At 38.5% G+C, this 144,179-nt stretch overlaps 6 protein-coding genes and 1 long non-coding RNA gene across 17 annotated transcripts; 3 read left to right on the forward strand and 4 right to left on the reverse strand.

Annotated features, from left to right (window-relative positions):
* Positions 1–12,811: 12,811 nt before the first annotated feature.
* Positions 12,812–24,891, reverse strand: LOC103716134 (CwfJ-like family protein). Its single transcript, XM_008804012.6, has 10 exons — positions 24,712–24,891; positions 23,261–23,385; positions 22,684–23,182; positions 22,427–22,581; positions 16,717–16,914; positions 16,064–16,639; positions 15,439–15,518; positions 14,601–14,955; positions 14,086–14,298; positions 12,812–13,323 (listed from the first exon to the last, which is right to left on the reverse strand). Exons 2-10 carry the CDS (start codon positions 23,303–23,305, stop codon positions 12,997–12,999), a joined length of 2,448 nt encoding a protein of 815 aa, XP_008802234.4. The 5' UTR covers positions 23,306–23,385; positions 24,712–24,891; the 3' UTR covers positions 12,812–12,996.
* Positions 24,892–48,095: 23,204 nt separating this feature from the next.
* On the reverse strand, positions 48,096–76,290 carry LOC103717918 (uncharacterized). Of its 3 annotated transcripts, none has more exons than XM_088708697.2 (10): positions 76,063–76,283; positions 74,551–74,651; positions 74,114–74,280; positions 73,916–74,028; positions 66,052–66,127; positions 61,043–61,071; positions 51,551–51,644; positions 49,865–49,954; positions 49,501–49,684; positions 48,096–48,773 (listed from the first exon to the last, which is right to left on the reverse strand). In XM_088708697.2, the coding sequence occupies exons 2-10, from the start codon at positions 74,597–74,599 to the stop codon at positions 48,364–48,366; spliced, it is 1,212 nt and encodes a 403-aa protein (XP_088564823.2). In that variant the 5' UTR covers positions 74,600–74,651; positions 76,063–76,283; the 3' UTR covers positions 48,096–48,363. The 3 variants fall into 3 exon arrangements, with proteins under 3 accessions (XP_088564823.2, XP_088564824.1, XP_088564825.2); XM_088708698.2 differs by having other exon boundaries at positions 49,865–49,921; positions 76,063–76,203; XM_088708699.2 differs by lacking the exon at positions 74,551–74,651 and having other exon boundaries at positions 76,063–76,290.
* On the forward strand, positions 75,531–81,384 carry LOC148700462 (uncharacterized). Of its 2 annotated transcripts, none has more exons than XR_016398128.1 (4): positions 75,531–75,952; positions 76,613–76,665; positions 77,354–80,503; positions 81,193–81,384. It is a non-coding gene; the product is annotated as an uncharacterized LOC148700462 (long non-coding RNA). The 2 variants fall into 2 exon arrangements; XR_016398129.1 differs by having other exon boundaries at positions 77,354–79,040.
* A 16,480-nt stretch (positions 81,385–97,864) lies between these two features.
* LOC103709378 (protein XRI1-like) lies at positions 97,865–101,000 on the forward strand. Of its 2 annotated transcripts, none has more exons than XM_039129950.3 (9): positions 97,865–98,186; positions 99,156–99,211; positions 99,293–99,415; positions 99,497–99,633; positions 99,727–99,805; positions 99,884–99,986; positions 100,072–100,112; positions 100,270–100,350; positions 100,460–101,000. In XM_039129950.3, the coding sequence occupies exons 1-9, from the start codon at positions 98,152–98,154 to the stop codon at positions 100,738–100,740; spliced, it is 936 nt and encodes a 311-aa protein (XP_038985878.1). In that variant the 5' UTR covers positions 97,865–98,151; the 3' UTR covers positions 100,741–101,000. The 2 variants fall into 2 exon arrangements, with proteins under 2 accessions (XP_038985878.1, XP_088564826.1); XM_088708700.2 differs by having other exon boundaries at positions 97,927–98,984.
* A 10,959-nt stretch (positions 101,001–111,959) lies between these two features.
* LOC103709380 (purple acid phosphatase 15-like) lies at positions 111,960–118,612 on the forward strand. Its single transcript, XM_008794681.6, has 7 exons — positions 111,960–112,437; positions 112,978–113,169; positions 113,807–114,140; positions 114,352–114,569; positions 117,109–117,299; positions 117,865–118,149; positions 118,232–118,612. Exons 1-7 carry the CDS (start codon positions 112,161–112,163, stop codon positions 118,355–118,357), a joined length of 1,623 nt encoding a protein of 540 aa, XP_008792903.4. The 5' UTR covers positions 111,960–112,160; the 3' UTR covers positions 118,358–118,612.
* A 4,026-nt stretch (positions 118,613–122,638) lies between these two features.
* On the reverse strand, positions 122,639–124,376 carry LOC103709379 (uncharacterized). 2 transcript variants are annotated; one of them, XM_008794679.6, is made up of 2 exons: positions 124,180–124,376; positions 122,639–124,022 (listed from the first exon to the last, which is right to left on the reverse strand). In XM_008794679.6, the coding sequence occupies exon 2, from the start codon at positions 123,818–123,820 to the stop codon at positions 122,906–122,908; it is 915 nt and encodes a 304-aa protein (XP_008792901.4). In that variant the 5' UTR covers positions 123,821–124,022; positions 124,180–124,376; the 3' UTR covers positions 122,639–122,905. The 2 variants fall into 2 exon arrangements, with proteins under 2 accessions (XP_008792901.4, XP_008792900.4); XM_008794678.6 differs by having other exon boundaries at positions 124,125–124,376.
* A 5,808-nt stretch (positions 124,377–130,184) lies between these two features.
* LOC103709381 (ubiquitin carboxyl-terminal hydrolase 2-like) lies at positions 130,185–143,362 on the reverse strand. 6 transcript variants are annotated; one of them, XR_015972046.2, is made up of 4 exons: positions 142,958–143,098; positions 139,798–142,805; positions 131,812–131,967; positions 130,185–130,833 (listed from the first exon to the last, which is right to left on the reverse strand). XR_015972046.2 is itself a non-coding variant. In XM_039129952.3 (4 exons), exons 2-4 carry the CDS (start codon positions 142,686–142,688, stop codon positions 130,599–130,601), a joined length of 3,183 nt encoding a protein of 1,060 aa, XP_038985880.3. In that variant the 5' UTR covers positions 142,689–142,805; positions 142,958–143,098; the 3' UTR covers positions 130,185–130,598. The 6 variants fall into 6 exon arrangements, 3 of the variants coding, with proteins under 3 accessions (XP_038985880.3, XP_089782688.1, XP_038985881.3); XM_039129952.3 differs by having other exon boundaries at positions 131,812–131,868; XR_015972045.2 differs by having other exon boundaries at positions 131,812–131,976; positions 139,798–143,121.
* Positions 143,363–144,179: the final 817 nt, after the last annotated feature.

Below are 144,179 nucleotides of genomic sequence, written 5' to 3' on the forward strand. Positions count from 1 at the left end.
TTGACAACTGCTCACATGCTCTTGAGATTTTACCTCGAGCCATGATTATATCTTGTCTCATGTGCATAGTACTCTCTACTCCACTCACTGAGTATTCATATACTCACTCCCCAGTTTGGTGTTTTTGATTGCAGGGCAGGTATTGTATAGAGAGGAGCAGGATTGGTGGTTGCCTGCTAGCTGTGCCGCTCCATAGTATAGTATAATGTAGATAGAGGTTTATACCTTTTGGTGTATTATAAACCTTCTATTGTATATAGTGCATAGTTACAGTCATCAATTCTGTTGTAGATATGGGTTTGACCATGGATGGATTGGGAAGCAGGTATATATATGTGTGCAGACCAGTTGCGTGCCTGTGATAATGTATTGCTATATATTGTCCAGGTTTATTATGTGACAGATTATGTGATTGCTGCTCTGACAGGTAGTGTTGTTGTATGTATTGAAATAATCTTGACAGGTCACTATAGGAAAAGTGATCGTTTTGTGCATGTATCATGCCAAAATTTTCAAGATTTATTGATGATTGATAGGTAGTAGGGTTCTACGCGGTGGCTGGTGGCCTTATGCCTACCCGCACCCTAGGACCATCGCGGCGGCCCGCCGGGAACGGGGCGGGGGTTGTGACAAAGCTTGGTATCAGAGCAAAGGTTAAGAAGAGTCCTGTCAGAGCAATAGGGTGAGTCAAGATTAAGTATAGGATTATACTATGGTGTACAGGATTTTTCTTTTTGTTAATTTATGAGTCATTTACAATTCAGTAAAATATATTATGACTCATTGTGTAACGACTGCCCTCTCTTTTTGACTCTTTTAAAGACATATAAAGAATACCTCCAAGGAGAGAACCTGCTCGTCCTGGAAGGAGGATGGAGCCAGATATAGCATTGGATGCGGGTTCCGCACATGTCGAGCCCCAAAGAGAAAAATCTCCTCCTGCTGATAGACGGAGGGTTAATGATAAAGGAGAGGTAGGAAGTAGAGATGCATTGATGGAATATTTACTAGCGGAGAATTAGGCTCTGAGAGAGCAGATTGCTCGGGGAAAACCTCCTGCCCCGTAAGTAGTATCCATCTCACCTCTTGTACCTGTGCCAAGAAGTATGGCTAGGCGGGCACTAGATGATGAGGGGATTTCTGTACAGGATTTTCTGAGGCTCAGAATCCCGGAGTTTAAGGGAGAAGAAGGTGAAGATCCTCAGAGATTCCTGGAGGAGACTGCCCTGTTCTGACGCAAGAGCTATAGAACTTGTAGGGCTTACAATGAAGGAAGATGCGTGGGACTGGTACCAGAGACAAGTGGAGGACAGATTGTACAGTAGGAATCCTCCAACCTGGGAAGAGTTCAGGCAAGCAGTGGTGGATGAGTTTTTGTCTCCGGCTGAGAGGCAGAATCGGGCTCTTCAGTTTGAGAGGCTGAAGCAGATGCCCGGAATGAGCGTATCTGAGTACGCTCGTGAGTTCACTAGATTGGGGAAGTATGCTCCTTATATCATCCCCACTGAAGCTGCCAGGATAGAAAGGTTCAGACGAGGTCTGATTTCCCCACTTTATAATGTGGTGTTGGCAGTAGAGGTCCCCACCTTGTCTAGGCTGATAGATAAAGCAAAACAGTGGGAGATTAGAAACAAAGAGGAAAGAGCTGAAAGAGAACAGAGAAAAATGAGTATGGGGAAAGGGCAAAGCAGCAGAGGTAGATCTGAGGGAGTAGATCTCTCGGAGGGCCCGACGGAGCAGTCTGTACGCTCAGCTCCACCTGCCCCACGTAAGAGAAAATGGAGGGAAAGAGGTCGATCACAAGATACTTTTCTACCATCAGTACCTCGTCCTCTAGTCACTATGGCCAGAACTGAATCCGGGTTCCAATCATGGCCAGTGTGTAATATATGTGGGAGACAGCACCCTGGCATATGCAGAATGGGCCAGAGAGTGTGCTACAGATGTGGACAACCGGGTCATTTTGCCAGAGAATGCCCGCAGGATGCCACCCAGCAGTTTGTGCCCTTGGCATCCTACCCTTCTGTGCAGATGGACAGGCCTAGTAGTAGGGGGCCTGTAGGCAGAGGTAGAGGTCAGACACCAGCATCACAGCAGAGTGCTGGACCATCTCAGCCATCAGCTCCAGTAGGCAGAGGGCAAGGAAGGGTGTTCACAGTAAATTCACAGGAGGCACAGGCATCGAATGCAGCTGTGATAGGTATGCTCCTCATTGATAAGATTAAAGCTAGAGTGTTGTTTGATTGTGGAGCTACCCATTTATTTGTGTCCCCTTATTTTGCTAAAAAGTTAGCTAAGGATAAGATATTAATACATATTCCCTTAGCTATTAGTACACCTGTAGGGGATAGTATAAAAGCGAAGTATGTGTATCCTACCTGTGTGGTAGAGATAGAAGGTAAAACACTCCCAATTTATTTGATTTCCAATACCACACCGAGCAGAATATGAAGAGCAGATAAACTCACCCCTTTGAGTAATCAGGTAATTTACTCTTTTAAATTCGAGGACGAATTTTATATAGGGGGGAGGATGTAATAACCCCAAAAAAAAATTTTGTATATAAAAAGGGATAGAATAGTCCTTTAAAATTGATATAAAGGGTAAAATTGGAAGGAATCAAAAGTTAATGGCATAACAGTAGATGCATTGAAGTGTTAGGGGCAAAATGGGAAAGAATCAAAAGTTAATGGCATAACAGTAGATATGTTGAAGTGTTAGGGGTAAAATAGAAATTTAATAATATTAAATAAAGGGTGAATAGTGCTTGATGTGACTTAATTGGAGGGTTTTGAGTTGTGGCTCAGACGTGAAATAGAGAAGGAAGGGGGGGAAATCTCAGGCGGTGGAAACACAGAGAGAGGGAAAAAGAGAGAAGAAGGATGAACGGATTCGAGGTGGAGGGGAGTCCCGGTTGCGCTGCCAGCTGAAGGAAAAAGTGTAGATCTCCTTCCCTCTACGCAAGAACCTCGATTTCCAAAAAGAAAAAGATAAATATCCATCCCTATCTAGTCTTTTGATGATATTAGGCTATACAAAAGGTGGATGTAGTCTAGAGGGATAAGATAAGGGTTGTAGAGGTGGTTAAAAGAGGAAGAATCGGATTTCAACAAATTTTTCCGGCATTACGAAAAAACTGTGTCGAAGTCCCAACTTCGGTGAATTATTTTGGGGATCAATCGGCCTCCGATGGTGATGCATGTTACCTTTTTGGAATCCCCTATAAGTGTAGAATATTAGGTAAAAATTTCATCAAATTTGGAGTCTGGAAAGTGGATCAAACCCGGGATGAAGTAATCGGCTGTCGGTCCGGGTTACCGTTCATCCGGGTGGAAAAATAGGGGATTTCATGCTATAATAGGGTATTAAGCCTAGATCAAGCTAAATGGGACCTTGTACTCATGCAAGGGAGTCCCTAATACACATAAATGGTAAGTTAATTAATTAAAAACAAAAAGAAGAAAGAAAAGAAAAGATTTAGAGAACGGAAGAGTTGAATCAATTAAAGTTTCCTATGTTATAATTGGCACGTAGATTATGGCTCTTGATACAAAACTAAATGTATTGTAAATGCATGTATCAGTTGGGCAAGAAGCTAGGAAACAAGAGGAAGAAGTTCTCCACTGTTAGCTGTAGATTTTTGGAGGCGTATCAGGGCTGTGCCAGATTGACAGGTGAGTGGGAGTCATGTACTTTGCACCATGAGCATCCTTAATTTATTTTCATGAATGTCGCCAAGTGTGAATTGATTCCACTTGAGCATATTGATTGATATTGTAGTAGATTCCTCTATAATCTTGATTCTCCATGCTTGATTATTTTGTACATGCATTTGAGGGAATATTGAGAGGAATTATAAGGGGTAGATGAGTAGTTAAATTGGTTCCAAATTGTGAAATGACTTCTTTTGTAAATTAATTTCATTTTCTCTATTTCAAAGACTTGTGAGTGGTAGCTTTGATTATACTCGTTTATGAGTAGTTAAATTGGTTCCGAGTTGTGAAATGACTTTTTTTGTAAATTAATTTCATTTCCTCCATTTCAAAGACTTGTAGAGCCCTTCTCATTGTATATTGAGTTGCATTGCACACCCTTGACCCCTCACTCCCAACCCTGATGTTAGTTTATGATTGGGTCGGAGTCGAGTGAGTGGTAGTCTTGATCATACTCCTTTTTAGTAGAGCATTGGGAGGGTGCATTATGGCATTTATGCATGGCTTGGCAGTATCTGCAGGACACCTATAGTCGATGGGGGTTGAACATCGGCCTGTGTGCACATAGTAATAGCCTTCTGGATGGGCGGAGCCTAGTCCCTTCCTAGGGGGGACACGGCCCTAGGCGTAGGATCGGCCGGTCCTACGACTTATATTCTGCTTGCCGCCGGGCATAGTAAGACCCCGCGAGGTGCAGTATGACTTTCCGCGAATGTAGAATTCCCGCGAGGTGCCGTTTAGTATATAGATGTGAGATGGATTTCTGTTCTAGATACTGGCCAGCATTTACATGATCAGTGTAGTGTCTTATCCTGCATATGCATGTGACAGTAGGGAGTTGTTGCTGGTTCGCCTGGGGCGTAAAACCCACCTCTCGATAGCTGTCTAGCATTTATATTATCAGTATGGTGTCTTATTCTGCATATGCATGCAGTGCCGGCCCGAGCCCTAGGCGATCGAGGCGGTCGCCTAGGGCCTCGGACCAAAGGAAGGCCTCCGGCGTCCGCGGCTCCACCTCTGGGAAAGCTCCTCCTCCAGCGACTAGCGGGCAATGACCAACGGGCAGGCGGCAGCGACCAACGGTCCGGCGACCGGCAACCGGCATCGGGCAATGGGGATAGGGCTTACGAGTTACGGCCTACCGCCCGAGGCCCGACAAGACATATTAGCCATCCCCCGTCCATAGCCCGTCTTCTCCAGCTGCCCAGGCCCCAGCCGCCCAGCGTAGCCCCACTAGCTCGTCTTCTCCATCCAACCATCCGTCCATCCGCCTGGCACCGCCGGTCCGCCACCGTCTTCTTCTTAAATCTTAGCCATAGCGGCGTAGCCCGTAGTCACCATCTCACCAACACCAGAATCCCAAATAACCAAAGAGGACGGCCGACATCGTCTTCTTCTTCGAATCTTCATCCTTGAGTTCGTGTTCTTCCTTCAGCAGCTCAGCTCTTCTTCGGTTCTTGACTCAAGAGTCAAGACTCGAGAGTTCTTCCTTCCCGGCTTCCTGAGTTCCTGTTCCCCGATAACTCGGTTCTTGACGGCGTCTCTTCTCCAGTTCTCCTTCTCGGCCCTCCGCCCTCTCGGCCTCTCCAGCCTCCAGGTGTCAGGGGACTCAGTCACTCGGACCACTCGGTGAGTTCTTTGTTCTCCAAGACTCCACTTCTCCTTCCCGGCTTCTCCAGTTCCACGGTTCCACCCTCTGCCGCTCTGGCTCTGTGCCTCCGCGGTCGGCGGTTCCGCCCCTGTTTCTCCAAACTGAAAGTTTAATGCCTTAATGGTATTTAGTTTTTTCGTTAAGTATTTGATTATGGGATGAAGAAATAACTAGTAGTTATAAAGGGTAGATAATGATTAATGAAGCATAATTCTGTTTGTGTTCTTTCCCTAGTCAGATTCTGTTGGGTTTTTATTGGATGTGGATATCTAGGTTAGCTAATTTCTAGCTAATTTCCCCCTTTTCAATTGGTGAAAAGTTTAGTACCCTGTTTTTAGTGTTACAATTAATGATGTAAAAACTACAATTAACATTCTTGAATTTAATATCATGATGTACTCTCTGTTAGTCTGTTACATAGCTTCATTTTGCACCCATTTCCACTTTACTATTTACATTTCAAATTTTCAATGCTATCAAAATTTTTATTGTCGGATTCTTGAAAATAAATTTTTATGTCTATTCTTAAAAATTGATAATAGCTTTTCATGTCTAGGGTCTCCATTAAAGTTGACATTAGCTTCGGCACCCCTTCTCGCCATTAAGTTCGGCACCGCTTGTCGGGACTTGAGTTCATCGTCGAGTCCGGCACTGTTTGTTGGGACTTGAGTTCGTCGTCGAATCCGACACCACTTCTATTGACATTTTGGGTTTTATCATTTTCAACTCTATTCCATTTTCATTTGTTTGTAGTAATGGTCTTAATTATTTTGTTTGATAATATTATTTTTAGATTCAAATGTCTAATAGAAAATTTGAATGTGGGTATGAAAAACTCAAAAAGAAAAGAAAAATCGAAAAACTCCTTCAATCTCAAAAAGGTGCTTTAGACAGATTTATTGTCACAAATAAACAAAACATTACATCAAGCTCAACTCAGAACGAAATAGAGTTGGAAGATGACATAAAAAGAATGAAACAAAATGAGATTGGCAACCAGATTTATAGTAGTATTCAAATATCTACTGAAACAATATCTAGTGAAGAACACAATAAGAAATTAGATGAAGATAGGATAAATAAGGATAGTGTAGAGTTTAATGAAACTAATTCTATTCCTATAAATATATATGATCCTGGTCGATGGAAAAATATTGATACAAAATTGAGAGATCTATTAGTGGAAAGAGGTCCAATTAGAGATTATGATCTTCATTTTCCTAGGGATGAAAATAATAGACACTTTTCTACTATATATTACATTCGTAAGTTACCTAATGGCGAAAAATATGATAGAAGATGGTTGGTGTATTCGAAGGATTTGGATAGGGTATATTGTTTTTGTTGTAAATTATTTGATTCAAAGTCTAGCACGAGTCAATTAGTCAATGAAGGAAGTAGGGATTGGAAAAATCTAGGTATCAAGCTTAAAAGTCATGAAACAACTAATGAATATATCATTAGTATGAATAGGTGGATTGATGTAGAAGTAAGATTGCTAAAAAATAAAACAATTGATAAAAGTCTCCAGGAACAAATAAACCAAGAGAAGGATCATTGGAAAAAAGTTCTATTGAGAATTATTGCTGTCGTAAAAATCTTGCAAAAAATAATTTAGCATTTCGAGGAAAGAATGAAAAGATCTATTAAAGCAATAACGGAAATTTTCTAAGTTTTATTGAAATGATTGCAGAATTTGATCCAGTAATGCAAGAACATGTTCGACGCATTCAACATGGTGAAATTAACAATCATTATTTAGGTCATAATATTCAAAATGAATTGATTCAAATATTAGCGTCTGAAATTAAAACTATAATAATTAAAAAGATTAAAGAAGCAAAATATTTTTCTGTAATACTTGATTGCACTCCTGATGCAAGCCATCAGGAACAAATGACCCTAGTTTTAAGATGTGTAGATAATTCAACAAGTCCAGTAAAAGTAGAAGAATATTTTTTAGAATTTTTAGAAGTAGATGATACCTCTGGAAAGGGCCTTTTTAATGAACTTATAAATATAATAGAAAAACATAAACTTGAGGTTAATGATATAAGAGGACAAGGGTATGACAATGAATCTAATATGAAAGGAAAACATCAAGGTGTACAAAGAAGATTATTAGATATAAATCCTAGAGCATTTTACACACCATGTGGATGTCATAATTTGAATTTAGTATTATGTGATACTGCTAACTCATGTCCTAAGGCTATATCCTTTTTTGGAGTGATACAACGAATTTATACCTTATTTTCTTCTTCTACAAAACGATGGAAAATTTTACAAGATAATGTATCTATATTAACTCTTAAACCTTTGTCACAGACACGTTGGGAAAGTCGTATTGAAAGTGTCAAAGCAATTAAACATCAAGCTCCTAAAATAAGAGATGCCTTAGTTCAATTAGCAGAGACTAGTGAAGATCCTAAAATAAAGAGTGAAGCCATATGCTTAGCTACATATGAGATTGAAAATTTTGAATTCTTATTAGGCATGAATATTTGGTACGATATATTGTTTGCTTTTAACTCAGTTAGTAAGATTTTACAATCTGAAGACATGCATATTGATGTTGCTATAGATCAATTAAAAGGTCTTCTTTCTTATTTAAAAAGTTATAGAGAAAATGGATTTATGAATGCTTTGAATTCATCTAAAGAAATTGCAAATGAAATGGAAATAGAACCTACATTTCGTGAAAAACGTGTGATCCGTAGAAAAAAACAATTTGATGAAAATATTGATGATGAGACACCAAGATCAGCTGAAGAATCTTTTAGAATTGATTACTTTTTATATATAGTAGATCAAGCTATTTCTTCAATTCAAAGTAGGTTTGAACAATTCACTATATATGAAGATATTTTTAGTTTTTTGTTTAATTTTAAAAAATTAAAATCTTTGAATGAAGAGAATTTGAAAATATGTTGTCTTAATCTTGAAAACTATTTAAAGCACGGTGAATATTCTGATATTGATGGTCTTGATCTGTTTTCAGAGTTAAACGTTTTAAAAGAAATTTTACAAATAGAAACTAGTACCCCTATTGATACTTTAAGTTTTATGAAAAAAACAGATTCTTTTCCAAATGCATGCATTGCTTACAGGATATTGTTAACAATACCTGTAACAGTTGCTTCTGCTGAAAGAAGTTTTTCAAAATTAAAGTTGATAAAATCTTATTTGCGGTCAACTATGTTACAAGAAAGATTAAATGGATTAGCTATATTATCGATTGAAAATAGTATTTTAATGAATCTTGAGTACAAAAGTTTGATTAGCAATTTTGCATCTCAAAAAGCTAGACGGATTATTTTTAAATAAATTTTTAAAGTATTTTGCACTTATTAAAATTTCTTATTATTATTATTATTATTATTTTAAAAAAAAAGGCCTCTCTTAGAAAGTTTGCCTTAGGCCTCCAATTGCATCGGGCCGCCCCTGTATGCATGTGATAGTGGGGAGTTGTTGCTGGTTCGCCTGGGGCGTAAAACCCATCTCCCGATAGCTGTCTAGTATTTATATTATCGGTATGGTGTCTTATCCTGCATATGCATGTAATAGTAGGACGTTGTTGCTGGTTCGTCCGGGGCGTAAAACCCACCTCCCGACAGCTGTTTAGCATTTACATTATCGATATGGTGTCTTATCCTGCATATGCATGTGACAGTAGGGAGTTATTGCTGGTTCGCCTGGGGCGTAAAATCCACCTCCCGATAGCTGTCTTGTTGATGATTCAGCCTATTGACACCTGATTTATATGATTCAGTACTATGACCTGTTGAGCATATTCATGTTATCATACATACTTATTTGATTATTCTATATATGCTCCAGATGAATTGATTGGGATTGTGATGATTTACTCCTTATTTCTTATGTTGAGTTATGTATATCCTGTTCTTGACAACTGCTCATATGCTCTTGAGATTTCACCTCGAGCCATGATTATATCTTGTCTCATGTGCATAGTACTCTCTACTCCACTCACTGAGTATTCATATACTCACTCTCCAGTTTGGTGTTTTTGATTGCAGGGCAGGTATTGTATAGAGAGGAGCAGGATTAGTGGTTGCCTCCTAGCTGTGCCGCTCCATAGTATAGTATAATATAGATAGAGATTTATACCTTTTGGTGTATTATAAACCTTCTATTGTATATAGTGCATAGTTACAGTCATAGATCCTGTTGTGGATATGGGTTTGACCATGGATGGATTGGGAAGCAGGTATATATATATGTGTGCAGACCAGTTGCGTGCCTGTGATAATGTATTGCTATATATTGTTCAGGTTTATTATGTGACAGATTATGTGATTGCTGCTCTGACAGGTAGTGTTGTTGTATGTATTGAGATAATCTTGACAGATCACTATAGGAAAAGTGATCGTTTTGTGCATATATCATGCCAAAATTTTCAAGATTTATTGATGATTGATAGGTAGTAGGGTTCTACGCGGTGGCTGGTGGCCTTATGCCTACCCGCACCCTAGGACCGTCGCAGCGGCCCGCGGGGAACGGGGCGGGGGTCGTGACAAGGATCGACCGAGTGTTTGCCACAACCTACTAGATCCAAAGATGCCCGAACTATTGGGTGAGCCACCTGCCCAGATAGCATCGGACCACTGTCCTATCCTGGTTAGTACCTCGACCTTTATCCCTTATCATAGTCCATTTCGATTTAAGAAGATCTGGCTCTCTTATCCTGGATCATGGGATGTTCTGTAGGAGGCATGGCAGATGTCAATGCAGGGAGATGCAATATACAGGATGATCCATAAACTGGAGATGACCAAATGCCAACTGCGCAGGTGGAATTAGGAAGAGGTGGGGCAAGGGTGGAGGAGGCAAAAGTCTCTAATCGTGGAAAGAATAGAGGGGGTCAGGCTGACTGAAGAAGAGCAGAGGAAGCGCAGGGCGCAGTTATCCATGCACCACTCGCTCCTTCGGCAGCAAGAGACCTTTGGAAATAGAAATCAAGAATATAGTAGATTATGGAGGAGGACCGGAATACCAAATTCTTTTACCAATCGACAATTATCCAAAGATAGTGGAACATAATTAGCAGCATCAGGGATAGTAGTAGGCAGATGATAGATGACTCTGACACCATTAGGAGGGCGTTGGAGTAGTTCTTCAAATCCAGGTGGATGGACCAGTCAAATAAAAGGAGGGCACCTAGCGAGCCTGCACCATTGATGAGAGTCTTAGAGGAGGAGAATATAATATTGATCAACCCGATATCAGCCATAAAAATCCAAGAGGCTCTCTGGTCTCTGGTCGAGGACAAAGCTCCGGGGCCGGATAGTTTTCCTCCAGTATTCTTCAGAAGGTACTGGCATATTATCAAGCAAGATGTGACTATGGTTATCTGGCAATTCTTTATCACTAGAAGTAGACCTTCACTCTGATTTCGAAGAGGCAAAATGTCATAGAGCCAAGCCACCACCAACCAATCAGCCTATGCACTACTCTCTATAAAGCCACTGCGAAGATCCTAGTGAAGAGGTAGAGGGGTATCTTGCCCAGGCTCATCAGTCTTGATCATGGGGCCTTTGTTGGTGGACACAACATCACCAACAATGTGCTATAGCCCATGAGTTCATGTTCGACCTCCAGAGAGCTTTGGGTCGAAGGAGTTTGATGAGTATCAAGCTTTACATGGAGAAAGTCTACGATAGAACGAGCTGGAGTTTTTTGACTCACTCCTTGGTGAGCTTCAGATTTCATCAGGTATGGATCAAATAGATTTTAGGGTTCATTCGGGCTTCTTCCTTTGTCATTCTAGTGAATGGCATGCCCACACAGTTTTTCGAGTTCTCCATCAGTTTGCGATAGGGCTGTCCTCTTTCACCCCTTATATTCATCATCTGTGCGGATGCACTGTCCAAATCGCTCCAATATGCTTTTGAGGTTGAGGCTATGGTGGCCTATAGGCCGATGGCAGATTCCATCCAGATCTCTTATTTGCTGTTTGCCAATGATTGCATGCTTCTGGCTCGAGCGACGAGATAATCAGCACAAGCAATTCAGAGGATTTTAGAGGAGTACTATAGAGCTTCCAGCAACTGGTGAATCTGACTAAGTCAGCTATTTGCTTCAACCCGAGGATCAAGCCACGATTGAAGATAACCATCATGGAGATTCTGGGAGTTGGTGAGTAGGGAGATACCATGAGAAATCTTGGGAAGTGCTCAACCATCGAGTAGAGCATCAGACATAGGCTGGAGGGGTGGTAGGCGAGCGCTCTATCTATAACAAACGAAATTAAGGACTCAATTGGCTCGTGAGAAAATGAGAGGAAAAGTAGGGTCAACGGAAAAATGGATAGACACCTCATATTTGATTGGAGTTTTTAAAGGAGAGAAATAGACAAATTGCTTTTTATATTTTATAAAAAAAAAATCATATGGGATATGAGAAAGTTTAATTTCCACTAGCTAAAAATTAGGATAATTTTTTTTTCAAAAATACCCTTAAATTTTTAGATAGAATGGGCTAAGGTTTTTTGCTTTATTAAAGGCATAACATATATTTTATACAACTTTTTCAAAAAAATAGATGCTCAACTAAACATAAGTCACTCTACAATGTGTCACTTTTTTATTGTCAACTAAATATGCAAAAATTACTTTTTCAGGTATCATATACCCATATACCCAAATATAAGCTTCCTAGAAAAAATATTCTACTCAAAATCCTTTCCACGAACCAAACGAGCCCTAAATGTAGAAGATCTTCATATAGGAGAATACTTATTTTTGAGTTGTAAGTTTATCACACATCTTTGGCTTAAGGTGACACCTTACACTTTGTAGACTCTTTGGTTTGTTTGGAGGCAACTAGTTCAAAGGAGGGTTCATCTTGCAATGCTCTTACCGATGATTTGGCATGAGCATAATCCGTGAATTTTCTCAAAAAATAGAGCCTAGTTTTGTAAATCCTTCAAAACAGCCTTTTTATTTGCTAGTTCACATACCTCAGCAGCTTTAAAGGTAAGAAAACAGACTTCCTACTTATTTGTCATGATGATAATATAGTGAAACGAACATAATAAGTTTGTATGCAGCCACAGTGGTTTCGGCCTGTAAGGGGCTGGGCCGTGGGTAATGTGTTTAGCTAGAATAGCGTCCCTCTTTCCTCCTAACCCCGTCTTCCCTATCTCCCTCTTTTCATCTCTTTATATCATTTCATTTACTGATAGAAATGATGACGAATCTTCCATGTTTTGGTCAAAGAAAATCATTTTATCTTTCTATATTTATAATATCTGTTACACCTATATCTTTTTAAAATTATTTATCCAAAACTATAAATAAAACCTCAAATCATGAACTTAACAATGGTATCATTATTGAATCATGAATCAATTTTCAGTGACAAAAATATTACCACCATGACCTCATGTGAGGGCTTTCCCTGTCAATCATGCTATTTCCTTCTCTTTTGATTTTAAAGCAGGAAATCTTTCATCTTTAAAGTAAACTCACGATTGTGATCCCATCATACAAAACTCTGATATCTACTGAACTTCAAAAAAAAAAAAAAAAAAAAAATCAAATTACACTGATAAAAAGGATAAGATCGAAACATCCATAAAGACACCATCGATCCACCAGGTTTTCATACTTAATCAAGCTCCTTCGTCCAATCGAAGGGCTCCCACTCCCGGGCAAAACTAGCAACTGCTTGCTTTTGCTTCTCCACTGGCTCATGCCTCCGGCGCCGGTGCATGTCCTCCTCAGGCAGACGAAGAAGCCCTCTGAGGACGTTTAGGCCAAATCCACCGCTAAAATTACTGTCATCATCGATCACATGAACAAATCCCCTGTCAAGGCCAAATTCCACGTGGAAATAGGCAAAGTTTTGGGGTATCACTTGCCGCAGATTCCCACTAGTTGGGATGAGCTTCTTCATTTCATGCTGGCCCCACTCATCCTCTGCTTCTTCGGTTGCCTGACAAGATATTCCAACTATTTAGATAATCCATACACATTCGACAAAGAATGAAGGATATTGGCATTTACTGACATCAGGAATATTCTAATAGCACTGTTTGAACGTTAAAACGCCTTCACATTTTCCTTAAAAAAGGGTAATCGGTCATGCTCATCCACCGTCAAAACACACTGTACCATACAGTAAAAATTATAATAACAATACGAGGAGTTTCAAAGAAATTTAGCAATGATAAGCTTCATCGTAACATAGGATATAATCGGTTAACTCCAAAATGACATGATTAATCATGAATAATGGTTTTGAAGCAGTCCATTAGGGATATCAGTGAACAATGGTAAATAACTTTCTGACGACATTAAATGAAGCAGGAGAATAAATGATATCAAAAGTCTGGTGATAATCGAAGTGATGGTCTGTTAAACTCGTACATAGAGGGGGAGCCTTGAAAGCATTTTAAAATTGAAGAACTAAAATATGATTAAATTAATCGAATGCAAACAAGAACATGAAAACATATGCAAGCATGAAAACATATCCTATGCCGATATTTGGCTTATACATGCGGCAGGTAACATTGGAATAAGACAAAATCAACATTAGAGTTACAGGCAGAAGATTAACACATAGATAAAATAATGCAAAATGAACAGTTTCTTTGCAGAAAGATATAAGAAAGTCCCGCACTAGCCTCAGAAACACCTAGCAATATCTTCTAACGCTGACAAAACTGCACTTCGAAGAATATAAGTTACTAACCTTTTTGAAATATAAAGGTGCTTGCTTTGCAACCTCATACGGGACAGGAATACACTCAATTAAGCAGTGCCTGCGTTGCTTTGCCAAGCCGATAACAGTTTCAAGAAACACCACATCCTTGTCCTGTCTAGCAAACATCTTTGAGAGGCACTTCTTGAAGTTCCGTAGCTCCTCCCACACATTCTTGTCAACAGTTCTGGTTGCAGCCTCATGCTGCATGGTGGAAAAAATGCATCGCATAAGATCAACATGCTTTAATGTAAAAGAAAAACAGCAGTCATCCCAACAAAGACAAGATTATCTTAGAAAATTATTTGTTAAAAAGATACTATAATCTTCCGAAAGTATGAGAAACACGATTGCATCTCAGGAAACAAAAATTTGACAAGATTAAAATGATGCTTCAGCAGAAGCATTTCCACAAAGTGTAAAGAAATGCATCTTAGGATTATGGAACTTACAGGACATAAAAACTAATGAATGCATAACATATTCCAAATAGGAAAACATCTGACCTGCATTGGCAAAATACAACAATGGCCTTGCACGACAGGTTGACACTGAGGTAGCATCAGGTATGTGAAATTTCCTATGGAGACAATGAGATGTTTTGGTCTTGAGGGGTTCTCAAAACAAAATTGACAACGCTCTTGTTGTGTCAAGAGTCGTGCTGAAATATTTCTTTTTTCTTCAGGCACTTTCTCCATTTTACGGTTTCGTTTTCTGCTGGGAGCATCATCAAAATCATATTCATCATCTACCCTTCCTGACAAGCTATATTTTCTGTTTTGCGTTATTTTCTTGGCAAGATGCAAATCAGCATCATCTTCCCTTCTCTTGCGTTCATTAGATATCTGCCTCCCGACAAACCTACAACCAAGGGAGTGTGAAAGATAAGGGAAACAGAAGATTCCATTCCAATGCGAACATACATGAATTATAGAAATAGAATATCATTCAGTAAAATTATGTCTAGGGCACTCATTCTCTTAAATCTTCTCAGATGCTGGAAACATGATGCAATTAAGAAATCTGACCATATCTCATAGGCAACCTTTGGCAGTTTTACCAAAATGAAAATGTGATTTACTTTTGGTGGTTCAAAATGCAATTCAAATAACTTCCTATTTTCTCACTTGACCAATGCTACTACAAGATGATAGACACACACATATAGTGGTAAAGAGGTATATAAACCTAAGAGATAAAGATGATATGGACTATTACTGAGAACTGAAATATGCTTGTGAGTAGTATTGCTACATTGAATGAGAAATGAATACATGGTAATGCGATGTATCTCCCTTTGAGAAGTAACACAAAGATAAAAACTTTGATAGGCCTGCAGCATACCTGCTTGTACATTGCTCAGTTTCCTGTTTAATTATTTTAGTGCCAGCATCAGGTCTCTTGGCCATGTCCTCCATCTCTTTCTGGAAAAGAAAAGAAATATATCTATCTGGTCAATTCCAAAAGTTCCCGTCATATAACTTCTCAAGAACTTGAACTAGCAAGACTGTGTATTTGCATGTGAGGAATGAGCATTCAATTAATATGAGATTTCCTTGCTTACAAAAGTAGAAATTCAATTTTGACTTTGCAAAACTGTATTCAACATCTTTTTATATAAACAAAAAGGCAAATTACTGCCTAACTAGTCTATGCATTTTTTTCAACACAAGTTTGATTCTTTACACCTTCATATCCATTCCTTGACATGAAAAAGATGCAACTTAGATTAGAACTCCACAGCGCAAGCCATTTCTACACAGATACAAAACAACTGGACCCTCTATTGGCATGAAAATGAATATATTCAAAAGCATTACTGCAACACTGCTCCCGTACTCCATGAAGGTGTTAACGTGAGCAAATTCATACAGCATTCTCTAGATTTTCCCTAATTGTTATGAAATATATAGAAAAGAAATTATAGGTAATGATAGTAAGACAAGTACTAATAGATCCAATGTCTCACCGAAAGTTTCTCAGCCTCTTCATGCTTCCCTTTCATTCGAAGCTGCAGCACTTTAGCTGCTAACTGATTTGCAGTCAATACCTGTTTACTGGCTGAAGACATTTCACTGGAGCTTTGTTCCTTCCAGTCCATTTCATTTGCCCTGCGATCATTTGCCTCCACATTTGCATGACAGTCATCAGAAACAGCTGCATCTTTTCTTTGAAGACAAACAATATTTTCCATAAAACTTCCATCATTAGAAAATTTATTTACTCCAGACATAGCTTCAGCAATAAGTGACTTATCCTCTGAAGACATATTCCGAACTCTGTTCCTTTTCCACGATAAAGAATCCTGTTTAGGTTTTCTCATTTCAGGATGCCGAGAAGACTTATCACGTAAATAATCTCGGTTGCCACTGGGTACCTCTTCATCACCTCCCTTCGTTCCACCTTTTGCAACAGCATCAGAACTTTCTGCTTGTCCCATCTTTCTTTCTTTTATAGCGCGTAGATGAGCATGTGTGGGGGCAGCCCTAGAAGCTGTCACAGATGCAGCCAACTGGTTCAAAGAGCCCCATCGTTCTTCAACAACCTGTACAAGGGAAACTGTGATCATTGGTCACAAAAGCTGGTGTTATATTTAACTGTATATATCAGAAGTTGGCATACATCATCAAGTTTTCGTCCTTCACGAGCTGCTTGCTCTTTTGCGCGCTTTAAGGCTTTCAGTCTCCAGCTAGCACCACCATCACCAACAACTGAAGGAAGAAGTTGGTTGCCAGCCTCAGAAATGGAAGCATCATCTGGGTAACCACTTCCATTATCTTTCAGATATGGATTCAATTCTTTTGGATTTGTTCTCTTGACCTGTTCATACCAAAAAAAGAGATTAACTCAAGGTTGCTTTCCATGTTTAGGTAGCAGAGACACAATAAATCAGTTATTGATATGTTCATTGCAGGCAAAAAAAATGCAAATGCTAGACAAGAATCAGCTGTTTCAAAACATCCACAATATTTCTCAAGTTATTAGCACAAAGTCCTAGAGCCTAGAGCCTAGAGCCTAGGGCCTAAGAGTTACACTCAATAGTTCTATATTAACTATACATCCATAATTAAATAACATATCAAGCTCAGGGTTTCAATACTAACAGTTTTGTTTTATGAATAGCAGTAACTTGTTTATACCTAGTTTAACATATATCATGTACATCATGTTATTTATTTTTTTTCTTAAGAATCATGATAATAGGCTAAGAGCAAATATGAATACAAAACAACAAGCCCAATAAGTTCAGGATTAGGCACAAATATCCTATCTTGCTATAGATTCTTATCAAAGTCCATGAGCACAGAAATTGGAAGCATCCTCCAATAACAACCATTACTTCCATAAACCAATAGAAATGCAGATAGGTGTTTTGAACATCTTCGTGAATGTAATTTTACTAAAGTTAATTGTTTCAACTACATTGGTGTGTTTCCAAATTCTCCCCTGCTAGCACACTATTGCGACATCTCACCCTCAAGGTATTTGGGAAGCAAAGAGAACAAACCTCACCAAAAGATGCCAAGACCATGTTTTAAAATTTTACTTAAACTCCAAACTCCTATTGAAATAAAACATAGTTTGATGAAATTAACCGACATAATTTGTAGTAATTCAATTACTGATAATTTAGAGAGACTAATCATAGAATATTAATATGGTTTTAACTAAATATGTGTTCCAAAATATAGGTTTCTCAAAAATGTTTTGACATATCAATTTTAAAAAAACTGCATGCCTCATTAATTAAGATGCTTATGTTGAAAGAATGAATTATGAGTTCTACTCCCCACTTGTAAAAATTTGCCAAACTAAAGATATTAATTTATGATTGGTTCAGGTCAGGTCTGGGTCAATTATGGTTGTGCTGGGTCAATCTGGGTTTATTCTGTACCTCTAAAGTGGTTGGCCTGAAGCAGTTTAGAGCGTTTTGGGCTTCTGTTCTTGTGTTGACAGGTGTCTTGAGCAATTGTTTCGAAATAAACCATTTCTTCTAAGGTGTTGACAGCTGCCTAGACAGCTGTTACGGGCTTAATATAAGCCCAATTCTCTCTATGTCAGAGAGAGATTAGAGCCAAAAAAAATCAGAGGAAAATCTCTGCAGAAATTTCAGCAAGCTGTCCCACTTTCTTATGTCCTTTCTGCCTTATTCTCCTACTCCATGCTCTTACTTACAGATATCTAAAGGGATATGCTACCGAAATTTTGTCCAAATTTAATGGATTAAAAGCCATTTTAGATTGGACATGAATGTAAGGAAAGACTGGTTAGTATGCCGTCCTAATGTCCATAGCAGCCAAATAGTATATTTATTGACTATAATCCTCTTTGCGTTAACTAAGTTTAATACTTAAATGGTTAATAAATCCTAGAACCATATGCTTAAATGGAATAAAATTAAAGTTTTGCTAATGCGCCACAATATTAGGAATGGGTTCCATGTAATGATGAACTTAACATGAGCATATCTTGAATTAAACTCTTTTAACTATTATTGGACCAATTAGACTTATCCTTCCAACCATTTAGTTGGACTTTGAGGTCATCTAAGTTGATCCTATTTGACTTGAGACCTGAATACACACCTTGGAATGGGTGACTATGCTCTCCACCTGGGTTAGGTGAGTATAACCCCTTGTATGAATCTTGGGGCAATACCTTTTAGTGGGCACTTTTAATTTAATTTGCCCTACTTCCTATAGGTTCAACCCACTTCCATTAAGAGTATTTTAAAATTTTTTGGGGCCATAGAGGACTGCAGACCTTGTGTGGTCCTTGAAGGGTTCCTTGGTGTTTGCTCTTAGGGTGTCCTATGCGCATGCATGCTTGTGGACTGGGGTAGCAGTACTCTGGAGATGATCTGACCTGGAACCTAATGCATGGTGGAGGTGGATTACTGTCTTGACGAATGTGTGGTTACCTATACACTGCCAAGCAAATCTGCAGATCATTTTGGACAAACAACCTATTTTGCAGGTGACAGGTCAGATCTTAACTTGACAATTTCCAGCACTCATCTCAGCCAACATAGAATGGCTAAACAATATAAATATCAACGAAAATGGACCTACTAACCTCTCAGAATATAACAATCACATGTCAACCTGTAGACATGGTTTAATCAATGATGATTACAAAGGCATATATTGCCACCTTTAGTGGTGATCATCTCCTATCTGCATAAGTGCCACTTGCCACGGAAGAGGCAACAGGAAAGTGTGGTCAATGGAAAAATGAAAAAATGCCTCAAATGGTTAGAATTTTCAAAGAAGAGAGATGAGAAAGTAAATTTTTCATAGGAATAACTTTCCCACATTTCATGAAAAAGAAAAACCTATGTGACACATGGAAAAGCCATTTTCCCACTAGCTGGAAACTGTGGTATTTTTTCCCAAAAATGCCCTCAAGCCATCATGATCTTCTTAATAGCCATTTTTAATAGTTAATCTTAAACTATTAAAAATTACCACAATATAAAGAAGTCGTGGTAATTTTAATATAAATATATATATTAATAACTATTAAAATTTACCATAAAATAAAGAAGTTGTCTGACTTTTAACTAAAAACTCAACCCAATCAATATTTTAATAGCTATTTTTAAATATTTTACATATTTTTAGATTAAAAAAATTTAAAATAGATATTAAAGATATATTATGAATTGTCGTAATTTTAATAGTTAAAAATATTTTAAAATAGCTATTAAAAGTATATTCTCGTCATTTTGGTATTGAAACTTCAAAACCTCCAGACCTTAGTGTTCCAAATATTTGATTCTAAAAATTATACGTGTGATGTTTTTTCCTTAGCCCCTTTATTAAGTACATAACAGGTATTTTACCCAACTTTTTCAGAAAAAATAGATGCTCAACCAAACATAAGTCACTCTAGAAAGTATGTTTCTTATACCACTTTTCGATGGTCAACCAAACATACAAAAACTACTTTCTCAGGTATCATATACCTAGGCATCAGCTTCCTAGAAAAAATATTCTAATTCTTCCGACAAATCAAACGAGTCCTAAGAGAAAAGGTATAGTTGTTGCAAGTAAATTCAGCTCTATTGCCCCATTGGTGCATTACTATATTGATGAGTGCACAAGAAGTCTACATGTTGCAAGCACTTGCTCCTCAAAGCTCACTATAGCACCCCATGCACCCCCCCCAACAAAAGGAAACACAGAATATAGAAAGTAGTAAATTATAAGTGCACGAAAGAGTTCAATTGATGCATTAACATACGGATCAGCAATTTTAAAAGAAGAGGAACCAAGGCATCAAAACATAAGCATAGACCACATAATGAGCATTTTTTTCCCTAAAAAAAAAAAGCTAATTAAGCTTCCTCACTATGGTTGCATAATTCTTTTCAATAGTGTTAATAAAGTAGATCAGTTCGGGACTATTACAATTTAATGGACATCAGAATAACTGTGACAACACTTTTTCAGTCTCAAGCTAAAATTGATTTGATTTATTTTCTATTTTGGAGCATTTTGACCTGCATCTCAAACATCAGTAATGATTGACTTGTTATCTTAAACATGAACTATAGTATTTAAGCTTCCAAGTGTTGATTAAATCTCTGCTATATCTCATTTTGGCTTGCATGTTTTCCTTACCCTGTCATGTATATTAAAGATTTTGCTAATTCTAGCTTAACCTTACATTCTTCATAAAATGCTTCGATGTACTTTCAGAGAATTTAGTCATCCCCTACCATTAACATCTTCTGCCTATCAGTCATTCTGCACTTGGTTGATACATCTCTTCTTGTCATGCACCTTACTCTTTCTCTCCTCGGCTAGCATGGAAATTGCAGAGCATGCAGCATATGATTTCACTTAGTGAAGTTTTAATTTATTATTTCCTTCATATATAGAATAAAAATGCAGCATGGGCATTTCATTCTTCATTAATGTATCACTGATGGTTGAAATAGATCACTTCCCTACCATATTTATAAGCTTTTTTAGATCAAAATGCTTTCAGGCTTGCTAAAAAGGAAGAGGAACAAGAAGGAAAGAGAATGAGGAATAACAAGTGTTAAAAGGAACACATGCAAGCATGCAGATATAAATGAAGTCATTATGGCTTAGTGTACTAAGCTTCTTCCAAAACTGTCCTTCCTACTGAATTTGTTCAATAACCATAATCATAAAACCATGTCCCAATTATTTGGTGTCAGCTTTTTGAGTCCTCATTCACCAAGCTATGAACGGTAGTTGGATCCATTTCATAGTTGGATATGCTTTCACTGCTGGCGGTCAACCTAATTCTAACCCTCCCCCCTGTTCCATCCCACTGCATTCAATCAAGGGATTTATAGTTCTTTTACATGCTTTAACGACACAGTCCATAATAAATGATTAACCAATCAATTATTCGTGATAAGGCCATCTCTACATACCATCTCTCTCTCTCTCTCTCTCTCTCTCTCTATGAGTGTGAGTGTGTGTATGTACACATACATATGTGTGTGTATCTACATATATATGTATTCATGTACATAATCAGGTGCAGTGCACGTGTTTTTTTTTTTTTTCTAGATTGTAGTTGAGGAACTCATAGGTCAAGTGAGTGGTCTTTTAAATCCTTTTAGATAATGAGTGGGAAGGGGATCTAATAATTAAGACCAGCAAATATATAAAGCTCACCTATTTATGTGTCAATTTTCATGCATAAATTAAAAAAAATCATGAGAACTTTTTTCTCTTTCTCCCACATTGTTGATATCATGCTTAGGAAGGAGGGGTCTCACAAACCTTGGACATTGTAGCATTGACACCTTAGTTTGTTGGTGTTGAAAACTTGACTGAGCTAGTTGATGTTACTTTAATGAACCCTAGATACTTTACATGTTTAATTCTATAACAAAACCAGGCTGGCTTGAATAAAGGAGTAGAATGGCCTTTGCATTTCTTCTAATTTAGTCATCAATTTTGAGAAAAGAGAGAATGCAAGAAAGAAGAAAAGACATGGAGAAAGTACCTTAGAAAGTATCATGTGGCACAAAAGAGTTCAAATATGTTTCCAATGAATTTGGAGGACTCAGGTTAGTGTAATGTATCGAGGACAGTTTTTTTCATATTGATGTGGATCTGAAACTCCATTTAGTCAAACCCTTCATAATATTTGGGGCATTGTTAATGCACTGGATATCTATCACTTGACATCTTAATAAATTCTTCATTACCAAAGAAATTAGTGGAAGTAACACCAGCAAATGTTGTAATGCAAAATCGAGACTAAGTTTCTAGACAAATTTGCAGTGAATATGGTACAACACAGAACCACCCAATATGCTTCGAAAGAGAATTAGTTTTACCTCTTCAACAATAGGCCTTTCTGGCTCATTGTCCACTTGTATCTGATTGTTGTCCATCTTGCTTCCAGACCTCAACATCCACTCAAGCCCCAACTCCTTCCTTGCAAGCTCTGTATCATTCTGGGCAGTGAAGTCTCTTTCATCATCTTCATCACCTATAACAAAAAAAAAAAAACCGAAGTATAGTAATTTCAAGCCCCACAACTTCCATAGTTTGAGCAACACAAATCAAAATACAATCAAAAAGGAATTTTTACCTAAGAACTCATCCTTCCCCCCATCCCTTTTCCCTCTGCTCTCCTTCCCAGGCTTCCTCCTCCCTTCCTTCTTTCTCTTCTTCTTCTTCTTCTCATACTCCTCAGATGAATAAGAATCCTCTGACCAGCTCTCCCTTCTCCCCCTCCTCCTTATAGATCTTCTCTCCTCATTCCTATCCAAAGAGCTGCTGTTGTCGCTCTTCGTCCTACCCTTCTCTCTCTCTGAGCCTTCTTCATCCTCATCAGAGCCATCATATCGTGAACTCCTCCTCCTCCTCCTAGACCTTCTCTCCTCATCCCTATCCAAAGAGGAGTCGCTCTCGCTCTCCGACCTTCCCATCTCTCTCCCTAAGGGTTCATCATCCTCATCAAAGCTATCATATCGTGAACTCTTCCTCTTCTTTTGGTTCCTTTTCAATCTCTTGTGCTTCCCCTTCCTGCTGCTTGAATCCTTCCTCTCCTCATCAGAACCATCAAAGTCTGAATTTGACTTCTTCACCTATCAAAATTAAAATTTTGCAAAAAGGACAAATTCAAAGGAATGAAAAAAGAAAAGGAATAAAAAAATGATGCTTACCTGGCAGAGCTGATCTTTGGGTATAAACTTGATTCCAGAGAGCATTTTCTTTTCTCTCTTTGGTATATTTGACCAGCACTAGAGTAACACGGCCTAATGTGTTCCTAATCCTACTGCCAATCAATCTGCAAAGTGAGATAAAGCAGGCATGAAGCTTGGATAATTAAATTTAGTAGTTAAAAAATATCTTTAAAACATTTTATGAAATCTTTTAATAAAAATTTTAATTTATATAATTTTTAATTTTATCAAGAAAAACATCCTAAAGCTAGAGTTATGTCAGAATGATAGAATCTATAGCCAGTAATAAAATTCATATATGAAATAACAATTTCAAAAAAAAAAATTCATATTTTACTTTTCCTTGTCCCTAAACACAGATATCATAATATAATAATAATTACTATGCACACAACCCCCCCTTCCCACAAAAAAAATCCCCATCTTTTTCTTTTTTAGATCCAAGACTTCTTTGTTTCCATCGTATTTGATTGCTGAAAGTTGCCCACCAAGCTATCACCAAGCAGGGGAAAATATTATCTACTTCTTAAAATACCTAATCAATCTTCTGAAATGAACTTGAAAAAATGAGTTGCTAAAAGGTGCTTAGCAAGAATAATTGGAATAACCATTTCAAAGGCAGTATTCACATTAAGCCTGAATAAAATATGAGTATAACTTACACTATAAAACTTATTTGTTACTAGATTTTTATGTTTTTATTTTGAACAAGAAAGGATGAAATTTGAGTTTCTTTTGAAAATGATGATATTTTATACTGAGAAGCAGCCCTTCTTAGAATAATCCTCTCCTATATTAGATGTAAGGAAGTGTAAAGTAATACGATGGCCCACACCTTTCCAATTATTGATAGAAGACAATGGAGATCTACCAAAAAAATAATGGAACATTTGTACGCATTTCGGAGGTATTATTTTGCTTGAATTCTATTTTTTTCTTTTAACTCTGTTGGTAAAGAAAATTAGATGAATAGGCAATTCACAGCGATGAAGTCGCAATTTTTGATTTGCAAGGTTGAGCTCATGTAGACAAATCATGCAATAGAAATACTCAAAAAACTATAAATATTATAGGTTTTCTCCTTTCTTCTCCTCTCTCCTTCACCCGTGACCCAAGGGAGGGGCGACCCCTCGTCAGAGTGCCCGGAAGGGGGCCGGCCCGAGGCCGGCATCCGGCCGGCGGCAGCCGCGTCCCGGCCTCCCTTCTTCTTCTTCTTCTTCTCCTCTTCTTCTTCTCCTTTTTCTTCTGTTCTTCTTCTTCTTCCTCTTCTTCTTCCTCTTTCTTCCTCTTCTTTCCTCTTCTTTCCTCTTCTTCCTCTTATTTCCTCTTCTTCCCTCTTCTTTCCTCTTTTTTTTTTCTTAATTGATTTATCCTCCCAAGTGGATCGAGAGGAGGGAAGGCAGTAAAGAAGGGGAATGGACGGATCTTACCTCGCTATTGAGAACAGGGGGCGCGGGTGGTGAAGTCCGGCGAGAAGAGGCGCCGGCGGAGGATACCGGAGGTACAACCTGGCATGAGCAAGGTCGGCGGCGAACATCAGGCCGCCGGAGTGCCCAGATCTGGCAACATCCCGGTCCGAGGGCAAGGAGAGAACAGGGAGGAGGGGGTTCGCGGAACGGGTGAGCTATCGGGGGCTTTATAGCACCTGGAGAGGGAGAGGCCGCAACGGCCAATGGGCCTGGCCCAACTGTGTGCGGGCCCTCACAAAATATATTTATACAATTTCGCTCCAAAGTTGGGATAGTCAAAAAAAAACAGCACAACTGGTTGAACGTCATATTAGACATTTTGCTTGGTAATGTATAAAAATTTCTTCTTTTTATTAAGTCAAGTTTATTACTATTGCTTTCTGGAAATTCACAAATTTCAATTCATGATATTGCCATGATGTGTTCTTCGTTCATCAGCTTCTAAAATTTCTTAAAGACCAGTGCGCTAAGTGGATAAGAAGACTAATGAGCTCCTATATTAATTTTGGTTTTTATGTATGTTTTGTTCATTGCACCAATATAAAGTTACATTGGTTTTGCATTTTGTTTTAGGGAAAAGTAATAGAAACAAAATTGGTATGGCGAATAAGAAATGGAACTTTTGGACAGAAAAAAACACATTCATATTTTAGTAAAACAAGACGTGGATTTTATGTACTTTTAATCAAAAAAAATCAAAAATTGCTAACATGACTTCTAAGAATTTAATAATTTTTTATATATTTTTATTTATTGATTTCTAGATAAGAGAAACGATTTCCACTTCTCACTCACTCTTTCCGAGGGAAAAAAATCGAATTCACTTTTGAAAGATGATAGAAGAAAAATACTCGTTGATGTAGGAAACAATACTTCGAAGATAGTGTGCCATGCTAATCCTGGTTAGATCGAAGACGTCTTTTGGTAGGAGATTTCATTTCCAATCTCAAGTTATTGCAGAATTATCCATCGACAGACATTAGTCATCTCCTTTATATGGCTAACAAGTTGCATGGGCCACTGATTTTTTGGATTCCATTTTTCTGTGTCCTTTTAGCGTCATGCGATTGTAAATGTGCCGAATAATGTAAATGCCTATTCAAGTTTGAAGTAGCCGCAGTGTTACTTTTGTGTGCATTGCTATGGCTGGTAAAGTCTCTAGTGGTTGTACTTGGAGACCTGGGTTGAAATCTCCCGTTCCCCATGATTTTGGTGGGTTAGATTAGGGGTTTTGAGGGTGACAACACTTTATTGGATGTTCAAAGCCGTGAAGCACATGTGCTCTTGCACTCATCAGAAGACACGTCTAGTATATTATGTTTGTCCCATTGAGATAACTGTGATGCAAATTAGAGTCAATTGTGATGTCTTTTGTGTTGACAATATATGGTCAGAGATTAAATGGAATTAAAAGTCATAAGTTGTTGGATAATAGAGTATGAAGAGTAAAATGGTAGAAGCCCAAAATAATATTGTTGGATAATCAAAACGAGGTGACGGTATATTTTATTATTGGATAATATGGTAGAAGCCCTTCCCCTCTCTCTCTCCCCATCTCTTTTCCTCTCTCTCCTTTTTCCTCTCCTCCTCGCTCTTCGGCTCTCTCTTTGTTAATTTGCCCTCCCTCTCAAATTCTTCCTATCTCAATTTGCCCTAAAGCGGCACAATAGGGACTAATACTATGCCAAACCAGTTGTCGGCCGATACGCCCCCATGTACTAATTTGGTAAAACTTGACATATACAAAATTCACCAACTATTGATAAGATTAACTCAAATCAACAACAAAATATTTGCGAAAAGTATAGAATTGAAGGATTTTGAATCAACTCGGAAGAAAACAAAAAAGAGCTAATAAAACATAGCACATCTTTAGTATATGCGACACACCAATCGTAGAAATGGATGATGTACATACACATATACATGCACACATATTGCAATTTACCAAACTTTTTCTTGTGTAGGACATTAAATAGCAGCATGGCAAATACTTTGGACATATATAGACAAATAACATATATTTCACTTTAAATATTTTTCCAACAAATTTTTGTTTCTTGGAGTAACATATGTTGCCATGAAGTATGTAAAGACAAGTGTATGACTTTCCTATAGCAACCAATTGGCACATTTAGTACATCATCATAGTTAGGTGCTTCGCTTTTGTGGCGCCTATAATTAAGAAGAAATGTAATGGGAAACAATTCTAGGATTTTCATAATGAAAAAATAAATTATGCATTAAAGCCTTCATCAGTCACCTCTTGCAGTATATCATCAACTAATGGCGTGGGCATGCTATCACCGAGTGACGCAAGAATTGCGGCCCTCTCCTCAATCTCCTCACCAACACCTTGCAAAATTTATGGAGAAAAGGCAATGGTGGAATTGTCTGTACTAATATCCTTCAAGAATTGGTTGAAGCCACCTAGCCCTGATATATGATCTGAGCCTTATCTTATCTCCTCAATCTCCTCACCAGCAACTTGCAGAATTTCTGGAGAGAAGGCAATGGTGGAATTGTCTGCACTGATATCCTTCAAGAATTAGTCGAGGCCACAAGCCTTGATATATGATCTGAACCTTGTATCATCTCCTCAATCTCCTTGCAAGCACCTTGCAAAATTTCTGAAGATAAGGCAATGGTGGAATTGACTGCACTGATATTCTTCGAGAATTGGTAGAGGCTACCTAGCTCTCATATATGATCTGAAGCTTGTATCATCTCCTCAATCTCCTCACCAGCATCTTGCAAAATTTCTGAAGAGAAGGCAATGGTGGAATTGTCTGCACTGATATTCTTCGAGAATTGGTTGATGGCTATCTAGCCCTGATATATGATCTGAACCTTGTATCATCTCCTTAATCTCCTCGCGATCACCTTGTAGAATTTTTGGAGAGAAGGCAATGGTGAAATTGCCTATCCCAATATTCTTTAAGAATTGGTCGAAGCCACCTAGCCTTGATATATGATCTGAACCTTGTATCATTTGCACAAGCTTCGGCACTACTGGATCAGACTGCAGTAGGGTGTTGTCGTGAATCTGCCAGAAACCATCAACGTCCTGACTTGGGATAGATGGCTCATCACCAGGATATTGTGTGGGGAAGCAACCATCAACCTCCTGACTTGGGATATAATATGGCTCGTCACCAGCCTGTTGTGTGGGGGAGGAACCATCAACGGGCGTATTGGACATAGAGATTAGCTGCGATAGAGGATTGTCGGGCATATTGGACACAGAGATTCCTCCTTATTATTTCACATCTTCTCATTAGGTTGTGTTTGCCATATGATCCGCATGGTCGTCACAATAAATAAAATACTGCACGTTGTCTTAGGCTTGGAAAATTTTTCGCACCAAAGTTGATATCATCAGGACTTTAGAAAATTCTCTTTTGTTGCGCTAAATTCCATACTAGAGTCTGGCATTTCTATAGATACAGTTCCCTTTGGTTTTCTAAGGTTGTTAAAGATTGATACTAAGTGTTCAAGAATCATAAAGGGTCCTCTTGTGAATCTGGCTCACAAGGTCTAGAAGTTTCTTAAGCTTCATAACTTTTTTTTCCTTTTTTTTTTGTTGAGGGGAAGGGAGGGTAGAATGCACCCAAATTTATTAAACAATAAAGAATGAAGAACAACAAGCCTCAAAGGAGGCAGAAAGAAAGAAAATCACAAGGCACGAACTAAATCCCAGAGCCTAGAGAAACTAAGTAGTTGTTTTTGGTTACATAACAAATACTTTCTGCTTTTTTCTGATTTCTATATTTATTTTCCTGTGCCAGTGGAAATGATGCTAGTAACAATGTCTTTTCTTTGTTTAACTTTTAAAGACTAGTCTCCATTGCAATCATGTCCATTAAACTCCATTATTGATTTTTCCCTTTTCTTTTTCTGATTAAAATGCAGTTTAAGGAAAGAAAATAGCTGTTATTGAATTTGATAAGATTATATTTTAGTGTGAAATACCTCAAATTTGAAATATAATATACTTTTTTAAGTAACTCTAGAAAAAACACATCATGAATGGTTTGACAAATATATAATATAATCTTAAGAAACATTCCGACAAAAAGAGTTTCAGATAGAAATGAACAATGAGAACTTCAATTTTCAGCTTAAGTTTCATAAAATACATTGACAAGGAACCTTTTAGAAACATTAATTTTGACCAATGACTCTACTTTCCAAGCAAGAGTCGCACCTGTTTTCTTACTTCTCTTGCTAAGTATTTAAAAGAAAAATAAAATATTTGATTTATGGTACCTGAAAAATAAAAAAAAGAAAGAAGTATCCCAAGTCTAGCCACCAAGGATAAACACATAGGGAAGATGTGAAGAGGCAAATGACTATGGAGGTGTTCAACAATTTATTTTCAGACCGTGGTCACAAGATTTTATGGAGTCTATCAAAGAGAAAGAGTTGATATTTTTGTGAAATGGTTGTAGAAGGGCAGGATATATACTAAAAGATTCTGACCATGGTTTACTATACCGGCCTAAATCGGACGGTACATGGTATATTGTACTGTAGCGGTTCGATACCGATACCCAATATGGGTGGTGTACCGACACTCGGTACACCAAAAAAATTTCATTCGATACTATACCGACATTGTGCTAGTGTGGCACCGGTACGGGGTCCGATACCAGACAGCGAATCTTGATCTTGACTCTTGTATACTTACACTGCATGGATAAATGTAGCTTGAGAAAGTGCTTTAGTGATAAAGATGAGTTCAAATAACATATCTTTTCAAAAGTACCATCTTAAATGGTTCGGTGCTACGGCATAGAGTAGGTAAAGGATGAGGAAGGATTGCTAGAACTCTAGTATGTCTTGATACAAGTAATTTAGTGGTACTATCGCTAGAATAATGGATGAGATTTTGGTGGCTTGGGAGGTTCGCAAGATTTGGTGCATGCAAAAATAATGTTGAAGGTTAGGACTTAGGATTATTCTAGTAGTGTGAATTTATAATTTTTCTTACGTAAGATTGGTTGTCTTAGTCAACCATCATTTCATTAAATATTGTTAAATCCAAGCAAAAATTAGACCTAATTTAGGAATTGCAATTATTGATAGAGTAAAATTCTTGAGCATGAATTTTTTTATAAAAATTGTAAAGTTTAATGATGGGGAGTGTTGATTTCGTACACTGAAACTTTACACTAGAAAAATCATAGTTATTTTATGGTTTTCCTTTCTCAAATTCTTTACTATTATCCCATTTTGATCTATACACAGGCTTCCGCTAAAGGAGTTGCATTCTTTTGTTTTGTTGAGTTATTACGTGGATTCAGGGACAATTTCTGTCAGAAACTTGACAATAGTAGTGTTGGAATTTGTTCTACAATTGCTAAGTTGTCACAGCTTCTAAAGAAACATGATGGAGAGCTTTGGCATCATCAAAAGATCACCACAAAAGTAAGAAATAGAGAAATTATGAGAGTTTTTCCATTGATTAATTGAGTTTTTTTGGATATGTGGGAGTAACCTGGTTGAAATTTTTCTTAAATTAGACAATTATGTCATAGTTTAATAGTCTTGTTGTTAATTTTCTTGTATCATTTAGCAACTTCTTTATATTGCGACTTTGTTACATAGCACGTACAACAGGGTATACGTATGTTGTGTACATAGGCCTGATATGATGAATTACTTTCTAAACCTCGATTCTACAAAGCCCTTTCCCCCTCTCTCCCCCCATCTCTTTTCCTCTCTCTCCTTTTTCCTCTCCTCCTCACTCCCTGGTTCTCTCTTTGTGAATTTGCCCTCCCTCTCCAATTCTACTAATGTCAATTTGCCCTAAAGCGGCACAATAGGGACCCGTACCCTGCCAAACCAGTTGCCGGCAGATATGCCCTCAGGTACTAGTTGGCGAAACTTGACATATGCAAAATTTACTAACTATTGATAAGATTAACTCAAATCAATAACAAAATATTTACAAAAAGTATAGAATTGAAGGATTTTGAATACATCAACCCAGAAGGAAACAAAAAAGAGCTAGTAAAACGTGGCACATCTTTAGTATATGCGACACAACAATCATAGAAATGGATGCATGTACATGCACATATACATGCACACACATAGCAATTTATCAAACTTTTTCTTGTCTAGGACATTAAATAACAGCATGGAAAATACTTTGGACATATATAGACAAATAACACATATTTCACCTTAAATATTTTTCCAACAAATTTTTGTTTCTTGGAGTAAAAAAAAAAGTGGGGCATATGTTGCCATGAAGTATGTAAAGATAGATGTATGACTTTTCTATAGCAACCAATTGGCACATTTAGTACATCATCATAGTTAGGTGCTTAACTTTTGCGGCACCCCTAATTATGAAGAAATGTAATGGGAAACAATTCTAGAACCTACATAATGAAAAAATAAATTATACATTAAAGCCTTCATCAGTCATCTCTCATAGTATATCGTCAACTGATGGCGTGGGTAGGCTATCACCGAGTGAAGCAAGGATTGCGGCCCTCTCCTCAATCTCCTCACCAGCACCTTGCAAAATTTCTGGAGAGAAGGCAATGGTGGAAATGTCTGCACTAATATCCTTCAAGAATTGGTCAAGGCCACCTAGCCCTGATATATGAACCGAATCTTATATCGTCTCCTCAATCCCCTCACCAGCACCTTGCAGAATTTCTGGAAAGAAGGCAATGGTGGAATTGTCTACGCTGATATCTTTCAAGAATTAGTCGAGGCCACCTAGCTTGGATATATGATCCGAACCTTGTATTGTCTCCTCAATCTCCTGACTAACACCTTACAGAATTTTTGGAGAGAAGGTAATGGTGGAATTGTCTGCACTGATATCCTTCAAGAATTGGTCGAGGCCACCAAGCCCTAATATGTAATCTGAACCTTGTATCATATCCCCAATCTCCTCACCAGCATCTTGCAAAATTTCTGAGGAGAGGGCAATAGTGGAATTGTCTGCACTGGTATTCTTCGAGAATTGGTTGAGGCTACCTAGCCGTGATATATGATATGAACCTAGTATCATCTCCTTAGTCTCCTCACCAGCACCTTGCAGAATTTCTGGAGAGAAGGCATTTGTGCAATTGTCTGCACTGATATTCTTCAAAAATTGGTCGAAGCTACCTAGCCCTGATATATGATCTGAACCTTGTATCATCTGCACAAGCTCCGGCACCACTAAATCAGACTGCAATAAAGTGTTGTGGTGAATCTGGCAGGAACCATCAACTCGACAAAGATGAATCAGTGCGAGTAGCTCCAAATTAAAAACCATCGGTCAAATCTGCCAAACTTACCTTAGACACCGACTGGTTAATCAATTTCGATTTGATTACTCAAATGACTCGGATTCTACCTCTGAGCCTAAATCAAGTTCCATGTTGGTCTAATCAAAGACATGGACTTGATTAATTTACAACTATTGTAAATTGAACTAGAATTTTCTTGACCTAATCAAGTTACTACTTAATTAGATTTGATCAATTAATTCTATTAGTCCATGATTGATTTTAACCTTAGGTCTAATCCAATCTTAAGAACTTGATTCAAGCTAACCCAAATGCCCAAAAGCTTATGTAATTGTCATTGAATTGAGTTACAATACTAGATCTAGGTTTTCATATCACTTAATTCTTAATTAAGTGTAAAGCTTATGAAAGTTTAGATCATTGCATAATCTTTTTAATTACACATTAATTATAAACTTTCAGTTCTTAAAATATTTTTTAGATCTGAGTTTGATAATTAATCATGTGTAATTCACCTTTTAATTCATGTTTAAATCATTACGATTTATGTTTATATATCATATATATAAACTGTCATGAATTAATTTAAACATTATACAACTTTTGCATGTGTTTTCAGATCTGGTATGTCTTTCAAAATCAGAGATTAAATTAATCATAAATTTTATTTAGATCTAATCTAAACAAATTTATGATTTCAGATTTATTCATGTTACATATATTAATATAAATATGCATCACATGCATCCAAATTTCAGATCTAGTTAATCATGCATAATCAGCAACTAAATCAATTACAAAAATACTTTAGATCTAATCTAAACATGTTCATAATTTCAGATTTAATTGCGATGATTAAAACAGAGTTTAATCAACCTTTTATGGTTCATCTTCAAAAATCAAACACAATAGCACCCCTACAGGCCATAAGAGATCCCATCGAATTGGAAAAGTGGGTGATGATCCCTTCTTTCTCCTATGACCCGGATGGCTTGGTGATTGATCTATCAGATTATTTTACAAAAAGATAAACAAGTTTTAAAACATAAAAGCTTAAACTGAGAACCTGGCTCTGATACCACTGATAGATTCCTATGAGTTCTAGCAGTAATAGCATGCTGAAATTTAATTTTTTTTACAAAAATCAATGGCTGCACATGTTCGGGCTGCCTACGTACCCCTTTCCAAGGGGGATCAAGCCATACGTAGTTCTTTTCTATAGCAACCAATTGGCACATTTAGTACATCATCATAGTTAGGGGCTTCGCTCTTGCGGCACCCATAATTATGAAGAAATGTAATGGGAAACAATTCTAGGACCTACATAATGAAAAAAAAAATTATACATTAAAGTCTTCATCAGTCACCTCTCGTATTATATCACCAACTGATGGCATGGGCAGGCTATCACCGAGTGACGCAAGGATTGCGGCCCTCTCCTCAATCTCCTCACCAGCACCTTGCAAAATTTCTGGAGAAAAGGCAATGGTGGAATTATCTACACTAATATCCTTCAAGAATTGGTCGAAGCCACCTAGCCCTGATATATGATCCGAACCTTGTATTGTCTCCTAATCTCCTCACCAGCACCTTGCAGAATTTCTAGAGAGAAGGCAACGATGGAATTGTCTGCACTGATATCCTTCAAGAATTGGTAGAGGCCACCAAGCCTTGATATATGATTGAACCTTGTATCATCTCCCCGATCTCCTCACCAGCACCTTGCAAAATTTCTGAAGAGAAGGCAATGGTGGAATTGTCTGCACTGGTATTCTTCGAGAATTGGTCGAGGCTACCTAGCCCTGATATAAGACCTAAACCTTGTATCATCTCCCCAATCTCCTCACCAGCACCTTGCAAAATTTCTGAGGAGAGGGCAATAGTGGAATTGTCTGCACTGGTATTCTTCGAGAATTGGTTGAGGCTACCTAGCCGTGATATATGATATGAACCTAGTATCATCTCCTTAGTCTCCTCACCAGCATCTTGCAGAATTTCTGGAGAGAAGGCATTTGTGCAATTGTCTGCACTGATATTCTTCAAAAATTGGTCGAAGCTACCTAGCCCTGATATATGATCTGAACCTTGTATCATCTGCACAAGCTCCGGCACCACTAAATCAGACTGCAATAAGGTGTTGTGGTGAATCTGGCAGGAACCATCAACTCGACAAAGACGAATAAGTGCGAGTAGCTCCCAATTAAAAACTATTGGTCAAATCTGCCAAACTTACCTTAGACACTGACTGGTTAATCAATTTTGATTTGATTACTCAAATGACTCGGATTCTACCTCTGAGCCTAAATCAAGTTCCATGTTGGTCTAATCAAAGAAATGGACTTGATTAATTTACAACTATTGTAAATTGAACTAGAATTTTCTTGACCTAATCTAGTTACTACTTAATTAGATTTGATCAATTAATTCTATTAGTCCATGAACGATTCTAACCTTAGGTCTAACCCAATCTTAAGAACTTGATTCAAGCTAACCTAAATGCCCAAATACTTATGTAATTGTCATTGAATTGAGTTACAATACTAGATCTAGATTTTCATATCACTTATTTTTTAATTAAGTGTAAAGCTTATGAAAGTTTATATCATTGCATAATATTTTTAATTACACATTAATTATAAACTTTCTGTTCTTAAAATATTTTTTAGATCTGAGTGTGATAATTAATCATGTGTAATTCACCTTTTAATTCATGTTTAAATCATTACGATTTATGTTCATATATCATATATATAAACTGTCATGAATTAATTTAAACATTATACAACTTTTGCATGTGTTTTCAGATCTGATATGTCTTTCAAAATCAGAGATTAAATGAATCATAAATTTTATTTAGATCTAATCTAACAAGTTTATGATTTCAGATTTATTCATATTACATATATTAACATAAACATGCATCACATGCATCCAAATTTCAAATCTAGTTAATCATGCATAATCAGCAATTAAATCAATTACAAAAATACTTTAGATCTAATCTAAACATGTTCATGATTTCAGATTTAATTGCGATGATTAAAACAGAGTTTAGTCAACCTTTTATGGTTCATTTTCAAAAATCAAACACAATGGCACCCCTACAGGCCATAAGAGATCCCATCGAATTGGAAAAGAGGGTGATGATCCCTTCTTTCTCCTATGACCCGGATGGATTGGTTATTGATCTATCAGATTATTTTACAAAAAGATAAACAAGTTTTAAAACATAAAAGCTTAAACTGAGAACCTGGCTCTGATACCACTGATAGATTCCTATGAGTTCTAGCAGTGATAGCATGCTGAAATTTAAATTTTTTTTACAAAAATCAATGGCTGCACCTGTTCGGGCTGCCTACGTACCCCTTCCCAATGGGGATCAAGCCATACGTAGTTCTTTTCTATAGCAACCAATTGGCACATTTAGTACATCATCATAGTTAGGGGCTTCGCTTTTGCGGCACCCATAATTATGAAGAAATGTAATGGGAAACAATTCTAGGACCTACATAATGAAAAAATAAATTATACATTAAAGCCTTCATCAGTCACTTCTCGTAGTATATCATCAACTGATGGCGTGGGCAGGCTATCACCGAGTGACGCAAGAATTGCGGCCCTCTCCTCAATCTCCTCACCAGCACATTGCAAAATTTCTGGAGAGAAGGCAATGGTGGAATTGTCTGCACTAATATCCTTCAAGAATTGGTCGAAGCCATCTAGCCCTGATATATGATCCGAACCTTGTATCGTCTCCTCAATCTCCTCACCAGCACCTTGCAAAATTTCTGGAGAAAAGGCAATGGTAGAATTGTCTGCACTAATATTCTTCAAGAATTGGTCGAAGCCATCTAGCCCTGATATATGATCCGAACTTTGTATCGTCTCCTCAATCTCCCCACCAGCACCTTGCAGAATTTCTGGAGAGAAGGTAATGGTGGAACTGTCTGCACTGATATCCTTATAGAATTGGTCGAGGCCACCAAGCCCTGATATATGATCTGAACCTTGTATCATCTCTCCAATCTCCTCACCAGCACCTTGCAAAATTTCTGAAGAGAAGGCAATGGTGGAATTGTCTGCACTGGTATTCTTCGAGAATTGGTTGAGGCTACCTAGCCTTGATATATGATATGAATCTTGTATCATCTCCTCAATCTCCGCACCAGCACCTTGTAGAATTTCTGGAGAGAAGGCATTGGTGGAATTACCTGCACTGATATTCTTCAAAAATTGGTCAAATCCACCTATCCCTGATATATGATCTGAACCTTGAATCGTCTGCACAAGCTCCGGCACTACTGAATCAGACTGCGATAGGGTGTTGTGGTGAATCTGGCAGGAACCATCAACGTCCTGACTTGGGATAGATGCCTCGTCACCAGGATGTTGTGCGGGGAAGCAACCATCAACGTCCTGACTTGGGATATATGGCTCGTCACCAGCCGGTTGTGTGGGGGAGCAACCATCAACGGGCGTATTGGACACATAGATTATTTGCGGTAGAGGGTTGTCCGGCGGTTGAAGGATCCGGCAATCACCGGCAATGTCCTCGGAGGGGTGTGTCCAAAGTGAATTCATTGTTTCTGGCTCTTCCATCCTTATCCTTTTTGCTGCGGGCTCCGGTGCTGTCCGGTTGACTGGTTGCATTTCAGGTAGATCTTCCAGCGTCGTGGTGGGAGTCTTGCGAGCTTTCGGTGTTAGATAGATCTTGCATATGACCCACTCACCCAGCTGCAATCAGAAACAGAACAGAGGAGAAGCTGGTAAAAGAAATCCATGTCCAAAATCAAAAGAACGGCAGCTACAGGGATAACGGGAGTTGTTTAGGGTGATCTGAATACCTTATTTGAATCTTTTGTTGGAAGGCCATGGATGGAATATTCCTCCATGAGCCATATGCTCTTTTTCTCTCCACCGGAAAGGCTTCTTTCCATATAGCAGAAGCACTGCTTAGAGCCCAGGACTTTGCGCTTGGAATCGAGCACGGTCTTGATGCCTTGGGTGGCCTTCCACCGTCCCAAGCCCGCACTCCGGGATACCCGCTTGCTATCTTCGGCACCCGGATGTCTCCGAGACCTGGATGCGAAAAAGAACCACTCGGAATCCCTGTTTGCCATGTTATACCGCGCTGCGACCACCCAAGAAAAACCAAAGAAGTCGGTAGCTCTAAATCAAGAATACAGGGCAACAGAAAACCAAGGAATTAGAAGGAGAAAGATAGGTATCTTCCAAGAACTCGCTTACCAGTTAGGTTCTTGGGGTCGTCACCGTAGACGTCGGCCTCCACGATGATACCACCAGGAAGCGTTTCGCCGAGGATCTTCTTCCTCAGGTAGAAGTCTAGGAGGTGCTCGTCCAGCGGGTGGAACACAAAGCCGGGAAGCAGCGCCATTGTCCAGTCCGGCATTGTTTCTTGGCTTAGAGGACGAAGAAAAGAACAGAGGACGGGGGAGGAAAACACCGAGATCAAGAAACAATGTGAGGACTGAGAAGATGGGGTTACGAGTTGAACCTTGAGATCAAGAAACGAGGCGAGGCCGGCAATATCATTGTCATCTCTGCTAATGTTTCTTGGCTTGGATGACGAAGAACAGAGGCCAGCAGCACGCAGGAGGAGAACACCGAGGGGAAGAAACAGAGATACGAGGTCTGTAATCGGTCTCTGATTCTTGGTTTCTTGATTTGGACGGCGAAGAACTGGGGACGAAGAAGACCCAACGGAAGAGAGAGAGATATATATACGGGCTCTGGTGTGCGGGGTGACGAGCCAAACTACAATCGGGCTCGGATCTTTTGTTCGCACCCGCTTAGTTTGATCCGAATGCATACTCACCTTGGGGGCTTCAGGGCTTGAGGAGACTGCACCGAGCTAACTGCCGGGTTTCCTTTTGGATACATAACACGTATGTATGTTCGCACGTGTGAAGCGTTTCAGCATATGGCAGATAGACAGGTGGCTTTATGCTCTCTCTCTCTCTCTCTCTCTCTCTCTCTCTCTCTCTCTCTCTCTCTTCCATGCATAGGATCCTAGCATCTAAAAGGAATCAGCCAGACTAGAGGATGCACATATTAAGAGGATTTTCTGGCATTCCCTTTTCCAGAGTTTTAACTCAGGGTAATTCCACTCTTGGCGCATTTTTTTCACCAAATATCATGCTATGAATATGTCTGTTTAAGGGCATCCATTTACCCATCTTTCATCGTCGCCTCCTCAGATTTCAATGTCGCAGAGTAGCGCATGCCTAGATGAAAGGCTCTGTACCTGCGTCAATTGTTTCTATCCAAACCATGATCCTTGGCAACCAGGTGGATGTTAAGCTGAAAAGAGTGCAACTGACCACCAAACCTTCATTACGATGGTACAGCGCTTGATATTTGCAGCAAGGAAGGTATTTATTTATTTCTATTTCATGCCCGATTTGTAGTTTGTAATGTCTGCAAATATGAATCCCAACAGCTCACATTGCTAATCTGATGCTGCATTTCGTTGGAAACGTAAATTTTTGTTGGACTTGTGATAGTTATTTTCTTAGTCAAATTGTTATGAAAATTGTAGTTTTTGCCAAATGTCCTGTTTTCAAACCATCATATTTTCATTGAATTTTGTTTATGGAAACAATTGTAAGCTAATAACTTTTGGGTTCTTTATTTTCTTGTTCACTTTGCTGACATTGGAGCGATGTTGGAGTCTTTGTGGTGGGCTGCTTCTCCTGGGTTATTTGCCGAATAATCGTGAATTATTGGCACAAGAGTTGGAGAAGAAGCGGATTCAGTATCAGGCTTTTAAACAAGAGTTTTTGGTGAACCCTGTGAGTTTTCTTGAGGACTTCCAGTTTTATTGCCAAAAGCTATAAATATTTTGCTTTGAAAAAATTTGAAGCCTTGCCGTAGAAACTATTCAAATGTTAGGCACTTCCAACTCAAAAAATAAAAAGGAACCATGCTCACCTGTGTTTTTATTTTTCAATTTGTATATAATTTTGGGCCATTCTGAGGTTTCTGAAAGTTTCGGTTGCTAGCCAGTCAGATATCACACGGGGGTTGGGAAGAATCTGCTGGTCGCAAATGTGAAGAGTTGGAAGGTGAAGATAACTCATGGAGAGCACCCACTGAGCCTTGGAAAAACTAGTTTGTGGAATCAGTTCTTCCAGGTATTGCTTAGACGTTAAGTAGAATAGGTCTTGTTTGATTAATTAATTAATTAATTTGAAGAATATGACTGCACTATACCTTGGAAGATCTAATAGAAGTTTTCTTCTTATCATTTATTTTGCCTATCATAGACACGCAACTATAGTTATAGAGATACGATTCAGTTCACATGCAGACTTTTTAAAGATCATCAACTAGGGAACTCAATCGTTTGAAGAAGATTCATAAAGTAAAGATGAACTCCATGCCTTTGTGAAAGGCTAGTGTGGCATTTCTCCTTCTGTGCTTTAACCTATATCTGCCCTGCCTCTCCCCTTCAAGTATCTTTCTTTTGTTTTTTCCCCATCACAACAAGGATGTCCATGAAGGGCTTGGTGATAGGGCTCGATATAATATATAACTTTTCTACAAGTGGTCACACTATATGAAAAGTAGAAGTCTTTTTGTTAATTGGTGGCTTCGGCAGGATCTTGAACCTCAATAAGTGATGATTGTTAAAGGCAAAACCAAAAAAATGGCCTGACCCTGTTTTGGCACCATGCCTTAGAAGACACAAAGATTCAACCCTTATCATACCTAGTGGTGCAAGGTTTATTTTGGTATATGAAAATGAAATCATGGATTTCAATTTCACATGATTGAGATGGTCTCTTAAGGGAGCTCATTTCTAAAAGTACAAAAGTACTTTATTCTTTTTTAAGATGAATAATGTTTAAAATTCTATAGTCATCAGTGAGAGTCTCTTAACCAAAAACTGATGATGGCTTTTTGCTTAATCTGGACATATGGAGTGTAAGAGGCTTTTCTTGATCTCTGGTATCATTTCTATTAAATTTTATAGTGTAATGCATGCAGTACGATAGTTGGTTGGGGGGGGGGGGGGGGGGGGGGGGTAGGATATGTGTAAACCTAACTTTCTGAAATGCAATGTTTAATATTCTTGTAAGACTAACATATCTTTAATGTCATTTTGATATTTGTATTCTGAGTCAATATGGTGCAGTGCATGTCTAAATAAACAGTTGAATAGCATTTGTAATTATGGTTGTTTATAATTCAAGCGGTAGATGGAACAACTCAGGATCAATTAATTAACAGGTTTGTTCAAGCCTGATTGTTCAGATAATGAGCTGCACTTGTAAGCATTGTTCATAAATGAGCTGAGCTTGAAGATTTGCTGGCTCATTGGTATGACTAGAAGCCGGGATTGGATCGAGAATCAGCCTTTTTTTTCTCATGATTCATCAACCATTATCAAGCATCTATGATCAACTTGTACCTGACCTTGGTGCCAGCTTGAATAGCCTGTTCATATGACCGATCCATGTCCGAAGAGCCTAAAGTTTGGGTCAGCTCTGGTGCTACCCTATTTGTGACATGGCTCCAATTTTGTTTCCTGAAGGCAATAAGACGCTCTTTGATCAATCAACTATATCAAATTTGAATTTCTTAAATCTATTTTATAGTTTTTTATGAAAATTTCTCTTTGGGACATTTTTTACAATAGCCATTTTAGTGATTATAATTGATAACCACGTAAACATTTTTATACAACTTAATTTTTCTGATCATTGCCTAACAAATCTTAAGTGTAGCTGGTTTTTATCGAGTTCTGAATTTATAAAATTACCTTTTGTTTTTTGAGAAATAAAATTTAGGTTTTGTGAAAAGAGCTTTTACCAGCAGTGAACAGCATCTAAGTTACTTCCTAGAGATTCAAAACAGATTATGAAGAGTAGGATGGTGGAAGCCCAAAATAATATTGATGGATAATCAAAACAAGATGACGATGTATTTTATTATTGGATAATTTGGTAGAAGCCCTTTCCCTCTCTCTCTCCCCATCTCTTTTCCTCTCTCGCCTTTTTCCTCTCCACCTCACTCTCCAGTTCTCTCTTTGTTAATTTGCCCTCCCCCTCCAATTCTACTAATGTCAATTTGTCCTAAAGCGGCACAATAGGGATCTGTACCCTGCCAAACCAGTTGCTGGTTGATATGCCCTTAGGTACTAGTTGGCGAAACTTAAACTATACAAAATTTACGAACTATTGATAAGATTAACTCAAATTAATAACAAAATATTTGCGAAAAGTATAGAATTGAAGGATTTTGAATACATCAACCCAGAAGGAAGTAAAAAAGAGCTAGTAAAACATGACATATCTTCAGTATATGCGACACAACAATCGTAGAAATGGATGCATGTACATAAACATATACATGCACACACATAGCAATTTATCAAACTTTTTCTTGTCTAGGACATTAAATAGCAGCATGTCAAATACTTTGCACATATATAGACAAATAACACATATTTCACCTTAAATATTTTTCCAACAAATTTTTGTTTCTTGGAGTAAAAAAAAAAAGTGGGGCATATGTTGCCATGAAGTATGTAAAGACACGTATGACTTTTCTATAGCAACCAATTGGCACATTTAGTACATCATCATAGTTAGGTGCTTCGCTTTTGTGGCACCTATAATTATGAAAAAATGTAATGGAAAACAATTCTAGGACTTACATAATGAAAAAATAAATTATACATTAAAGCCTTCTTTAGTCATCTCTCGTAGTATATCGTCAACTGATGGCATGGGCAGGCTATCTCCGAGTGATGCAAGGATTACAGCCCTCTCCTCAATCTCCTCACCAGCACCTTGCAAAATTTCTGGAGAGAAGGTAATGGTAAAATTGTCTACAAGAATTGGTCGAGGCCACCTAGCCGTGATATATGATCCGAACCTTGTATTGTCTCCTTAATCTCCTCACCAGCACCTTGCAGAATTTTTGGAGAGAATGCAATGGTAGAATTGTTTGCACTGATATCCTTCAAGAATTGGTTGAGGCCACCAAGCCCTGATATATGATCTGAACCTTGTATCATCTCCCCAATCTCCTCACCAGCACCTTGCAAAATTTTTGAAGAGAAGGCAATGGTGGAATTGTCTGCACTGGTATTCTTCGAAAATTAGTCGAGGCTACCTAGCGCTGATATATGATCTGAACCTTGTATCATCTTCCCAATCTCCTCACCAGCACCTTGCAAAATTTCTGAGGAGAGGGCAATAGTGGAATTGTCTGCACTGGTATTCTTCGAAAATTGGTTGAGGCTACCTAGCCGTGATATATGACATGAACCTTGTATCATCTCCTCAGACTCCTCACCAGCACCTTGCAGAATTTCTGGAAATAAGGCATTGGTGGAATTGTCTGCACTGATATTCTTCAAAAATTGGTCGAAGCCTCCTAGCCTTGATATATGATCTGAACCTTGTATCATCTGCACAAGCTCCGGCACCACTAAATCATACTGCAATAAGATGTTGTGGTGAATCTGGCAGGAACCATCAACTCGACAAAGCCGAATCAGTGCGAGTAGCTTCCAATTAAAAACCATCGGTCAAATCTACCAAACTTACCTTAGACACCAACTGGTTAATCAATTTCGATTTGATTACTCAAATGACTCGGGCTCTACCTCTGAGCTTAAATCAAGTTCTATCTTGGTCTAATCAAAGACATGGACTTGATTAATTTACAACTACTGTAAATTGAACTAGAATTTTCTTGACCTAATCTAGTTACTACTTAATTAGATTTGATCAATTAATTCTATTAGTCCATGAATGATTCTAACCTTAGGTCTAACCCAATCTTAAGAACTTGGTTCAAGCTAACCCAAATGCCCAAAGGCTTATGTAATTGTCATTGAATTGAGTTACAATACTAGATCTAGGTTTTTATATCACTTAATTTTTAATTAAGTGTAAAGCTTATGAAAGTTTAGATCATTGCATAATCTTTTTAATTACACATTAATTGTAAACTTTCAATTCTTAAAATATTTTTCAGATCTGAGTTTGATAATTAATTATGTGTAATTCACCTTTTAATTCATGTTTAAATCATTGCGATTTATGTTCATATATCATATATATAAACTGTCATGAATTAATTTAAACATTATACAACTTTTGCATGTGTTTTCCGATCTGATATGTCTTTCAATATCAGAGTTTAAATAAATCATAGATTTTATTTAGATCTAATCTAAACAAGTTTATGATTTCAGATTTATTCATGTTGCATATATTAACATAAATATGCATCACATGCATCCAAATTTCAGATCTAGTTAATCATGCATCATCAGCAATTAAATCAATTACAAAAATACTTTAGATCTAATCTAAACATGTTCATAATTTCAGATTTAATTGTGATGATTAAAACAGAGTTTAATCAACCTTTTATGGTTCATCTTCAAAAATCAAATACAATGGCACCCCTACAGGCCATAAGAGATCCCATCGAATTGGAAAAGAGGGTGATGATCCCTTCTTTCTGCTATGACCCGGATGGCTTGGTGATTGATCTATCAGATTATTTTACAAAAGGATAAACAAGTTATAAAATATAAAAGCTTAAACTGAGAATCTGGCTCTGATACCACTGATAGATTTCTATGAGTTCTAGCAGTGATATCATGCTGAAATTTAAATTTTTTTTACAAAAATCAATGGCTGCACATGTTTGGGCTGCCAACATACCTCTTCACAAGGACGATCAAGCCATACATAGTTCTTTTCTATAGTAACCAATCGGCACATTTAATACATCATCATAGTTAGGTGCTTCGCTTTTGCGACACCCATAATTATGAAGAAATGTAATGGGAAACAATTCTAGGACCTACATAATGAAAAAATAAATTATACATTAAAGCCTTCATCAGTCACCTCTCGTAGTATATCATCAACTGATGGTGTGGGCAGGTTATCACCGAATGATGCAAGGATTGTGGCCCTCTCCTCAATCTCCTCACCAGCACCTTGTAAAATTTTTGGAGAGAAGGCAATGGTGGAATTGTCTGCACTAATATCCTTCAAGAATTGGTCGAAGCCATCTAGCCCTGATATATGATCCGAACCTTGTATCGTCTCCTCAATCTCCTCACCAGCACCTTGCAAAATTTCTGGAGAAAAGGCAATGGTGGAACTGTCTGCACTAATATCCTTCAAGAATTGGTCGAAGCCACCTAGCCTTGATATATGATCCGAACCTTGTATCGTCTCATCAATCTCCCCACCAGCACTTTGCAGAATTTCTGAAGAGAAGGCAATGGTGGAATTGTCTGCACTAATATCCTTAAAGAATTGGTCGATGCCACCGAGCCCTGATATATGATCTGAACCTTGTATCATCTCCTCAGTCTCCTCACCAGCACCTTGCAGAATTTCTGGAGAGAAGGCATTGGTGGAATTACCTGCACTGATATTCTTCAAAAATTGGTCAAAGCCACCTAGCCCTGATATATGATCTGAACCTTGAATCATCTGCACAAGCTCCAGCACTACTGAATCAGACTGCGATAGGGTGCTGTGGTGAATCTGGCAGGAACCATCAACGTCCTGACTTGGGATAGATGGCTCGTCACCAGGATGTTGTGTGGGGAAGCAACCATCAACGTCCTGACTTGGGATATATGGCTCGTCACCAGCCGGTTGTGTTGGGGAGCAACTATAGTTATAGAGATACGATTCAGTTCACATGCAGACTTTTTAAAGATCATCAACTAGGGAACTCAATCGTTTGAAGAAGATTCATAAAGTAAAGATGAACTCCATATCTTTGTGAAAGGGTAGTGTTGCATTTCTCCTTCTGTGCTTTAACCTATATCTGCCTGCCTCTCCCCTTCAAGTATCTTTCTTTTGTTTTTTCCCCATCACAACAAGGATGTCTATGAAGGGCTTGGTGATAGGGCTCAATATAATATATAACTTTTCTACAAGTGGTCACACTATATGAAAAGTAGAAGTCTTTTTGTTAATTGGTGGCTTCGGCAGGATCTTGAACCTCAATAAGTGATAATTGTTAAGGCATAACCAAAAAAATGACCTAACCCTGTTTTGGCGCCATGCCTTAGAAGACACAAAGATTCAACCCTTATCATACCTAGTGGTGCAAGGTTTATTTTGGTATATGAAAATGAAATCATGGATTTCAATTTCACATGATTGAGATGGTCTCTTAAGGGAGCTCATTTCTAAAAGTACAAAAGTTCTTTATTCTTTTTTAAGATGAATAATGTTTAAAATTCTGTAATTATCAGTGAGAGTCTCTTAACCAAAAATTGATGATGGCATTTTGCTTAAGCTGGACATATGAAAGGTAAGAGGTTTTTCTTGATCTCCGATATCATTTCTATTAAATTTAATAGTGCAATGCATGCAGTACGATAGTTGGGGGGGGGGGGGGGGAGTAGGATATGTGTAAACTTAGCTTTCTGAAATGCAATGTTCAATGTTCTTGTATGACTAACATATCTTTAATGTCATTTTGATATTTGTTCTCTAAGTCATTATGGTGCAGTGCATGTCTAAATAAATAGTTGAATATCATTTGTAATTATGGTTGTCTATAATTCAAGCTGTAGATGGAACAGCTCAAGATCAGTTAATTAACCGGTTTGTTCAAGCCTGATTGTTCAGATAATGAGCTACACTTATAAGCATGGTTCATAAATGAGCTGAGCTTGAAGATTTGCTGGCTCACTGGTATGACTAGAAGCCGGGATTGGATCGAGAATCAGCCTTTTTTTTCTCATGATTCATCAACCATTATCAAGCATCTATGATCAACTTGTACCTAACCTTGGTGCAAGCTTGAATAGCCTGTTCATATGACCGATCCATGTCCGAAGAGCCTAAAGTTTGGGTCAGCTCTGGTGCTACCCTATTTGTGACATGGCTCCAATTTTGTTTCCTGAAGGCAATAAGACGCTCTTTGATCAATCAACTATATCAAATTTGAATTTCTTAAATATATTTTATAGTTTTTTATGAAAATTTCTCTTTGGGAAGATATTATTATGAGTTTTAGTGGATCATAAAACTAGAAAATTAGGTTTTCTGAGAGACACGGGGTTCCATTTTTTCTTGAGAACTGGATCTTCCAAGTCTCTCCTCAACTTTTGTTCCATTTTCACCTCTCTTTGCTCAGCTTAGCGATCATCAATCCAATGTTAAAGCCAACAGAAATCCAGCCATCTCTCTCTCTCTCTCTCTGTGAAACTCTCATACTTTTTATGTGAAAAGTTCAGACTTCTAATGAATTTTGTTGGTCTACTTTTGTGCTGATTGACATATAGAAATGATGATTACAGGTTTTTTGGATTTCAAAGGATAATTTTGGGGTGTTCTGCGTGCATCCCAGTAAACATTATTTGTTAGATCCTTCATTGGGGCATAGAGATGATTTTTGGGTTGTTCAACAAGGTTTAGGAGTTTTTTCTTCGCTTGACCTGATAATATGTTTCACTTGATGTAATTTCCACTTTATTTACTCATTGAATCTGTATGTATGGATCCCATTTCATGAAAATTTTCTTTTGAAAAATTTTGGTTTGATTTTAAATGGTTACAAAATCCATCTGGATTGATTATACATAAGTTAATTAGACATAAACACACTTGAGTAATTAGAACCAGAAATTTATCATCAGAAATATTCGAGCAAAGAAGTTTTTACTTTAACCATTTTACAGACCATTTTTTACAATAGCCATTTTAGTGATTATAATTGATAACCACGTAAACATTTTTATACAACTTAATTTTTCTGATCATTGCCTAACAAATCTTAAGTGTAGCTGGTTTTTATCGAGTTCTGAATTTATAAAATTACCTTTTGTTTTTTGAGAAATAAAATTTAGGTTTTGTGAAAAGAGCTTTTACCAGCAGTGAACAGCATCTAAGTTACTTCCTAGAGATTCATGATATTTGATGGATTCAAAGACTCAACTGCTGGTTGAACATTGAAAAGATCATTGGAGGGCAATACAGTTTAGTCCAGATTATAGAAAAGATCATTGAAATGTTCGCTTGCATAATTAAGGCTGCCTTTAGAAAGTTGGCCTAATCATTTGTCTAGTAATATACTCTATAATCATAAGTGTGCATATGATAGGACTTTGACAACTAGCATGTTCCCCAAGGAAAAGCAGTATCCAATTCTTAAGTTACTAGAGTAAGCTATATCACACTCTAGACTTTCTGGCTCTTTAGAAATCAGAATGGAAACTCAACTGAGGCATTCTCCCATCTGTTATTCTATTTTTTTTGTTGTGTCTGCATAATGCTAGTTTCTTTTTGTCTATCATTTTCTTTGTTTCTCGAGTGATTGTATATTCCCATGCTTGATGCCTTAAAATTTATCATTTTTGTGCATCATTCTGGAAACTATCTTGCATTAAGAGTTGAATGATTTTTTCCACAATTCCATGTCAAGAGTTTAAGGAAGTGCTTTAATATTTAATATTTCTTGAGCTGCTGCCATCCACTTTGAATATAACCATGTCTCTACATTGGATGTTCCGTTGCTAGTTATCTTGCAAGATATCTAAAGGCATATACATGGCCCTTGCCGGTCAATCCCCAATTCTATGCATTTAGATGGATTACTCTGCTATTGACACAAAGCTACTCGGCATGCTGAGGAGGGGTATTGATGTGTGGATGTGATCTAAAAGGAATGACTTGTCAAAACCAAGATTCATAACCTTTAAGTGCTTCAGCACATGACAGATAGACAGGTGGCTTTACTCTCTCTCTCTCTCTCTTTCATGCATAGGGTCCTAGCATCTAAAAGGAATCAGCCAGACTAGAGGATGCACATATTAAGAGGATTTTGTGCCATTCCCTTTTCCTGAGTTTTAACTTAGGGTAATTCTACTCTTGGAGCATTTTTTTCCCAAATATCATGCTATGAATATGTCTGTTTAAGAGCATCCATTTACTCATCTTTCATCGTCGCCTCCTCACGTTTCAATGTCGCAGAGTAGCGCATGCATGCCTAAATGAAAGGCTCTGTACCTGCAGCAATTGTTTCTATCCAAACCATGATCCTTGGCAACCAGGTGGATGCTAAGCTGAAAAGAGTGCAGTACCTTCCAATGAAAATTGAGGCACTTATATATGCTGTTTGCAATACTTTAGCCAAAAAAATGATGCAAAAAAATGGAACATTGTTTCTCAAGCGTAACTGGATACCATTGCCAGGTGTGTTGCTCTGATATCACCTACTCCCGCATAGCATTCCCCCATCATCGAACAATCAGTGAGTACGATAAGAAAGTTCATTGTGTTGCTATTACCATCCCCAAACCAATTTGGCCCAACTAAACCATGACTAATCAAAAAATAGATTTAGTCATGCTTCCAGACATCAGCAGATCCAAAAAAGAATCTTCAGTTCCTGTAGCATTGGGTGAGGGCATCTCCAACTTCATCTTCTTGTTTGGCCAAGTGCTCGTCTCAGAGGATTTCGACTCTCGCACAGGAATAAATGCCACTTTCTTCCTCGATCCAGTCTCAGAGAATGAATCTACACTCACAGGTAGGATTCCTTCAGCAGCGGAACTTGGAACCTCCTGGCTTTCCAACTGCTTTCCATCTTTATAGTCCACAATATTTTTATCATCACTTATATTTGATTGGTCTTCAGATGAATCTACAGCAGATTCTACGCGATGGGAGCATGAGTCCTTGGCAGGTATTTCCACTTCAATGTTATCTGAACTGACTTCATTTGCAGTGCATAGGACTGCAATTCGGCAGAAAACATGATAAACAACACAGGCATTAGCAGTAATATCGAATATTAGAATCCAATTAAAAGTGAGTTGCATTATTTAATGATTAAAGACTGGAAATAGATGACCAGCATCCGAAGGAAATCATCTAACAGAAATTCCACTGATGAAAGCATACTATTCATGCAGCCAGCATGCAAGTTCAACTGATCCATCAAAAGAAGTTAGGAACCACCCGAGACATTATTTAGTGATCTATAACCCTCATAGTAATAAACATCAATTGAATCAATGGTTAAATAAAAGGCGCTGGTCGTGCATTAGGCACTATCAATGTTTTCATCACTAAATGCTGCCCAAGAAATTGATATTTAAAGGCTTCTCGTGCTACAAGAACTACTCCCACCATGGATGGAAGGCCAGCTATAAAACAAAACGGAAATAACTTGGAATTTTTGGAACCCTTCCAGTCCTACTTTGGGCAAAATCTTAAAGCTCTTTCATTGGAGATAAAAAGCTTGATAACGTACAGCTAATATCAGTTCTTTATTGATCCAATGATCATAATTGATGCATATATGTCAAAGTCCACATCAATCAGCATGCAGATGTGAATTAAATGATGCTCACTTCAAGTGATCAGAGTGACGAGCAAAAACAAAACTTGTTGGTTGAACTTGAAGTAAAATAATATTTTGTGATCAAAGGATGCCTGAAAGGATAACACGAAATACCAACCTTCACTGAATAGCTCTATAGTTTCATATTGACGAGATGTCTCCAATGAAAGAGCACTGAAATCCTCATCTTGATTGTTTTCGTTGCTTCTCTCTGTCCTCTCGGACAAGACAAACTTATCTTCTTCCCAGACACATTCTAAAATAAGAACATCCCCACCTGAGGGATGGTAGTCCCTGAAAGCCTGTAAAAGTCAAAAGACAACAAAATCACTTAATAAACAAGCAGAAATCATATCGACACTGAAATAGTGATATGGTATGCGTTAATCATAATCCACATTCCAGAAAATAAAATTAGAAATTATGAAGATGTTTGAGCTAATAATTTATAAAATATTATGAAAGAAATCAACAAAACAGACCTCTACCCCATCCTGAGTGAGTTTGACAGAATGCTTCTTCCGTGAGAGAGAGGAGACCTTGCTGAATACCAAAACTACATCAACTAAGATCTGTTAAAAAGAGTAAATCAAGGGGGTCTTAGGGAGGCAGACAATACCGTGCAGCAACGGCTGAAAAAGCAAATCAATGTTCAGGATATATATTTCAGTTTCATAGCACTGGCATGGATTTGATGGCAAATACAAGCTATAAGCATCATAAACTGGTCATCCATGAAAGTTCTAAAATATATATCAAAATGTTGGATTGCATGAACATATCTCTGACTTACATGGCAAGTAAATATACGCAAATGCTGTTTTTGCGGTGAAAACAATTTTCTGTTTGGTTGTTGACAACAGATTTTTATCAGGCGGTAGCAAGTTTGTCAGCTAAATATATTTATCGAAATACTAATATCTAATGCTATAGTTTCTAGGGTGGATTCAGATGACCATATTATTTCCAAATTTGAATTTCATATATGCCTGATAGTCATTAGCAAAGGACAAATACAATAGAAGATGGAAGCAAAATATCAACAGAACAAAGTGACAATGTACCTTTCCACAACAAAACTGGGAATTTAATTATTTCAGACAGAATTTATACCAATTCTGAAGGTAAGTGGAACACTGTTGGCCTTCTAATAGCAAGTGTCAATGACAGCCAATTTACCATATCAAATATGGCTAGCGAGAACGCAAAGATCTTGTGACACAGCAACAAATTTATCTTTTCTCTGAAGATCTAGTTTAATCTGTTGAATTTTCAGCTTGACTAGGATTTAAATTAATTGTAAGAGTTCTCGACGCTATTTTGTTAGACCACGTTATATGGTTAATTAGGGCATTAGATGTTTTAGGACAGCCTGTGGAATCTAATGTTAGTCTGGATTAAGTTTTATTTGCCATGTAAGAAATTAGGGGTTTTATTTGCCATGTAAGAAATAAGGGGTTTCAGTGAGCTAAACAGGGAATATAAAGGAAAACCTCAATTTACTTAAGTGTGAGAAGAGGAATGGGCACCTACTTAGGGCTGGCCAAGAGAGAGAAATCTAATAGGTCATTCCCTCTTATTCCATTCCCTTCCCTATTTGTCTCTATCCTCTTTCTATTAAAAATAGATCAGGAAAGAGTTATATTGCTAGAAATCTACATCTAGAAAGTTCAATTGGTGTTTCAGGGTTTTAAAAAGTGTCTTGCTGCCATAATTAAAGTTATTATTCACAAAAAAATTTCAGATATCTCCTGATATTTTCTTTTCTATATGGAACACCGTTATCAATTTTGGGCTGTAGAAATGCGCTGGTTATGGATTCAGTTTGGACTGAAGAAATCCTGGAAAAAGAAACTGATTCTACAGCAATTCTGCATAAAAACACGAAAATGAAAATAGAACTTTATATGCTTAAAAATGTGACTCCCAAATGTTCTGGACCTGAAAGAACTTCTGTAATAGTCTTATAATTTTTTTTTCAACTAAAATGGTAGTAGAATCTGCAAAGAAAAAACAGTAAGATCCTATACATTATAATTTGCATCACTAGCACCCCTCTATGTTGCCAATAATCATCTCTATTATCATAGAATTCACCTGGACCATCCATATCAAGATAATTATTCCATTTGGAAAAAACAAAACTAAAATTTAGTCTGAATACTTACTTGTTGAACCAAAACTCGAAGCCGTGCAAGCAAAGCCAACGTCATGATACAAAATCCTGTGAAAAATGACTTTGCAAGTAACAAAGATATCTGGCTACGGACAAGGTAAAGGATAATCTGGATAATCTGTGATGCAACTTATCATTGCAATATTAAAGGGCTGTTTTGCAAGTCAGTTATATAAAGCTCCATGTCTGTATATTCATTTACAGCAGCAGCGCACTATGAATCAAAGATCACATTTCAAATTTGTCTTTCTTAGATTTGGATCTTCTAGAATTTCAAGTGAGACAATCCATGATCCCCAAACTTGTCATTTTATTTTCCTATGGTAAAAGTCAAACTTCTGAATTCTCATGGCACTTCTGTAGTCCCAAGACCACTTCTCCACTTGACAACCTCCATTGCTCCAGCAAACAAATGACCAAGAACCAAGAGTGGTGTCCTCATTCTTTTTTGGTAGTATAGATATGTGGAGACTAAGTTTTAATATGGAAACAGGTTTTTCAAGTTGTCAAGGAATATCACAGTTATGGCAAAACTAACTACAATGAAAATAAAGGACCACCAAACCGTCCCGAATTGGACTAATCGATTACCGGGACACTTTGGCCAGTCGATCCGATTCCAGAATTGAACCAGTTTTTTATATAAAAAAAACTCTCCAGATCCTCTCCCCCATGGCTAGGGTTAGGGTTCTATCACCACTACCAACAAGGTACACCTCTCTCTCCACTCCTCTCTCCCTCTCTATCGATTCTCCTCTCCCAATCTTCCTCGACCCTCTCCTCTATCTCAATGCTCCGCAACAATGATGCCAGCTAGAGTTTAGGTTTTGCGACGATGACAACTCCACAGCTAGTGTTAGGGTCCCATCACCACTGCCAGTGAGGTATGCCTCTCCCTCCCCTCACTCTCCCCCCTCTCCCTCCCCTCACTCTCCCACCTCTCCCTTCACGGGTTCTGATACGCCTGGGCTCAGTATGATACATACTAGTACCACATAGAACCAATCAACAATGGTTATGACCCTCAATATTGGTTCGGCAAACCTTTCAAAATTATTCTTGAAATATTTATGTTCTCACAAATTTAAGCTAAGGAAAGCTCACACAACATCCAATCATTCACTTCTTCTGTAAGAAACATCAATATCGATAACATCTTATTAACCTTTTCATCCGTGTTCCTACCATGATATAAAATATTATTATTATTAATCAACTCATCAATCTTCCTTTGTAAACAGCAATTAATTATGTCACAGTTGCTCCTAAGTTGCACGGCGAGCAACGAAAGCATTAAGACTCATTTCCAAGCCTCATGCTTCCCACCTTTGTGCAAATAAAGCTCCACCGAGATCCACCCTGATTTGTCAGCAAAAAATAATGAGAACGAGACATATGTCAATTAATCAATTCCTGATGTCTCCCTATAATTTTTTTGGTACCAAAAGATTAACACAAAGTATATTTTCTGTTAACTCCAAAGCACCAATCTATCTTTAATCTTCCTCTGGAAAAAAAGAAAAAGAAAAAGAAAAAAATGTTCTTGTTTTTTGCAACATACTGAGGAGATTTATTAGTCCAGAACATAGTTTACATCTTGGTCAATTATCTGTTTTTATTAGTACAAGGTACTTACAGAAAGGGCACATCTATCTTAACTGACATTAGCTCAAGATATTAGCCCTTATAACATCAATAAATCAGTTGTTATTTTATAATCTTCTTTACTATGTAACAGGTTTCTAATTATTAAAAATTAAAATCAATACCCACAACAGTTGCTAGTTTCATTTTTAAAATCTTGCTGATTTATGATATCTTGGTGCTTATATGTTGGCCAATATGTCAAGACATGTGGGTTTTATAAAAAATTTAACCAGGCTTCCAGCTCAGCCAGGATAAAACAATATCTCGTAACACCTAAATATCAGTTTCCAAATGAAAAAGATAAGTTATCAGCCTTTAAAAGTTTCATTTCTTAAATACTCCCAGAAAATTAATAAACATTACATATCTCATCTTTTCGCCAGTCTTTAACAGTCACTATCTCAAACACCCTTTTATGTTAAATCATCCTCAAGAAAAATATTTATTAGTTAGCATCACCACCATACTCACGGTCAACAAGTATGAGGTAGTTGGATTTATGACTTCATCTCCAATATGTTTATTGAATTATGATCATATCTTTGCTTGGATTTCCCTGTTATAACATCAATAAATCAGTTGTTATTTTATAATCTTCTTTACTATGTAACAGGTTTCTAATTATTAAAAATCAAAATCAATACCCACAACAGTTGCTAGTTTCATTTTTAAAAATCTTGCTGATTTATGATATCTTGGTGCTTATATATTGGCCAATATGTCAGGACATGTGGGTTTTATAAAAAATTTGACCAGGCTTCCAGCTCAGCCAGGATAAAACAATATCTCGTAACATCTAAATATCAGTTTCCAAATGAAAAAGATAAGTTATCAGCCTTTAAAAGTTTCATTTCTTAAATACTCCCAGAAAATTAATAAACATTACATCACTCATCTTTTCGCCAGTCTTTAACAGTCACTATCTCAAACACCCTTTTATGTTAAATCATCCTCAAGAAAAATATTTATTAGTTAGCATCGCCATCATACTCATGGTCAACAAGTATGAGGTAGTTGGATTTATGACTTCATCTCCAATATATTTATTGAATTATGATCATATCTTTGCTTGGATTTCCCTGTTATGAGCAATATCCTGCCAGATATCAATCCATTTTTTTCATCTAAGCTTGAGGCCAGTATCAAAAAGAAATTATCCTTCAATGCAAGTCTTTTCTCCGCCTTTATGACTAAAGAAAATTACCAAAATGAAGATAAAAAGATGAGGAAGGGGGGGGGGGGGGGGGGGGGGGGGGGGGGCTACAGGGGTAGAAAAAACTTACAACTAAATCAAGAACACAAAGAAAAAATGGTTATTGAGGAATAACTATAATATAGATGATAAATATAAATGAGGTCTAAGCAGCAAAATGGTCAAGATTACACAGCATCAAAAATTTCCTGATTGTTCATCCAATAAAAAGAAAATTGAAAGGGCAACTTAAACTATTAAATTAGAAAAAAGATATCAGGTATTCTGAAAACATACTAAATACAAAAAAATATTTAAAAAAAAGCTAAATATATAGTAATATCATGATAAAAAATACAAAATGATGCGTAGAGTCATGATTCACTCTGACCAAGAGGAAGGCCTCTCTCAGATAAAGTAATAAACATGCACAAAAGTTTCAAAGTATTTAAAATAAAAAAAACTAAGAATTTAGATAGATGAACTGTGAAAAGTAACCAATGTATGGGAATCCTCGCATTGCTGTTATGACTTGATCAACTAAAATAAATAAATAAACAAATAAAGAAGGTCCACACAAATTGTACCATAACCATGTTTTATTCATGCAAGCCAACCTGCTTCGGCTAAGCAATGTTAAGCATGCATACAAGATGTTTCATCAAGGCAATGGGCAACATGGCAAAGTCATTATTAAAAAGGAAATATTAAATGAACACTAACATAAAAATGACAAATGATTAAAATAAAAGGAAAGTGCTTTTTAAAATTATCATATATTCAAAACTACAAGAGTAATAGGCTATGAAAAAAGGGAAAAGAGTCAAAAGAAACATGACTAAAACATAAATTGGACCATGGTCGGTGGAACCATCCCAAATCGCTCGATTTAGGGTATACCGAGCCATACCGACGGCGAACCGGAACAGTTCCGGCAACCGCAACGAGAAACCAGCAATCGAAACGAAAAACCAGCAACGGAGGAGGAGAAGAAGGAAAGAGAGAAAAAGAGAGAGAGCGGAGAAGAGAAGGAGAGGGAGAGGAAGAGAGGGAGGGTGACGGCCGGCAGGCAGAGGGCCGGAGAATCGCGCAGAGGCGGGGCTCCGCCTCCGGTTCTCCTGCTTCGATCGAAACAGAGGTCCTAAAGGGGGTCCCTTTTTATTTTTGAACTTTTAAAGTGAAGTCGGCAAGGTCTGGAGGCGGAGCCCCTCCACCCCTCCGCGCAGCACCCCAACCCTCCATCGGATGTCTACCACCCTCCCTCCCTTCCTTGCTGACTTCACTTAAAAAGTTCGAAAATAAAAAAGGCCCCCCTCCGAGACCCCTGTTTCGAACGAAATAGAAAAACCGAAGGCAAAGCCGCTGCTCCACCCCTCCGCACAACATCCTGGCCCTCCACCGGATGTCCGCCACCCTCCTCTCTCCCTCCCTTCCTCCCTCTCCCACTCCCTCCTTCCCCCCTCTCTTTTTTTTTCCCGTTCTCCCTCTCCTCCGCCCTCTCTATCGTGCCGGGATGCACTCCACTGGCCTCCACCGATCTTCTCCTTCTCTCTCTTCCTCTCTCCCCCCCTTCTCTCTCTTTTTTCTTCTCTCATGTTCTCCCTCTGCTCCACTCTATCTACTATGTCAATATAGGCCCAACACGGAAGGACATGGAGGCGTACCGAATCATGCCGCCGGACAACCGGTCTAGGCCTCGGTTCCAACACAGGTATCCTTGAATTGGACTATGTAAGGTTGTAATCAAGTTTATAAAAAAAGGGGCATAAGAAAAGTGCTCCATAAAACAAAATATGGCCATTATGGAACTCAACTTTATATTTGTTTACTTTCAATCTTCCATTGCTTTTACTAAATTCCTTACCTTCACTCCTGAAGGCCATTAGGCACTAAACTAGTGCCAGTGAATTTTAAAAGGTTTAGCGTTTAGTGCATGTTGCCATAGAAAAGGACATTTTGATAAAAATTTCCTACTAACCCATTCATATGACTATGATGGAGTAGGCATAGATCCTCCATGCAAAGTAATATATCATCCCTTCCTCAAGTCAAATACCCTGAAAATCGACATTCTTTAAGTAGACTATCAACACTAATACTACATTAAGATAAGGACAAAATCTAGGCTTAAGTCAATCTGCAATCATCCTAATTCTACTAGAAACTTCATATCTTCTTGACTAGTGAATACATCCTTAATCTTCCTCCACTATTTCATTTAAAAATATCGATTACTGATATTACATTCTCTAACATTTTCAAATAAACCTACCAAATAATATGCAAGAAATCCAATATTCCTTTCATATCCATGTTCCAGCATTTATTTCTTGTTGATCATCAGATTTCTACCTTGTCTATCTTCTCCTGGTAAGCAAGATACACCATGCTTTGACTCTTGCAACAATAAGCCACCATCATTTGCTTTTCTATGCCCTGTACGATTCATGGAGGTATCCCATTTTCTAATTCCCATGTTCTCATGTTAATTCTTGATCTTATATTCTTTAGTTCATTCACTTTTTTTTTGTTTTTCAAGTAATTCTTCCATCTGAGTGTGACAAGACCATGAGAAAAAAAATCCAAGCAGACTTGAAAAGAAAACAGAAGCATTTGATAAGTTTTCAAATATAGAAATATTACAGTTATTCTCGATAGATTATACTACAAGTTCTCTTGCTGACTTTTTTAGTTCAATTACTAACATTAAGATTCAGAAGGCAAAAGGAGTGAAGTCAAAACTTAAAACTGTTGAACCAAAATTATCTTCTGAATATCATGTTTGAAAAGGTTAATGGTACAAGCATCTAAAATTTAAAGCAGATGAAAGTGGAAGGGCATGTTGATGCACCATCCAAGGTAAATACTCTCAGAGCCAAGGATTAGACAAGATCTATGACCTGTACAAGTTTTCTGTTTTTGTGATACATAGTTTTAAATGTTTTTAAGTGACGGTTGTCTCGGCTGTCCCATCCCATTCTTGTGAGAAAATGGGACCGGGATTGGGGCATGACTCCAAAGGCTATCCATGTGGGGAGAAGAAAAAAGAAAAAAGAAAGAAAAGAAGGAAAGAATAAGAAAAGGTTTCGGAAGAAAGGAAAGAAGAAGAAAAAAGGAAAGAAAGAATGAAAGAAGAAAAGGGAGAGGACAAGGAAGAAAGGAAGAAAAGAATATGAAGAGAAAGGACGAAGAAAAAAAAGGAAGGAAGAAGAAAAAGAATGAAAGGAAAAAAAGAAGAAAAGCAAACAAAGAAAAAAAGAACAGAAAGAAGAAAAGGAGAGAGATGAAAGGTACCTATCAGGATGCTTGACCAAGATTGCACCCGGGGTAGTCAAGGCAGCAGTGCATCCCATTCCATGAAGAAACCAGGACAAGCCTATCCCATAGGGTTTAAAACTTTGGGTTTAAATCTATCAACAAAATCCTCTCATATTCATGTACATAGAGAAGTGAATAAGTGATTTTCCTAATCACCTCTTAAGCAAGGATCCAAATTCACCCACAAAATTTTTAGAAGTACATAATAACAAGTCATTGTTCCACAGTTGGTTTATATATTAGTACTTCATGCTACTAAAACATCATGAATGGATAAAGGGTAACATAACCCCAGGAGCATTTTTTTGAATATTAGTATTTTATTGGAATATATATTGAATTTTAAGTCATTTGTACTTCTTGATAATGTTAGCTTAAAAATGGAGATGTCTTATTAATGAAAACCTATATATCCCTTTTTTGAGATTAGGAGAACCTGCCTATCCAATAAAGTAATAGACTAAATTTGAATTGAGTCTCCCAGAAGTGATATCCAGAATGATTAATGTTCTCACAAAAATGGGATTCCTGTTGCAAAAGTAACATATTACAGCTACAAAGATGTAAATGGCTAATTTCACAGACAGCTTAAAATGTTAAAGGGGGGAAAAAGAAAAATGGTCCAAACGGTCCAAGATAAGTCCTTATTATGGCATCATTAGAGTCAATACCAGAAACTTTGAAGCCTAAAATTATGTACTCTAACTTTATAAATTCTCATGTTATCTGTATATTGAAAACATGAGCATCCAACTGCTAATTCATATAGTATCTAGTGCACCACAGATGAATGCAGCTCCAGCATAGCTAGGGGGACTGAAGTGTCGCTCTGTAAATTAGCAACATAGCATTGTGAGAAGCTGATAGCATAACAGCTAGACATTGTTGCAGTAAGTGATTAGTTAGTAAGGAAACCTCTGAGCTATTCATAAAAGTTACAAAAACTCCACTATTACAAAATGTCTATGAAACCTGAAAAGAATTGAGAAAACAATCATAGATCAAATTAGCAACAAGTCTTCCTGTGTTAGCTAATGTGAATTTGAGGGTAGAATGCTGACTATTTAGAGATAAGCTAAACCAGATCAGAAAATATTGGCACAAAGCATGGTCTGCCGAACCGGTCCATACCGGCCGGTTCAGCCCGGTACAGACCGGTCCGGCCTGGAACCGGTATCCGGACAGCTTGGATACCGGTTCCATCTATTTTCGGGCTGGTACCGACCGGTATGCATACATACCAGCTGCATACCGGTCTCGTACCGGCCCGTACCGGTTCGTACCGGCCCGTACCGGTTCGCACCGGTACCTTTTTTTTTTAACCACAGAGCGCACGTCGTGGATTTTAAACCATAGCACGCGCGCTATGGTGTGAGAGCGCGTGGCCCGGTACCGGTTCGCACCGGTACCATTTTTTTTTTAACCACAGAACGCACGTTGTGGATTTTAAACCAAAGCACACGCGCTGTGGTGTGAGAGCGTGTGGCCTGAATCCGCGCGGGCGCCGGGCCACACGCCCGCGCATGGTTCCTCCCACGCGTTTCCGCGCGCGGGGAATCGCCTCGCGCGGGGCAGCGCGCCCGCACGGGCACGGGCTAGCTCATCCACAGAGTGGCATTTTTTTAATGCGACTCTATGGCCAGCTCTGGCACGTCCGCGCGAGCACGGACGTGAACCAAAAAAAAAAATTTTTTCCACACGCGTCCGGTTCCGGTACGAACCGGTCTCGAACCAATCCGGTAGATAACCGGTACGCCTACCGGTACCGATTTAGCGTACCTTGCTACAAAGTATCAATTGAAAATTTGTGGTCTAATAGGCTATAAAGCCTCCCATACATTTTTTATATTGGATAAGTAACGCAATGAATGCAAAAGATAAGCTTCAGATAGATTAGCTTATGATTTTAAGAGAGAGGTGCTGTGTGTGCATGCATGTGTGTACAAAAGCATATGCGACGTGAGAATGAGTAGACAAATAAAATAAGATAACAAATAAAGATAATATAGGTTACACAAAGCAGCGTAAGAGGAACTTGGAGAAGCTGGTGTTGCAAGGTGCTAAAGATAACTTGAATTGAAAGAAAAATTAAGTAGACTTACGTACAGCATATACATAGCTGTGAACCGATCATTCAGATTATATAATTAGAAAAAGGATGAAATATCTGATGATCATACAAGAACAAGGATAGCTATTGGAAATTCTGACATGAAATTCCACTTAATAACAGTGCCATAAACAATCCACTTATACGCAATGCAACATCATGGCAAGTATGATGTATACAAAAAAAAAAAAAATGGGGCACAAGAATGGATTGATGATCAAGTATACTGATAATATGTCCAGCATCTACCTGGATCCGTTGTTTTAATCCAGAGCTAGGTTAAACTGATGATTGACCCAGCATATAATAGGTCACAGGTTCTTGGTCATCATAGTATTATTGTTCAGAAGAATGCAAAGAGATATGAAGACATTAACAAAAAGTGGATAATATGAATAATGAAGTATTTAATGATCATACAAGAACAAGTATGGATATTGGAAATTTTGAGGTGAAGTTCTACAAGATAACAGTGCAACAAACCGTCCAAGCAAAACAAAGCATTGGAATGTCACTTTATTGTAAGTATGGAATACACAAAAAAAGAAGCAAAAGAATTGATTGATGATCAAAGATACTGATAATATATCCAGAAACTACCTGGATCTACTATTTAAAACTAGAGCTAGATTAAATTGATGATTGATCCAGAGTACAATAGGTCACAACTTCTTGGTCATCATAGTATTATTGTTCAGAAGAAAGCAGAGAGATATGAAGACATTAATAAAATATGAAAATTAAAAATATTTTTATAGGGTATTGATCACTGCAATATAGTACTCTTGAGATAATATTTTGTAAGAAAAGAATGACATTACACAAGTTGCCTGCATGAAAACGTATGCAGCAATTTGATAATGCTGAATGGTAATGGATGGCCCTCTACAATGATTTGGTAATAAGTGCACTAGACAAATCTATGCAATTTGAAACAACAACAAAGTAATGGATAACCCTCCACAATGATTTGGTCATTTGCAATGAAAATAAAAAGGATAGCCCAAATATATGTGGAAGGATAAACTAGGTAGTATACTTGAAAACAGGAATCATTGTCATAAAACAATTTAGAGAAGCTGCAACTCCTGTTGTGTTTATCGCTCTAAACATTGGTTTGATCACCTGAAACTTCATGAGTTTTTAGGTGTTAACAGAAACAAATTCTAATAATAAGACCAGATATTAATACATTAACTCCTCGTTACAAAGGATACATTGCCGCCTTCAATATGGGTTCAGCCATCTGCAGAAGCGAAAGATAACATTAGCTACTCCACAAATGACAAAAAATGAAGTCAGAAAGACTTTCCAGACAACAAACAAAGATTGTTCAATAACAATTCAACTTCATCAAAAACATCCAGATGATTTTGTCAATAATATCTCAGCTAAGTAATTACGACACTCCTCCCAACAAGAAGAAAAGTACAAAAAACAAGTTTTATGGGATGAGAATAAATTGAGAGTAAATTATTTTCTTCGAATGGCAGAAAAAAACTGAAGATATTCACATAGATTGATAAACAGCAAAAAGTAGAAAAAATGATTGTATTAAAATGATCTAGAGGCACATGTAACAGAAGACTGTTAAACAAAATAAATCTACAGTATCAACTAGATCAATACATTCTTAATTTAGCATAATAATATCAGTAGTTCAAACAATTAAATTAACATAGGAACAAAAACAAATGTAAATGGACCTGTTCATATAAAGATCTCTAACAATAAAGTAAGTGAGCCTGAAACAATCTGCGACTAAAACTATGACACGTGGTCACAGGAAACATCTACTTAGGATGCTGCATCCACTTGAAAAGCTCTCAGATATTAAGGGCTCTACATCAGATGATGAAGAGATAAATATCATCTCTTCTAGCTCATCTTCTGAATCAAATTCCGATTCAGAGGATTGTCATTGCAATAAATCAAGTGAGCCTGAAACAATCTGCGACTAAAAATATGACACGTGGTCACAGGAAACATCTACTTAGGATGCTGCATCCACTTGAAAAGCTCTCAGATAATAGCTCTACATCAGATGATGAAGAGATAAATATCATCTCTTCTAGCTCATCTTCTGAATCAAATTCCGATTCAGAGGATTGTCATTGCAATAAATCAAGTTGCAACGAAGGCTACTGGAAATCAATAGTAAATATGAAAACAATAAATGTATTGACAACTAGTCAAGAAGAAAATCTTAAAATATTAGATCACATTAATGATATCAATACAAAAAGAAAGTTATTAGAGTTCTTAATTAAGAAGAACCCCAATAACATAGAACAAGTTCAGTCGGAGAAAAAAAATCCTTTACTCCTCCATCTCTGGTTCTTGCTTACTCCCTCTCTTGCTTCCTTTCTCCTTCCGCTCCATCTAGTATCAGAGCCAAGTTAGCTTTGTTCAGTTCATTTAGCGCTAAGCCCAACAGAAGGCTACTGATAGTACCCTAAGCCAGTTTGTACGCAACTATACCGGTGTGGGTTCTTAGGCCAAGGGATGTAGATCCACTGGATATCCCCCCTTGTTGAGCCAACCACACTAGTATAGGAAACTGGGCATAGCCAGAATGGCTAGCTAAGCACCTGATGGTGCTATGCATGAAGGTATGATGTTCCAACCCTAATCATTTTATTATATGTTTTTTATTTATGATTCATAGACTAAGAACATTGAACATGGGCTTAAGGATCCATCTCAGATTCTTATTATGCTAGTTAAGACTGGAGTCATTGAGATGACTGTATCTGGGATCCATCTCATGTTCATTTGAGCTGTAGTCATCAGGAAGGCTGCGTTAGCCCGTTTGATGCCGGGATGGCGAGTTTAGGGCGTTTTTGGCCGCATCCCTGAGGGACTCATGATGAAAGCTCAAAAAGAACAAGATTGAGGGGAAGCTAGAAAGAGTCGCATCTGTGATGGACTTAGTGATTAAGGTTTTAATTAGTATAAGAAGAAATCAGATTGATAGATCAAGATTGTACCCGTGATGGGATTAGTGTTCTGAGTCTTGGAGTCATAAGTAAATGGTCATAAAATGAACTAATTAGGATCCAATACATTATAAAATCATGCATAGACACTATCAGTTAGCCAATTATGGAAAATATTTCCATAAGCCCAAGTTCCAACAACAATAATAACAATGATAAAAATAATTTAATTCAAAATAATAAATATCCTATGAGTTTCCATCCAGGTGGAATATTAAGAAAATTTCTAAATAAAGAATTTCAATCAGAAAAAAATAAAGAATTTAGAAATTGGTATTTTAATAAGTTTAATGCAATTGAGTTAGAATATTATAAGACTCAGTATTATATGGAATTAGAAGCCAAACAAAACATAGAATATTTTGTTCCATGGTTCACTAGATTCCATAAAGAAGAACAATTAGCAAAATTAACGCTAAAATCTTCTTATTCAGAAGAAGTAGATAATAATTCTACACTTGATAAAGAAGAAATAAATATTATTCCTTCTATTTCCTCTTTTGAATCAAATTTAGATTCAAGTAAATCTCAATATGATAATGCAAATTGCAACAAAGAATATCAAGAATCAGCAATAAACAGAGAAGAATTAAATACTTTGACAAATAGTCAAGAAGAGACAACAGAAAATCAAGAAAACCAATTAAGTAAAATTGGAGAAAAAACTGTGTCAATAAATGAATCAAAGCAAAAAATTAATCAATTAAAAACAGAAATAATTTTGTTAAAATCAGAAAACAAGCAAAACAATTCTAAACTATCGAATAAAATAATCAATCAAGAAGAAGAAGACTTACCAGATTATATAAATATATTAAACCAGGCAAGATATCAAAAATGGAATATAAGGATCAACACTGTAACAAATGATACTTTAGTATTAGAAAATATAACTGCACTAATAGACTGGTGCAAACTTAAATTGTGTCCAAGAAGGATTAATTCCCACAAATTACTTTGACAAATTTGGTAGCATATGCCCATTACAAATGCAAACATTCTAGCATTTTTTCCAAATTTTACATATTTTTTAATTATTTTATAATCACCCAGACCCTACATCAAATCCAAAAATCAATTCAAACAAACACCATTTGATTGGATTAATTTTGAATTAAATGGATGTTTTGGTGTAGGCTTTGGATTAGCCACAAAATCCCCAAAACCTCATATTTGAGCTTAGATTCAACCTCTAGAGCATTAAACAAGCAATATATCACATTCCACGAAATCTCGATGGAGTTTCTCCAAAATTTAGCAATTATTTCAGGATTTTATTCCAGATATTTTGGAAAAGATATAAAACAAGAGAGGAAAGAAGCATCTTACCTCGAGTTTTTTAGTTAGAAAGCTCAAAATCTTTGATTCAAGGTGAAAAACACCAAGATCAGGAGACTCATTCTTTCCTCTCTCTCTCTCAACCCCCATTGCTTTAGAAACCCAACAAAAGGCTAAAACGACAATGCGCAATGTAGAATGGATCAAAAGCATAACTGCTCGGTCGACCCTTTAGTCACTCAGCTTGAGGGCGATTTGAGTGGCAAACCAGCCAAACTGCTCAATCTCAGAGCTATTCAACCTGGGCCATCCAATTAGCAAGGGGTGCAGTTTGATCATAACCTTATTTCCTTGTAAGGAAACAAAGTTGTGGTACCTTGTGTGATAAACTATTTGCAACCATGCATTGCAATTATTTAAGTTCAAATCTAGACACATTTAGGATGATCTATGATAATGTTTGATTCATAGATATTAGTGTATAGTACAATAGCTCAGACTAGCTAAAAACGTCTAACTTTAAAATTTCGACATAAATATTAGCGTATCTTAAAGTGGCACTTGTAGATCTTTTGACAAACTTGCATATTTTCTTGTGCCATTATCTATCAACTGTTGACATCAAACAAACATTGTGTTCATCCCTAGACACAAATGCACTATATGGACTTAGCATATAATTTCAATTTGCACAGGGGAGGCTCATTCGAGCTTACAATCAGTTCCCCCTAAGAAAATTCTGTGTCAACTAAGATCTCAGCCACAACCAACAATATCTATCCTAAGCATCAAAGATAGCTAGTTCTTAGATTGTAAATTTTGAAAAACAAAGACTAATGGAAAAAATGATCATGGAGTACTTTAATGGCATCAAAATGAAGTTGACATCATTATAAGAAACAGCTTTCGAAATCATGACAAGAAAATCACTTGCTTGTAAAATGTTTTTCCTAAAAGAACACTATAAAGCCAGGGTCGGAGGAACCGGTACCGGGCACCATGCCGGTTCCCCGGAGGCACGAATGTATGAGCCGTGTCGGGCCTGTACCAATAGAGGGCACAATATTGTAGGAGAGAAGAAAAGAGAGAGAGAGAGAGAGAGAAGGGGGAGAGAGGGAGGGAGGCTGGCGGATGGCGGCGAAGGCCGCGGGGGGCCGGCGGAGGCCCCATTCAAAACAGGGGTCCAGCTACGACGTCGCCTGCTGCGGCCTCCGCCAGCCCCCCGCGGCTTCCGCCAGCCCCGCGCGGCTTCCGCCAGCCCCGCGCGGCTTCCGCCAGCCCTCTGTCGGCTTCCCAACCTCTCCCTCTCCCTCCTTCGTTCACTCTCTCTTTTCTTCTCCTCCGGCTTCGGCAACAGGTCTCATTTTCGATGCCGGAACCGCACCAGTGAGCCACCAGTGCGGCGTCCCAACCTCTCCCTCTCCTTCCCTCCCCGCTCGTTGCTCACCGGTACGACTCAAAACCGTACCGATGAGCCACCGATACAGTGTCCCGACCTCTCCCTCTCCCTCTCCCTCCCTTCCCCTGCTCGCTTTCTCTTTCCTTCTCCTTCTCCGGCTCCGACAACGGATCTCATTTCCGTTGCCGGATCCGTATCGGCGAGTCACCGGTATGGCCAGAACCGCCCGGTTCAGGATGGTTCCGCCGACCTTGCTATAAACCATGGCATAACAAATTACATTATTTCTAAAACAAAAGAATAACAATGGAACAATCACAACTTCACTGGTGCCAATAGTTGATGGTGCATGAGTAGCTTGACTAAGGTACCTTCATAAAAAAATCGAAAACGAATACTACTTATATACTGATAAGCACCATGCGATTAAAACCACAAGAAAGTAAACCTTTCAAAATAAGAGCATTTGATGCTATATTACTCATGAAGCAATCATTAATTAAATCAATGCTGATGAAACCAAATAAACTCGAAGAAAGACTAAATGCACCTGCGATAATAAGCGTGCAATGCCCAAGAGTCGTTCTTGGTAGTTATGCTTTCCACTAGGGCATTTTTTCTTTTGCCTGCAATACCGACAGGGTTATCATGGAATCTAGTCATAACAATGCAAGTAATATAGCCCATCATCTAATTACAGAAAAAATAAATTATGAGCCACAATATATTATAGTAAAAAAAAATGTGAAGATTCAAGTGGAGTTTGTGGGAACACAAACCAATAGTAGAGTTTGGAACATCATTCTTTACCCAAAAAAAAGGAACATCATTGGAACCACCTAAGCTTTAGCATCACGTTAGTCAAGAAATAGAACTAAAATATAGCAGCAGCACCACATATCAGCTTTTTGTTGTGGTGTCTTGAATTCACTATTTATACACTAAAAAGACAAAACACTTTCACCCACATGATACACTATCGCCATCAAATTTTAGAAACCAAACCGTGAAGATAACTACAAATAAATACAAAAGAAGGGCATCTACAAATTCCAAATTATAGGGAAAAATAAAAACTCAACATATTTTCATTTAACTAGTTACAATGCATGTTCTACTGTATGTGGCTACTAAAAATTTTAGATATAAAATAAATTCAAAAAATAACATGGATTAAATACTAATGAACATTTCTCATAGAACTATTTAAATTATTTGGTATATGAGAATTTAAATGTAGACAAGTGTAAGTTTTGCTATAACCAATAAATCACTAGAAATTTTGATTTAGACATGGAACTTTTATTATCCATATAATCGTGGAAATCATGAAAATCCTATTGGTCTATTTCTCTCAGTCTTGCATGGTGAATTCTTTCTTGGACTCCTCAGAGTTCATCAATATTAGGAAGCTTTAAAAAATTTAAAAAACAGAAAGTAACATTAAGAGAGATAACTAACTAGGATAATTATAGGAACTGAAAAGTTGGGAAGTTAGGCCGCTTTTGTATAGTGTTATGATTATTGTTTTTTTATAAAATAAGCAACCATTGCAAGACTAAACATATACTTCAATTAAATAATTAGATTCCTTAACATTTCTACAATTCCAGCGAAGATAAATCATTCTCATGCAGCATGTATATATGTGCATCCATGAACATCCATAAGACGGCACAGAGCATGTCATCGCTGATCTCCTATTCAGATAATCAGAATATAACAACTTGATTGATCATTCAACATACAGAAGTCAACCAAACACACATGGGTAAGAGTTGCGACCTTGTCTAACTTATTTTTCAGGGACATGGAAACTAGAGATTTGGTTCAATTTCAACATGGAGCCAGGTTCACTTTTTTTTTTGTCTGTGAGAAAGAGAGAGAGATTAGGCAAAGCCCAGGCAAGAAAACAGGTTCATTATACATGAAATGGAAGGTAACAACGAGAGGTCCCCAAATTCTTGTCAATCATATTAAAACCAAGAAAGTAATTCAACAGCCAAATAAAAACTATGTATGAAAGAGCCAATAAGGAAAGCATAGTCAAAATAGCTGCTAGATCCAATAATCAAGAACCAAGTACTAGATCTTTCATTCTGTTGTAATTGGAGGAAACAGTCAAATTCTTTTTAAGAAAATTACTCATATATCATGTTTGGTATTTGTACATATATCTCAAGGCGGACAACTGCAGTGTCAAAACTCAAAAAATGGTAGCTCCATAATGCTTAACTACAAGTACTTAGGCAACCATTGGCTTTATAATGGACTCACTTAAGTGAAACTTCAATTGGGCTCAACCTGAAGCTGCCCACCCAAACCACTCACTGGGTAGGGTTGGGCTGAGGGGATATGAACACAAGTTGAGTGTTGACCTTTGACCCAACCCAAACCCGAGGACAACCCAACCCAACCCGACTAAACTTGACCGGCCCAATATATAAATAAATAATTCATATTTACATTTCATATAGGTTACCTATATGCTTATATAATTTTCTTTAATCGTATTTAAATATCACTGAAATTTATGAATGATTGAAGCCTCAATTCAACAAATATTGGTCCGATAAGAATGACCCAAACTTTTTGCCTATATTAAAATTCCTATTCAACCTGATGCAACCCAATTAATATATAGGGGTGCAAATAGGCCGGTTCAGGTTGGGTCTTGAGTGACCCCGACCCAACCCGATTCCTTGTTCGAGTCCTAATTTTGGACCCAGACCCGACTCAATAGAAGATCAGGTCAGGTTGGGTCCACGGCTACAATTTTTGACCCAACGGGTCATTCAGGTCGGGTCCATGTATAACCCGGACCTTTGCGTCGAGTCCGGTCAAGTCGGGTTTGGGTCCGAGTCGGGTTCGGTTCGAGAAACAATAGCATAGTTCAATTTAAGATGTCAACCAAAAAGTCCTAAATCAGGTGAATTCTGCAGCAAAAATTGTAAGAGTAGAAGCATTTTGTGTCACCTCCTATGTAAAAAATATTAATATAACTATAGAACAATACGAAAAGCTACCATGACTTTAAAACTGATCCCAACTTCAAACAATACATTACTACCTCTGTGCCACAAACAAGCAACAAGAGTACAACCACATTATAGAGGGAAATACAGTAAAGATCTGGACATGCCTGTAATTGCACAGCAATGTTACACAAGCTCAAATGATGGATGGTGAAGTAACATTTCTGGCAGCACATCCAAATACAGAGACAAATGATTAGTTAGATCGTAGAACACTAAAGCTTTTCTTCAAAACAGGAACAGAAACATGGGAAAAGGGTCGGACAACATCCCAAAGTATAACTACAATAATGTTGCCACGACTGCAACACCAAAATATCAAAGGTTCACTACTAGAATGGTTTGCATGGAAATTACAAATGCAGACTCGTACATTTAGGTCTTCAAATAAAACATGCATAGCATACAGATCATGCAGCAGATTGCTAAGGACTTCCTCCAAACCATTTGCATTTGGGTGAACAAGCGCACTTCAATCTCTAGTACATTGATTAACTTGATTCAGAGAGTACATTGTACACCGTTGATGCTTCACAAGATCTTGCAAATTGCTTAAACACATTCATACACCCACTCGACTGGGCCAGGCCTTAAGCACCCAGTTCCAGGCTTCCAACTGATTTGTTTGCTTTGTACCCCTGCAGCCCGCGGGCCCAAATAATTTTACAGATTCGGGTCGGGTGTGGGCGAGGCGGGGCGGGTCGTAGAATTGAAAATCCAAAATTATCCAAATTTCAAATGGGTCGGGTCAGGCCGGGTCTGAATTTAGTAAACCCAGACCCGACCTAAAAAATAGAATAGGTCCAATTTTAGGATCCGACCCAACCCCACGGGTCCTACAATTCGAGTCGGGTCAGGTCGGGTCAATCAACCCGACCCATTTGCAGCCTTATTAATATGGCACAACCCAACTCAACCCGACTAACCCGAATACCCAACTAAACCAACCCGACCCAAATTTAGCTTACACTATGGCTGGATAAGGTTGGATTAGAAAAAATTCCAGCTTGAGACCACATTGGATTGGGTTAGGGTGAAGGAATTTTAAGGTTGGGTTGGGGAAGAGTAAACCCTCAAACCGACCTAACCCACCCAAGTCGCAGCCCTAAATTCATTCTATTTTCTGACATCAACAAACCAAATATGTAATATCAAATCTTAAATCACAATAATTACAGTAGTCTGTAGTAATAAAGTGCAATATATTAACATATGTTTTTATTTTTCTTATTTTTAGATATCAATTTACAGTTTTGGCACATTTCTATGAAAACCATAACAAAATAGAACACCATAACACCCTGGATCATGATTCAGCATTGGTGCTGAAGTATGCTTCTTAGCTAAAATTTACATTTTCTATAGTCTTACCAGGAAAATTATTCTAAATATCCATACATGTTATATAGTCTTACTAGGAGAATTATTCTAAATCTCCATTCATGCATAAAATCAAGCCCTCACCATCTTCCAAAAAGGGCCATCCTCCCAACTCATGATTGCCATGATGTAAAAATTCTCAATCCAGAAGACAAAGATTCACGAACCAAAAGCACGTCAACCAAGACCATTCCCTCCCAAGTCTACTACCACCTCAATATTTCCCCCTTTACATTGTCAAATTATCTTAATCTATTAACTTCTATAGTTCTAGAAACAAAATAGATAAGATGCATCAGATAGATTAGAGAGCAGCACTGAGGGAAAGATTCAATCTTCTCCCTACCAAAAGATTCAATCTTCGAACCTTAAGTTTCCTATCCTTGAAGGAAAAGTTGAGTGTTTAATTAGTTGGTAAGTTGTGTGTTAGCAATCTTCTTAGACTTTCTTCTCTTTCTTTTTCACCCTTATTATTTCCCTCTCTTCTTGATGTATATATTAATGATCCAATTTTTACAACTTTTTTCATCCCATAAGAACCTCAATCCTAAAGGAAAGATTTTGGTAGACCACATGAAACATTTCTTCAACAGAAGAACCAATACGTCACAATTATTTACATTATTCATGCAGGAAATGCAAACCGTCAATTGGACAAATTGGGTGATATTCAATAAATAACCCACAAGACATATTCTAAGGACTAAAATCTATATAGCTTCTTCGAGGGTAGTTCAGCCAAAAGGAGCGGTCTTTTGTTCTTTAATATCACTCTTCACACCATTACCATCACTGAAAATGAATTAAGCTCCAAATTTTCTACCCATATCACTTCTTACGTCCTAAGAAATCAAAAGTCAAGACACTCTATCCCAAAGGGCCCACATCCTAACAGCTTATATATGCTTCTAATTGGATCACGCTTCTGAAAATACAATGACAATCTTATTTTGTTTCCTGCAAGCAAATTTATTAATGTTGTTGATCCAACCAGACTCCCTCTCCCTCTCTGTTCCATTTTCATCTCTAAAACCCCTCATGCATGATATAGCACATTTTTATTTTTGTGCTCCACTCACTATTTATTTGACTTGCAATGTTGCTGATCCTTCAGAAATTATCCTTATTCACTGTCCATTGGAGCATTTGATGCTACACTATGTTCTTCGACTCCAAGAGCACCCCATTATTATAAAACCAGGATGATTTCTTCCTTACATTAACAATGCCCTGTCAAAGTTGAATGGAGAATTCTATACTTACACATCCTTGAGTACTGTTGGTGGGAAATAAATTTGTTGTATGGGGACTCCTCGACATGCTTCATTGGATTTTTGTTCTATTTTCAGTTGTAAGAGGTTCTAATTTCTCATTTAGAGCCTAATTTCGATGCAAGGTGGATACGGAACAAGCTAATCTCTAGTCTAGAGGACGTAAATAATTATGACGAAACAACTCATGTGAAAAGTGCCACCTCAGAAGTTTTAAATTTGTCAAACCCATTGATGTGCGAATCTAAAAGAAGTGGCAGAGAAGGGAGATTGAGTGACATAATGATGTTGCAAACCTCTTGAATGACTATGTGTCTGCACCTCCCCTCTTTTCTCTCTTCACAAAATTCCCCATGCTCAATCGCTTTAGGGAAGTGCATCATGAACTTTTTTGTTTTACTATGGCCTCATATTTATAGCGAGTCTGTCATTTTTGGAAAAAGAATATTAGCTTGGAAAATTTCTAAAAAATGGAAAATTTCTAAAAAATAGAATTCTTTGTTTTTATGGAGTCTTGCAAACATCTGTTTCTCATAAACCTCTTGTTGTCTCATCTTACTTCTCTCTTCTTACACTTGCTTCCCTCCTCATAACCTCAGGGATATTTTGCTGTGATTTCATACCTGAATTATTTTTTATATCTGAAATTTGAACATCCATTACATAATTCTAAATCAGCCTGTATCTTCAATAAGTTACATCAGAATATCTGGGAAAACTTCAATAAGTTACCTAGCAATGACGGGCTAAAACTAGAAAACTATAAAGGATGCAGAAGAATAACCAAACTGAAGGAAACCACTTCAAATATCAAATTTTTTATCTCCAACATGACTTGTGAGTGAATGAAAAAAAGATATATACATTAAGCCACTTCAAATCTTTTCCAGATGTTACTGCCATCTCAGAAAAATTAATCTTCAAAAACCCGAAGAATGAAGGTAAACCACAATCTTGCCGACATACAGCTAATAAATAATTGAGATATTAAATGTCAATGACAATTGAACTATTATGACCATAACCATCAAGCCTTGTTAGAGCTATCAATTGTCCATCAGACAGCTGAGACTCAAATATATACACACGCACATACATATATACACACATACATACATCTACGTATATATATGTATGTATGTATGTATGTATGCATATATATGTGTGTGTGTGTGTATATATATATAGAGAGAGAGAGAGAGAATAGAGCTAACATGTGGGCACCCACACAACAACCAAATAAGGTCGGTCCTAACTGGACGATCAAAGACCTGACATCAATGATCCGAGCCATTGGATGCGATGTATCTATATTGCTTACTGTCAAAAAATCATGTGATACAGATCTCTGGCCTATGTGTCACTTATACATCCAATGCTTAAAAATAGACCGTTTCAATAACACAAACAACACATATACTTTGACCACTAGATGTACAGGCTAGGCGTCTCCAATTCACATGATTTTTTAAAAGTAAATAATTAGAGACAATAGATCACATCCAACTAGGCCTGTTAACGAGCCGAGCTGCTCGGGCTCGGCCCGTTAAAAGCCCGGCTCGAGCTCGGCTCGTTAGTCAAACGAGCCCGAGCCCGAGCTTAAAATGAGGCTCGTTTAAATTCGAGCTCGAGCCCGAGCAGCTCACGAGCTCAAACAGGCTCGTGACCTAACGCTGTCTGCTATCAAGCACGGAGCACGCCGAGCTCCGTGCTTTGGATTTGGTTCGACCTTTTATTTTTATTCTCTCTTCCTCCCCTCACCCGCACTTGCCAGCTTTTAAAAGCCCACACCCCATTGCCGTACAGAATGTCGTACAGGACCAGTTACCCTCTTCCCTCAAGCAAAAAATCCGCCACTGTTACTCAGCCGTAGCAATTAAACCCCGTTGAAAAGACGTTGCCGCCCCCTTAACAGCGTCACAGCTGTAGCAATGCACCATCCCATCTCCCGCACCCCCAGCAAGCCAACCTAACTCCGTAACTCGTGCCCTTTTTCTGCAAAGAACAAGGGCTAACAGTAATTATTCCTTATAGGCTCCTCCTATTGGGTCGCGACACGTGGCCAATAATACTATAAAAATCCTATATATATTCTTTTAGTTTGAATGAACCACCCTGTTCCCCAGATCTAACTGTAATCATCACCATCTACAAGATGTAACGTTTCGTAAAATGTCTCACTGTTGTGGTATTTAATGTGGATTTTTGTTATGGGGCTCGGGCCCAAGCTCGAAACGAGCTTTACGAGCCCAAGCCCGAGCTTTTCCTTTACCAAACAAGCCCGAGCTCGAGCTCAATACAGAGCTCGGTACCGAGCCCGAGCCCGAGTTCTATGAAACGAGCCGAGCCCGAGCCTCCCCAAGCTCGGGCTCAGCTCGGCTCGTTAACAGGCCTACATCCAACATCTCGGATCATCAATCTCAATCCCCAGTTATCCAATCAAGACCGACCTTATTTGAGGTGTTGTGTGCATCTATATATTAGCTCCACTATAATATATATATATATATATGAAAGTAGTGAAAAAGAATTTCTATGAGGGAAGATGTCTAAAGTAATATAAATCTATGATGGCTTCATGGGGATCTCAAATCCAAAAATTGCATGAAAGATTATAAGAAAAAACCAATTTTTATATCAATCACATGTAATGACTCCATATGTACCAGTATACATATCAAGCTTCATTAGTAGAACTGGAACACATTTGTTAAAAAGAGAATTTTACCGCATCTTCTGAAAAGCATTTTGAGCAGGTTTCCTGCCATGAATAATGGGGAAAAGGACATTCAAAACCTCCCCTAGCCCCGCAGACAGTAGAAGCCTCACGTCCCTTCTCACCTAGCGATCAAGCATTATAAACTGAATTACAACAAGATTAAAGATGATAATTGAGGTAAAGGCAAGGAAGATAAAGATCAAAGACCTTCAGGAGGTACTGGAAGTAGGAGCAGCGGCGGTGCTGATTCTTGCCCTTATACACTATCCGATCAAGGATCCCAGATTCAGTCTGGAGCTGGAGGAGGAGTGACCTTAACCTCTCTTCCAAATTCAAGCTCTCCGATCCCATCCCAAATCCTAGAAGATGAATATCTAGAGACAAAGGTAAAGAGGTTCACAAAAGAATAAGGGACTTAAAAAACACCCATATTTTCATTCCATGTGATAGAATATAATATCCTCCAGTGGAAATATGCATTCGGATGCAAAAGGACAAATAAACTTGTGAAAATTTAATATTAAATAATATTGAAATCAAGGAAGTAGATATCAATCCAACTTGAAAACAACTTCAAATATGATCAAGTGCTGGTATCCAAAATTGGTATCATCAATTTTACACTTATGAGCAGAAAAACATACATGCAAGGTGCCAGTCAAACAACAAAAGTCCTGCATGAAGACATGGCATGACTCATGAGGGGATTGGTGCAATTCACTAAATTTGGTTGCTTCATGGTGGGCTGATCAAATCACAAAATGCAAAAGAGTGCCATGTCAGCAAAGGAACATAATGTGCAACTGACCGATAACCCATAGCATTTCTTCCAACATGAAAACGGAAACTAACAGACATATGAAACTGTGCTTGTAAGAGCTTTTTGACCGATAGCACAAAGAAAAAAGACAAAAGCTATAAAATATCTTTTATGAGAACCACAACTTTCTCCATCTTCTTCTTCTTATGCCTCCTCTTGAAAGGCTCCATATGTAGCTTTTTCCCCTGACTCAAAATTATTTTGATAATGTTCTTATATCCTAAAGGCAATAGAATGTATTAGCTTGATTTAGATATATAGAAGAGCGTATCAAGGTAATTTTGGCTTAGTTTATAATTAATATGTATGGAAACAGAAAAAAACATATACCACAAATATGTGAAGAAAATCTCAGGAGCAGGAAATATGAACTCAAGAATCACTTTTTCTTCCATTCACCAAATCCTTTTATAAAATTTCCAGAATTTGCACATTATAAAAAGAATTCCTCCATCACAAAATAATAATAGTAACAATAATAAATAATAATATCTTCTAAGAAAAATCTGAATTCAATAAATTTTAACTTTGCTTGTTTGTATTAAAAATACAAAAGGCAGTAAAATCGGGAAAGAAGTTGACTGCAGATGCCAGAATCCATCATTCTCATGCAATGATTATAAAAGAGGAAATCGGATGAATAATTCAGAATAAAAAACTTAGAGCCTAGAGGATGCCCGGCGTCGTCCCCAAATCCCTCCACATCTCCAATCCATCACTCCCTTCCACCCTCAATTCCTCCCCACTTACCACCGGAAGAAGAAAACCCCTCCCCCATGCCCCTCATGCGCTCACCGATGATCCCAAGCCCAAGCAAGACTCCTCCTCCTCTGCTGCCGCCTCGGCCGAACCTCCGGCATCCGCCACCGCCGACCCCACCCTTGAGAACCGGCTGGACGGGTGTAAGACCCCGGAACTGGGCCCGATCCAAATGACCGGCCCAGTCCCAAAACCCCGGCCTCACGTGCGACGCACGTGAGGCGACGGGATGGACTGGTTCCATCCCGAAGAAGAAGGAAGCCCTGTTTTTAGGGCTTCCTCTCCTCCTTAAGGCCACCGAGGAGAGCCGCCACACCAAGAAGAGGGAGAAGGGGGGGATCCTTCTTCCTTGGGCTGCCGGCCGAGAGAGAGGGAGAGAGAGAGAGCCGAGCAGCCACAGCACGGACGACCCTTTCCTCCTCCGTTTGCCGCCGGAAAGGAGCCGCCGGATCTTCGCCGGGGCTGAGGTAAGGGTTTCTACCCTTCATTTCTTTGTATACCAATTGAAAACAAGAAAGAAAGAAAGAAAGAAAGAAAGAAAGAAAGAAAGAAGAGAGGGAAGAAGGAGAAGGCCGACCGTCGTGGGCTCTTCTTCTTCTCCCGTCCGCATGCCTCCTCCGCGGGAAGAAGGAGAGGGCCGGCCGTCGCGGGCGCCGCCGGCCTCGACTTGGCTTCTCCCGAGCTCGCGACCTCCCTTCGCGGGAGAAGAAAGAAGAAGAAAGAAAGGGGGGGGAGGAGAAGAAGTCGGGAGAAGAGGAGGAGGAGAAAGAAAAAGAAAGAAAAAAGAAAGAGGGGAAGGAAGAAAGAAGTCGGGAGAAGGTTCTGGAGAAGAGAAGAAAAGAAAAAAAAAAAAAAAAAGAGAAAAAGAAAAAGAAAAGGGAAGGGAAGGAAAGAAAGAAAAAGAAAAGAAAAGAAAAAGAAAATAAAAGAAAAGAAAAGCAAGAAAAAAAAAATAAATAAATAAATAAATAAAGGGAAAGGGTGGTTTACGGGTATGAACCCGAATCCGAACCTGAACCTGGGGGGGCTAGACACTTCTGCAGGGTCGGCCCTGGAAGAATGTTAAAATTTAAGTTTTATATATATTGTGATTAATTTTAAAAGAAAATATGATTTTTGGATATTAGGTTCTGCGAGGAATTTGTGAGATTAATTGGATTTGTTGTGGATCGCGTTCAATGTAAGTAATGAACTGCCTTCTCTAGACTCTTCATTTATATAATATTATTTTTGCATCGAATAAATTGTTAATGAATATTATATGTGATTTATGAATTTTACGAGATGATGCTTTGAATGAAAAATGGATATGTGAATTGGAATAATATTTTTCGGATTATTGTTATATTACTTTTTTTTATCGTATATGCATATTTAGATCGAATTATGATATATCTATTATGTTACAAAAGAATTTTGATGTGCATCAAATTTAGAACTCTCAGCCTGGCTATGTTCTGGACCCTGCCAATAGGGGGTTATGCATTGGCAATTCTGGCCCCACCACAGGGTATAAGTGTGGTATTCTGGCCCACTCCGCAGGGTATAAGTGCGGTATTCTGGCCCACTCCGCAGGGTATAAGTGCGGTTCTGTTTCTGGCCTAGCCACAGGGTATAAGTGTGGTCGTAGCTAAAGGCTGATGAGATGAATATGATTTGTTTCGAATCAGATTTATGATTATGTATATAGATATTTGAAAAATACGAATTTTAATGAATTTGTGCTTGAAAAGGAATTGATTATGTTATTATGTTGATTCATCGTAATTTGTATTTATATTTTATGTTATTATATGAATTGACTAGTTAAGGTGTTTATTACTTACTGGGCTGTCTAGCTCATTATACAATTTCTTGTTGTTTTACAGATTCTGAGAACTAACCTATCGGGGATTTAAAATGGGAGAGCGACTAGAAGAACTGAAGCACAAGTTATCCTAGATTAGGCTTTGTTTAAATTGATGTTTTATCTTTATTGTTCCGCTGCATATTTAGACTTGTGAAACCCTATGACTTGAGTTAGTCAATGGAATAAGATTGCATTTATTTCAGCTGAATTATTTTAGTTATATATTTGAGATATTTGGTTTAGATGCCTTGCATGCTTGTAGGGAGAGTTTCCTATGGGTGTGCGGCGGTTGGCGCGGACCCCCGGCTCGCGATCTCGGGCCGGGGGCGTGACAACTTTTATGGTATCAGAGCATGAATGGATAAATTTTAAGATTAAAAAAAAAAAAAACTCTGACATGACATGAGTGTAGGTGGGTAGACACTAGGGACATTGGAACGTTAGTTTATAATGATTGTAACAACCATTCTATGTACTTGTAATGAACTGGTAAGCTTATTATTGGTATGCTGCTATCTGATAGACATAGATCAGGATGCCTCCACGTCGGACGAGAAAGACTACTCGCAGAGCTATTAATAAGGCACCCAACCCGCAAAATGACAGTACACCCCAACAAGCTGGTAACACCCCTCAGCAGGAGAGAGTCGTCAATCCTGCTAGTGATACTCAGACAGGACAACAAGAGCCAGGCCTAGGCCAAGTTATGCAGACCATAGTGGGCCTTATGCAGATGCAACAGCAAGTGCAACAGCAGTTGCTCCAACAACAAGCACAGTTGCCCCAGACACAGCCACAGCAAGGACGAGGGGAACAGTGTGAACAACGCAACAGTATAGCTGAATTTAAGAGGCTGGCTCCTCCAGCTTTCAAGGGGACTACAGAACCGTTGGAAGCAGATAATTGGCTTATAGAGATGGAAAAAGCATTTGCTGTCTTGAGATGCCAGAATGATGAAAAGATTTTGTTTGCATCATACATGATGCAAGGTGAGGCATTCAACTGGTGGCGGATGTTGGAACATAAATATGAGCAGGATAGGGAGCCACTCACTTGGGAAAGATTTCGAGGAGCATTTTATGATAAGTATTTTCCTCGGAGTGTAAGAACGCAGAAAGAGCAGGAGTTTATTCACCTAAAGCAAAGAAATATGACTGTTGCAGAATATGAAGCTAAATTTACCGAGCTAGCGAAATTTGTTCCAAAGTTAGTCGAAGATGAACTAGATCGAACGCATAAATTTTAGATGGGACTAAAGACTGAAATTAGAAAACAAGTGGTACCTTATGAATTGACTACCTATGCAGCTGTGGTAAATAAGGCTTTAATAATTGAAAGGGAAGTTATTGATGAACGATTGGAAAGGGAAAGAAACCAAAAGAAGAGAAACAGGTCAAATGAATTTCAGGGGCAGAGCAATGAAAACGTCGAAAGTTCAAACAAGAAATCCACGAGTGACAACCTTAAGCAGATAAATATCAATAAATGTTCCAGATGTGGTAAGGCTCATGCTGACAAGGATTGCCATTGGAACACCGGTGCCTGTTTTAGATGTGGTAAGATAGGTCATAAAATTGCAGACTGCCCACAAAGAAACGAGAATAGATCTACTCAGGCAATGGAAGAAAGCCAGGGGCCAAAGACTCAAGGAAGAGTATTTGCACTTACACAGCAAGATGCACAGGCTTCTGATGTGTTGACGACAGGTATTAATCTAGTCCCAATATTTATTTCTATTTATTATTTTGCCATGCCCATTGCTCTTTGTTAGACAACTTATTATGCTGCTGGAAAAGATTAAATAGTTACATAACATTTGTTTGATTGATTGTCAAAAGAAGAATATAAACTTTTAACTTTCGAAAGTGTTCACACGGAATAAAGACATAATAATGAATGTACCAACAAGCAAGTAATTCTAGAAAAAAAAAATCTAGACTTGACACGGGTATGTTGAGGTTTAAATCAGAGTGTGCAGAGAAAGTATGGTGAATAGAATTATTTGACATTGGTCAGACAAGACGACTTGGATTTGAAGAGTGTTATGACTTGATTTGGAAGAAGTATTCTCAACTTTTTAAAACTGCAGGTACGCAAATTTTGGGGACGAAATTTTTTTTTAGGAGGGTGGGATGTAAGACCCCGGAACTGGGCCCGATCCAAATGACCGGCCCAGTCCCAAAACCCCGGCCTCACGTGCGACGCACGTGAGGCGACGGGATGGACTGGTTCCATCCCGAAGAAGAAGGAAGCCCTGTTTTTAGGGCTTCCTCTCCTCCTTAAGGCCACCGAGGAGAGCCGCCACACCAAGAAGAGGGAGAAGGGGGGGATCCTTCTTCCTTGGGCTGCCGGCCGAGAGAGAGGGGGAGAGAGAGAGAGCCGAGCAGCCACAGCACGGACGACCCTTTCCTCCTCCATTTGCCGCCGGAAAGGAGCCGCCGGATCTTCGCCGGGGCTGAGGTAAGGGTTTCTACCCTTCATTTCTTTGTATACCAATTGAAAACAAGAAAGAAAGAAAGAAAGAAAGAAAGAAAGAAAGAAGAGAGGGAAGAAGGAGAAGGCCGACCGTCGTGGGCTCTTCTTCTTCTCCCGTCCGCATGCCTCCTCCGCGGGAAGAAGGAGAGGGCCGGCCGTCGCGGGCGCCGCCGGCCTCGACTTGGCTTCTCCCGAGCTCGCGACCTCCCTTCGCGGGAGAAGAAAGAAGAAGAAATAAAGGGGGGGAAGGAGAAGAAGTCGGGAGAAGAGGAGGAGGAGAAAGAAAAAGAAAGAAGAAAGAAAGAGGGGAAGGAAGAAAGAAGTCGGGAGAAGGTTCTGGAGAAGAGAAGAAAAGAAAAAAAAAAAAGAGAAAAAGAAAAAGAAAAGGGAAGGGAAGGAAAGAAAGAAAAAGAAAAGAAAAGAAAAAGAAAATAAAAGAAAAGAAAAGCAAGAAAAAGAAAAGAAAAAAAATAAATAAATAAATAAAGGGAAAGGGTGGTTTACGGGTATGAACCCGAATCCGAACCTGAACCTGGGGGGGCTAGACACTTCTGCAGGGTCGGCCCTGGAAGAATATTAAAATTTAAGTTTTATATATATTGTGATTAATTTTAAAAGAAAATATGATTTTTGGATATTAGGTTCTGCGATGAATTTGTGAAATTAATTGGATTTGTTGTGGATCGCGTTCAATGTAAGTAATGAACTGCCTTCTCTAGACTCTTCATTTATATAATATTATTTTTGCATCGAATAAATTGTTAATGAATATTATATGTGATTTATGAATTTTACGAGATGATGCTTTGAATGAAAAATGGATATGTGAATTGGAATAATATTTTTCGGACTATTGTTATATTACTTTTTTTTTATCGTATATGCATATTTAGATCGAATTATGATATATCTATTATGTTACAAAAGAATTTTGATGTGCATCAGATTTAGAACTCTCAGCCTGGCTATGTTCTGGACCCTGCCAATAGGGGGTTATGCATTGGCAATTCTGGCCCCACCACAGGGTATAAGTGTGGTATTCTGGCCCACTCCGCAGGGTATAAGTACGGTATTCTGGCCCACTCCGCAGGGTATAAGTGCGGTTCTGTTTCTGGCCTAGCCACAGGGTATAAGTGTGGTCGTAGCTAAAGGCTGATGAGATGAATATGATTTGTTTCGAATCAAATTTATGATTATGTATATAGATATTTGAAAAATACGAATTTTAATGAATTTGTGCTTGAAAAGGAATTGATTATGTTATTATGTTGATTCATCGTAATTTGTATTTATATTTTATGTTATTATATGAATTGACTAGTTAAGGTGTTTATTACTTACTGGGCTGTCTAGCTCATTATACAATTTCTTGTTGTTTTACAGATTCTGAGAACTAACATATCGGGAATTTAAAATGGGAGAGCGACTAGAAGAACTGAAGCACAAGTTATCCTAGATTAGGCTTTGTTTAAATTGATGTTTTATCTTTATTGTTCCGCTGCGTATTTAGACTTGTGAAACCCTATGACTTGAGTTAGTCAATGGAATAAGATTGCATTTATTTCAGCTGAATTATTTTAGTTATATATTTGAGATATTTGGTTTAGATGCCTTGCATGCTTGTAGGGAGAGTTCCCTACGGGTGTGCAGCGGTTGGCGCGGACCCCCGGCTCGCGATCTCGGGCCGGGGGCGTGACAACGGGTCTGGCTCAAGTACCGGAGGGCACTGAGAAGAAGGCGGAGCAGCAACGGGCCAGGTAGTCCGGCGGCGGCAAGAAAAAGGTGATGCCACCACCGGTGCCGCTCAAGGAGGAGGTGGCGCGAGCAGAGGCGGCCCAATGCATTTGGAGGCTAAGGCAAACTCACTAAGGGAGACCTTTTTAAAAAAATTATAAAAAAAAAATTTAATAAGTATAAAATATTTTAAAATGGTGAAGAAGAGGCCAAAGACACAACCGTCGAGATTCGAGAACGCCCAGGATACAAACTATTCAAAAATGGTAAAGATAAAACTTATTCGAAAAACGGGCATTTCTAGCAAAAACCAGTAAGCATAAATAAATTCAAACAAATCATGAATTGAACAAACTTGCAAATGGCAGAGAAATTTCTTTAAATGAGTTTTCCTTCTCATTTTGCAGGGTTCGAGACATTTCTCATTCCATAGGTAGGAAATTTTCAAAAAATTGATGCACTCAAATTAGATGACAAAATTAATGGTTATGCGCACCTCCCCCAAAGAACAAAATAAAGAAGGAAAAGATGACAACATTAATAGTTATGCAATATAGGCCGGAGTGGAGCCACGAAATTCCTATGTACAACTTTATATAGACCAAGGTTCAAAAACTCAATTTCAGTTTCAAATCCAATTACACTAATAACTTTAGGCTCCATAGTTTCAGCTTCAATTTCAAAGTTTCAGTTCAAAGATATTTAACGCAGACAATATATTTACAAATCCTTAATTTAGTTGAATAAATTTCTAAAACTAGCCCATGTTTTGCATAAGTTTCATATAGGATCCAGACTTTTCATTTTGGTTTTCGTGATAATATAGACATGGATATCATGCTCGGCCTTAAATAGTGACATTCCGGCACGGCAGCACTCTGTAGTCTGTACCACAGTACCTTGCAGAAATATTGGAACAAATAATCTAAAAGATTCTATGCTTGGCTCTAGTATCATGTGTTACAAAATCTTGGAAAAGCTTGAACTGCATACAGTAGTAGATCTTCCAGAGCCAAAGTTTTGCACTTCATTCCGCGCAAAACAATCATTTTTTACAGATCATCATGCTTTCCTTCTTTTGCTTGTGAAAATGAGTATAGAGAAATGCCTTATGCCTATGCCCTCATTTCATATAGATTCTCTCATGAAGATTGCCATGAAGCACATTATAACTAACGTTACTAACCTCAAAATCATGAAGATTGCCGCACACCAAGTCCGAATATAAAAACTCCAACTTGGAGTCTCCAAGAAGAGAGCTTTAAACTTTTACAGTCTAGAATTCAGAACACAGCTACAATATGAAAAGTTTCAAGAGATGACTCAGATCGAGAAATTTCATCTCAAAGTGGAGAAATATACAGCGTGCTTGTATTAATTTTCTTTACTTTTCAAGTGCAAGAACAATTTCTCATACAATTTTACAAAACAGTATCATCATCTTAAAATCTTATTACAAGTTCTTGCCAACACATATGAGCTGCCACTGGCAGATTGAAATACATGCTCCAGAAATGCTGAACCTCAAGATCATGCTTAATTTTTTTTGCAGTTCTAACAAATTAGCACCATGTTCTGATTGACATTTGACACTGCATGGTTGTAAAATTGCTGTTTCTCAAAAATATTTATCAAAACCCTTGCATGTGCCTCCATCATGAGTTCATGACTTGTTTATAGAAAGGAGTAAGTCATCAAAGTATGAAAGTAATATATTATATGAAAAATCACAAAAAAAAACACCCCACTTTTTTTCATGTTTGATATCCAAACCAACAGTAAACCCAAATCATAATCGGAGCTTCAGAGATTGATAAATAATCAAATCACAAACAGTATCATGGAGTTCTAAACGGCAAATAATTAGAAAGAAAGGATAAATACTTCCTCCCCTAACAAGATTCTAATGCAAATCATTGAATCAGAGATCAGGGTAACCTAAAACTAGGGATTAAAGCTCCCACTTTTCGCATGGATCAGAGTCACAAACAAAACCCGTATAAAAATAAGATGCGTTGAAACTTGAAAATGCCCAGATCATGTAATATAAACGGAGAAAAAGATCAAGAAAATGGATCATGGATGAAGAACAAAAGGGTAAAGAAGGAGATGAAAAAAGGAAGGCAGACCTCCGAGGCTCCGACGCCGAGATTGGCGGCGAGGAAAAGCGGCAGGATGCGACGGAAGAAGCCTTTCCTGGCTGCAGGTGGAGGGGAGGGGGGGAGGGGCCCGCAGTCGGCGGTACTCCTTGTAAGTTGTAACCCCGGCGGCCGGCCGGAGACGAACGGGCGAAGTGAGACTGTGAGAACCGAGTTACCGAGGACGGCGAACGGGCGAAGCCGCGAAGGACGGAACTCGGAAGAACTACGGAAGACCGACTACCGACTACCGAGGACGGAGGAACTCAGGAACCGAGGAATAGGAGGGAAGACCTCAAGAACTGAAGAAGAAGAGCTGAAGAAGACGGGTGACTACGGCGGTTTACTGGTTATCTGGGATTCTGATTTCTGGTGACTACGGCGGATGGTCGGATGGAGAAGACGGGCTATGGACGGGGGACGCTCGGGCCGGCCCTGGGCGCGAGGGGACTGGCGGTGGAGCTAGGGTTCTGCCGCTACAGCAAGCGGCTTAACAAGAGGCTCGCCGGGCTTGGCCAATCATGGGGATGGAACCGCAATCGATCATCAGACATCACGGCGATGGAGCAATAGAAAAACAGCAATAGGCTCAAACAAGAACGAAGACGAAAGAGAGAGTGGAGAGAGATTGCGGTACCTCGACGGAACCTAAGTCGGCCTACGATAGGACGCTCGCCTTCCCCTTGCTTGGATCGACAACTAGCAACCGGCGAAGAGGGACGAGCTTCAGGCTTCCGAGAGGCGACGGAGACGTAGAGACGAGAAGCCGAGAACCCCGATTGGGAGTCGGGCTTCATATGGAAAGGGCCTATGACAAGATGAGTTAGAACTTTGTGCAGCAGTTTTTACTGGGGTTCGGTTTTCATGAAACATGGATTCAATGGATCATGGACTGTGTTGGGGTTCTGTCGTTTGTCATTCTGGTGAATGGCATGTCATCTGGTTTCTTCGAACCCTCAGGAGGGCTGCGACACGGATGCCCTCTATCCCCCCTACTATTTATTATCTATACGGATGCATTGTCTAGAGCATTACATCAGGCGGTGATTACTCAGGAGTTGGAGATTACACGCCAGTGGTTGGTGCTCCCCCGATTTTCCATCTATTGTTTGCTGACGATTGCTTGCTGTTAACTCGGTCGTCGCGGCAGGACGCCCGAGTCATTGGCAGGATTCTTCGAGACTATTGTGATGCATCATGACAGCGGGTCAATTTTTCGAAGTCAGCTATTTGTTTCAGTCCGAAGATCAGACAAGCGGTGAGGCACTCTATTATGGAGATATTAAGGGTGGGTGAGCAGGATGGCACTATGAGATACTTGAGAGTCCCGATTTCAGGCCGGTGGCTGCAAGGTAAGGACTGTTCTTCACTTGAGCTCAGCATCAGGCAGAGATTGGAGGGCTGGTAGATGCACTCTCTGTCTATGATGGGCAGAATCACCATGGTCCGGTCAGTTCTCTCTTCGATCCCTATTTACTTACTCTCCAATTCTTTCATCCTAGTGTCGGTTTTGAGGTCTATTGAGCAGCTTCTTAGAAACTTCATCTGGGGAAGGTATGGAGGCAGAGGTGGCTCCACATGTTAGCATGGGAGGTGGTGTATCAGCCTATCAGGCTTGGGGGTCTGGGTGTGCAGTCCTTGTTGGAGAGGCAAGAGGTGTTAGCAGCCCAACACGTCGCGAGATTTGTTCTAGAGCCTGATAGTATATGGTCCTCGTTGATGAGGGCGAGGTATGGGGTGTTGCTGCCTGGTGTGAGAGCTATTCGCTACCACTTACCGGTGTGGAGGGAGATGTGTGCCAGAGCTATGGTGGTCCTTTTGGAGATCAGATGGGCTATTGGTGACGGTCGATCCATTGATGTTTTAGAGGATTGCTGGGTGACTGCGCAGCCGCTCGGCCGTCTGCCGACCTTGGTGGATTTGGGACGATTGGCGGGCCACACGGTTAGTGATTTGATGATTTCAGAGGAGGGCCGATGGAGGGAGGAGTTGATTTGGGAGATCTTTGGGGAGCACTTGGCAGAGATGGTCCTGGCCCTCCCGGTGCCGACTCGAGGGGAGCCTGACAGGTTAGTGTGGGCATCGACGGGGCGGTCGTGGGTGCGCGCGAGGGTTCTACAGGTTCTGTTCAGGGGGAAGCCAGTTCGGCAGATAGAGAGGGTGGATTTGAAGGATGCGGATCCATCCGTGGGTGGCGCTCTTCTTTTGGAAGGTGGCCTGGAGCTGCCTTCCTACCAGGAGCATGCTAGTCCGATGGGGTATGCAGATTTATCAGTGTTGCGAAGTGTGCACGGACATTGAGGAGACTATTAGGCACGTTCTTCTGCAGTGTTCCAGGGCTAGGGAGATATGGAGGAGGTCACCAGTCCCTCTTCCCCAGTCGGTGGTGTCGGTACAGGATCTGCTGCAGTTGTTGAGAGACTCATTCTGGTGGCCTAGTTCTGTTGAGGCAGGGGTACTTAGAGCATATCTGGCCTACAACATCTAGTTGGACAGGAATGCGGGCTTGTTTAAGGGCAGGAGGTCCTCGCCGAGGTTGGTGGTGGTTAGAGCAGTGCTTCAAGCTAGGGAGGTAATCTCTTGCGCTGCTATGTGTTTCTCTTGGGACGGCCGAGGACATCTGAGGTACTCGCTTTGCTGTTACAGCGTCCAGGTTTGCTTTTGTTTCTTGGGTGCCCCCACCCCCTGGTTTTCTCAATGTGAACTTTGATGGTAGTGTGGCGGCGGATGGGACATCAGGAGGGGTCGGATTTGTGATCAGAGACCATCGCGGTAGTTTGGTTGCAACAGGGGGTCGTCATACGCCAGGTCTTATCATAGTTGGGGCAGAGCTTCGAGCAGCCTAGGAGGGGATATCATATACGAGGCGGGTGCTCGGTGCCGAGCGGGTGTACATCGAGAGAGACTCATTGACGGTGATCGAGTAGATACGAGGTGCAGACCGGTACGGAGATGGTCACCCACTTATACGCGATACTCGGAGGCTGGTTGTTGAGCTGGGCGAGCATCAGGTTGCGCATGTTTTTCGGGAGGCGAACAGGGCTGCAGACTGGATCGCCTCCTATGTTGCACGATATTCCGGGGAGCTCTTGTGGACATCTATAGCAGAGCTCCCGCCCTCATCGTACTCTTTACTTTCTTTTACTTGGCAGGATGTACTCACGTTAGAGCTATATGAATTGCCGTTTTCACCCAAAAAAAAAAAACCTAGCCAATGCCCGGTGATCTTGATTAGGGATCGGGTCTTCAGCAAGCCCAGCGATTTCGACCGAACCAGTGAATCAAATCAACTCCTGCATCTGTCGGTCTGGTCAGACCACTTATATAAGTTCTTCAGGCCAAACCTCGAGCCAGAGATCAGGCGGACTCCAAGTCCAGGCTCAGGCTCGGCTTCAGGCCAGGCCAGGGTTCAGCCACATAGCCACCCAAGCCCAACCTGAAATGCATGCGGGCTCTAATTTTTAGCTCAACCCAATCCAAAATTATATGGGCCTAACTTGATAGGCTTCAGCCGACCCGGACCCACTGCCAGCCATAGGTCCCAAATGGGTTTTTGAGTTACGGCTCTTTAAGTTACGAGAGAGCTAGAAAACCAAAAACCAAAAAAAAAAAAAGAGGATAACGATGGCTAAGAAAACTCAAGCCTTGAGCAAGGCTTGAGGGTAAGGTCGAGGATTAGACATACCAAGGTTGTGGAGAAATAAGTTATCTAGGATGTGGAATGGCTTGATGATAAAAGATTTATCAATTGTGTAGATGTCTTGTTAGATAAACTGCTTGATTTCAAAGAGAAAAATTTGTTTAAGAACAGTGGTCTGAAATGCACTGTAGGCAGACGTGTGCTCTGGCATATGCGGAAGCAACGAGGTGACCATATTGCACTATGGATGGGCTGCATGATGAGCCATCAGGCAGTTGCATAGGCCCATATGGACCGCATATGGATCCTAAGTGTATATTTAATATGATGACGAGATGTTGTCTTTCAGGCCAAGCATATCTAAAGAAAGGCTAATGGAGTTACAGACTGAATGGATTGTTCACATCTTTGGGAAACATACCGCACACATAAATGTCATCAATTCCCTCAAACCCCATGCACCCTTCATCCATAATTAGGATTATACCAAAGTATTTTGGATTGTTGTGGCTTTATCAATATATTTATTTACACTTGCAACCAACCTCAAGGCTCTATTGTTGCTACTCAAACACTTTTTGCTTATAAACAAATGAGAGAGGGAGAGGGAGAGTAAGTGAGAGAGAGAAAGAGGAAGGGAGAGAGGAAGGGAGAGATGCATGCATAGTACTACTCATTTTTCTTGTAACAACCCCAATTCTTTATTTTATTTTTATAATTAAGCAAGTGATCGCACAAGGTTCTTTAGTGACAAACAGCACCGTCATCGCAACAACAACATTCAATTGTTCCAGGTTTGACATGCAAGCAAGTATGAGCTTTATAACCTATTTCCTTGCAGATACCACTACAGAAACCATCTCCGCAGGTCATTCCATCAAAATCTCGGCAAGAAATTCGATTCACTCCCATAACTGTGAAAGATTATAAAAAATAATGCAAGTTATCATATGTCATAAATATGAATCAAATTGCTACTCGATTTCATATGAGTATAAAAACAAATGATATGATTTTTTGCTACTTGATAGATGGAGAGGTTGACAACAATTGTAAGCATAGTTGGTTGGCACTCCTCTCCTGAGTGCTTCACCTTTGGAGAGGTTCTGGGTTCAAGGGCACAGTACCATCCAAACTTAAATGAATGATGAAAAAAGATGGACAAAAGAAGGTAGAAAAATGGTTTTGTTCTCAAACTTAAAGGGGACCACCTAGAGACAGAACTCAACTTGATCAAGCTTATAAGATGAATGATGTAGAATATTGACCTTATTTCAAGAATACTCATCCCATGAAAAAAGCCCATTCGGTTTGCATTGGTAGATAAACCAACAAGCCACCTACATGCATATATATCGTGAGGCCAATGGGGCGGCCGACTGGGTGGCAGCGTACGTAGCATGTCTCTCAGAAGGCACCCTATGGGCTAGGGAGAGAGAGATGCCCGGAGCACTTCGGGACCTTTTGTATTCTAATTTTATAGGGTGTATTCGTACCCGTAATATATGAAATGCCCGCTTTAGCAAAAAAAAAAAAAAAAAAAAAAACAAGCTACCTACTTGTGTATGGGTTATGCCCAAGTTATGAGCAATATGACATCCACTTAAGGGGCTAGAGATAACTAATACAATAGATTTAGAAGCATCAAACATCTTTTATTCGAAAGAATTGAAACAACTTGAAATGGTACCAACCATACTTGATAACAAAAGGATTTGTTAAGAGATATGTAGAGTTGTCCTTCCTAAGATGATTATTCCAGAATGTATGTTATACATATGTGTATATATATATGTATATATGTATATATATGTGTGTATATATATATATGTATGTATGTATGTATATATATATATATATATATATATATATATATATATATATATATATATATATATATATATATATATATATATATATATATATATGTATGTATGCATTCATGCATGCATGTATGTATCTAAGTATTTGTATATTTATATAGACATGAGTCTTATGCTGAGCAAGAGTACTATTACAATGTAGCACATTTACATCTCCAAACTAAGCTTGGATTTATAGTATTGCCTTGGTCAAGTTGTTTGGTGAATTAATGCAAAAATAATTACATTATAACTTAGATCAAAAGTGACACATAGATCATAGCCAAATATTCAATAACATTTTCCCATGCATGCAGTCAGGTTACTGTTTTGACCACATCTGTGAGCCATCTAAAAAGAAGAATAGACCGATGGTGCAAGTCAAAACATCAAACACCAAGAGTATAGGCCTATACACCAACGATGCAAGCCAATACATCAAGGGTATAAGCCAAGTAATTAATACATATATAAGGGTGTGCAACTAAACCAACCAAACTGCAAAATTGATCAATTAAGTTTGTGTATCTCTAATTTATCCTCACATTTATTTTTATCATTAAATTTCTCATTCTTAGTTTACCAGTAAACTCTAATTTACTAGCGGTAGGAGTAATCGTAGAGTACTTTGATCCTGGACTTGGCTAGATCCCATCCTTCTTTCTTTCGAATGAACAGTATGATGATAGTGAAAATTCCTGAAGGTTAAGGTATTTGGACCCATGCTACTATTATTATCATTCTTTGATTATCCTATTTTCTGCTAATCCAACATCTACAGTATGCGCGCATATCCACTCCTAGCTATAAGATTTGTCACCCTTCTCCCAACCATCATAGTGAGAGAAGACACTGACGAGCTTTTTGGCATGCCTATCTCCCAATCTCCACACGAAAAAATGAGAGAAAATATTTATCATGCAGCTACATGCATCTGTCTTTGCATACACAAAGAGAGAGAGACCTGCTTCTGCATGCATGAAAAGGATGAGAACCATCAAGAGAGAAGATACAAGAAGATATTTGTTGAAGCTTTGAAAAGCCATTTTGCCCAAGTTCTACACCAGTGGGGCACACTCTTATATAGACAATCTGCAAATAGGCACGACTAATAGTACTAAATCTTTTTGATTCACATACGTATCTAGAAAAGGGATTTCGATATCCTAGTAATCTGGAAAAGGGATTTTGATATCCTAGTAATCTAGAAAAGGGATTTCAATATCTAGTAAATCTTTTCCATTTTGCCCCGAGTTCTACACCAATGGGCACAATTATATAGACAATCTGCAAATAGGCACAACTAATGGTACCATATCTTTTTGATTCACATACTTATCTAGAAAAGGGATTTCGATATCCTAAAAATCTAGAAAAGGGATTTCGATATCCTAGTAAATCTTTTCCACCCAATTCTAATGTACCTTTTTGAAAGTAGGACCTAGCTTATTTATGAGTTTGACAAAATAGTCCTCATAGTTTAAATTAGTGACAATTTTGTAATGGTACATGCGGGTTACAACGTTAATAGTTTCCACTATTTTATAACCTTGAATAATGAAAGTGGTGGTGCAGTTCATTTAAGGAATTTGGATTATATTTGTCATGTAATGTAAAGATATTGAGAAAATTAATTATTAGCTATATTATAGTGACCAATTTGTCCTGTTTACGAAGAGATATAGGGCCTAACCATCCTATTTGTAAGAAAAGAGGACTATTTTGGATTGGGTGGGAGGCGAGGGACAGAATATGTTAAAATCCCCTTTGAGAACTCTATTTGACAACCAGATTGTTCTAGAAAGTTGCACTAACCAAGAAAACCATTTATCATAGGGTCAGGTCCATTGTTTCAAGTTACAATAGATGAAAATTTCTACCTTCAAATTGCTAGATTTACTAAGAGGATCATATTTGTCTAATTATTTTGTTTTGGCTTGCGAATAGTCAAAATAAATGATTTTTCTAACAGGGACATAGATGAAGTTCTATGTTTTAATCATAATTTGTATATTTGAGCTACAAACAAGATATTGGTAGATTTACTAGCACCCCCCTGCCCCACATACCCACACACATCATGGCATGCACATGCATGTATGCCCGTGCCACATGCACACACACAAAGATATCTATATATGCATGCATGCATGCATGCATGCATGTATGTATGTATGTTATAGAAGAAAATGATAGATAGGGCATAAAGGCATAATTTGTTTACATTGGCCTATTCTTTCTGTTTATGAACCATTTCCAATATCTATTTCTTGTAGTTGCTATTTGGTGATAATGCCCATTTTGCTCAAAAAAATGGGTTACAATTCTAGTATCTAGCAAGCTAAAGCAGAACAAATGAGCTAAAGGGGCTTTTATAGCATTTTAACACTCTTTTAACTATAGCTAAGCATACCCTTAAAGATGACTTGAAATAAGTTGTATAAACTAATCAAGAAAGAGAATCCTTAGTAGATTTATGTCCTTTGCCCCTCTCTCTAAACCCCATCTCTTTCCATCCATCATAGCCACCATTCCTGACAACCATGGGTCTTCTTCTGTCCCTCCAATCCCTCTGAATCGCTCTCCCCATTTTCTCCTCTTCCCCCTAGATTTGGGCATCGGGCCGTGCCGGGCCGGCCCGGCCCAGGCCCACCGGGCCCAAGGTCTAAACAGGCCGTGCCTGGCCCGGCCCGTCTCGGGCGCAAAAGGAAGCCCGGCCCGGCCCCAGGCCCGTCTATTGGCGGGCCGGGCCGGGCACGGCACGAAACGGGCCGTGCCAGGCACGGCCCGCAACGGTTCCAAACGGGCCGTGCCTGGCACGGCCCGTCTGGAGAGGGGGGGGAGAAAAATAGCCGTTTCCAACGGCTATTTTGGGAAATTTCTAATTTTGCCCCTCCCAACAGTCCAAAAACGGCTAAATTGAGGGGTATTTTGGAAAAAAAAAATTTGGGCTTCTATAAATAGCCCTTTCCTCCCTCATTCTCACCACACCAAACCAACTATTCTCTCCTTCTCTACTGCTATTATTTCTCTCTTCTAAAGTGCTCTTCTAGCAATTTAATTTTTAGTTTGCATTTAGCAAGTGTTCAAGTGCTACACAAGAGGAGGTTCCTGTTGAGAAGAGAAGGTCACTCCTGTTGAGAGCACAAGAGGAAGCTCAGAATCTCGGCTCTGCCTCTGCCCTCCGACCCTCTACTCAATTCCTCCTTGTGGTTAGTTTTTATTTTTTGAATTCATCAATTTAGATATGTCATCTTTTGAGGAAAGTCAGTTTGGCATTCCTCCTGTTTCTGAGGGAGAAGAAACTAATCTCCAACCCCATGTTCCTAATTCCTCTAGAACTAGTGAACCGAGTGAAGATCAAACCTCTTCTCGTAAGAGGACTAGTGCTGTATGGAATGAATTTGATAGAGTTATGGTTGATGGAGTCTGGAAAGCTAAATGTAAAAAATGTGCCAAACTTTATAGTTGTAGTAGTAGTAGGGGAACAGGGCATTTAAAAAAACATCAAGAGAGTCATAGGATGCATGATTCTCATGCTCAAACTCAAAGTACCCTTAATATACAAGGGGGATTACTTGTAGGTAATTTTGCATATAATCATGAAAATCAAAGAAAAGCACTTGTAAAATGGATAGTTAAGGATGAATTACCTTTTAGTTTATGTGAATCTTTTAATTTTGAAGAATATGTTCAATTAAACCTACAACCTGCTTACAAAAGAACTAGTAGGCGTACATTTAGAAGAGTAGCTATGACTAACTTTTTAGCAATGAAACAAAGTTTAATTGAAACACTTTCTACTTTAAATGTAAAAATTTCATTAACTTCTGATATTTGGTCAGCATCTGTAGGTAGTAATTGTTTTATTGCCATTACTGCTCATTATATTGATAATGATTGGCAATTAAATAAACGTATTCTTGCTTTTCGTGCTTTTGATTTTCCACATTCTGGGCAACAAATTTCAAATATCATTTATCAAACTGCATGTTCATATAATATTAATGATAAAATTATGTCTATTACTTTTGATAATGCATCTAATAATAATTCTGCTGTTGCATTATTAAAAGACTCATTGCATCCCATGTTAGATGGAAATTTATTGCATATTAGATGTGCATGTCATATCTTAAATCTTTCTGTTCAAGCTGGCATGGGTATGATTCAAGATGTGATTGGTAAAATTAGAAATGCAGTTTCTTTTATTCATGCTTCAAGATCAAGACTTCAAGAATTTAAAGAACTATGTATAAATCATGGTAAACGTTTTAAAAAATTTAAACTTGATGTAATTACTCGTTGGAACTCAACATATAGCATGATACATGATGCATACCCATATAAAAACTTATTAAGTGCATATATTAATGATCGTGGATTAGGCTTTACATTGACTGAAACTGATTGGAATAAAGAAAAAATTTTGAAAGATTTTTTGCTTAGTTTTTATAATGCTACCAATGTTCTTTCTGGTATTTATTATCCAACTTCATGTTCATTTTTACAACAAGCATATATAATTAGTCAAAAATTTGTAGAACATAGATATGATGATGTTTTAATACCTATTATTGACCTAATGGAATCTAAATGGAATGAGTATTGGGACAAGATATGTCCTATGCATAACTTAGCTGCTGTATTTGATCCTAGAGTTAAATTAAATGGCGTGCTAATTTTACTTGATGCATACTGTGAAAATATGAATCAAGATTCTGAATCTGCTAAAAATGAGGTAAAACAACTTTTTTATGATATTTATGCTATATATGATGAAAAAATTCGTGGATCTAGAACACAAATACAAACCTCTATTTCTTCTTCTAGTAGTTCTCGTTCGTCATCTATTTTTTCATTCATTGCACAGAGAAGACACACACATGCTTCAAGTTTATCTTCATCTTCTTCATCTTTAAGTAGTGAACTAGAATTTTATTTACGAAATGATCTTCAGTCTGCATATGATGAAAATCAAATAGAGAATCTAGATGTATTATCTTGGTGGAAGAGTGTTAGAAATCAATATCCTGTTATGTCTGCAATTGCACGCGATATTTTAGCTGTGCCGATGTCCACGGTAGCATCGGAATCCGCTTTTAGTGTAGGTCGGCGTGTTCTTGACCAAAAGAGAAGTAGGATGACGGGCGAAACGGTGGAGATGCTTCTCTGCTTCAAAGATTGGTTGGATGCTGAGGCAAGACTTCAAGATAAAGGTGGACATAATACAACATCCTCTGATGATGATGATACAAACACTACTGAAGACTGAAGAGTGAATACTGATTCACTGAATCACTGATGATTAGTAAGATTTCTTAATTTTTTATAATTGTACATTTTTATTGTATTCTGGAGGTCAGACCAAGGTCCAAACCTCGGCCCTTTCTTATTGTATTCTGGAGGTCAGACCAAGGTCCAAACCTCCCTTCATGTACCATTTTGATTTAAATTAATAAACTGGTAGGGGTCTATGCCAAACCCCCCACCATTAAGGTGGCTTTATATTCATAAATCCTTAGTTTTCAATATTTATTAATTTATTAAAAAAATTTATGAAGCATTAATTTTTATCGGGCCGGGCCGGGCCCAGGCCCGGACCGTGCCAGGCCCGCGGGCCAGCCCGGCCCAGGCCCTTATGGGCCGTGCCGGGCTGGCCCGCGGGCGTGCCGGCCCAGGCCCGAAGCGGGCCGTGCCGGGCTCGGCCCGCGGGCCAGTAACCTGTGACCCAACACGGCCCCTTAAATGGGCCGTGCCAGGCACGGCCCGGCACTGTAGCTATCGGGTCGTGCCAGGCACGGCCCGCTTCGTGCCGGGCCGTGGGCGGCCCGGCCCAGTGCCCAACTCTACTTCCCCCTTCACGGCCCGGCCCAGTGCCCAACTCTACTTCCCCCTTCCCCCTCCATCATGGTATTGGAGATAGATTTATGAATTTTTCAAGCGAGTTAGGTGGGGCCTACAATATTAGATATAGGAGTTTTGAATCCTGGGAATATTCCTTATTGACTCTATTTGCCATTGTTAATCTTGATAACACTCTCTTGCTCTTTCTACAATACATAAACTACGTTGAAATTATTTCAAAATTCAAAATGTCAATTGCAAACTTCAAACTCCATATACCATGCTTAACTTCAAACTTCTACTCTCCTCCCTCTACACAATGGCAGTCCATGGCTGCTGTTTTAGCTTTCTTTAGCTTTATTTGTATCTTAGGGCATATGAGATCTTCAAATTTTTCCAAGCCATCTCTCTTGGCTTGGAATCTCTACATCATCAACCTTCTTAATATCTCAACAATATAACAATATAACCTTGTTAATATAACGATAGCCAGAAGATCGGAGATAGCTAACGTCTCAAGGAAGGTCGGATTATGGTGGGAATGCTAGTTAATCGCTGAGGAAGGGATAACGACATTGGAGTATTGGAACAGAACGGTTAGTTTGTTTTTTTTTTTTTGTTAAAGCGAACATTTCATACATCATGAGTACGAATACACTGGAAAACAAAAGGTTCTGAAGTGCTCCGGGCATCCCTTTCTCTCCATCCCATAGGGTGCCTCCTGAATGACTCGCTACATATGCTGCCACCCAGTCCACCGTCTGATTAATCTCACGATATACATATATAACCTGAAAGAGGTAGCCAAAAAGAGATCCGAAGCGATCTAAATTGGGTGAGGGTATGTTGGTCATTCCAAAATAGTGTGCTAACGGTGTACACTGGCTGGCGGGCCCCAAAGGACCATTTTGAAATAATTTAAAAATTTGTAGAGGGTCTTTAAAAATAAGAGGGTGGCTATGAGAATCATAAAAAAACGAAAATTGTTCCTCTAGCTCTCATTTTGACCCTGATTAGAAAACTCTTACGCCATGAACCTTAGTTTAGCCTATTTGGAGGCCTCAAATTTAACCTAGGTAGGATGGCATAAATATAAGATAATGGGTGGAGTTATAGCTCCTCTAGGCCTTTGAAAAATATATATAGTTACTGGATGGTAGGTCATGAATTTGCCTTTGCATGCAACCTAAAATGTCTACATCTGTGTACTTTTTCTTTCTAGGAACCTAAAATGCCTATTTCATGTATCATTCGCATCCACCATCATCTGATAACCAAATTTGCATGCACAAACAGTTGCAATTTATTTTTATTTTTATTTTATTTAGTTTTGATGAGAGAACCTGCTTGCCTTGCATGATCAAATACTTCCAGCTCTTGGATTGGGACCCGGAATTGCTGCATGGCGCAATCACGGCAAGCGACACAGCCAAAAAATCCCCTTGAAGCAAAGGACCAAAGCTTCGGGAAGGTTCGCTCAGTTGCGCCATTTACTTTCTATTGCCTTATTTTGGAACGTAGCCCAAACAATCATAATCTAACGGTCGCTCCTATTGGAGCCACATCCATCAAAAGAAGGCAAACGGTGCCGTTGATTGAATTGCATCTTTTGTGATCCATCATTTCGAAAATTTTATCTAAACAAACGACACTTATGTGCAAAAACCATCTAACCTAAACCAGGTACCCTGATTACTCTTCTACACGCGCGGTAGTCCGACGGCGCAGAATCGAATCCAACGCATCTAGATTCACGCCCAGATACTGGCTTTGCCTGCGAGAGATTTACGGCTTCGGAATGATTAAAATATAAAATAAATTTAAAGGACGAAGGGGCCGGGGCACGTGCGTCACGTGATACTCCCCGAGGGCAGCGAATAGCGGAGCACGTTTTAAAAGCGTGCATCGTTTTCACACCGGCGCCGGGCGCGGACCCCACTTCATGACGCCCCCAACTTTCTAGCTACTCGTCCTCTCCTACGAACGCGCGTATTTCAATTTTTATGCGAACATGGCAATGCCCTCGGTTCTTCGAACAAACTAATCCCATCCACCCGTTCCAATGTTTACCTGTAGATAAGCGGACAAGATGGATTCACGTGGAACAAACGGACGGCTGAGCTGTCATCCGTATAAGAATTTGAAGCGACCAGCCGTAAGTGTTTCACATACAGAGAGCGGTAACTTGCGCCCGAGTCTTTCAGTATTCTTGTTCTCGCATCATCCCTCCACCTTTTCAAGGAGGCAAGGAGGCCGGCGGGGACCAGGGTCGAACCGGACCGATCCGGACCGGCTACATAACGGTTTGATTCAGACGGTTCGACCCAAATAACCATGCGGGTTCCAAATGGATCGGATCCTAATTAGACCCGACGCGGATTCAGAATACTCGAGATATTTGACTCCAGGTGCTACTGGATTCGGACTCTAATCGAACCCTTCAAGCAAATGGACCGCGTTCACCGGTCTATTACGTGGTCCCCGGGCCTGAGTTAGGCCCGGAACATCGGATCATGCCGGACCCATAACTGACCCGCTTTTGTATCTTTCTATCACTATGTACGCCACGAGATTAACGCTACCATAATTAAAAACGGACGTCCCTTTTACATGGGAGCCCCTCGTGGGATCATAGCATCTTAGCCGTCTAATTGACTGTAATTGGAGATTAAATTAAGGTGCGTCACAGATCAAAACTCAAACAAACGGCTGATACGATGGATGGCAATTACGTAACTTATTGGAACGTCGAGCCTTTTTATTGCTTCGTTAATACCAACTTAGTTAAGTAATTAGCAACGTGATTTAGATAACCAAATTGCCATAACTAACGTGTCTCTCTCTCTCGGCGTGTAAATTAATATAAATATTTATAAATTTCTCTCCACTTTTCTTTTCTGTGGTCGCTGTCGATATGGAGAAAGAGAGAGTGAGAGCAGAGGGAGGAAGTTAGCAGAGCTCTCTCAACCGCTCCCCTCAACACCCCCCCACCTCTTCTCAGAAAAAAAGAAGAAAAAATAATTCTCCGTCGCGTACCGTATTTTTTCCCCTTTTTGTCCGATTTTTTTGTTCTCTAATTGATACGAAGCCTTCGGTCTTGGAAGCCATCCAAGGCAGAGGAATGGATTTCGGTGATAAAGACAACAGCAACAACAAGTGGGTTTCTCTTTTTGTTTAATTTATGAAATGTTTTTATATCGTTATTCATCTTCATGAGTGTTTGATGAGATTGTTAGCGAGGAAAAGTTAGGCGTTGGATTGGGAATGGAATGGTCATGATGTTGATGGGTTTTTTGAAGTCTCTGGTTTTGGTCGTGTTTTGATTGATGCATTTGATGCAGTCCTTAAGATGTCTAATTTTTTGTCCTTTCTTTTCTGATAAAAATCTTAGTTTTGTTTGAATGTGTTCTTTAGAGTGTATGTTTTGGGTTGTTTTTTTTTTTTTTTTGATTTTTCAGTTGTTTTTCTTCTTTCCTGTTATGGGTTTTTGATTTTTTTTTTGATGCATGGAAAAAGTTGGCATTTTTATTCTTTTGCCCCTTTGCCTAGATCCGGATGTTGCAGTGTAGCGCGGTGGTAATGGCGAGTGGATTCAATTATTTACTGCCTATTTTGATCAGTAGATCTCCGTTTCTTTATATGTATTATAGGATTTGATACTTGCATCTTATGCGTTCCGTGCTTTCGTGTTCATTTACATATCTTAGTATGTTAGTAGTCACTAGATGTATGATGAAATGTGGTAACAAATGTTAGGATGTCAAAGCAAGGTAAATATCTAGTTTTCTTTGTTCTGGATCTAACCTTTTTTTTTTTCCTTTTGTTTGTCGATCTCTCCCTGTTGTCATTGCTGGATTCTACACTGTTAAGCATGTGATTTCATGGCTATCTGATTGGAAAGGAATCATTTTATTGGAACAATTTGGTCAATTGACTTGCATTGTATTCATCGAAGTGAGAATCCCATGATCTTATTAGTTTGTTAGTCGATCCATCATGTCATGATACTTTCGTAAATTTTAGATTGTGTGCATTTTCTTATTTTCCTATAATCACTCTTAAGTGCTAAAGGAAGCGACTTTTTGTACATTTTTGTATAATTACCTGGTGTTGGAATGGTTGTAGTGAGATGTGGGAATGGCCAGGGGAGGAGTATAGTCTGCAAACAGATTCACGAAATGGTATGTTGCTTCTAAAGTTTCGTTCTTTAGGAGCCCCTTTGCGGCATTGGTTCCAATTGTCTGGTATCCTGAATTCTGCAGATTTCTCTCACTTTCTATGGGATGAAGTAAACACAAATGAAGATGATTTGTTGTACATGCTTGAGGAACAAACTCCTATTAAAGATTGTGCAGAATTTGGCTACCAAGTATCAGATGTTGGAGGTTTGCTTTTCTACTAGTAGATATTGACTTGTTTTTATTGAGATTGTGCTGAACTCTATGTAACTAGGGTGTGAAATTTAGATAATGCCAACAAAGGTTTGGAGGAAATTAAAGAATCTTCACAACTCAAGAGGAGGCGCATGTTGCAGTTCACGTTGGATTCTAATGAGGCTGACATTGCCAACGAGCAAGGTGCTGCTGCTTTCTTAAAATCTAAGGTTGGTTATCCATAAATATGAGGTAAATTTTCTCTTCCCATATGGTTGCAGAGTGGCCTTTTTCTTATGGGCTCTGTTCTTATATTTATTCAGGTAAGAGAGTGTTCGATGGTGGAAGATGGACTTTCAGAAAGTTTACAGTGGACTTCACAGTGGGCTGTGGGATTTTCAGGTTGGCCTCTCTTAATAATGCTTTATGACTTGAATTAGATTATCTATTTGGTTATTCTGATTCTAAAATCTATGCCAGATGAAAGGTGTGCCTTAAGCTGCGAAGGATTGGATCAATCATCAGAGGGGTGGCTGATGGAATGCTTAAATGAAAAGGAGATGCGTTGTAGTCCTGATGAAATGTGTGGAATTTAAGATTTTACTTTCTCATCTGGTAACCTTTCTACCTAGTTTATAAGTCTTATGTCATTATACAATTTCCTGTAGGAACAATTATGTGGCCTACAATGAACAAGTCAGTGTTTCTGGTCAGTAAAACTTCTCCCCATTCATCAAGTTCCTCTTTTTTTTTTTTTTCTGTTTCTATCAGTTAAAAATGACTGACCTGTAATCGTAAAAATTTGCTTTTCTTTGAAAAATATGCATTAGATAAAGATGTTTATACCATCTCATTTGTGTCTTTAGAATGTAACAACATTTCACCTGACATGGAAACTGATGTGGTGCAAGAGACACCAGCTCCTGCTCCTCCCAGAATTTTTAAGGGTATGTTTGGCATGTGCTGTTTTATACCTTTAGATTATTACTCAAATAAAAAAAAAAATACTCATTTGTCTTCTTCATAAGTTTATATTTTGTCCTTTCATTATATCAGGTAGGAAATCTTACATGAAAACTCCGACAAAGTTAACCACTTCGGTTGCCTATCCTTTTTCCCTCATCAAACCATGTGGAGTTCAAGGTGATGTAACTTTGAATGACATAAATCAGCGGATTCTTGCTCCACCACCATCAAGACTGAAGCATAAGAAGGATGAGGACCCTGCCATTTCTTATCCTACTTCAGCTTATTCTGGGAAGCCTGTGGTTGTCAAAACTAAGATTCGCACTGAAGGGGGGAAAGGCAGCATTACTATCATGAGAACCAAAGGTTGACTCAATAATTTCCAAGTATTTTGTGGGTCTGGCCTCTTTCTCATGCATTTCGTTTTCTGTTGGTTTTGCATGAGAGGTTCTGGCCAGGTAGTTTACATACATGTTTTATTGGATCCTTGTTTGGTGTTGGATCATTTGCTCAGACTTATTTCTTGAACCTCTTATTTTGAGCTTAAGTTCCACATTGTTGAGAGGAACTTGTTCTTGTTTTGTGATGCTTTCATTAGTTGAAGAAAATTGTAGTGTTAAAACTTGGATTTTCTATACTTTTCAGTATTGTTGTCCTAGTGATGATCTGTGGAGCATCTAGTTAACATTTTGGGAATTGAAGGATTTTTCTGACTTTCAGTATCCGCACCTGTGCCTCTGACTAGATAAATGTGGAATAATTTGATTTACGCTATCAAACAAGTATGAAATTACAACTGCAATTAGCAGAATATCCTTCAGATGTCATATGAAACTAAACTCAGCTGGATGACTTATAAATTCTGAGATAGTGGATGTAATAAAATTGGAAAAAGGTTAAGAGCATGCTATGCAACCTAGACATGTCTTGTGAAAATAAAGTCTATTTTGTGATGCGTGCAATTACTACATGGGGGTAGATGAAGAAAATGGAGGTCTGGTATCTGAAAGTAGTTTGGATGACTGCACTTTGCAAAAGTAATAAATACGAGTTCAAATAATTGATAGTTCAAATACTTGATCAGCTTTGGTAAAACTTTTGTGGTTATGCTCTATATTAAAGGAACAACCACCCTTGTGGCTGAAAAATATTATGGTCATCACTCCTCCATATGATGAAAATTCATGTTTCTGTTGTACAATTACTTGAAGTTGTACACCTAACTAGTCGGTCATTTAGTACACTGACTTGCTTAAGGAACGCTTTTTACTTCATTGCTCAATCATAATTCTTCTATCATTTATCTTGATCTCTGATATGGTATGTTGACAGACATATGGTTGGAGTTTATGTCAAAAAGATCTTAATGGTGTCTACTAGTTAAAAAGATAGACGAGGATGGGACCATGGTTTCTTTCTTTTATTAGATATTGCTTAGAGTTATCTTTACTTTTCACTCATGATTTTCAGTTACATATCCCCTTAAAAATCCTTTAGATTTGAATTTTAATTGCTAGATTTTGAGGCTTATCATTGTAGAGGGATTAAAGAATCAGTGAAGGATCTGAGTTTTGATGTGTATTTGGCATTTGAACAACACACTACTAGAAACATGGGCATAATGGAAGCACAGTAGTTTTTGTTTACCCCATGAGCTCAGAATGCTGCTGCTTGTGCATTACAACATAGGCAATTCCTTTCCAGTCTAAGATGCAACAAGAATGCCATTTAGGTTAATATTAACCACACAGGTAAAAAGCAAACATATTAACTGGAGATATCAATTAACAAATCTACAGAAGCTTTCAAACAATAAATATCAATGGTTGCGTGAAGTTATGTTGTTATTAATAGTAGAGGGTGAAATTTAAGAGGGTGCAAGTATATGAAGAGGGTAGTAGTTTCTATTATCTGTTTTATACTAGTTAGGATGCTGGACATGCGGGATTCGAGGATGCCTTCAACATTGTGGGGTTGAGCAGGTAGCAGCATCTTTTCTTTGTTATGATGTTGTGACACCTAGATGTTTGTCGGTTGCCCAGGATGATCAACTCTTGCTAGCTCATTTCTGTCTCAGGGTAGGTTGCTAAGGGTTTCTGAATGTTAGAGGTTAGTATTGGCATTTAATGTCTTGGCAATAAGAACAGCTTACAAGCTAGTGGATTGCTCCATGTGGGTGGGGTTGGTTCCAATACTGAGGTTTTGGGTGGTCTGAAGGGGCTTGGGTTATGTTACTGGAGAGGTTGAATAAGTGGTGTTTGTATTAGTGTTCATACCTCATTATCCTATGAATGCTGAATAGACGTGTGTTCTTCATATTGTTGCGTACTTGCAGTTATAATGGCTACCTACCTTTGTCTTCAATTTCGATATATGCTGTGTCATTGCTCCCATAAGTATGAAAGTCCCATACCTCTCCCAATTATTGTGTTTGTTTAATCTTGGTTTCTAATTGCCCATTATTGTTTAGAGCACACATCTTCAATAGTCTAGACCAACAACATCTGAACTTCTCAAAATTTCAAAGCCTTCAGTAGGAACTTGGCGATGACTATCGAGAAGCTTGCGGATTAATGTCTCTGGTGAGTAGAAATTATCTTGCTCGTGGTGTCTAATTACATCATTATTTCTAATCTTACTTCTAATGTCTGACCTCGATACCCCATCAACAAGAACACCAAGTTCAGTTCTTGTACAGCTGACGTGAATCATGTGATTTGGGTTTGCTGATCAATATTTCTAACTTTGTGCTTGCTGTCAATTTGTTCAGTAACTCATGCTTAACCTTTAGACTTTTTTATTATTTTTTTTCCCAATTCCAGCTTGATACTTTCTTTTCGAAATATATTCATATACATGTTGACTTGTTGGGTCTGTAGTCAAAATCTGTAAGACAATGTCTAACATCTGATTGCTTTTAATTTTTTGGCTTGCATATGAATGTGATCGATTACAGAATTGTATCAGTAATGATGTAGGGCATTGTTTATTTGTGGACTGTAGACCTATGCTAGACATTATATAGTAGATGAGAACTTCAGACGACAATTTGACCTTGACATGCAAAATTAAGGCAGGGGGAGAAATATTTTAATTTTGATCCCATGACTTCTCCCTTTAAGTTCCATGTATAAAGTATGGTGTTTCATCCTATAAAAGCATGATCATAATGGTCTTAAATTTTAGGGAAATGCTATGGTGTGGTTAGGTGAATTGTTTGCCGTGCACCTTCCAATAAAGTTAACAAGCCCCCAATTTTATTATTGTTATGGTCAACTAAAATCCTTCAGATGACTTTTCTGTTCACAGATACTAAAGTATAGCAAAAGATAGCAGAAAAAATGCGTTATTTGATGCATAAGATGTATGCGGATATTGAGCAAGAACTTTTAGATTGCTGATGTTAATGTCGTTGTTAATATTATTGGTTTCAACTTAATTTTCACCATTCATGCCTGATTGTAACTTTCTCCTGCTTCTTTTCAGTAAGAGAATAAACTTGGTTTGTGGAAGCCATAATCTCACTGTGTTGCAACTGCGCAATTTATTGCCCGTGCTCCTTTCCATGGGTTTCCTGTTTGAGCATGTGTCCCTTTAGCTTTCACTTTACCCATGTCCCACTAAAAGTTCCTGCACTCACAAAGAAAAACATGTTTCCTGTCGAATGTTTCATCACCTTTCCCCCTGTCGCTGTGGAACTTAAGCAGTGCTGCATAATATAATAGGTCTTCCACAGGTTCTACAGTTTGCTTACGTCCTGTTTTGAAACTAGAAGCTGATGATGAACCACAAAAAAAAGACATGATTTTCTTGTCTTTTTCCTTTGTTTTTCTGGTGGTAGATTTTTTGTACTTGGATTCTAAACTTTTTCCTGTTACTGCACTGGAATTGGTCTAAACTTCTAAACTTTGTTGCAGACGTCGGGTTTGTTATTTAAGATTTTTCAACATGGGTTAATTAGTGTAAATATTTTGAGGTAATTCGAAGTTTGGTTCTTCTGTTTAGATAATTCTACAAGTTAATAGTTCTGCAATAACTAGAGGCAAGTCCATTCATTCTTTCAGAATTTTTGTGGTCCGTTGGATTGCTGCCTTCGCTTTCTTGTTTTCATCTTTTTACTGGTTCACTTTCTGGACTCCATGTGCAGTATGCATGCATACGTTGCTCCCAGATCTCTCTGCTCTTTTATTTTCTTTTAATGTTTTGTTTGTAGCTTTTCGTCCTTGGCTTTCAGGAGTCCCACTCTTCCTACCACAGTGGACCCTTAATCAATTAGCCACATGGCTGGTGATGAGAAGTAGGTATGGATCGTTGAAGGATTTAATACTTGGTCTTCCTTTTAGATTTTATATGGAAAATATGGAATTATATGCAGGATGTGATATTCTTATCCTCATGATGTAATCCTTTCTCTATGGGAAATTCATAATTGTTGGATTCTACTCTTGGTTTGTCTCATTGAACCTCTTCCCATTTGCTTTTGATGCATGATCTTTGCCATAAGAAATATCAAACCATCAATCATCCCGTAAGATTGCCCAAATGGCCAGAGCATGCCAAAGGCAATGAAATGAGTCGCCGCATGCTCAAGATCTTGCTTTGCCCTCCATTACTTTATGAGCCACTTATCTACCAATTTTCTGATATCATGTTTCCTCTTCTTTCTTAAAAGGAGTTAGGGATACCTAGCCCAATCTTCTACTATTTTTGTTCCATTTCTAAATCTCTTTTCTTCTGTTAGTCAACTTGAATATTTGATCTTGTCGGTCTTTGTTTGGGATTGGGACTAGGGCAGGGATTTCGTTTTTTTTTTTTTGGATTAAAACATTTTGAGTTTGTAATTAATAGCATTCAAGGGTTCTAATTTTTTCACAGAATTTTCTGTATTGGGTACTTGTCAAAGCATGCGTAGGCTCGAAAAATTATAGCGACAAGCCATAGTTAAGAACTTATACTCTAGATTTGATTTCCTGATTGATGGATAAAATTCTTACTCATTCTTAGGTTTTTGGTTTAGTTTCCTCCGCTCTAAAAGAGTCTTTTCACTGATATGTATGGACTTAGTTGTTTGAGTGATTAGTGCACAAATTCTCCTAACAAACTGGTCCTAGGCTTCCCACAGAACATTCATGGTTTCTTGTTCTATTATTTTCTAAACAAAGCTGATTTTAACTGCTAGATTTATGCTGGTATAAGTTGGATTGGAGATTGAGCAGTGTCAGAGGCCTTTGCCCTTCTCAGATCAGGATCTGTGAGAGTAGCCAAGCCTTTTATTATTAACATTAAAACCATTGGAGACCCCATAACAATACCAGCTTGGCAACCCCAGTTTCACTCCCAATGGACCCATTTTGAGTCATTATTTGTCTTGGACTCTGCATTGGTCCCTAAAGTCCCCTCCCACCTTCAACCCAAGCTTTGCTGGCCATGGTCCACCTAGAATTCCTCCTGCCATCACAACAACACTTGTTGTATGACATCCAAATATACTTTAGAATTTAGCAATGGCACATCCTTCATTCTATAAATGTCAGGGGCTCCCTGCCAAAATGCTGGTTCCAACCAGCCCCTTTTGTGAGCTTAGGACCAGTTGCCCTATCTTTACGTAAAATGTTGTGTTTGGTATAGCTTATAATTTCTGCTTGCATTATTTGGGCCATATGTTTGCAATACTCAACAGATACTGTGGGCTAATTCATAACATTAAAACTGACTTTCCATGAAGGGGCTGGGGAAGAAATATGATCATCTGAATTCTGAAATCTTCTTTTAGAATCAACCAGGTGTGCGGAATTTTCTAAAAACCAGTATTGCATGGTATGGACCCTCCAAAATCACAATGAAAATTAGGTACAACAATCCAAGACCTCGCCCAAAAAAAAGCTAGCCAGAATATGTTATTTGAGTTTTTTGGCCTGTATAAGTATTTATAATGTATAGCCAATACTCAAGATATGCCAATATATATCCAATGAGGACTAAACATGTGGGGTTCTTACACACTCCTTCCATCTAAGCATTGGCATTCTCATCAGATTAAGAATCCAAATCCAATTAAATTCAATCACAAATACCACAATCGGCTCATAGTCAACCCAAAATAACTTATGCTACCCAGTCCGTATGGATTATGGGTCGAGTCCACTTTGATACTATTTGTAATAATCCAAGATTTCACTTAAAAAGCTAGCTAAAAAGTATTATTTAGGTTTTTTGGTCCTTTATTGGTACCTAAGTTCTACCAAGTGTATAACTGAAGTGGGATTAAACATATGACTGCCCAGATCCTTTCATTAGGTATTAAGCATCTTGCTTTCGTTGAACCTTTTTTTTTTTGGCATGCAAGGCTTCATCGTAACCAACTTCCCACTAATTCCAAAAGCCGAAAAAAAAGGCCTCATTACTATCAAAAAAAAAAGGGGGTAACAATAATAACCTCATTTTGGGTAACAACCTTTTGTGGCGCCACCCACCCAAATATTGTTGAGTTTTGGAATACATGAACATAACATCTCAAAAGAAGATCAAAAAAAAAAAAAAAAGATATACAATGACTAATCTTAAAAATTCTATGGGGAGTGCCATAAAATCATATACAGAGGCTTCAGAATTGTGAGTAGTCACATATTTTGTGAATCCTAATTCATGAATAGGGTGGAAGAGAAGGAAAGGACCCATTAGCTCCATTGTTTCTTCTTTTTGGATCTCCCAAATGACCCCCACAGCTCTGGTCCTTCTCCCGACCTCCCTAAACAATCATCTTTGCCCCGGCCAACTCCACTTTCGTTGAGCATTGATCCCTCCATCAGGTCCTCTTTCAAGCAAGGACCTACTCTGTCAACTTTGTCTCCACCCCTCCCCCTCTTCCTCCCCACCCCTCAATTCACCGCTTGTCTTTGTCTCATGGGTCCCATCTCTAGTGGACACCCCTATCCAAGGTTCGTCAAATCAATATCGGAGCATATAACAAGTCTACATCTAAAAAAGTTAAATTTTTATCCCCAATGAATCGCAAAATATAAACTCCCCATCCTCAAAAAATATCATTGATGAAATCCTTGGTCAAGTCTTAACAACATCCGAAAATAAAGCTTTTAATCACTTATCTTTCTTTTTATCATCATCCACTCCATCAATCATCAATATATCCTTCACCAAAGTATCTCACATCATCCAACCATCTATACATTTACCACCATCATTTGCATTACAAAATCATAAATATTTGTGAAAAACTTTCAAATTTTTCAGAAAAATTTGCAATGTTCCTCTAAAATTTTGAGAACTTTTTTTAAAAAATAGAAAAATCTGCAAAAGCATTTGAAAATATAAAAACACTCTTTTCTAAATGAATCAAGCAAGCTAAAGGTGTTGTTATGCTTTCTAGAAAGGTTCGCTATATAACTACAACACTTAATATTTAGTCTACCGGTTTGCTAGGTACTAACACTAATGCTCCTGCACTTGCAAAGAAATTGTCTCAAAAGTCACAAAAATATTACATTTAGCCATTTTGAAAATTATTACCACACCACAACATGGCATGTACCTTAGCACATGATCTGGGTTGTTTCTCTCTCAACTTTCGATCTTAGCACCTAAAAAATCTGTCTGTACAAATGATGATAGTCTGTATTCGAAGTTTTCCTAGGGTTGGTAAAGCAAAATGGGGGCGACTTTAGCCCATTGGGTCCTCTACCTCGGGCCATCAATATTATATGCTCCACTGAAATAGATTTTGTGGAAAATCAAATATATCTGATTTTGGCTGGCCTTTCACCCCTAGCCACAAGTCATCCCCATATTATGCCACATACATGGGTTCAGTCCTCTAGTGCTTGTTAGAGCTCTATTTATCCCGCTCATGGCTAGATCGATTGGTTTTGGATCAAATAGGAAAAACTAGAATCTTTCACCTCTGGAAAGTGCCTACACCTGATGGCTTAAGCAATGCGGTTATCCAACACAACACAACAATCTTGCGAAAATATCAATAAGTTTCCCTCTGGGATTTGGCAATGCACCTAATAGTTAATGAGCTTTTCATCCCTTGAGTTGAGCTCTATGCTAATGCAAACAAACTATTAGCCTTTCACCCCTCTCGCCATAAATCAGTGGAGTGCTTATAAACAATTTTAGACATGAATTTTACACGGGCATTAGCATTTGCATTGGCATTCGTACCATATCGCAATGCATTCTAGAAAACAACAATCAAGGTAATTCTGTCCAAGTGATTGCTACTTTCTTTTACCTTTAAAGTTAGGTGGTATTGTTTTTTGCTTTGACATGTGCTTACTTCATGGTCTATATCAAAAAGGCGCACACTATAGACAACATTAGCTGCAAAAGAAATAACTTCCTTGCACCATGGTAGTAAATCTTAGCCCATTTGATCTACTTAGTTTATCTGACTCAACCTAAATCCATCCAACTTGAACCTTAGCCTATCTCATCCAACCAAACTCAAGTGAACGAAGATTTGAATTCTATCCGAAGCCCAACAGATCATCTAGCTCCATTATCCCTCCTCTCTCTCTCTCTCAAACTTTTTTCTTTACATCTTAATTTCTCCTAATTTCTTTAGCTCATATTGGTTGGTTGGCACACATTCAAGCCTTGAATGAGCGTGTTGTTACCAAAGTTTACTTGTGGATAGTTCTTTAGTAGAGATCTATTTGAGTTTTTTTTATTCAAATACTAAACAACTTTAGGACATAGATTTGGATTCATTGCATAGTTGATGTCAATGACCTATATCAAATGAGTTGATCTTTTTATAATTTTAGTTCGCAAAAACTATAATGTTTATATTTTGGTGTTTGTCTATATTAATGGATATTCTAGAAATTGAAATGTAATAAGATGCTAGGATCTTAATAGCAAGCATAGAAAATATTCTATTTTTACTATAATTACAATAACATAAATGATTCTCTTAATAATGTCTTAAAAATATCTTTGTTAATATATCCTTTTTCTTAAATCAAGTGCTTATTTTTATTATTTTAATTAATTTTTATTTATTTATTTAATATAAGATAATGTAGCAGTAGATTTAATACTTCATTCTTATGAGAAATCCTGGCTAGAACCCTAATTGATTGAGCCTTTTTATTGCTGATCATCATGTGCAAATGAGAAAAACCTTGGCGAGGTACAACTATCTTGAACCAAGCCTCTCTTGTTTACTCAGTGGACGGTGCCTGTTTTCCTCCATTGCTATCCTTTCTGGTTGTTTTATTTAGACCAGTCATTTGTACAGGGTTGTCAAATTAATAAATTGGTTGGTTAAAACCTCCCTCAAAAAAAAAAAAAGAGAAGCCAATAGGGCAGCCGATTGGGTGGCTGCCTTCGCGGCTCATCATTCCGGATATACCCTTTGGGTGGAGGAGGGGGAGCTGCCACTGGCCCTCCGTGAGTTAGTGTTTTTTGACTTTATTGAATATATTCGTACACGTATTGTATGAAAATCCGTCTTTAGAAAAAAAAAAAAAAAGGAAAGAATGGCCAGCATGCACGGAGACACATGATAGAATCTTAAAAGAAACAAACACAGAATAAAGAAAAAATATAGAAGATTTAGATAAGAAATTGACTATTTTTGATATTTTTAATAGTATATATTATTTTCTTTAGAAATATTGAAAAGACTGAAATGATGATGATATTGGTAGTAAAATTGAAAGATCCATGAAGCCGTGAACTCAGCTCGCTTTTCTTTTCTTTCTGGTAGTTCTAGACTTGCATCTGCAAAAACGTAATAGAGTGGCCTTCAGATTCAAAATAATGGACGTTATGGCTTCCATTTAATAAAGCTTTGATCCTTTCTAGAGAGAGGATTACAAGGTGTCCATCCTCGGTGACTACTAGCCTAGGAGGCAATTTTATTTTTCGGTTATGGACAAATAGTAATGTAATAATCTACGACTTATTCAAAATAAATAGCCGAAAATATATTTTTTTATATTTTCTAATCTTGTATAAGTACTTAAGATCTACCTAATGAATAACTTATGCAGAACTAAATACACGTTTGTATGGATCTTCACATGTTTCTTCCGTTTAAGCCCTAACGTTCTTGTCAGGGGCTAAGAGTTTAAATTCATTCAAATATAATTACAAGCACCATAATCGGCCCGCTGTCGGTCTTCATGAATCCGTACTGCAGTGTTTTCTAGTCCATATAGGCTATGGGCTGAGTATGCACTGATACTATTTGTAATGATTTAGGACTTCATAAAAAATAACTAGTTGGAATGTATTATTTGGATTTCTTGATCTTATATAAATACACAAAATCTAATCAACAAATAACCAATATAGAACTAAATACACGTGTCCTCACAAGTAAGTTATCTTGAAGTGCTCTCAAACTCCTGCCATTCTTCCCAATTTCCTTCTCCCATAGTATACGAGATATCAGCAAAGTTGACAAAGATATCAAGCCTGAAGCCAAAGTCCAGACACCTTTTTTGACCGTTATGAGACCCATCCAAACTCTCAAAATGACTTTCTCTGAACTCCAAAAGTCAGAAGTTTGCACAGATGATAGCCGAATGCTTTGAAGTCCTCTGCTATCCAACAACGATGGCCGTTCCAGGTTGTTATCTATTTCGTCCTTTTATTCGGTTTCTTCTTGGTTTCCCACAAGGAAATTTCTGCAACGTCCCATCAAGAGTATGGCCATGCCCTACTTTGTCGGCTTTATGGTATTTACCAAAAAAAAGTATTCAGCTATTATTGGAAAACAATTAATATATTTTTAATGTTGAATCAGAATATTATTTGCTCCCATTTATGCATGGATCGCATTACTAGATTTTGTTTATTATCATACTTGATTAAAAAAAATAGAGCTTGGTTATTGACCATAGTCTTACAGCTATTGACATGTAATATGTATTTTGTGAATTAAACAATGTTGCTAATGCATTATACTGGTTACTTCACTTGCTATTGATTGTTGACTGAATACAAACCAATAAATTCTATCTAGCAATTCTATTTATTTTAAATTTTTACAAAAAATTTTTGCATTCCTTTATAACCACCATGCATGAATGGCCAAAATTCATTAATTGCATTCGCAATGTATATAAGCCCTCTATATATTTAAAGATAACATATGCTTGATTAGGAGAGCTAGAGAGACATATTTACATGTCTTCACTTCACCTTTATCGTGGCTTGCCAATTATCCTTTTTCTACTAGCTTTTCAGAAAATCCATATTTTCTTTTTCATGTCTTTTTTTTTTATTTTTTAAACAACAAAATGCTTATGCAAAACACTATCATTTAAGAAGATGTTCGCATTAAAAAAAGTTTTCATTTCAATATACTTGTAAATTACAAAAACTGCAACCTATAAGACCATAGATGAGATTAATCCATTTTGATAATTTATATACTCTTCGAAATCAAGACGATAATGGATCATGCCAAGGCAGCATTCGCTAGATATGCATCGAACCGTCTCCCTAGAAGCTTATATATTCACATATTTGTCGTTCGAGGCTAATAGCATCTTACTTATAGGTGTAGATTTTTGGTTCACCCATAAGGAGTAACATTACTAATATGTGAATATATAGGATTCTAGGTCCGTATGTTAAAAAAGAGTTCAAATTGTTATATCGGTAATTCGGAGGCTCTTAAGGTACGAAATGACCGTTGGATTTGAAAAATACGCCGGCTGTGAGAAGAAACCGCGAGTATACTTCCCCTATAGATACCCCGCCAAAAAACCAAGCTAAAATCCTAACGATCGATCTTGGAAGAGAGGAGAGAATGGGGAAGTGGGCGCCGTTTTGGCCTCCAAAGGCGGTGGCGATTTCGCTGCTGGTCTGGGTCACCGCTGCCGCCGCCGGCGGTATCCCAACGACGCTGGGCGGGCCGTTCGAGCCGGTGACGGTGCCGCTCAGCGACGAGGCGTTCCGGGGCCACGCCGTCGACCTACCGGACTCCGACCCCCGGGTGCAGAGGCGCGTCAGGGGTTGGGAGCCAGAGCAGATCTCCGTCTCCCTCTCGGCCACCGAGGACTCTGTTTGGATCTCTTGGATCACAGGTTCGAACTTTTTTTTATTTTCTGTGGTGGCAGATTAGTTTTCTTTTCTTTTTCCTTTTTTTTAACTGGTTGTTCCTTGAGAAAAAAGTCCTTTAAAATAAGGAATCTTATGAGCTATGTTGAGCTTTCATGAAGAGAACTAGGTGATTATATAATTTTTTTATTTCATTTATAGATGAAATTGTGTTAGATAGAAGAAAGTTTTTTTTCTTTTTTTAAAAAAAGTTGAATTGGTGAGTAATTAAGGTTAACTTTAAATTTATCGTCACCTTCATAATATTCTTTGACTGAGATGTTGCCTCCATAGAAGTTTTCTTTCAAGCCGAAGGAAATAATCGCCTTAGCTTTCATTGGTACATGAGCTATTCTGTTTCTAAATGTCATCTTTTCTTTTGCTTGATTATTTCGGTGCATAGAGAAACATTTTTTCAGGTTCAGAAACTTCAATTTAGAAGTTTTAGTTTGGTTTTAGCTTTTCCTTCTTCAGTAACCTTTTTATCATTTTATTGCTTAAGGATTGGTCTTGGGGGTGAGATGCAGGGGAATTCCAAATTGGGGAAGGCATTGAGCCACCGAATCCTACTACCGTAGCAAGCATAGTTTGTTATGGAAATTCAGAGAATTCAATAACATATGAAGCTACTGGTTATTCCCTTGTTTATGATCAGCTTTATCCATTTGAAGGGCTACAGAACTACACTTCGGGAATCGTCCATCATGTTCATCTCACAGGTATTTTGATTGAAATTGTATCTCTGCATTACTTTACAAGTTGAATAAATTCAATTTGACTATTATCACAAAGTGTGATTGTTAAATTACTAAATCTTCCTTGTTATTTCTTAGATAACTCACTATTATGAGATAACATGTTCCAATTTGTTACTATATCGCCGCATGCTGAGCCAAACTCTAAACTATCTTAGATTGTGCCAGAGCTATTCATGTACGCTTCTATCATTTTGTCATCTCGCTAACCATTCAAACAAAGTGGTGCCTTCATGGAAAATGTTAATATCATGTGTGAATTAGATGAACATATATCTTTATTTACTCTTTTTTTTTTGGCAACAGTGGCAATTCTACATTTTCCTACAACCATTCTTGTTAATTATCGTAGAACTAATAATTTTAATTTTTAAGCCCTATTTGTTAATTGAAGTCTAGGTACAATATCTCTTTGATACATAATTAAAATGAATAGTTAAACAAAGATTTCTTAAATCCATGGAGGGTACAGTAGTTCTGTGTGCATGTATGCTGTAATGCAAAAGATTAAAGCTGATGTATAACTTAAAACAGTACGTTATGGTTATTGCTCTACCTTTCTGGATTGTTGAACTCGTGCTTCATCACACTTTCTCTGCAGGATTGAAACCAGAGACACAATATTATTATCAATGTGGAGACCCTTCATTACCAGCCATGAGTGAAATCCATGCTTTCAAGACCATGCCAACTCCGGGACCTCAGAACTACCCAAGACGCATTGCTGTTGTTGGGGATTTGGGTCTTACTTATAACACTACTTCCACAGTAGATCATATGACAAGCAATCAGCCTGATCTAATCGTATTGGTCGGTGATGTCTGTTATGCAAATATGTATCTGACGAATGGAACTGGCTCGGACTGCTATTCTTGCACATTTTCAGAGACTCCAATACATGAGACCTACCAGCCTCGCTGGGATTATTGGGGAAGGTGATTATACCTTTCAATATCTGATCTAAAAAGTTTGCAATGTTTTTTTGCTCTAGCACCTGTATCATAGAGAACATGGAGACTAAGTAAGTTGTCTTGGATACTTCTACAGCTACAGCAACTTGATTCTCATGGGAAGTTAATATGCTTTTTAGTGGCCAGTTAATTTCATTAATTTATGTTGGAACTAAAGCTGGTTATGCTTTTACAGGTATATGGAGCCTGTCATTTCAGAAATTCCAATGATGGTGATTGAAGGAAACCATGAGATAGAACAACAGGCTGAAAACAAGACTTTTGTATCTTATAACTCTAGATTTGCATTCCCAGCTGAAGAAAGCAGATCTTTCTCCACTATGTACTATTCCTTCAATGCTGGAGGAATACACTTCATCATGCTTGGTGCCTACATTTCCTACGACAAGTCAGGTGAGTTTTGTGATAAGCCTTTTTTCTCTAAGCATTTGTGCTATGCCTCCACTTTTTTAAGTGATTTAGAGTTTCGAGGTAATGAAGCACCCTTCAGACTTCTTACCTTAATATATCTAAGATGATGCCACTTGAAATGCATTTATAGCATTGAGAATATATATGCCTACTATGAGAAACAGTGTTAAAAGAGAGGTCATTACGTTGTTATGGTCCCAGCAATCTAGGGTCCTGGGAGGGGCAAACTGGGGACAACCTAACCTTTGGCATTTCTTATACAATGTGGCTACTCCAAGACCAAAACTTTTACCATTGCACCAAGCAATGGCCACTACTATGAGAAACAGTGTTATAACATAAATTTCCTTCTGTTACTGAAAAGGAAAAATTATGGGGACGTGAGATTGAGATTTTTCTAGTTTCGGTCTCTAGGGAAGTAGTGCAAGTTATTGTTATTTATATGTAAATCTGTGTAAAATTCTTGCTTCTATTTGAAATGATCTCACTGTTCTTTCTGTCTTTAAGTTTCTGCCTCATCTCTTGAAGAAGTCGTTATATAGCTTCTTTGAAATGAAGTATTACATGCCAAATTGGAATAATGAATGAAAGCTTCGGATCAATACACTTCTTCAAGAGAAGAGGAGTAGCATAGACATAATCAAACATTAGGCCTTTGTTTGGTTGATGTCAAAAAGAGATGCCAATGTGTTTATTTCACTATATACGATCTACTATGTTGGTCGATCGAGAGATAGCATTTCTGGAAATATTAGAGCATGGTAAACATGTTGAGGTGCCTTTTTGTACTGTTTTTTGAGGCATATCATTAGCAAACTCTGGGCACACATTGTTATATGGACAAAAAATATCGGGCAATAAAGATGGTTGTAACTAAGTAAATGAGAACTCAGAGATGAGAATCATGAAGTTGGTGTGTTCGAGGAGGCCTTAGTCAGGAGAGGGGCCTGACTTTGTGTTCGAGGATCAAAAAAGGAAGAAGATATATTATGAAGTTAGGATAATATAGAGGGAAGGTATCAGAATGGCTCTGAAAGGCTTTTATTGATGAAGGGTGCAGCCTTTGTTCCTTCTTTTTTTCCTTAGATAGGCAAGCTTAATCTATTCATTAAGACAATAAAAGGAATAAAAAAGGAGTACAGTTAGAGAATAGAAGAAAAGAGTACAGCAATAAGTTGAGCAAAAGAGAGAGGAGGAAAAGACAGGTACAAGTTAGGAAAGAAGAAGAAGAGATAAAAGGACACTAATGTAGGAGAACATTGCCACCGAAAGATCTTTCACTGTAAATTTGAAGGAGAAGCAAATCTGATTCAGTCATTCAAGAGAAAGGAGATATCATCAATAGCGCACTGCTTGGTTCTGAAACAGTAGAGAAAAATCTGCTACCTATTTTATTCCAAATAACCAGCAACAGACCGAAGCCAAAGTCCCATCTCATCCAGCATCTAGTTTTGAGAAAATTGTTTCTCTAGTCAGTCCAGCTTAAGACTAGTTCACTCAGGAAAGAACATACAGGTAGGCGACTTGCCAGATATTTGAGCATGTCTGCAGCATCGAAACAAAGTGATCAACTGTCTCATCTTGTAAATTACAGAGTAAAAGTGTTATAAACAAGTGATCGACTCATGTAAATTACAAAGTAAACAGATGAGGAACTGACCTGTTTCTTTTTCTAAGGTTGTCAGCCATTAAGAGCTTATAAATCGATCATAAGCCAAGTGAAATCTTAACTTTCTCAGGGACCCAGATAACCCGAATAGAATTAGAATCCGTTGCAGTAGTGCTTCCATGGTTACGGAAGTGATAGATATTCTTTGTAGAGCCTTGTTCCTTTTCATCCCATCACCATCAAATGGACTCACTCTGGTGACAAGATTGTGAACCTTTATTACAAATTAATAGCGGACAACTGCTTCAGTGTGGCAAGCTTATTAGTTATCAAATGATATGTGGGTCAAGGCTTTGGACATGAATCCCTCCATAGATTCTGAGGCACCTCCCAAGGCTTAACCAAGAATCATGCAGTGTGAATATGTTAATTTTCAAATCCAAATTAATTGCTTAACTTGCAAGGCGCACCCGTGTTATACAAAAACATTGAGATTTGATTAGTGGAAGATATAGCTTGTAGGACATATACTTTATTTTGGAGAACGAATGCCTTGTGGCCGCAAGCAGAGTGAGATTAGTAGTTGACTGGAAATGCAGGCTAATCTTCCTGCTACAAACCTTTTAGTGAATGTGTTTCTAGAACACTTTGGTGAAGGAGCAGTTTAATTTCATAATGCTGTCTGCTGACATTCTTTTCTTGGGAGAAATATATATTCTATAGGAACATTTGAAAAATGCAACTTTGTGAAGGATTGATTTCCATATTACAACACTTATGTCATGCCTTTCAATGAATAATACTCCAGATGGCACTTTAATTCAGGGTAAAAATGCTAGCTGAAAGTTTAGCTAAAAATTAACTAACTTGTCATGATCATGTGCCCAAGAACTTATACTTGTCATATTACAGGGGAGCAGTATAAGTGGTTGGAGAGAGATTTGGCAAATGTAGACAGAACAGTGACCCCTTGGTTAATTGCCACTTGGCATCCACCTTGGTACAGCACCTACAAAGCCCATTACAGGGAAGCAGAATGCATGAGAGTGGAAATGGAGGCACTGCTCTACTCATATGGCATTGACATCGTGTTCAATGGTCATGTAAATTCCAGACTTTTCACTTTTAGTGCTTCTGTTCATAATTTAATTTGACCGGCATCTTTTGATTATGATATTTAAACATCTATTCCAATTCTTGATACCACGACATGCAATTTTATTATTTTGATGCCAAATGTTCAAGATTTTGTAGTGTTTAACTTGTTGGATATTGATTAACCAATTGACCTCAAAAACTTAAGTTGATAGAGAAAAAGAATCTCCTCTTGGATATTTATTATGTTACAAGCATAAAATAGCTAGGTCCTTGTTCAGAAGGATAATAAAAGATAAATGCATCTATTCATCTATCAAAATCGTCCCGTATAACTAATGTTCCTTTTGCATTATCTATCATTATAAATATTTTCAGTATTCAGGATTGACTTGGAGATTTTAAAAAATGGATGGTTCTATGAAATTCACCAAATTACAACTATAAGCTGTTAATTAAACCTTGTCCTTGTCCTTCCAACTTCCAGTATAACTAAACTTTGTATCGGCATCGCATAATCTAGTTTCGAGCCATCACCAATTCTTTGCTCAGTTTGCTCTACAATCTCATCAGGTTCATGCCTATGAAAGATCAAACCGTGTTTATAACTATACCTTGGATCCCTGTGGTCCTGTTCACATAGTGGTGGGGGATGGTGGCAATAGGGAGAAGATGGCGATGGATCATGCAGATGATCCTGGCCATTGTCCAGATCCATCAACCACACCTGATGAATATATGGGTGGCTTCTGTGCATTCAACTTCACAGCAGGCCCAGCTGCAGGCAAGTTCTGCTGGGACCGCCAGCCTGAGTACAGCGCTTTCAGAGAAAGTAGCTTTGGACATGGGATTCTAGAGGTATATCAGCTTCCCTTTCTTTCCATTGACAAAAAAAATATATGCGAATCAGAGCTTTAACTTATAACTGAATTGCATGCAGGTGAAGAATGAGACACATGCCTTGTGGACATGGCATCGGAATCAGGATATGTATGGTAGCTTGGGAGATCAAATTTATATAGTTCGACAGCCTGATAAGTGCGCAGTCAAACACCAAGTCAATTGAGGCTCAAACCATATGGTATAAATAGTTCTGGAAAATGCATTGTTTGCATGGTAATCTCACAATATCAAAATTTCTAATGAAGAGAAGCACAGAAGTTAGCATATATGTGTATCAGATTGCAGCACATTGAACAGAAAAGGGCATAAAAAATGGGAGATGAATTTATTGAATAATGCAATAAATGTTGTAGAATGAGCTATGAGTAATTTGAGAGAATAGATTCAAGTTTGAAATAAGAGCTCATAAAGTACTTGATATCGACCACTGGCTTTGGCTCGGTGACAGATTACTGATGATAGGTTGTTTACTCAAATTTCCATTTACCTAGAGTTGCATGTTAAGCAGAAGGAATGCAGACTAGATTAGTCTGAATTGCATTTATCAAAATGGAAGGTTGTGCAAAGTGAAGATTAGGTCTTCTCTATGGCTGAAGTTGAGCCAAGACTCAATCAATACCTGCTAATCTTGGTTGTGTCATATGACCATGAAGCTCTTCATAAATTCCCAGTAGGTTCTTAAATCCAATTCTTATTTATCTACCGTTGGTTGTTGGTGAAAAGGAATGCCGGTTTGGTCAGTGCGAATTGCATACATTAAAACTGAGGTTGTGCAAGGTGAAGGGGCAGGACTTCTATGGCCAAAGTTGAGCCATGTCGAGATCTGCTAATCTTGGTTTTCTCTTCTTGCCATAGAGTTTTTCATAAAGCTGGCATTGTACCTCAACAAGTTTTGTACTTCCAAGTTCCCACCTGGAAGCAAATCCTCCAGCATTCATCTTCTTCAACCTAAAATGCTTGGGCTCAATTCTATCAGCCAAACTGTAGCCTGTCTGAAATTTTCCACTGACTTCCTTGAAGCTGTAAGGTTATTATAGGTTTATTTCTTTTGCCTTCATAGCTGCAAGGCCTAGTTCTTGATCTTCTAATGTATCTTGATGGATCAGCAACTGGCTGGAGGAGATTTTTCCATCTCGTTGGAGAGATTTGCTCACTATGAGCACATTTTTAGGATAGATTAGTTTCCCATATCTTTCATAAGAGTAATTAGTGTGTAGATCTCAACTTAGGAATGCTTGTTAGCTAGGAGTTACAAATTTTGTTTTAACCATGGGAAGTTACAGGATCGACCTAATGGTTGATGAGTCAACTTCCACCTGCGAGCAATGTTGTTCTAATTTGACTCAAATCTAAACACGATCTAACTGAACCATTGTTGTAACAGCCCAGAATCTTATCCAAAAAGACTAGCCAGAAGATATTATTTAAGTTTTTTGATCCTGTATAAGTACTCAAGATCTACCTAGTGAATAACGATATGAGACTAAACACATGCCTGCACGAATTCTCGCAATTGCCACTGCTAGTTCTAATGTCCCCAGGATCTGAGTGGGCATACTCAATTTGCTTCTAGATGTGAACATACATGCTGTGACTCCAAGGGGTAACTGCATCGGAAAAAGCATCCCAAAGGTTATATATGAACAGGCGCACACAAAATAACATTGATATACTTGAGTAAATGGCAAAAACTATTGCTACCTATTTTAATAGATGAACAAATATCATGTAGATATGTAAATTGTTGAGTGCCCATCCTTCTGGAGGATAGGTTTGAGGGGGCTACTTTGATCCCACCATAGGAGGAGCCATTTGAACCACAAGTATGTCTCATAAGAAAATGGCAAAGTTTCAGGAAAAAAAACAAAAAATATACATAGTTAAGTACCATTGGACATCATGCTTACATGGCGACAACATCTGCACTCTATGTACCTATTCTAAGAGGAGCTACAGCATGTTTCTTTTTCAACAATAAAAAAGTTTCTCCCCATCGGCCATCACACCCCATGAAAGCACCTTTTATAGTTGACATGCAGTAACTAAGACACATCATGTAGCCACCATGATAGCAGTTTTTAAAGCACTGGCCCACAGGTTGATGTTGAAATGAGCATGAGCATGGTTATTAATCCTGGAAAAAGAGTGAACAGAAGTCCCCTTCTTCTCTGAAACGCACCGGCGAAACCGGAATAAGAGAACAGTTACTTGTACAGGTTGCTTCTTAGTTGTCCACACGCAAGAAAGAAAAAAAAAGCTGTCCTACATGGCAACATTATTATTATTATTATTATTATTATTATTATTAAGATATGCATTTCACAATACCCTAGCATAAATACATCTAAAAAAAATTAGAAAATAAGATGTCACTAAAAGCTCTGCATTCACCTATCTCTAAAGTCCAGAAAAATCTGCAGAAAGTCACTAAAAGCAATATAATCTTGAAGTAGTAAAGGTTTGTCTTTGTTTTGTTAACAAGCATGCCTAATTACAAATTGCATATGTTTGAGCCCACCTTGATTTCTTGTGTCTACCTCAACAAATGTCCATCTCATCAGTTTATAATCTTAATTTTGTAAAAAATAAAAAATGTAGAGCGAAAATGCTACTGCTCAGCTTGGAGCTCAGAGATCCGATCCAACAGCCAGCACTGTTCAGGGATATACCTGTTAGATATTTTTGTTGTATTGTTTCCCATTTCCTTCAATTATTTTTTTTCTTTGGTTTAGAGCTATACTTTTGAGAGAGAAAGAGAGAGAGAGAGAGGGAAGCAATTGTAGATTGCCGGATCTAAAAATTTCAATTTTTTTATTTTTTGTTATTTTATTATTTTTATTTTTTTCTAAAAAGGAGGGAAAAACTATTTATTGCAGATTATCTAGGTCTAAATACATTTTCACACCAATCAGTTGTACATCTTGCGAGCAATCAAAGGTTCGAGGTTTGAATCTTGGATGGTGCATTCCTAAGTATTATAGCACAAGTGAGTCCTCATTCCTTTCCCTTAGACCAAGGTAATCAATACCAATAATAATAACGGCATCATGCTTTATCCCAGTCCTCTTGTCTTCTCTTGTTTGATTCTCACATCAAGTTCAGCTAACAGGACAGCCTGCAATTTGGCAATAAAAATCAGACAAGAGTGTGTTGAACCACTGGAATGGGAAGTGGGAGCCACAAATTTCTAAACTGTTTCTGGCTGTGGTATGGCTGAATGGAATCCAATGCCATTACTATCAAACAGTTTAGAAGAAGGGAGAGCTGAAGTAGCCCAACCACCTTCCTTTGGGAACGGAAGTCAAATTTTTCTGGCATGGCCCAAATCACTTGCTATCTCATTAAAACAGGCTGAAAGAGACAAAATTGGAGCCAGATATGAGAAAATAAGAGGCATTTTTTGGATAACATTGTCCCAAGGGATGGTGTGTTCCAAATATATTTGCTTGTTACTGTCTCTGCAAAGCTTTTAAGTACGTCTTAAAGTCTTTTTAGCTTATTATGAATATGGGATTATACCTTATTATGAATATGGGATTATACCCTACACCACGTGCACCAACATGGCCATGCACCACACCAAGACCTCAACTTCTTGCTGTGGACTCGATTCGATTCTCAGAGAAGGTAGACGATGTGATTGGTGCGGTGCATGACGATATAGTGCATGCAGTGTAAGGTATAATTTTCACTAGTTAAACCGCTCTGTAAGAATTGGCATCCATGTAATGTATCTATAGATGGCCAGGAGCAAGTATGTCAAAGGTCAGAAAATTCTTTCCTGGAGATGATGTCTGGAACAAAATTTAATTTGTCTGTACAAGTGATTCGGACAGTTGTCCACCACGCTAAGCAGCAGCAACAACTCTAACCAACCATTCATTTAATGCCCAATCCATTTGCGTTGCAACCTAACCATACAAGCCTTGCCTCGTCTTTCTCTAAAAAATTTTTTAATAAAAAACTTCTTACCATATAATAGTTATAACCCTGGCAGCTAAAGTTGTCCCAACTAACATGGACTTGGCTTTATGTATCCTGATTGACAGAGATCTTACTTTATAACATAAGTAACATTATCTAACTTCCATTATTTAGGACCTAAATTGAAAGAGTAGAACTTGAGCACATTGTAATAATTGACAAGGGAGTCAAAGAAAAGTCACAGATATACTTTTTTTATTTTGAGGGAGAAAAGGTCACAGATATACAAATAATTGATCACCTAAACAGGAACAGTTAGATGGATATGGTATCAAGTTAGATAGACTAATATGCATAGTACTAACACGAATCCTTCAATTGGTTCTGAAACCACCTAATAAGCTCATTTGAATTATTAAAAAAAAAAAGGATTATCAGCAAAAGTGTTCCCAACTCTACATACACTCACAATTCCTTCAACCGATCAGACAAATCCACCAGCAAAAAATGTCTCAGCATCTAAACAAGCAATGTCCTCATCAACTCTTATCCATTATAGCGATCATACATCATAAATTACAATTATATTATTATCATTAGCCCATTTCCCCCTCATATCATCAATCCAGCTTTAAGAACATGGTCATCAGACCTCCAGAAGAATTTCTTGGAGAAGAAAAGAAGAACATTTAATTCAATAGTTAAAGTAGGAAGGTGGGGAGAAGAAGAAGAAGAAGAAGAAGAAGATTACCAATGGGGATGGGGACAATGTAGAATATAGAGAGGACTAGAAGATGTCAAGGATCTCAAGGATGAAGCCATTACAGAGGGGACAATTGCCGCGGCTCACCCACAGCTCCCGCGAGCACAGCCGGCAGAAGGTGTGGCCGCAGGGGATAAAGGCAGCACCTTTGTGCCTTACCATGCACACACAGCACACATGGAACATCCCGCCGCCTTCCCCCTCGTCGTCGACCTCCTCCCCCTCCTCCACCACCTCCTCCTCCGTCGCCTCTTCGCCATCTCCGCCCCACCTGTCCGTCTGCTCCAGCAGCGCCATCAAGGAAATCCTCACCGGCTGCTCCTCCGCCGCCGGCAGCGCCGCCGCCTCCGCCTCGCCGGTGACACTGCGGTTGGACCCTTCGCTCCCCTCCCCTTCTTCCGCAGCGCCTCTGCCGCCGCCGCCGCTCGCCGGAGAGTCCGACCCCTCCTCCTCGGCTGCCGTGCTGGCGGCGGTGGGGTTGTACTCAGTGACGATGGCTCGGCGGCGGGAGGGGGACCCCGGGAAGGGCACGTCGGCGTTCTGGACGGAGACGGAGCGGGAGATGGAGCGGCCGAGGGCAGCAGCAGGGTTGGGGCGGACGGAGACGACGACCTCGGGATCGGAGATGGGAGCGGGGGGAGTGACCCAGGCAGCGGCGGCGCCGGAGCCGGCGGCACGTCGATGGCGAATGCGCTCCTTGAAGGATTTCCAGTTGATGCTGGGGCCGGCGCCCCCGTTGGCGTCGTGCTCCTCCTTGATGATGTCCATCAAAGTCCGGGTGCTGACGCTGCCCCGGCCGCTCCCGGCGGCGAAGGTCTCCCGCTTCTCCGAGACGCCGGCGGCCGCCACCGTCCGAGGAGCTACCTTAGGATTGGGCAAGTCCTCGATGGACAGCTGGTCGGAGAGCGTCATGCTCCGCCGGAGCTCCCTTCCTTCCATTTCAGCTCAAATTCCGCAGGAAAACAGCTACAAAATCCTCCAAATATCGAAGAATCCAACTTTTCTTTTTTACGACCACAATCTAACCCAATAATCCAATCAAGAAACAAAAATCAAGAACCTTGTAGCTCGATATCCCGCACGCGCACCAAATCGAGTCCTTACCTTTAACGGCAACCTAACAAGCATCGGATTCCTTTCCCTACCATGAAAAAAAACCCAAAATTTGACCTTTATCGCCGGAAAAAAGAGAGAAGAAAACAAAAACCAGAAAAAGACAATAAAAGGTAAAAAAGAAAAACACCATTAGAGAGGAAGCAAAGAAGAGATCGGCGTCAGAGAAAGAAGGAAAAAAAAACCAGAAAGATTGGATTAAAGCTGGAGGACCGGATCTCGAGGGTATTTGGGAATGCGCGTTCGAATGATCGATTCGTTTCGCTCTTGTCGTCGTCTCCTTCGCCTCTCCTCTTTTTCTGGGAAGAGAGAGAGAGAGAGAGAGAGTCGAACGGCTATTGCCCGACTCCGCGAACGGGTCTTCTGGGGTCTCTCCCTCCTCGCCCGCCATTTGAACCACACCCTGGTCCAACGGTCGAGCTCTAAAATTACCGAAACCTCCCTGACTCAAAAGCAGGCAATGATGAGGATAATTTCGTCACCTCAATGGAGGCCAAGGATGCTTCAAGGTGGTGGCACAGAAATTTTATGCGGCAATTTAAATATCTTGTGTTCATCTTTAAGAATTACTAGTATTCAGCCATGAGATCAAAAAGAAAATTGTCATCTTTTTTTTATTTTTTAGCCAAGGCTTTATTGTTTTAGGAGTCAGGGTTTTGAGCGTAGATTCTGACCAAAGTTTTTTAAAAATTAAGAGAGGAAAGTATACCGCTAAGATTTAATTATTTTCACAATAGATTTAGGAGCACTTCTTAGACTACTGCATTGGGACTTTAAGAAAGAAATTAGTTAAATTGTATGGTTCATACTTTATTTTTTAGGGTACAACGGTAGCTCATACACCTCGTATGTGAGTACAGTCAGGCGAGTCTAGAGAGAAAAAAAAGACGTAGAAGGAAGATTAGCAGCATCACTCGTCCGCACAACCGTTGTAGAGTGCTGAGTAGCAAACGAGGCAATCCAGTCTATGACCGTATTACCTTCCGGAATACATGGACAACCTGAAAGGAGTCTAGGTCCCTCACCAATCCGCAAATATCATATAACAGCAAGTGCCCACTCTCATAAATGTCCGCACCCCATATTTAGTCGATCACCATGATAGAATCCTCCTTAAAGTACATGCGGCCAGGGGCGACCCAATACATTTGGGGGCCTTAGGCGAACTCAATAGAAGAGGCCTTTTTTTATTATTATTTAAATAATAAATTTTTTAATAAATATAAAAATATTTTAAAAATAATCAACTCTAAATTAATTACTTGGCTAAATAAAAATTAATTGGACCAAAAATTAATTAATAAACTAAGTAACCAACTCACCTGCCGGTCCTGCCTCATTGCCTGTGCCTAGGAATGGGATCAGTGGGAACTGGGCCAGCCGACCCGTGAAGTGGGAGTGTGGGACTGTGGCCTATGGCTGTGGGAACCGAGTCAACCGACCCGTAAGGCCGTGCATGGGTGGGGGCGACTCGGAGTCGGACTGTCGGAGGAGCCGACTGCCGAGGAGAGCCGGGAGGCCTCGGTCGCCGCGGAGCCCGGAGGCCGGAGGTCGGAGGTCAGAAGTCGGGAGTCGGGAGCCGGGAGGCCTCGGTCGCCGCGGAGCCCGGAGGCCGGAAGTCGGAGGAGCCGAGGATGGCGACTCGGCGAGGAGAGCTGGAGAGGAGAGGACGGGAGGCCGGAGCTGAGGAGGCCGGAGCTCGGACCTCGGAGCCGAGGAGGAGGCAAGCAGGCAGCATGGACAAAAGCGGAGGAGGAGGTCCGGAGGAGGACCAGGAGGTAGACCGTGGACTTTAGAGCGGACCGTCCGAGCGGTCGAGCGGAGCCGAGGCCCAAGGAGGCCGGAGGATGGGAGGAGGCCGAGGAGCCGAGGACGGCGACGTCGGCGAGCCGGCGAGGAGAGCTGGAGAGGTTTGAGAGCGGAGCTTAAAATCGTTTCTTTTGCGGTCTGCAAGCCGAGCTGCCGAATGCCGATTCTGCCGAGTGCCGAGAACCGGAGAAGGTTCAGGCATTAAAAAGGCAGGCCGCAGCCGCAGGCGGCAGAGAAGGGGGGAGAGAAGGAGGGAGCCGGGGAGGAAATGTCCGTTGGCTCGTTGCCCGTTGCTTGTCGACGTTGTCGTAGCCGGTACCCGTTGCCCAGGGCCTACCGTAGCTACGTTCCTAGCTTGTGACACCGGGGAGACGCCGAAGGGACGCACTGTAGCGGCGTACGGGTGGAGCTCGTAGCTGTCGCCCAGTCCCCTCTCCGTCTCAGCCGTCTGCCAGACGCCACCGCCACTGCCCAGCCCCAGCCCCCAGTGCCTTTCACATCCGTCGTCACCCACTCTCTAATTAAACAATAATAATAAAAAAAAACGTGGCTGCCTTGGTGGGGGCCTTCCCTGGGCCGGGGGCCTTAAGCGACCGTCTCGGTCGCCTAAGGCTCGAGCCGGCAGTGCATGCGGCCAGCACCAAGAACACACGCCTGCAAACGTGATGCCTTCTCAAGTATGGTTCATGGCCCAGTAAAAAACAGCTCCAAACCAACCTTGTTAATCCACTGGCAATTGCATATAGTTTTGTATGCGGACATACAGTTTGGTCAACTGGTCCCTTTGGATGGGAGCCAGCTTCTCCCCGTCTCTCCCAACTTCGAAGACCTCACTGGGAATGGAGACAAAAAGGAGCAAATGGAGGCATTCCGTGACTCAATAATTGCTGTAACAAATAATGTTTTAAATTATCGATCCTATCATTCCTCCTGGCGTGAAGGAAACGAAATAAAGTTTGTTCCTTGATCTACTCATGATAGTTGCATAGCAATGCAAGTTTTTTTTTATTAATAATTATAAAATGTCTAATTTCATATGGACCAATAAAAAATGCATCATTTATGAGAATTCTGGATCCCAAATCTTCATGCAAACCCTGAAATCATTCGGACATGATAATCTTGTCGATGGACTCTTAACATTTCTTTCAAGGAAAGAAGGGACATGTAAGCCGTCTTATAATTCTCTGCCTTCCCTTAATGATCTTTTTTCTGATAGTTAGAGTTGCCTATTTTTAAGACACTAGTTTCCTTTTCTCCTTTCTTTAGGCTTAAACCCCCCCTAACAATAAAAAAAGGAAAGAAAAAAAATGAAGAAGAAAGGAAGAATGTTCTTGATAAATCCAACTTTTCAAAATATATAGTCTTTCTACTTGTAATCAACCAAAAGAAAGATATGATCTATCAAACATAGGGGCAGCCTAACTCACCAGAAGATAATTGTATGATCCTTCAAGGTAAAAAGCACTGGATCGGTTAGAAATAAAAATAAATAAGAATATAATTCTGATAAAAAACTATTTTGGTTAGCCAAAAGAACTACTCAGACGTTATTTTGGTTCCTTCGAGACAGGCAACGTTAAGAGACTGATATCTACTAACCTATATTTGTTCCCACCTACATTAACTCAAGCATATTTAACATACCGATGCACACAAGATTATGCCTTAGTCGATGATTAGTGTCGTCGCCTTGTTCCAGAAGAACAAATTTACTCTTTATGATGTTCTTTAGTAAAATTTGAACAATGAGATGGCTTAACATGCTTGAAATATTTAGATTTATGCAACACATAAATGTTATTAGACCTGCTATACCTTAAACCATAAGCAGGTAAACACAGTTCCTATTCTGCACTAAAGGAGATCAATTATAGCGATTGTTAAGATAAAGGCTTTAGTGGGTGATTAAGGTTGTCTCCTTGTCCTAGAGAACAATTTTACTCTTTCGATGTTTCTTAGTTAAAACTAAATAATAAGAAGGCTTGACATGCTTGATATATTTAGTTTTAGATATATGTAAATGTTGTTTGATGCTCTGTCTTCAACCACAAATACAACTCCTATTTTGTATTAAACTAGATTATTTGCAGTGTGATGTGCTTCGAAACTAACCACAGTCCATACAAAGGACCAACCAATCAAAGCTCGCCACAAAGCCTCTGAATCGATGATCAAAGTCTGCCATGTGCCAAGCCTAGAAGTGCACGGGTAACTTTTCGAATTTCAAAACCCCCATAGCTAGGACACGTCATTCGTGATCTCTAGTGGTTTTCGAAATCGCACCATCGAGACAAGCGGGACATGATACGCATGCAAAATGGCTACACCTAATTCTCGGAGCGTGTGGAGGCCTGCCAATCACAGCCGACCCTCATGCCCAAATTCTTGAGCAATAGAAGCTCGTCTTCGTCTATACAATCCACTCTCCAAGAGATCTTCCAGCTAAATGCTCTAGTGTCCTAACAGATCATTATGTTGTCATCCACTGAGAACCTCCTCTATTTTTTGAGTATCATTCTAATTTAAACATTGGAGGATCTTCCATCAAACACTCTAGTAAGAGGAGTTCTTCATCTTTACTGTTTCAAATCGGAACTCAGTCGTGGACCAAGACTCTAGACACAACCATCCATTCCAAATTGTGGCTTCGTACGATCGGAGCAACTTATCGCCAAAGCCTCCGGTATCTTTTTTACTTGGCATCTAGGTCAAGCCGGTCTTTGGTGGCAAGATGGTAATTGTTAGGTCAAAAGGCTCTTCAGCAAGGGAATTAGAGAACACATAGGAGGCCATCTTCAAAAATAATAATAATAATAATAATAATAATAATATAAAAAAAATGAGAGAGATCAAGAATTAGAAAAAGCATTGCCTGTATATATAAGACAAGATGGAGGAGGAGACACGGCCAGCTCAACCTTAAACCCGTGTAGTGTAACAAGGGCAGTGGGGAGAAATAGGTCCACCTACTGGCAAAAACTTGTGATTATTTTAACTAATCACTTTTTTTTTATTTCAGCACATAATCTTTGGGATGACTTACAAATATTAGTTTTATTAAAAAGTGATTTGATTCATCCAATGCGGACAGGATGCGAGTCATGATGACGAAGCATGCCACATGGTTTAATAGTGCTACGTGAATTGTGGCTTTCACCAGGCCTTGATTTCTACGCAAAATCGTACCCCCTCGTACGGACCGAGAGACAACGGCTGCAAGTTATCCCTGGTACGACTAAGCCACATGACTATGAAGTGTCCTTGTGGCATGATTGGTCCTCCATAATTTGATCTTAGTCCTGTTTATATTAAAAATGAAAATAGAGAAATATCAGCTGCAGTAAATAATGAATGATATCTATTATCTTAGTTAAGATGTAGTTAATTATTTATACATAATATTTGAAGAGATCGTGATTTATTATTATCACTCATACAAGAGATTTTATTTGGAGAATCTATTGATGCAATTAATTATTTAAGCAAAGCCATTTAGACAAAGAAATATTATTCATGCCAGGGAATCTTAGTTGAGGTTGGATGGATTGGGTAATTTAGACAAAGAAGGGTTGCTTGTGCGCAAGTTAAGCTTAGCTGGTAGGTTTTAGGCTCCAACTTGAGTAATAGTGAATAACTAATGCACTTAATAAAGTTTTCAAAGATCTCCCCTATGCTTGATAACTAAGGCCATTATTGGTCATCCAAAATGGTTTCTAGTGGTGAGCAACTGGCTGTTAGTTCAAAATAATTTTTAAAACGAGCTAGGTAACCAATCTCTTCATCAAAATGGATTCTAGATAGCCCAGGTGACCACCAATGCAAGTTCAAGTATTTCTTGAGCATTATCCAAGTTCAACTAGCCTAATCATTCAACCTGAACTGGCCACTCATCTTGTGGCCGATGAAATCTTGTTTTTTTCTTTTTTTAACCTCCTGAATTGAAAAAAGTGATATTAGTCTCCTATTACTTGTTCCCTTGTCTTCCATGAAATCTTTTTTAACTCCGGGAACTTGGTTTTACCTTTATTTATTCCAATCCCATTCATGGAACAGATTATAGAAAAGAAAGAGCAGAGAGCGGGATGAGAAAAGGCCAAGGAGTTCACTTAGCTACCACAGTTACATGGAGCTGAGCCTGAAACCATAGTCCTGGATCTCTGGAAGAACCAAAGAATTCTGGTTCCTTATGTACCCATCACCAAGCTGAAATCATTGGGCTCAATGAGGATTGCACCAATTTCTTAGGGCATTGTTTGAAAGCTCACTTGATCAAACACGATCATAAAGTTCTCTAGGAATCTGGAACAAAATTAACTGCCTCAATACTATTTTACCCAAAATCTAAGCAGCACATAATTCGACCTCTAATAAACCACAATTGTTCTCAAGTCTTAGGTGTCCCATGTTTAATTCAATGATGGGAAGGAAAGGAATCGTATTACAAGACCGGAGTGCCTTTCGAATTCAACCCCCTCAGTCAACAGTGGGGGAACAGAGGTCACTCAAACCAAGTATATTAAGTTCAACTCAAATTAATTTCAGGCTTCTCATCGTGTACTAAAAAAAAACAAGAAAAAAAGAAAGGGCATCAATTAGACCCATGAAAAGTTGTATGACCGTTTCGTAATCCGTCAAAACCCCCCCGCCTCATTAACAAAAATCGTCTCTGCAGTGTCTGCGCTTCAAAGGAGGCAAATGGGGCTGAATCAACTGCATTATTGTCACTCTTAGCTTTTCTGAGTTCCCTCGCATCTTCTTCCTCCCCTGCCACTCAGTTGCCTTGATCTCCATATTAAACCCTTTCATAAAAGAGAATGTAAGCATCACTCTTGAGGACTTCTGACAAAGAAGTCTCACGAACCTGATGATCACTGGCATAAAACCAGGAAGGTGAATTAGTGGCTTTATGAGCCTTGCCTGCACCCCTCTCCCCCCTTACATAAGCAACATAATGGCCGCCTCCCATGCTCCCTGAGTGCTCTACTACCCCAATTAGGCGGTAGCTACACTTCTCTTTCTCTTCACACCTGCAAATTAGAAAGAAAAGTTTGTACATTAGTTTTCTCATGTGGTTTAAAAACATAGAAATGCACATTAATGCACAAGAGCAGAGACCTTTAGCTATGCAACATTCAACTCACATCGGGCATGTTAAATGCATCTGTTGCTTTGATTTTGTCATACAAAACATTAAGACTAGAGACATCTGGAATGCAGTAGTATTTATAACTTTCACTGACCACATCTATTATGATCCTTTCTCCCAACCAATTCTTGAGAGTGTGTGTGTGTGTGTGAGAGAGAGAGAGAGAGAGAGACTGCATCTCATAAATTGGGATTGTTATTCATCAATTCCAATGACACTCCAGAAGTAATAGCTCCAGAAGTAAGAGTTTGGGTTAGTAGACCGTACATTGTTAAACTTATAATAGCTCCACACTGGGAGCCATCTAATTGAAGAATGCCACTATGATATCAGTAGAAAAATAAGCTAGCCCAGACCGCATAAAAGAGGAAAAAAAGAGGGGAAAAAGAAACTCAATCACAGCATCATCAGTCTCAGAAATGCTTAAAAGTAATGAGATAGATAATTGGACTCAGGTAGGTAAAGGAAATGATGAATTTGAGATGTGCTTCTGAGTAAATAAGCTGGCACCTTCAGCTAGATACTGAGGATATGTTGAATATAGTGTTCGCTGTATCATCCATGTTAACAGTGATTCCAGCAGAAGACAGCAGAGTGGATGTATAAGCTATAGTTGGAAGCATAATGTCTAAGTTTAAACCAGTAAAATGAGTAACCCTTTTGAGAGCATATAATAAAGGGTATAAGACTTCAAAGAATATTTACTAAGCTGACTAATCTAAGAATGTGCTTGAAATGAGTCGTAGCCTCATTTTACTCTCAGATTAATTACTATCAAATATCAATAATTGTTCTTGTTTTTCTTTAATTTTTCAGTGAGTACTCAAAATTAGACTTCAACCAATTCTGAAGTACTTACAAGGTTATATGCTCTAGCCCTTCAAACACGGGTGAGGAACATCCAGCATTTTGCATTCTATAGTCCAAGAAAAAGGGATGCAATATTTTCAGTCAAGAAATGTGTGGCAATATTCTCAACTTATGTAAAGACGGACGCCAATATTTGCATCCAAGTCTGCAAAACCTTGTTAGAGATCATCAAGTAAGAATTATCATTTGAAGAAAAAGAAAAACACCAACTACAAGCTTTTGACAATTTAAAGCAAGGTGGGTATAGGATTCAGTCTGTGAAGGGTTGGTGTCCAGAAAATATGGAGAGAATAAAGAAACACTAGATGAGAAGGGGAGGGAAGAGAGAGAGGAAAAAAAAAGTCAGTATCACGTGGAATCCAAACACCAGATCTCAAGTTTGCATAAAAGCTGACCCAGCCAATGGTAAAAAAAATAGCTGCATTCCTGAGTGACCACAGATGAATGCTACATATTGTTTCAAGTCTACTGGACTAAGTTCCCACAAGTTCAGAGGTTTCTTTTTTAACCAATCAATAAGAGCTTAAAAGTTTCCCAAAAGAGTTTGGGAAACTCTAGTTTATTGATCAAAATATCAGATAACCCCACCTGACAACTGATCTTCATGTGCTGGAGATCCTAGGATTCTTATAGATGTAATCTTAGCTGTCCATCCCATATAGTCCTTATCAACAATAGAGATATCAAATAAGAAAATGAAAATTGGAACGTTCCAGGGTGATCTATGGCATATGCAGCAAGGTCTGTCTTATTTAATTTCATTACTGGCAAACAGAAGTAAATAGAGCTATAAATAAGGCAGAACAGATCTCCTTGTGTAGCCTATACTGTCTTGCTCGATTGATTATCTTAATTACTAGCTTTTTAGGTCTCTAGCGAAGCTAGCAATTTGACATATCTACACAGGATTACTGATTCCCACTATGTAAGGGTACAACGGAATGAGGACTCTTGCATCCTATGGCCAATATTTTAGCATTAAAGAAGAAACGAAAAATAAAAATAATAAATTGTTCAAGTGGACAAAGAAAGATCATGTTTTTTAAAAAGCCCAACCTAATGTCAGAAGCAACTGTATATGGCTAATTTGGTCGAATGCTGAGTTTCTCTATAAACATACAGAAAATAGTATCATTTCAGTCAGGACATCCAACTGATAATTCTCATTGCACAGTCCAATCACAAGGTCCCGAAGCATAGATGACACTACACACTATCATGCAACAAGCTAAGATGCATTTCAAACCATTTAAACAATGGACAAGCAACTTAATCAAATAATATGTGGCCTACAGCAACCTCACATGGTAAATATTAATCCATTCCATGTTCAACTTCTCGATAAGTCACACAAGCTTAACAAAAAATGAACCCTATTAACTCTTTACCTTGTCCTTGGATCAAAAAATTCATGTCTGAAAATAAAGTTGTCCCAATACACGAGGCTCCTGCTACTACGAGGTCTAAAAAGGATTAAATGTACGCAGCCTTACCCTCATGCGCAGAAAGACTGCTTTCATATTTCGAACCTGACAACTAGGTCACAATGGAACAACCTTACCATTGCCCTCAGGCCATTCAGCAAAAACATATCTACTAGATGAAAAACTCAGATGAAGGTTATGCTTGGCTTTTTCACAGAAGCAAGTAGTGGACTTTCTTTCCAATAGGTGGTCTTTTTTGGGTTAGAAAGGAACAAAGTTAATTCAATTCATCTTTTATAAGAAATTACTGAACTACCAGCCAAAATATAGTTTTCATAAGGTGAGTTCGCGAATTAAACCTAATGTACAATAGAAATCAATTGCAATAAAGGCCTGTACCAAGTACATTCCTTGACATGCTTCTAAGTGATCCACAAGGCCAATTGCAAGTCTCATGATATAAAGTTACTAGTATGGTTGTCACGTTTGCATTAGTAACTGGCATATATTATATGCATCAAGTCATAGCATGACAACACTTGCACGAATTGCATGAATACAAAGAGATGCAAGGAAAACCTTTTTTCTGAAGTATAAATAATTAAGTTGCTTTATATTTCAAACACTATTGCATCTTTAATTCTTTTTAACATTTCATATACTATAAATACTCTTAGATATTTATCAATGCTTCTAGAGATATGATAGAAAATATTTAAACTTATTATGACCATAAACCAAAAGGTTGAGTCTTGGTCCAATGGTAAGGTTGATCCATTGTGACCAGAAGCTCATGGGTCCGAAGCTCATGGGTCCAAAACACGGAGGTAGCCTCTCAACAAATGAGATAAGGCTGCATACATTTGACCCTCCCCAACCTCGCAACAGTAGGAGCCTTGTGCAGTGCACCACCCTTTATGACTGTAAACCAAAAATTAACATAAACTTAGTCATAAAAGATAAGAAAAGTGTACGCCTTAGAAAATTTGAGCCATGAAGATCCAAATTAATTTGATACACATTATGAGATTTCACAGTGTCTTCTAGCATATTTCAGAAAGTTGTTTGTATGAGTTGAAATGATACTGACCTATGAGACTGTAATTATTGATTAATTAACCCCACAGCATGCAGGTCCATATTGCCTAGATGATGCCAAAACAATATGAGATGTAATGCAATATGCGCTAGTATTTTTAAGCATGCTTGCTAGTATTTTTAAGCATGCTACTGAGAAATCATATATCTCCTGGACAATATAATGGCCTGCACTTTCAGAATGAGGAAAAGCTAAGTTCCGTGGTTTGTTGGCAGCAAAATTATTGACCAACATTCAAGAAATGCTTTTCAGTGGCTTCTTCATCACTAGTTTTTCAATAGATGAAAGTCGAACATGCCACTTTCTTAAAGTTAAGACAGCCCTACACTTGCAGCCCGGGAAAGAATATCCTGCTAATGTGATTCCTCAAAGGTGTGTCTGTATACCAAAGTTTGGATTTCTTGAAAAGCTTCTCCAAATTTGAGCTCGATTTTCAATAATGACATAAAACCCAATTAGGTTTTTACATAACTCCTAATTCTAGGGAGGCATAGAAACTTCCGACCAATAAGGAAGTTTCACAGCAAAGGTCACTGTGGATCTGGAATGCAACCAAAGTACCAAACTCCATTTTATTAATCATAATTCTTCTGTGTGAAGGGCCTTTTTCACAATGAATAACCAAATAATAGCCATACATACCACCTTCCCAACAGGACACCCACCAAGCCTACATTTCCACTTGAAACTTGTGAAGCTTTCAGCAAAACAGCAGGACAAACTAATAGATGCCCTTTAAGCTACCAAAGAGTTTCTAGGTTATCTTTAATTTACCCAATAACAGGAACTGGCTGCCGACTTTTTCTTGCAATGATGCATAATTAATTGCATAAAACTTCTTTAAGTTTCTTTTGCAGTCATTCCCACTTCTAAGTTCCAAGAATCATAATCCTTGTTCCATCCAGCAAATCCTTCCGCTAGAGTACACCACTCACAGCCACATGCAAGAGAGGATAGATGATCTATATGATACTAAGATGTCATCAATTAAAGAGCTTAGCAAAAAGGAGCATGCTGGAGTCAGACAACTTAACTATTAATCATCCTTAATAAGAGGTATAAGGATTTGCCAAGAGCAATACAGAGCCTCAATTCCTCGACTCAACTATATTAAACCTTCTTTCCAATGCAACACTTTTTACCTTATTAATATCTTCAACTGAAGCTAATCGAGTTACCCTCCAAAATCTTGGGAACTCTTTAATGGAAAAACGGAAAGACAAATAGTCATTTTAAAGATGACCAGGAAAAAAGAAAAACTTTTCATAAGTTATCTTCCCTCTTCATTTACCGTTATAGTGACTTCTCATCAAAATATAGAAAAGCTTCTTCCTTCTACAACCAAACAAAATTTTCCATGCTTGGATCTCATTACTTCCACAGGAGGTGCAGTCTCTCCTCCCCAAATATCAATGAATATCCCTCCTTTTGAGCACACATCTCTGACAAACAAAGTGACATTTCTAAACAAACTAATTTTTAAGATCTTAAAAGTTGGTGTTATACCCAATCTCAAAGTCATTCTGAAGAGGAACTATGTGATGGTTTTAAAGATTGATGAAGTTGTGGGTTCTCAAAGTGGCCATCCTCTAGGTGAATGTTAAATGGAAAGCCCAAAAAATTATCAAGTGAGAACTCCTACTTAAAATTTTATGGATTTTCACAGTGCTCTTTCACTATTAGCACCGACCTTATCAATGCTTTTATCAGTGTTGATAAAAACCTTAATTCTCTCTAGCAGTCCAAAGGCATCTACTCCAATATAAAATGTAACAGAAGACCTCCTAATTTCCTCAAGAAAATAATATAGGAAGAGGACTGCTCCGCATCTTAAGATTCAAAAGATAGCAATGTATGCTTATATTTCCCAACAACATTGTAGTAATAGGGATCCATCATGCATGTGTTTATCTTTATAGGAATACCATCTATCACTCATCCCTTTATAGGCATAAATAAGGAAGTACTTTCCATTCTATTAAATGTATCTTTATAAGTTCACATTGACAATAATGCTCTCCAACTCTATACTTCCACATGTTCAATGTGCAGTCCGATAGTATTATAATAAGAGAATAATTTTAAACATCATAACTATTCTCACAACAATCCACCACAGATGAAAATTAATAAATGTAAAAAGCAGCCCATAACAATTATTTTATATCTTTATTTTTGGAATATTTTGGGCCTCTATTTTTGGAATATCAATAAAATATTAAAAGCTTCAAAGAGGTTATATTAGTTAAATCCATATTTGCAAGTTGTAAACCACTTTTAGTTTTAGGGCTTGTTTGGTTACTTGTAATTAAGAATATTGTGTGGAGAACTGTATGTTAATGTAACTTCAGTGTTTGCAACTACAAGTCAGCTGCTTGGTTCTGTGGATATACTTGTACTTAATAAAAGAACAATTTTTGCCGAGATCCAAGAGATGTGACTGTCGATTTGATGACGCAATAATATACACCAACATAGTATTACTTTACGCCATCATAATAGTTTTATTACAAATTGCAATATTGAATTACTACAATATTTCTTTAAATTAATAATACAAGAATATACCGAAGTGTCAAACTAAAAAAATACTATTGTTATAATATATAACCATATAATACATTTATTAATATAGTACATCATATAATATTATGTTATATGCACAACATTCTATCATTTAGTATACTAAATATATTGTACAACATTAATCATCATACATAATAACCAATTATAAATATTAACATGATACAATTATGTTATCATATATTATATTTTGAAAATATGATAGTATAGTAAATTAGTAATATTATGTAGTAATGTTACTAACGTTACATATACTATATTACTAGAATTGTGATAACATCACATAACATATTAATAAATTATATATATCTTATACTATGACGTTATATTATAAAGTGAACAATAGGATCATATATTACAAAAATATTGTGCCAGTACTCAAGAATATTAGAGCATTACTGAAAATATATATTATTTAAGATTGCTTTATTTATATATTTCTATATACTATAACAAATTAGCTCTCGCTGCTTTGAACTGACAACTTCACCCACCCGACCATGGTAGTTCAACACCATGATAATTTTGGCCATAATTCAAAATGTTGCATTGAGCTCAAATATGCAATTGTAGCTATATGCAGGATATCAAACTACAGAAAACCAAATGATAGTTGCAGTATGGAAATGCAATAGCTTCGATCATGTACAACCAAACAGGCCGTTGAGGTAGTTGTGCGCTTCTTATAATGGCATCTACAAAGTGCAAAAAATACCTTTACTAGGAGAACCAGTGATCAAATACCAGCTGTTTTAAGCATCTTTTATATCCAGCAACAGATGTATAACTAAGCTATGTAAGAGTGGCATATAACAAATATATTTTCATCATTAAAGAGCATACAGGAGTGATGAATCACGTCAGAAGCTTAGAGACCAAGAGTTATTTTAACATGCCAAACTGAAAGCTATGCAAGCATATGATAAACCTAAAGACTATAAGGGGAAAAGAAGGACATTAGGCTGAATGGTGAATGTTCAAACATTAGATCATAGTGCAGCCTAGGGTCAGTAATTATTCCTCAAGTAGCATGACAGCTTTGTGATGTCTGAATCATTGCGAAAAAGAAACCAAAAAGTTTTCTAATAGGCAGCTTCAATCTAGTTTATAGCTCTGCCCTGTTGTAAAAACAGCAACTACTAATTCAGAGCTCATTCTTATTAACTTTCCATATGCCACATACCTTATATTCTATCTAGCCATTGAATTAAGTAAAACATATTTAACAAACAAAATTTCTCCCTTTCTGGTTTATGATTGGAGCAGCAAATTTAATTAACATTAATCTTTGATAACTTAGATAGCAATCCACTTCCATTTGCTGTATAATTAACATTTAAACTTCATCCCTCACAAGTCATGTGTTTAGCCTGCTATGTGATATGATGCAGTTCCCTCACTAAAAAAGATCAAAAAAATATCCACAAAAATTGATCAGCATAAGGAGCACTCTTTGAGCTCCCCTTGAATCCTCGATAACCATGGAAATCCCTTCATGGTTGCATCTCGGATTTCTTATTTTGGAACAAGGTTCAAAAAAAATCATAAACTGCAATGCAGGTGAAAAACTACATGTATATTCTTGAGAGGGAACTTTAATGTAAACATCCTCTTCATAGTACTAGGGCTGAAAACAGATCTGATACGGATCGGATATTGATATATCTATATTTATATCCACATTTTCCAACGAATATAGATACAAATACGGATATTAAACGGATATCAAAATTAATATCCATATTTGTTCTAAACGAATACAGATACGAATCAAATATTAAGCATATTGATATTTGTTATAAACGGATACGGATACGAATCGGATATTAAACATACCCATATTTTTTTATCCAAAAATCATGTACTTTTTCAGATATTAATCAAATTTGAGCAAAATTCAATGATGAAAACTAGCAATAAAGACATAATCATAAAAGAAAGATTCAATTAAAAAAATATAATTTTTACAAGCATTTATCAATAATAAAAATTAATAATTTCATAAAGAATATACTGCTTAAGGTTGCTCATCATTGAAGTACAAGGGATCTATAGCACCTCCAAGGCATCTCATGGTTGTCGCCGGTTTGCAATCACCGGATGGAAACTAGAAAGTGACAGAATCTTCGAAATCTTAGTTGCTTGAAGACGAGGAGGAGGAAAGAGGGGCGAAACGAATGAACAAGGAGTTTGAGCCTTTGAGGCGTGCAGGATGATTCGAAGAATTTTATTTGAAACGGGTATTCCGTATTCGGATTACTGTCTTAAGTGACGGTTATCCGATATCTGGGTTCCTTTTAGTTTAGGTTTGGTTAATCACTTAATTGGTTCTCTGATTTAGCTTAACTTAAATTTCTTTTAGTTTAGGTTTGGTTAATCACTTAATTGGTTTCTTTTATTGTGATTTATGTATTTATAACACTTAAAGCACAGGAAAATAAAAAGAACTTCAAGACAGCTGAAGCACTTGGATATAAGATGCTCATTCAGATAACTTTCCTGCCCATCCGCAACTGCCATACTAATTATAAGAACCTAATTATCATTCAAGACTCACATATAGGTCTCTGATCACAAGAATGTGAAAAGGCAATGCAATAATAAGAAACTGCAAGGTAACATATCAAATAATTGCAGATTTGAATCTACTATAATCCAGAACCAGAGGGGGGAAGAAAGGAATAAAAAACCTCTCTTTACAACTTTAAGGGAAAACAAAGACACAATTTCTAAGAAAAAGGTTACAATATCAAAGAATGTGTCAAAAATGACTTATGAGAGCAGGCCTCCAATATGAATGGACAAAAATCTAATGAATAGCACAAAAAGAATGTGCCAAACGAAAAACCAGAATGGTCTGGAGGAATACCTGGGGTCCATGTATGGTCTTAAACTTAGCGTCTCTTGGAAGCTAACATGACCTTTCAATTTAGTGAAGCGGCCACGAGCATCTTGGCTAAATCTCTTCAAATGAATGGTTAGAATAGGTGGCGCCCTATCAATAAGAATCCTTTTTGTGGCATCCCTCTTTACCTTTATCCTTTTAGGCTCTTCTTCCTCATCCCTGCTATCTTCCACTGGATGCACTTCACCTGAGAGCTGTGAGCCTTTCTTCCCACCTGGATTAACTTCACCAAAATCACCATTCTCACAGGAATTTGACAGGATTGTTTCTGTATGATTTAATGAGCCACTACAGGCAGTTGCTAGAGAATCTCCATGTTCAACGCTTTGGAGATTATTCGTGCTACAAGACTCACTTTCTTTGCTACTTGAACAAACCTGTGCAATAGATTTTTCAGGACCTGACTCCAAAAAATTTTCATCTTCTCGTAAAACATCAGGATTTTGAGCTTGACCACCTAACATGGGGTTTGACAACATTGAATAGTTCTCATTCTTAACTACATTTTTATAATTGGTATTGTCTGATCCTTCAGTAGGATTAGGTGATTTCTGGGAAACATCCACTCTTGCATTTAGATCATCAATCCTTTCCACATGTTGATCCATGTTTACTGAAGTTGATGCCATCTTTCCATTGCTTAAAACTTTGGCCTCAGTAGAATTGAGACAACCCACTTTGGAATCAGGTGAAACCTTTGTAGTTCCAACTTCATCACCATCAAGCTGAGACTTTGTAGCTTCTGATTGATTAGCTCTTGCTGCATATTGCCGTTTGCCTTTTCTACGTCCCACATTGTGGTGTGACAAAACCTCAGAGCAATGCTCACAATACCAGGCATGTTCATCTGACAGAAGCTCTGGCTTGGTAAATAAAGCCAAGCAACTATCAACCGATACTGGAGAATTGGTATCATCCACCTCCTCCTGATTAGACTCACTGCTGTTACTCGTCCACAATGTTGCATCCATTTCTCTACCAGTACTAGGATCTACCTTCAACTCAGAAGTAACCTCTGGATCATTAAATAAGTCACCAAAACCATCGAAGTCTGCTTCTGGTTCATTGCAGGCAGCAGATGTGGTTTGCACACTTGAATCTTTTACCAAAGCATCAGCAGGTGCCACATTTTCTGGATTTTGAGACCATGATGATGTCCCATTTATCTCCTCAAGAGTGGGATTTAACTCTTTATAAGGAAGTAAAATTACGCCAGAATCTTGTATATTTGAAGAAGAAACATCATTAGAGCTCTCCCCACAAAAATCTGGAGTCACTGTCTGCTCCTTCGGACAATTTTGGATCTGCAATTCCACAGCGCACTCTACATTATTCTCGCTCTGGCAGATCTGCCTGTTATCAGAACACTGAGTAACAGAATCTCCATGCATTTGAGAATCTGAATCTGCAACATCTGGTGCCATACTGGGTTCAAGATAGTCCAACCAACAGAAACTATCCTCCATTTTGGAATAATTATTTTGTTCTGGTTTCAGTGAAGGACCACAAGACTCACAGAATTCCGAGGGTTCCTCTACTCTTGGAGCAACATCATGTTCTTCTTGTGATGCAGAAACACAGGGCTCGGTGCATTCTGAAGAACTAAAACTTTCTACTCTATTCTGTTTCATTTCAAGAGATTCTTTAGTAATTCCTTTCTCCCGAAACCTCCGGCTTCTGTTCCTTTCTTTCAGAGGCGGCTTACTCTTCTTGGGTGGAGGCGGTGGGACCTTTTTCAGTGGTGGCCTCTTTGATGGCACTGGCAGTGAGAGATCTAGAAATGGTTCATGTACTACTGAAGTATGCCCACACTCCACACAAGATACAGTACTTGAGAGTTGCCCCCCAAAAATAGTATCTACCATGGTTGTTCTTGAGTTCAAAGTAACATTGTCTTGCTCTTCAGAAGAATCCAGTGACTTTTCTGCACTTTTCTCTTCCATATGCAACACATCAAGCAAGTAACGAAGCAATTCATGGCTGTCCTGTTGATCATAACCTCGAAATTGTGGAGCCTTGGAACATATGCAGCTGAAAAGACTTTTGGGGCTCAGAGCACTTCTTGAATCCACTTCACCGCTTGTTTCAACAAAGAGCTTCTTCATCACCACAGTAAGAGGCCCAATAGGTCTATTTAAGCTCAACATGTAATCCCGCAGCATATTGATTGCAAAAATATTCTGCAAGACTGAATTAAAGAAGCAAGTGTTTCCAAGGTTCGACAGACCTCTGACCACATGGCCCTTCACACCGTCCAACATTAAAGACTCAATTCCATTCTCCGCTCCCTTACTATTATCACCTTTTGCCAATTTATCCTCGCTATCTGCCACGACCTCTGGCATCTCAATTGGGAACCCCGAATTGCACGAGAAACACCAGCTTATAGTCGGGTCATCAAATCTCACAGCCCAAGAATGGCGCTCCTGCTTCGCATGCCGGCGGGCATGGCCATACGGCACCGAATCATTCATCTCTCCACCACAGAAATAACGGCCGCAATCCAAACAGACCCAAATGATATGCGACTCCGATTTCACCTCAGAATTCTTTGCTCCTCCCTTCTTCTTATGCTGCTTTCCCTTCTCCTTTCCCCCTCTCTTCTTATAAACAGGTTCTTCCCTACAGTGCTCACAAGCCGTGGCATTCTTTGAAGACAAAATTCCCAACAGAACTCGATTCAGCTCGGCACTATCCTTGCTGCAGTGATTACACTGTTCCCTACCCTTCACTTCCTCACCTCCAACGTCAACCGTCCGATCACTCGGCTCGGAAACAGGCTGAGTGGATCCGGCCGATGCTCGGGGGTGGACCTTACGAGGGTTTCTGGCCTTAGTTTTCATCTTTTTCCCCATCGATTCTCAATACAACACACCCAAAAAATTTAATAAAATAATAAAATAATAATCGAACCCAGAACCCAAACTTTGGGATAATTAGCAAAACAAAATCACAACCTGGAGCTGATTTCTCTGAAAAATAGGAGGATATTTGGAAAATCACGATCTTCCCCGAAATATCGTGATTTCTACTAAAAAAATTGGAGATTGAGATATCGACGGATCAAACTTAGGCGAAGAGGCAAGAAAAATTGGGGAAGAACACAATAAGTTATAGGAATTACCTGGAAAAATAATCTACACGAACGGGTGATAGAAGACGTTCGAATCGAATAGGGAAATCCTTTCGGTGATGGATTTGGAGAGCGATAGAGGGAGAGAGGGAGATAGACGAGAGCTGGAACTCTGCTCGCACCCACAGAAGGAGGGCGATGGGTATAAGAGGGTTGGGAAAGGGTTTTTCTTGGCTTAATATTAAAAAAAGAAAATTAAACTTACACCCTCGTATTTTAGACGTTTACAGTTATAACCCTCTTCTTTAAAAGTTTCAAGCTACTCCCTTAACCTGTTTGAGCCAATATATCCTTTTTCTTTGCTTTTTTTTTTTTTTTGATGCACCTCTCTCTCTCTCTCTCTCTCTCTCTCTCTCTCTCTCTCTCTCTCTCTCTCTCTCTCTCTCTCTCTCTCTCTCTCTGTGTGTGTGGCATATGACAATATATGAGATAGCATAACTACTATCGGTATAATAACCGCTATTTAGACTGCTAGTTTAAGGGTGAAGGGATATTAGGAATTGGGGTAGCATCCTAATTATCCTAACCTACCCATTGTCGACCTCAACTCTCCACTCTAAAGGGATCCTTCTTCAACAACCCTCTAACAAGCATCCACTCCCTCTCTCTCCCTCTTATTTTTTCATTCATGGTTGGTAGAAACTTTTACAAATCTTCTCTCTTCCCCTTTATTACTTGCCTTCTTCTCTTTTCGAACTTTTTTTAATGCAATTGGTTCTCGAGCTTTTAAGAATAAAAATAAGCTTAACAAGAATAGAGCAAGCGATACTCTTGAGACTCAATAATATAGCTTACATGAAAATTTCAATGGAGATGATAGACATGATAAGACATTGCCTTCAACTCCACCTCCAATGCCACATACAAGCGCAAGGATGAGGTTGGCCTACCATCCTTCCAGTCCCTCTCTGAGGACAACTGATATCTTAGCATCAATTCGGCGTTGTTGGCTCAACCTCCCACCACCTCTTTGGTGGCAAAGACAAGCTTGACCTCTCCTTCTTCAAGGCTCTTCTTAAGGACGACTGATACCCTAGCTCCATCTCTGTAATATCGACAAACCCCGTAACCTGAGCCTACCTCTTATTACCCTTTTGGCAACCTCCAAGCATAGCAAGAGATAAAAGACTTAGCCTTTCCCTCTGACTCTTCTTTGCTGAACTAGTACCTCTTCTTGTCGGTAGAGAGTTGGAGTGACATGCAGAGTCGAGAG

This window comes from Phoenix dactylifera, chromosome 12, assembly GCF_051530095.1.
Source record: "Phoenix dactylifera cultivar Ajwa chromosome 12, Ajwa_hap1_PhDact_Kaust_v1.1, whole genome shotgun sequence".
Taxonomy (NCBI): domain Eukaryota; kingdom Viridiplantae; phylum Streptophyta; class Magnoliopsida; order Arecales; family Arecaceae; genus Phoenix; species Phoenix dactylifera.

Bases quoted from the DNA above. Each gene is read 5' to 3' on its own strand.
- LOC103717918 (XM_088708697.2), bottom strand. From the start codon at position 74,599: ATGCCATGTCTTCATGCAGGACTTTTGTTGTTTGACTGGCACCTTGCA. The intron at 66,128-73,915 runs GTAAAATTCTCT...TCGGTATTGCAG, and splicing joins AATGCTTTTCAGAAGATGCG to GCAAAAGAAAAAATGCCCTA. The intron at 48,774-49,500 runs GTTGGTATTTCG...GCCGAATTGCAG, and splicing joins TATAGAGCTATTCAGTGAAG to TCCTATGCACTGCAAATGAA.
- LOC103709379 (XM_008794679.6), bottom strand. From the start codon at position 123,820: ATGGAAGGAAGGGAGCTCCGGCGGAGCATGACGCTCTCCGACCAGCTG.
- LOC103709380 (XM_008794681.6), top strand. From the start codon at position 112,161: ATGGGGAAGTGGGCGCCGTTTTGGCCTCCAAAGGCGGTGGCGATTTCG. The intron at 114,141-114,351 runs GTGATTATACCT...ATGCTTTTACAG, and splicing joins CGCTGGGATTATTGGGGAAG to GTATATGGAGCCTGTCATTT. The intron at 118,150-118,231 runs GTATATCAGCTT...AATTGCATGCAG, and splicing joins TTGGACATGGGATTCTAGAG to GTGAAGAATGAGACACATGC.
- LOC103709378 (XM_039129950.3), top strand. From the start codon at position 98,152: ATGGATTTCGGTGATAAAGACAACAGCAACAACAA. The intron at 99,634-99,726 runs GTTGGTTATCCA...ATATTTATTCAG, and splicing joins CTGCTTTCTTAAAATCTAAG to GTAAGAGAGTGTTCGATGGT. The intron at 99,806-99,883 runs GTTGGCCTCTCT...AATCTATGCCAG, and splicing joins GTGGGCTGTGGGATTTTCAG to ATGAAAGGTGTGCCTTAAGC.
- LOC103709381 (XM_039129952.3), bottom strand. From the start codon at position 142,688: ATGGGGAAAAAGATGAAAACTAAGGCCAGAAACCCTCGTAAGGTCCAC. The intron at 131,869-139,797 runs GTATTCCTCCAG...CTTGGACTATAG, and splicing joins AGACCATACATGGACCCCAG to AATGCAAAATGCTGGATGTT. The intron at 130,834-131,811 runs GTAAGTACTTCA...TCTAATTTGCAG, and splicing joins GGGCTAGAGCATATAACCTT to GTGTGAAGAGAAAGAGAAGT.
- LOC103716134 (XM_008804012.6), bottom strand. From the start codon at position 23,305: ATGCTCTCTGGAATCAAGTTTATACCCAAAGATCAGCTCTGCCAG. The intron at 23,183-23,260 runs GTAAGCATCATT...TAATTTTGATAG, and splicing joins CCAAAGATCAGCTCTGCCAG to GTGAAGAAGTCAAATTCAGA. The intron at 15,519-16,063 runs GTGAGACATTGG...TTTCTTTTCCAG, and splicing joins AAGAGGCTGAGAAACTTTCG to AAAGAGATGGAGGACATGGC.